General features: G+C 45.0%; 2 protein-coding genes across 10 annotated transcripts; one reads left to right on the top strand and one right to left on the bottom strand.

The window, feature by feature from the left end:
* Positions 1–55,319: 55,319 nt before the first annotated feature.
* SPMIP7 (sperm microtubule inner protein 7) lies at positions 55,320–84,208 on the bottom strand. Of its 4 annotated transcripts, XM_019731601.3 has the most exons (9): positions 82,622–84,208; positions 78,797–78,894; positions 77,904–77,980; positions 77,272–77,410; positions 75,420–75,487; positions 72,812–72,853; positions 71,220–71,327; positions 62,201–62,308; positions 55,320–57,565 (listed from the first exon to the last, which is right to left on the bottom strand). In XM_019731601.3, the coding sequence occupies exons 1-9, from the start codon at positions 83,169–83,171 to the stop codon at positions 57,442–57,444; spliced, it is 1,314 nt and encodes a 437-aa protein (XP_019587160.2). In that variant the 5' UTR covers positions 83,172–84,208; the 3' UTR covers positions 55,320–57,441. The 4 variants fall into 4 exon arrangements, with proteins under 4 accessions (XP_019587160.2, XP_074197160.2, XP_074197159.1 ...); XM_074341059.2 differs by lacking the exons at positions 55,320–57,565; positions 62,201–62,308 and adding an exon at positions 65,645–67,658; XM_074341058.2 differs by lacking the exons at positions 55,320–57,565; positions 62,201–62,308 and adding an exon at positions 69,130–70,961.
* Positions 84,161–120,293, top strand: ZPBP (zona pellucida binding protein). 6 transcript variants are annotated; one of them, XM_074341063.2, is made up of 8 exons: positions 84,163–84,397; positions 86,205–86,285; positions 89,193–89,318; positions 94,547–94,696; positions 98,153–98,371; positions 102,316–102,392; positions 109,194–109,371; positions 110,858–116,946. In XM_074341063.2, exons 1-8 carry the CDS (start codon positions 84,283–84,285, stop codon positions 111,040–111,042), a joined length of 1,131 nt encoding a protein of 376 aa, XP_074197164.2. In that variant the 5' UTR covers positions 84,163–84,282; the 3' UTR covers positions 111,043–116,946. The 6 variants fall into 6 exon arrangements, with proteins under 6 accessions (XP_074197166.2, XP_074197167.2, XP_074197164.2 ...); XM_019731597.3 differs by lacking the exon at positions 110,858–116,946 and adding an exon at positions 120,088–120,293 and having other exon boundaries at positions 84,166–84,397; XM_074341062.2 differs by lacking the exon at positions 84,163–84,397 and adding an exon at positions 84,573–85,162.
* The last annotated feature ends 9,507 nt before the right edge of the window (positions 120,294–129,800 follow it).

Here is a 129,800-nt window from a genome sequence, read left to right as displayed (position 1 = left end):
GACATTACTGTAGAAACAATAAACATTAAAAAGCTAATATTAGGATTTTATTGAAAGCTTTATGCCAATATATCTGACAATTCGGATACAACAGTGAAATCCCTAGAAAAATACAGCTTTTGAAAACTGACACCTAAGAAATAAAGTATTTGTATAATCCTATATTTAATGACTGTTGACTCTTATGAAATCCTTCCATCAAAGGAAACTCGTCATCTAAGTGGCTTCATTGGTGAATTCTTCCAATCACTCCCAGACAATAGAAAAATAAGAGCCTTTCTACTCATTTTTACAATGCTAGTACAACCTTGATACAAAATCTGAAAAGAACATCACAATAAAGGGAAGTTAGCAGCTCAATCTTTGTCATGAACAGATGGAAAACTCCTAGTTGAAATATTAACTAAGTCCTGAAGTGTTATAAACAATAACCTATCACAACTAAATTGTGTTCCGTGTGATAGAATGTCCACAGCAAACAAATCGTGAGATGATACCTGGCAAACAGACATGTGGAAAGATTCCTAAAACAATTCGAATATGTCCAGAACTTGAAACATGTCAAGAACTTGAAAGTTGAGGAAATATTGAGCAACTTTTCCAGGTTGAAAGAGGCTCAAGAGAAATCATAACTCAAAGTAACATATGTTTCTAAACTTGATTTCTTGGGTATAAAGGGTATTTGGTGGCCAGTTGGCAAACTTTGGATAGGATTGAATAATAGTAGTATATTGATGTTAATTTCCCATTTTGATGGTCTTACAGAAGATGTATAGGAATCATTTCTTTGTGTAGAGAAAATATACCCTAAAACATTTAAAGGTCAATTGAACACCATGGCAGCAACCTACATAGTAATAAAGATGGGTTAGGGGAGAAGCTTCTCAGTAGTGTATTGAAATTTGTCTCTACGCTTGAGACTGTCCCAAAACACCCGTTATTTTAACATAAAAAAAAAAAAAAAAGCGTAGCCATTTTGGAAAATTGCATATAGGTCAACATATAAGATGTATTTGGAGAAATAGTGGGAGGTGAAGCTACAGCCACATCACAAGGGACCAAATGATCCGTATCTTGGATTTTTAAGATTTTAGGGACAGGAGTGTTGTGGTCTATATACATTGCCTTTTAGAAAACATCATTCCTGCAGCTTAGCAGAGGGTTCCGTGAAGAAAACCGGGACATGAAGAGGCAGGGTGACTGTTTATAAAGCAAGTTAGAATCCAAGGTCATGTGCTCAGTGAACAGTGCAATTAGAACCCAACAGGGGCCGCTGGAGGGGAGTGGCTAGGGGACACACGGGAGATGATGACAATGATCTTGGGTTTTGTATATATTATGTGCCTGAGCCATGCTATTCTTAAATCGTTCAGAGAAGCATACTTCTATGCACAAACTGACGGCCTCAGACAAGCCTGTCACCAGGCAGGCGGCACCTGTGGAGAGCCTGTGGTCCGGGCAGTTTGAGTGGGAGACAGTGGGGAAAGAGTGTGTTTTGTGTCTGGCTCTGCTTATGATGTGTGGGAGGTCTTGGTGTCACACCAGCAAGGGCCAGGGTAACAGGTGTCTGGCATTTCTTGGTGCCCAAGGGCAGAGGTGCTCATCTCAGTGCAGGAGCAGAGCTGAGCTTGGATGACAAGCACCAACCAGCTGCAGAGCCTACTGAGGACGTGGCAGCGAGTGAGCGAGGGCCACTGCAGAGCAGCCTGGGGTGGGGTGATGTGCCACCTGCTCCAACACACTCCCCGAACCTGTTCTGTGGAGGCTTCGCGTGTGCTCTGCGGCCTCGTGGGCTGATCAGGGCAGGGGTGGAGATGGACTGGGCAGGAACACAGAGGGCTCATTCCTTCGTTCTAGGAGTGGGCTGGGCATTTTAGACACCATGGGCTTACTCCCTGCAAGTAAGCCCCCGGGAGGATGTTCGTCAGCCTCAATTTACAGGTGACAACGCCGAGGCTAAGAGAACACCATTTTCTCTCGGTCCTCAATGCCAGTGCGGTCGCACTCAGGTTTCTGTCTTTGTATACATCTGTCTCTGGGACCTCACCCTGTGCCATAAATATATCGTTTATCTCTGGACCAATGAAACGAGCTTCTCATAGATGCTGCTGCCAAGTCAGCTACCAGTGTAACTGACGGTTATTTTCAGGATTTTTTCTCTTCTCTAACTCGTTTTCAGATCTCTATCTTTGGTGTTCTGAAACATTGACATTTTATATCTAGGTACAAATTTTGTCTATTTTTCTTGAGATTCTCTATGTGAATCTCAAGAGATGTGTCTTATAATCAATTCTAGAACATTCTCAGCCATTGCCACTGAGGACACTGTCCCACATCTCTCTTACTAGACTCTGAGTGAATGAATGTGTGTTCAACTCACATCATCTGTACTTCATGTCTCTTAACCCATCTTATATTTAGCATCTCATTTTCTTTCTGTGTGGCCATCACAGTAATTTCTTTTTTAAAAAAAGACTTTTCTTAAAATATAGTAGCATACAATATTATATTAGTTTCAGGAGTATGCCATGGTTAGTCAACATTTATATACCTAAGAAGTGATCACCATGATAAGTCCAGCAACCATCTGACACTGTCCCACGCTATCACAATATTATTGACTATATTACCTGTGCTGTAATTTGCATCCCCATGACTTATTTGTTTTATACCTGGATTGTTGGACCTCTTATTCCCCTTCACCTTTTCCCCCCATTTAAAAAATTTTTCAAGTACAGTTGACATTCAATATTATTTTATATTAATTTCAGGTGTACAGCATAGTGGTTAGACATTTATATAATTTAAGAAATGATTTCCCTGACTAGTCTAGTACTCGCCTGCCACTATACATAGTTATTACCATATTATTGACTATATTCCCTATGCTTTACTTTATATCCCCATGACTATTTTGTAATTGTGAGTTTGTACTTCTTAGTCCCTTCAACTTTTACACCCTGCCCCCCACCCCCTCACATCTATCACTCCAACAAATCTAGCACCAATATGACACCATACATAGTTATTATAATATTATTGACTATATTCCTTATGCTGTACCCTACATCCCCATAGCTACATTGTGACAACCAATTTGTACTTCTTAAGCCCTTCTGCTTTTTTCATCCACACTCCCAATCCCCCTCCCATCTGGCAACCATCAAAATGTTCTTTTGTTCTTTAGATTCCACATATAAGCGAAATCACACTGCATCTGTCTTTCTCTGTCTGACATACTCCACATAGCACAGTACCTTCCAGGTCCATCCATGCTGCCACAGGCGGCAAGGACCCATTCCCTTCCATGGCCAAGCAATATTCCATTGTACACATGTACCACCCCCTCTTTATTTATTCATCCATGGATGGACACCCAGGCTGCCCCCACATCTTGGCCATTGTAAACAATGCTGCAATGAACATATGTATGCACACGTCCCTTTGAAGGAGCGTTTTGGGTTTCTTCAGATAAATACCCAGAAGTGGGATTACTAGGTCCTTCTTTTCTCTTACTATAGCTTTTGTCTTAAAATCTATTTTGTATGGTTTAAGTATTGCTACCCCAGTTTATTTATTTATGTATTTATTGTTTTTCATTTCCATTTTCATGAAATATCTTTTTCCATCCCTTTACAATCCATCTGTGTGCGTCTTTCAGTCTGAAGGGAATCTCTTATAAGCAGCATACATAAGGGTCTTGTCTTCTTATTCATTTAGCCCTCCTATGTCTTTTGAGTGGAACATTTAATCCATTTACATTGAAAGTAATTGTTGATATATATGTAGCTATTGCCATTTTATTATTCATAATTTTGATCCCTTTCCTCTCCCCAAGTTAAAGAAGGACATTCCTTGTAACATTCCTTGTAACACTGGTTTGGTGATGATGAACAACTTTAGCTTTTTCTTGTCCGGGAAGCTCTTAATCTGTCCTTCGATTCTAAATAATAGCCTTACTGGGTAGAGTGATCTTGATCATAAGCCCTTGCTTTTCATCACGTTGAATATTTTGTGTCAATTCCTTCTGTCCTGCAAAGTTTCTGTTGAGAAATCAGTTGACAGTCTTATGGGAGCTCCCTTGTAAGTACCTAACCGCTTTTCTCTTGCTGCTTTTAGAATTCTCTCTTTGTCTTTAACCTTTGCCATTTTAATTATAATGTGTCTTGGTGTGGGCCTCTTTGGGTTCATCTTGTTTGGGACTCTGTGTACTTCCTGGGCTTGCATGTCTATTTTCTTTGCCAGGTTAGAAAGATTTTCAGTCATTATTTCTTCAAATATGTTCTTGATCACTTGCTTTCTCTCTTCTCCTTTTGGTACCCCTATAATGTGAATGTTGGTACACTTGATGTTGTCCTAGAGTCTCTCAAACTATCCTCATTTTTATGGATTCCTTTTTCTTTTTGCTGTTCTGTTTGGGTGTTTTCTGCTACCTTGTCTTCCAAATCGCTGATTTGATCTAATCTGTTTCGTCTAGTCTGCTGGTGATTCCTCCTAGTGCATTCTTCATTTCAGTTATTTTATTCTTCATTTCTGACTGGTTCTTTTTTATGGTTTCTATGTACCTTTTTATGCTTGCTATGTCTTTGTTGAAGTTCTCACTAAGTTATTTGAGCATCCTTATAACCATTGTTTTGAATTCTTTATCTGATAGGTTGCTTGCCTCCATTTTGTTCCATTCTTTTTCTGGAGTTTTGTCCCGGTCTTTCACATGAGATGCATTTCTTTGTTTCCTCATTTTGGCTGTTTCTCTGTGTTTGTGTCTATGTATTAACTATATCTGCTTTGTTTCCCAGTCTTGCTGAGTCATGTTATGTAGTAGGTGCCCTGGTATAGTCTCCCTGGTCGCCTTCACCAGGTGCTCCAGGAGTGTCCCTTGTGTGAGCTGTGTGTGCCCTCCTGTTACAGTTGAGCCTTGATTGCTATTGGTACATCAGTGGGTGGGAATGACCCTCAGGCTGATTGGCTGTGGGGTTTGGCCACATCCACAGATTAAAGACTGCTGTGTGGGGGGCTTACCCCAATAAGTGGGATTTGCCCCAGTGGGCTCTAGTGACTGTTGAGACCACCCTTTGTATGTGCCACTTGTGGGGCTAATTGGGCAGTGCTCTGCTGTGGTCTGAAGACAACCTCTAAGTATGTTGGTTCTGGGGCCTCTTGGGAGGGGTTCCGGTGCAGGCGAAGGCCATCCATTGCCTGCGATTGGCCTGGGACTACCTGGTAGGAGCTACAAAGTAATCTGGGGTTGTTCACTGCCTAGGCTACACCTGGAGGAGCATGGGAGAGGCCACGCTGTGAAACGAGAACATTTGGCATTATTACCAGGCCTGGGGTAGTTCTGCAAAATACCAGGACACCCCAAGGCCTGCTGCCACCTGCCAGCTCCCTTAAGGTTTAGCCGCTGATAAAGCCTCTTGTGGTACAACTTGTGTGAGGCAGAATCTCAGGGAGTCTCTGGAGTGGGAAGAGTTGTGGTCACCAGGTTAATGTAAATTCTGGTTTGGTGCCAGTGCTGAGCCTGAAATGACTCAGCAAAAATCTCACAGCACACTGAGGCCAGTAGCTGCCCACCTGGGGTCTGTTGGATGCTAATAGTTTTCTAAGAAAGAGCTCAATGGGGGTGGGGCTGGCTGCTTGCAAGAGAAGTGCCTCAGGTATTAAGTGAGTTGGGTGGGGCTTCAGAGCTCACAGACTAATCAGATTCAGATTTGGCCGTAAAGGTAGGGGGCGGGCTCAACACAGGAAAGATGGCGCCTGATTGCCAGCTGCCGGCTGCACTGGAGGAGGAACCCACCAAGGTAAATGGACTGTCCTCTAATCACCATACGAAGGACACACACTTCAGTCTGCTCCCCTCCCACCCGTATGCCTCTGACACCTCCTAGTCACTGCCCCTTCGCTGGAGCCCAAGGTAAGTGCCTGCGAGCGAGTGAATCTGTGCTCAGGCCGTTTAAGAGGACGCCTGGGTTTTTAATAGGTTTCCATCGCACCTGGATGGTCGGAATCCCCACTGGTTTTCACAGCCAGATATGGGGGCTCCTCTTGCCGGCACTAGTGCTCTGGCTGGGGAGTCTGGTGTGGGGCTGGGGTCTGTCACTCTTCTGCGGGGAAACTTCGCTGCTGAGAGAGCCCTTCTGGTTCTCAACTGCCACACAGGTTTTGGATTAGCTAGTTCTGCGTCTCCACCCCGCCTACCAGTCTTGACGTGGCTTCTTTATATCCTTAGTTATAAAACTTCTGTTCAGCCAGACTTCAGATGGTCCTGCAGGTTGATTGTTCTAGAATTTAGAATTTAGTTGTAATTTTAATTTCTTCATGGAAGGAAGCAGGCACAGTGTTTATGTACTCTGCCATCCCTGGATCTCCACAGTAATTTCTTTAGATTTAATAAATAATTTTGTCTTTAGCTGTATCTAATCTGCTGACTATTCTATTTCAAATTCCAATACTTTAAGAAAATTTGGAAGTTTGATATATTTCCTTCTTTTTCTAATATGCATGCTCATTTTTTATTGTCAACTAGTTTTCACTCATGATGGCCTATTTCCTTTTATGCTTTATAATGTTCCTTTGAAATTTGTCTGTGGGGATTCTTTGAGAACTGGGTGCAATTGGATTTCCTGGAAAGGACCTGTCATTCCTTCTAGGAAAGTTTTCCCTTTGCCCTTTGTAGGGGGGAAGTTTGTTTCCAAATTACCCTGTCATTCTGGCCTTTGACTGTAAGTAGGCCCCCCTTTGGTGCCCTAACTTGGGAAAGGATTAGACTTACCTCTTGTTTTTGTGCTCCATGTGTGGCCATCAAACAGAAAGTCAGTTTCACTATGTTCCACTGATGCTTCCGGAAAATAGAGTTTGTTTCCATATTTGGATTTTTGGATTCGTTTTCTGCTTCATTATTTGCTTCTGAGAAATAATGTAAATCATATTTTAAAGATGGTTTATACTGGTTTTGTCTGTGTGTGCGTGTGTATGAGTGCGTCGATATCTCAGGACATCCTGTCATACGACCAGAAATGGAATTCATTTTAGAATAATTTTCTTGGACCTCAAAAATAAAAGACGGAATTAATTGCACTCACAACTTTGTGACGCATGATAATAATTGGCCCACCTCCTTGTGCTTATTCATTCACATCCTGTGGATAGTCATTCCGATGTCTTTAATACCTATTTTGGGACTATCATTTCAAAATGTGTGTTTGGTACCTTGTGTACATGTATTATTAATGTATCCACGTGGTGTCATAATGTAATCTCATTTTGTTTATTACTCTTCTTTCACTAAGCACTATTATTTAGAGTTCTCTATGTTGTTGTGTACATCGAATCTGTTTCTTTTAACTATCAACTAACCCTCCCTGGCAGACACCTGCCATGTGTTACCTACCCACTTGTCTACGATGGGTGTCCTGTGGGCCTCGTCCCAGCCACCATGGTAAGTTCTGCAGGGCACGCTCACATGAGCGCCCTTCAGGCCTAACTGCCTTTCTTTCCTCCTTCCTTCCTTCTTTCTTTTCTTAACTACCTGTGTTTCTAATCTATCAGTGTATTCAATTATTAATTCTTTTAACTGATATTTATATTAACCTACTATGTGCCAAATACTATGTTAGGCATGGGGCAGAATAGTGAATGAGTGAGTGTGTGTGTATATATATTTATATTTATATATTTATATAAATGTATGTGTGTCTCTATATAGGCACACATATGTGTATGTTTGTTGACATGTAGGTATGCACACTCATATATCCTAATTATGAAAATGCTTATACAAATGAAAAAAACTGCAAGGGAATATGTAATATGACAATTAATGGAGGTGATATTGCAGGTGATTTTAAGATATTTTCTGTTTTTTTCAGATGCTTATAAAGAGCATAGGTTATTTTTCAGCTAGGAAAACTACCCTGAGGAAGTTTTTAAAAGTATAAAGATTTGAATTACTGGATCACAGTTTGTCTTTTGCTTTGCTCCAGCCATGTGCGCCACGCTGAATGGGATACAGATTTCTGCTACAGAAGGTATCACATTCATGATACACATCTCAAGTCATGGTTCAGCACACTGCCCGCTGGTGGTGGCTACCTATAATTGCAGGCTTACCTTCAAGGCAAATTTGGTTCCTGAAATTTTCCCTTTGGGGACATGCCCTATGAAGGGCACATGTCCCTCTAATGGCTGTCTTATTTCTTTAATGGAGGAATGCTGTATTTGGGATTCAAGAATAGCCTGGCCTCTAAGATAACCAAGCATCGATTTGCAATGGGGTTCCCCAAAAAGGATGCATTGAATAGGGCATAGAGACAAGGAAGCATGTCAGCAACTGACCAGAACAGCCCTGGCAAGAAGTAATCAGGGCCTGAATCATGACCCCCACTGGGAGAGCGGCAGACTGACAGTGATGTGACATAGGCTGGTGCTAGGTCAGCAGGGTATAGTGACTGACCCCTAGGGGCCTCAGGGGACAGAGGAAACAGTGATAATGCTTGGGCTTATGACTGAGCAGGTTAAAGGAATTCACAGAGGAGAAGCTGAGAAAGGATGTTGGATAACAAAATATTCAGCCAGCAGGCCTAGGTAGAGCTTGGTCCCATAGATTATTTATACATACACAGATAATTCATTGACTAGAGCATTACTCAAATTAACCCCGGGATCTTTCTTTGGGTCTTCTCTGATTCCTCTCCAAAGCAACATGATTGCCTTCTTTCTGTCCTGGGGCCCTTAGTGCTGGGGTCCAAATAGGACCTCTCAGTTCTCAGTACAGATTACCCTCTTTGCTACCAGATGACTGAATTTTTCCCAGAGTCACTTTATGAACCCTCTTTTCTGTAAAAAGTTTCCCCCAGAGATGACTTCTGATTTGTAAGACTAAAAAAATACCCAACCAAACAAAGCTATTCCATCAACCCTCCCCCCGGACACTGATTCTGTACCCTGGATGGAAGTGACATTCCTTCCCGATAGCCCCCTTAACCAGGTTAGTTTTCTCACCCTCCTTGTTCATTCTCACACTTCTCCCGTTTACCAGTTCCTGGGATGCCCAGTCCAGAGTTGAGAAATTTGTTTTATATTTGAGATTTCCAACAGCATAAGGTGTGACTTTCACAATTTAATCAATAACACAGGCTGGGCTGGGGTAGAGATGACGCTGAATACACAGGCAAGAAAAGATGAAAGCAAACAGTTCCTCCTATGTCTATATTGCTGGTGCTGGAATGCGTTTGATGAACTCTATGTGGGTCGTATGTATATTTTTATCAGGCAAAGCATTCTAAGTCAGAAAGCTTAACATGTAGAAAATGAATCTGTAATGCTTCCCCGCCTTGCATGCCTACAGGTGTTATCGAGTCTATGGTAGGCTTATAATCAACGACATCCTGGAATGAAGTAGGTAGAGTACGTTTCCCTCATGGTAAGCCCTGTCTTGGTTATGAATATGAACGATCGAACATTTAACAGAGTAATACACAAGGACCATTCTGTTTTGGACCATTTGCAAGATTCAGCCAGAAGGCAAAGCCATGTCTGGAGCCAGCGGGAGAGCTGTATTTATATTTTAGGACGAGACTCGCTTCCTTTAAACCCTAAAATACTGCTGAAGATCTAGAGAAAAGAGGAACACTTCGAACTGGAAAGGGTTTGGGTTGCTTTTTCAGTTAGAAAGAAGGAGTTTAGTGTAAATTTAAATCGAACTGTTTAACAAGGTAAAGCTGAAGTTCTGTGTAACTATAATTACAGGTAAAATCCACTCCCGCCTCCTGGCTCGAGATGAGCTTGGGTGAGGACGAGAGAGGCATTCCAGGAGGCATTTGTGTGTGGTGCAGCGTTATTTTCTCCTTTGCAATGGATGGATTGAAGATGTTTCCGACCATTAGCTTGTCAAAGTGAAGTCCCGTTTTGGCTCTGCTGCGGTGTTTCTCATTCACCAACATGGGCGCAGACTGAGACCTCGAAGGTCTCCTGAAAAGCTGAAGGGGTGTGGAAAGTGACTGGGGACGCCAGCTGCCACGCTCAGGAGGGGACAGGGATACAGCACACTGTGCTCCAAGGTCGATGTTCTTCTGGATTTGAATCGTCATGAGATCATCTCAGAAAAGCAGTGGGAGGAAAGACACGTTGATTTTGACCCTTCCCGTAGCAGTTAAACCACATTTCCCTGCCCAATAACACTCAGTGCTTACATACTTAAATAATATGGATTTTTCCTCCTCCCGCCCCATTTTTAAAACGAGCACATCAGGAAGTGTTACAGTCTGTGATGGAAAGAGCAAAATGGGGAAGGTGACCTTTTGTTGAAAATAGGAAATTAATTCTAAGAACTGCCAGCTTTAAACTTAGATCCGGATTCCCTCCACTAGGTAATGACGTAAGGCGTTTCTCCGTATTCATAGCAGCTCAGGAGCGTTAGCTGCTTTGTAAGAATCCCCCAAATTGGAAACCTTTGTTCCAACAGAAAATATTTGGTACTTACCACCCACTTAAGCAAGGAAAGACAATCCCTGCTCCACCCACCCCGTTACCAAGTAACCCAAACCTCCCTCTGCCAAGGAAAGGAGGGGCTGGACCCAGTCCTGAAGCACCTGCGCTGCTTTCCATCCGAGGACCCATTTCTGGGAGTTTTCACCTGTAAATAGAGACAGGAGTGTGGTGCAGTGGAAAGAGGTCTGCATTTGGAAATAAAGCCTTTGCTGGGAGTCTGGTCTCTCCCGTGGCTAATACCTCACTTCCTGGGGGTGTGGTGAGGGGACTGACAGTGTCCATAGAGCTCAAAATATGTTCATAAGAAACTAAATAGGACCGTGGTAGAAAAAATGCCCTGGGCAGTATAATATGAAAGCCGTTATGATTATTTATTATTATTATTCAATGTAAGTGATTTATTTAGAACACTCTGATTTTTAAACTATTAGTATTCTATTTATATAAATCAGGACATTTTCTGGTACTTTCCCATTTCCAACTTTCTGTCAGATCTTCCAATATAGACGCACAAGAGCTAACATGTATTGTGAGCTAACTGCAGTTAACTTACTTGTGGCCTGATGTCACCATTAACATGTATACAAATTAGCTGTTAGTTTGAACTGTATTAAATCGCTCGTTTAGGGGGTAAAATGGTCCATATTGGCTATGATACACGCTTCCGCCTAATACTACCATTCTCATGTAGATGGACGGATGGGGCTGAGAGAGAGAAACATTAGCCCTGGGTGAACCAGGCAGGACAAGAACGGGGTCCCAGGTCTGCCTGCATCTGAAGCCAACACGCCATTGGTGCCAGTGGTAGAGTCGCTCCCTTGTAAGTTTTCACTGTGGGACCCAAGCTCATAGCCCACCTGCTGCTGTCATCTCCCCATTCACCGCAGCAGCATTGTCCTTTGACTGGGAATTCCCACACTTTCCGACACTGCCCGGGGCCACGCACCCTCCACCTGTCTTCCTCCGCTTTAAAGGGGCATCTTTGCTGTTATTCAGTGTTCCAGAAGCCTCGTCCAATTCTGACGGCCAAGCATCACTCCTATTTTGGTCCTGGGTGGTCTGTCCTTCCCACCTTGTGCGTGTTATTTGTAAATTCTAGCCCGGCTAGACTTCTGAGCCCTCTCGGCATTTCCCACGTCTCCTTGAGCATATTCCTTCTGAGCGTCTAGGCCACGGGAGACAGCGTCTTTGGAATTCTTTTTTTTTTTTTTTTTCATGCTGATGAGGCTGTGCCTAGAAATCTGTTTTAGAGAGAAATCTGTGTTTGTAAGTTTCTTGCCTCAGAGGCCCAAACCCTTGTTTCTATCGCTGTTTTCAGCTGTTTTCTTAATGTGACTTAGTGCCTGCCATGCGTGGGTTTCCCTAACAGCGTACATTTGAGTGCTTACTGTCTTGCAGGCGCTGCACTCAGTACTGTATATACGCTCGGTACTTTAATTCTCACCTCACACGCAGAGTCGGGTATTGTCATTAAGCCAGTTAACAGAGAAAGAAGAAGGGCAGGGAGGCCTGGTCAAGGTGACCCGGCCAGGAAGGTCTGCTCAAAGGTCTGCTCGACTCCCATCAGGCCACCGGCTGTGGGGCTGAGCTCCCGGCCTCGGCACTCCGTCGCCTCCCTCATGTCGGATTCTGAATGATGTACTTCTCTAGTCAATGCCAAGCCTTTGTATGTAAATATCCACACCTGTGACCCAATACCCAGATTACACACGTTTTTAAATCCAAGTCATACATATATTCATATTTTCTGTCAAGTCAACAGATCTTTTGACAATTAGGCACATCTTTTTATTTTTAGGCAGATGTTTGGGGCCCTGTGGATAATAATCCCCAGCTAACATTAGATGTCATGATGCATGAGCCAAAGTGACAAGCGACTAAGCTCCTTCTTATCACTATGGCTGCTGTATCATATGGGATTATGGGAAGACATGAGAGGTCTCTTCCCACCCGGGGGCATTGCTGCTGAGCCCCAGGACGTCACAAAACCCTGACAATAAGAGCTGGGGGTGTAGGATTGTGTACGCGAGGTTTTGAGGAAATTATCTTCTTGTAGTTTATCAAAACCCCATTTAGGAAAACCTTGCCTTTTAGCCTTGTGAAAACCCTGGCTTTTTTTCTAGAAGAGTTTGTTTGGTTTTATGCTGCCTACGCTAATGGAGAATGATGGATGTGTATCACTTGTTTTTCTAAATTATTAACAATCCCTTGAAGCACAGAGAAAACCAAGCAGGGAGTATGCTTCTGGCAGACGGCGTGATACTGGGGGATGAATGTGACAGGCATACGGAAGGCACTGGCCGAAGTTCCGTCTCGGCTGTAAGTTAACGGCAGTGAGCTGGCAACACGTTAGCTCTCATTCATCGGCGGTGTAAACTTGGGGAAGTCACTTAAGCTTTCTTCGTTTGTCTACTCAGTCATTCACCTTTTAAGTTTCTACTAAGGGTCAGGCACAGGTTGAAGACCTACATGAGACGCTGCACTGGGTCTTTTTCATTCTATCAAATAGCCATGAGACTACTTCCTTGACTTCCAAAATACTTGTGATGAAATAATATTTTCAGGCACGTGCAAGCCTCTTGTGACATTTAAAGCATGACATAAATGTTGGTTATTACACTTTTTTAAAAAAGTGTGGCATATAAAAAATGTTTTGCCACTATCACTACCCTTTAGTTCAGAACTTTATCCCCTGAATGGAAACCCGTACCCAGTAAGCGTTGTGTGGCTAGGATGTTGTTTATCCGTTCATCTGTTGTGGATATTTGAGATATCCCCACCTTTGGCTGCATGAAGGATGCTGATATGAACATTCATGTATAAGTTTTTGTTTGTCTACCTGTTTTGATTCTTTTGGGTTTGTACATAGGAGTGAAATTGCTGGGTTACATGGTGAGTCTATGTTTAAGTTACTGAGGAGCTGCCGTACTGTTTTCCACAGCAAGCACACCATCTGACGTTCCCCCCAGCAGTGTGTGAGGGTTCCAAATTCTCCGTATCCTCCTGACACTGGTTATTTCCCACTTTTTTGATTGTAGCCATCCTAGTATGAGTAAGAGGTGCTATCTCATTATGGTTTTGATTCGCGTTTCCTTAGTGACTAATAATGTGGAGCATGTTTTCATGTGCTTGCTGGCAATTTATATTATCATCTTTGGAGAAATGTCCACTCAAATCCTTTGCATATTTTTTAAATTGAGTTGCTTTGTCTTTTTGTCATGTTGTAAGAGTTCTTTATATAATCTAGGTAATAGACCCTTGTCAGATATATATTTTCAAATATTTTCTCCCATTCTATGAGTTGTTTTCTCCCTCTCTTGATATAATCCTTTGATGCACAAAAGTTTTTAGTTTTTGTGAGATCCAGTGTATCTATTTGTTCTTCCATTGCTTGTGATTTTGGTGTCATATTTAAGCTCTCTGCCAAACGCATGGTTGTGAATATTTACTTCTATGTTTTCTTCTAAGAGTTTTATTATTTTAGCTCTCGTATTAGGTGTTGATACATTTTGAGTTAATATTTTTTGAGGTAAGGTTCACTTTTATCCTTTTGCATATGAATATACTAGTACTGCTAACATTTTTGAGGTTGTAACCACATGACATTCATTGTTCACTTAACTTCTCCCCAGCAAATTATGTATCTATCTATCTATCTATCTATCTATCTATCTATCTATCTATCTATCTACACACACATACATTTATGTATTATATATACATGTGTATATGTATCTCTCTGTGTGTATGATAAACATAATTCTACATTTGAACATCTAATGACAATTATGATTTGGTTCACAGAGGTGCTCTGGATGCTTAAGTCTGTAACTGAAATTGTTGTACTGGGTGAAAAAGTGAAACAGCGCATGACAATCAGTTTCTCATGTTCGATTGCTTGTTTCCCACTTTCACAGTAGCTCTGACATAGATCTGAGCCCTGATATCTTAATCTTGGTTGTTTAATTTTCTTCTTATGAGCTACAAATGAATGCTTGTTGCATCCTTTAGCACAGAACTGGGGAAATGGTACCCCTACCACATCTCCCACTGAACCAGAGACCATGAGCTTCCAGAGAGTCTCACTGCTCAGGCAGCCACACCCCTCCCCACTTTCCATCTGGGTGAGTCCCCACAAACTAATCTCCTTTCCATTTCCTGCTGAGTCGGTGATTGCCTAGCCTCTGCCAGAGTTACCCCACTTCCTCTATTTGGAGATACACCCCTACCCCTTTCCTAGTTCATCTTTATGACATTTGTCAAACTTTTCTACGTAAAATTGTCACTCATTCCTGTCCTTCACCCTGGTTGTTCCTTTGGGCTCCTCTGTCTTGAAATGGAGTGGGCTGTTCAGAAGGAAGACCATCTTCAGCCATGTAGGGAGGTAGAGAGGTGGGCTTAGGTGACACTTAGTCTGCCCACCAGGACAAGCAAACAGCCTAGGGATGGGAGGAGCCCACAGGGCTGAGAATGACGTCTGGAGCAGGGGAGGCTGGACAAGCGTGTCTCAGGGGCATATCTCAGTCAGGGGTCAAGAAAAACTGTCAGCACTGAAAGTGGGAGTGTGATTGGCAGGTGGTGACAACCTCCCAGTGGTGGATGACTGTAGACCATGAGTATATCAAATAAATGATGCCAGGTGGGATGGAAACATCTGGAAAATTGGTTTTCTGAGACTAGGTCCTAACCACCTTGTGAGGTGTTCGGAGGCCAGGTTTCAAATTCCAGAGGCATGAGCTCTGACGTGAACAAGACGTTTGGAGGACTAGATGGAGACTGAAAAGGGACCCAAAATCATCGTCCACAGACCAGGCCGTGCACAGGGCAGGGAGAGCGAGAGAATGGAGACCCGGCAGCAGCTCCCCATTCTGCCGAGGGAGGACGGTGACGACACTGACTTCTCACCTGGGTGGGGGAAGGAGATGGTTGCAGAGCTTTAAGTATCTCAGCCAAAATTGATTCAGGAGCTAAAGACAAGATAGGGAGTGAGCGTTTGGATACAGGTGACTAGTTGATTTTTAAGAAAGTGGAAGGGAAAGATACAGGGTAGTGAGGTTATAGCATCATGTCAAGAAAGGAGGTCCACTGCCCACCAGGTGCGGCCACTGAGTCATTCGGTGGTTTCCAGGTCAAGGGTAAAGGTCACAGATTTTTCAACCTGGAGAGGATTGATTTGGTCAGTGCATCTCGCAGTGACCACATTCTCAGGAACAAATTCATGATATTCAAACTCACAATATGCAAAATACAATCCCAACAGAGTTATTTTGTTAACTCACAGTAAGGAGTATCCCTTTCCAGTGATATTCATGTGTGCTGCCCATGGGACCACTTACAAAGCAACGGTCATCAGGGTGTGATTGGGGCACAGCACAGGGGATGATATTGGAGGACCCTGGGAAAGCTCCCAGAACAAGTTGTGATGCTATTCAAGTCACTTGGATGCTAATGTCTGCCCAGTCCCTTGTGTTGGGGTGCAGTTGACAAGTACCCACTCACATCTTGCCCCTCCTCTCTCTTTTGGGCCATCTTCCTCGTACTGCCACCCTCTCCTCAGGTACGTTACTCCCATTGATTAGAGTGCAGGTCCTCCACTTACTTTCTTCACGGTCTCTCTCTCTTTTGTTCTGATTCATGAGATGGCCCATCTGGTAGGGACTGGAGTAGACTGGTCCTCTCCATTAGGTGAGAATTCTGATCATCGCAACTCGGAAGCTCAGCTTACTTCTGAGGGCGCGCTACGTTAACTTCTCTGGGTTGACCACGTTGTACAATGCAATAGTCGTCACATATAACCTGTGTCCTTCCAACACTTTCTATCCTCAGTCATTTTGATGAGTGGTTGGATGGAAAGATGGACTCATATACTCAGTATCAATTCGAGGTGCAACGTCTACCAATCTTTTTGTCTTTCATGAACTCTTGCTTTACCATCACTTCCTTTTGGTGTTTGATTATCACCTTAGATCATTAATCCCTCAGGGCAGGGCTTCTTGTCCAGACAGTCCACAGGCCCATCCTGACCTGGAACACCCACCACCTGCCTAGGATACTGAGACTTGACCCTGAAGTACCTGAGAATGATGTGTGGGAAGGGAGACTCACCACCTGAGACCCTTGATAGAGTGCAGATTCTGATTCTGTCTGAGGTCCAGGGTGGGGCTCAGGCTCTGCCTCTCTAACAAGCTCCCAGATGATGCTGCTTGGCTGTGGGCCTTGAGTGACAGGTGCTAATGAGAAAATCATGGCTTTGGAGACTCACTCTCCTGAGTGGATAGCTCAGTTTCCTCCATTGCCAGCGTCCTAACCTTGGGCAAATCCCTCCACCTGTCTGAGCCTCAGCTTTGTGTCTGTAGAGTGGGAATAACCCTTCCTTCCCAGGCTCTTGTGACGGTGGAGGTACCTTGGATGGTGTCTGTCATGTAGAATCCTTCCTTTCCCACCTGGTCCTTCCCTTTGAGCCCTGTCTGAGTCCCTCTTCCAGCCAGTGTCTGGCCTCTATATCTGGATGATCCCAGCACCAGGACGTGTCTGATCCCAGGGCTGACCCCAGGGCTGACCCCCAGGCCTTTTCAGAAGCAGTCAGTGCTCAGGCACCAACTAGCCCCTTCATGTGGCCGCAGCTCCTGTTCTCATCAGGTGGTCACCCTTCCTGTGGTCCCTGGATCACAGCTCCAAACACCTGGATTCTTCCTGAGCCTGGGAGTTCTGAGCACACCTGGCTTGGGCCCTTACCACCTCTAGGCCCTGTGGAAAGGTGCCTCACCTTTGTGACATCATCCAGGGAGGGCACTCAATACCGTCTCCCACCCCAGCCAGGCTGCTGTCTGGAGATAGTGCAAGAGTCTTGCTCCTAAACTGAATAGGTTTACATTGATTTTGTAACCTTCTCCTGCTAGTCTGTCCCTCTGAGAAGTGAGGTACTGGCGCACATTTTCCCAAAGGCTGGGTGACCTGGTGGCACCCTAAGGAGAGGTTCCTTCCTAGCATTTAAAGACCACTCTAATTTTGTTTCCACGTGAGATGTGCAACCCTGACTGTTGAGCTGAGCTTGGGCCATGGGTTTCCTGCCTGCAGAGCAGAGACCAGAATCTGGCTTTCTGCCTGAGAAAGAGCAGGACGCTCTTATTAGAGAACAGGGGGAAATGATCAAGTTGTCCATGATTACCAAAGGATATGTAAGAAATATGTTGTCTAAAGTGGAAATTGCTACCCTTGGGTAACAGGAAAAGGCTGGTCATTACATTAGAAGTAGGAAATGGGACATAATGAAATCGAGGCAAGTGCACGGTGCAACCTCGATACAGGGCTTTCATCACAGGCTCCTGATTCATTCTCACAGATGGTTCTTCTCCCAGGCATTTCAACTCTGTCTCTAATATCAATCCGTGAAATGAACAGAGAGATTTGCTCGGTTGTGTATTCTTATTGGAGACTAATACCAATAAAGTGCCAGTCAGATGTCCCCGCAATGTCCTCTAAGATGGAAATCACCTTGAGGCTCCAGGCTGAGTTTCTGCGCTTCTGAAATGCTGTGAGTTCTAATGGCCTGTGGGAGTCACAGGGAAGTCACCGCCCTCCAGTCTTGATGGGCTCTGGCTTCAAACAGTCAGCTCGTGCAGCCCAGCATGCACAGAGGGCCCTTGTAAAAATGCTTTCCCTCAGCTCTCGAAAATGCTTGGAAGCATTTTACTCAGAATCCCTGGCTTGTTCCGGAGACGTCCCCACCTGCTAACTGGTGGTAGGATTCCTGTGAGAAATTCGGCCCAATGAACATCTCTCAACACATCAGAGAGGCATCTTCACTCCAAGGCTGCTTAGAACGTCCTGCCGAATTCACACTCTGGTAATGATGGAGTCTGTGCCAGCAAGCCCTTCCTTTCATGGCTTCAGAACATGAGTGTCAGTGAGGAGAGTCCATGATCATATAAGTAAGGGACCAAGGGAACAAAGGCTCCTCAAAATCTCGTACCCGCAGGGGAAGATAAGGTGATTGTGTGGCTCCTAATATCCAGGAAAGGACAGGCCTCGGGGGAAAGAGCTGGGGAGAAGAAGCCATCCAGAGGAGCGTGATGGGCCAGCCTGGGCCGGCCCAGCAGAACTGTGCCACCCGCTCTTTCCTGCAGAGATGGGTCTGCCCGGAGCCCTTCCCGCCACAGCCACACAACCACACACGTGTGAGCTCCAGAAGCACCACTGATCTGTGTCCTCCAGCTTCCCAGGGAGCAGATGAGGCCTGGAGGTATCCCTGATACTTCCAAGCCAAGTGGGGGAGCAGTTCCGAGGGGTAATTGTCAGCTGCGCTGCCCCCCTCTCTGAAGCTCCCCTTTGTGCTAAGACCAGCTTGGGGGACCCCAGAGAGCACAGCAGTGCCTGCTGCTGTTCAGACACCTGGGCAGCTGGTCGACCAGAGCATCCTCCCAGGGAGACGCAGTGCCTGAGCCTGGAGGGTCCCTGGTCCCTGGGAAAACACGGACAAGCCTTCACCACTCAACAACATGCTCTTTCTAAAAATAAGGGTTTTTCGCCATCAACTCAATTCTGGCAGCTGAGCACGTCCCTTCCGTGTGCGTGGTCCTCCAGGCTGCCACACCTCCTGAGAGCCTCACGGGGGAGCCCATTGGGCCTCCATGGGTCTCCTGCACAGGACAGGGGTGAGCAGCTCCCTCCCCAGGCCCAGTGCAGGGAGGACGGGCTCAGTCAGTCAAAGTAACTGACGTGGGTGTGGTGGCAGCTGTGTGCCAGACCCAGTGACTGTCTCATAATGTCGTCTGCCAGACCTAGCACTGCTCCCTTTTACAGATGGGGAGACTGAGGCTGCATCCTAGGAAATGGTGGGGCTCCTGGGATTCTCCCCTGGCCTCAGGATCTGATGTCTGGCTCCTGAGCTCTAATGCCTTTTCTGTGCTCTGTGCTGGCAAACTGGAGGCCAGTGTGTGAGAGTGCTGGGCTGGGAGGGAGGGAGCGAGTGTCGTTAGTGAGCCTGCCAGGTGCCCACACAGAGCAGGTGCCCACATGAGGCCAGGCCCCCCTCCAAGGCCGGTCTTGCAGGCAGCCAGGGCTGTGCACCACCTACTGTGCAGGCAGAAGGCTGGGGAGCTACAGTTGCCGTGTGTATGTGCATGGGGGGTGCTGACTGTTGCCGACTGTACCGTAGAGTGAGCATAATAAGGACAAAGCATAGACACGTGGAGACGCTGAGAATGGAAGAGGGGCCTGTGCTCTGGAGCCAGAGGAGCACACTGGGCCCTCCCGTGCTCTGCAGAGGCTGTTGGCAGGAAACGGAGGCAGCTGGTGAAGGCCAGGCGTTCTCCAGTGCCGGGCAGTTCCTGCCGTCAGAAGCCAAGGTACGGATGTGGTTTCCAACTCTGGAGGCCCCAGCAGATATGCATCCTGGCCGCATGCGGGCTTGATTTAGAGATAAGCTCTGGTCTGGAGCAGGGGGAGGGAGCAGGGGCGCCCGGCGCAGACCCCCGTTCCTCCCACTGCCCTGGCAGGTTCCTGGAGTGCCGCCTTGCCCGTGGCCCTCATCTTCACTGCCTTCCACCCCTCCCCATGTCACGCTGCTGCCTCCAACATGGCCCAGAGCCCAGCCGATCCCTGGGGTCCCGGGTCTGTCTGATGACCACAAACCCGCTTGTCACTCCCACCGTGACTGCATTGAGTCTGTATGCTTCAGGAGGTCGCTGAGGCAGTGGAAGGGCTTAGCTGCAGGGAAAGAGAACACATGACTATGCTTTGTGTGCTAATGTGGAGTGCAGCCTAGAGTATTGTTAGCAATGCAGGGCTAATGGCGGGCGGTGGGGGCAGGCAGTGCTGGGACCCCTGGGGCCCCAGGAATCTGCCCTAGTGACATCAGACTGCCTCACTGGCTCTGGCTCAGCTTTCCCCTACCTGGGAAATGACCCGGGCCACTGGAGGGTGGGGACAGCTCTCACAGTTACTCAGGGCTCTGAGTGCACTGAACATGTGTGTGGCAGGGGACCTCTCCTGATGCCAGCCATCCTTTGCACTGAGCTGCAGGTGGCCCCTGGCTCACACCTTGTTTCTTATGTGGAAGGGGCTCTGGAACAAACCTTGCTGACTTCACGTCTCTGCTCTGAAACTCTAATGACACAAAATAGATTACAAGATCATTGGGGGAGGTGGGGAAGGAAACAGATGGTACAAAAACTAAACACAGAAGACGAAGAGTCAGAAGGTAGCATCGATTATCACCCAGAGGCAGCAGGCACCTAGTACCAACTCCAGGACTCGGATGTCCCACATTTCACAGTTGTGACCAAGGAGACAAACGCACATGTGGTATGATTAGGAGTGACATTCTATCGCTTGGCATTTGTGGAGGAACTTCAGCTCGCTTGATACTAGATGATGATGAAGGACCTTAGGTGTTTATTACGACACTTCAAAGAGGGGAAACTGAGGCAGGGGTGCGAGGACTTGCCCCAGCCTACATAGAGTGAGTGGCAGAGGGAGAACTAAAGCTCTTCCCTTCTCCGGGAGCTGAGGCCACGCCACCTTCCAGCATTCAAGCCCAGCAAGGCTGCAAGTGCTCTTGGGTAAGAGATTTCTGGATCCAGCAGGCCGTTGCACAAGGGCTGCTTGGTCAAGCCATCGAGTGTTCTCTCTGGCTTGTGCTGGGGACACAGTTATTGCACAGCAGACGCCGCACAGATAAGATTTGCGTAGTTCCTCGGGTGATTTGCACACATTCCAATTTGACCCAACTCTCAGGCCATGAAATCACTCGCTGATGGGAGAATTCTGGGGACAGCAAGTGTCCACACACCTGCTGTAGCCCCATGACCGCAACTTCTAGGGGAAGCCAGGCAGTGCTGCGTTTTGATCGGTGGGATGGCCCACGGTCAGGAAGACGTTTTGGGGAACAAAGACCCCAACCCCAGCTCCCACGTGTGCTGTGTGAGTTTGGGCAAAAGCCACTGCACTTCTCTGCGTGTTGCTTTCCACATATGGAAAATTGCTATCCCGGAAGTATTTATCTCAAAGGTGCTGTGGAAGTGAAATAAGGCAACGTATGCCAAGGCAACGCCCCTCAGTGTGGACGGTTGATGGCTCTACCACAGCCACGGTGATGTGGGTGGGGTGTGGGAACACCCTGCAGGGACCCCGGCCTCCAGGCCAGCCCCCTCCACTCTCTTGACAATCCTTTTATTTAGTTGCTTCTTCCAGGTCGAGTGTGGCTGCAGTGAGTTATTTCTGGTAACATCTCTGGTTTATCAGAGATGGCATGAACGCATCCAGGCAACAGTCCACCTCACTTGGTGCCTCATGTCTCCATGAGAAAGGATGGGGTCGTGTGGGCCATGTCCCTGGTCTCCTCCTGCCACCTTCCTGAAGGGTCTGTCTGCAGTCAGCGTGTGGAGAAGAGCGTGTGGAGATGTCTGAGCTCTGCTCCCGGGGACATGGAAGGAAACCCGTCCCAGCAGGGATGCAGTCGTGAGGCAGGGAGATGGGAGACTGCAGGGTCACCCGCGGGTCCACTGAGCTGTGAACACTGGCCAGGCACCCAGTACCAGTACACCCACGAGTGGAGAGTACACACGGGTCTGATGAGCGCTGGTTCTGTTTGAGTCTTACGGCTGCACTGCCACCTGGTCTGTCCTCTCACTGAAATCCCTGGTCCGGCAGCCAGCCTTGGCAGGAAAGATTTCCAAAATCTCCATCCCCTGAGGGGAAAAGAACCAAAAAGTCCTTCCCAGCAGATGCTTGTGAGTGTGCACACTCCCGTTTGGCCCTCCCACCGTGTCCTGCAGTCACGTTGCCTGTCACACGTCAGGCTGGGGACAACCCCCGCTCCAGGGTATCATCTGCCCCTCGTCTGCCATGTGCCCTCGGACGAACGCTGAAGTTTACTCTCTTGTAATATACCTGCCTATGATTTGATAACAATCCAATTAGGCGTGATATCTAAAAAGGTAACAATCTCTAAAGTATTGTGTTTTTCCAAAAAAGATATTATTGTAACCAAAACAAAGACCTGGCTTCACGTATTTGCTTTTCCCCCTTTGGCAGGGAACCACCTTCAATTTCTGTCTTAAGGCCTCTCTAAGATTCTGTGGAAATGTTTGAAAATCGTCTGTTCCTGAAAAGTAGGTCCTAGCATTTTAAGAGGACAGTTTCTTCCGAGGGATATAAAGTCAGGTCGTGGCATTGCCTACCGATGGGGACACCTCGGCTGGGGACAGCCTCTGACTCAAGTCTGGGGCTTCGTACAGAGGGAGGGCTGCTGGCTCCCCTTCAGTTCCTTTTCTTGAAGAGAAAAGAAAATGATCAAACAGGATGGTTCTTTTATTTCAACTGTGACCTCTCTGCAACCACCATTGTCAGAAAGGACGCACTGACATCCTTCTCAGCTAGTAAAGAGTGGGAGGCCGCACTGCAATCAGTGCTAATAACCCAAAGAAAGAAGAGCACGTGACTGAGGTGGACGGCGGCTGCTGACAGCTCGGGAGTAGAAGGACTTCTCACGTCAAAAGGGTTAGATGAGGCTCAGGGCTGCAAAGGACCCAGGTGGAGCTGGGGGGCAGCCCGGGGGTGGGGACTGGCCGCGTGCGCCAGGAGGAGGGGTGTGTTTGGGAGACACACTCCTCCGTCAACTGAAATGTGGCTTTTGCCGGAAACCTTGGCATGAGCTGCCAAAGGGCTTTCATGACGTCATGTTACCACCCCCCGCATTCATCACTCCAATTTTCCACCCTTGATCTTTCAATGGCATTTCATCCCAGCTCCCCTTTCACTGTCCCCCCACTTCCCACAACACATCCGATCCATCGGTAGGTTTTCACGGCTTTCCCTTTACTCCAAACAGCATCCCAAACTTATTCCCCATCCTCACCCCGTCTGCAAACTCTGTCCCCTCTCCCTAGACCACGCCTGTGGTCCCTCACCTGGTTCCCTCACGTCCATTTTGGCCCCCAATGTGTTTTGCACACAGCGACCCGAGTGATGGCTGTCCAACACCTCTCGGTCATGCCAGAACCACCTAAACACTCCCCCGGCCTCCCTCGTTCTTGGAGTCTGAGCCGTAGGCTTCCCGCGGGGGACCCTGGCTGAGCTGGCCGCACACGCTTGCTCCCTATGGCTCTGCTGCTCCTCACACGTGGGTGCTGGGCCTGCCTCTGGGCCCCTTCCTGGCTGTCCCCACTGCCTGGAGCAGGGATCCTTTCTCTCCGGTCTCACTCAGTCACTGCCTCTCAGACACGCTCCCTGACCACCGAGTGGCCCGCCCTGCTCTGCCTCCCCGAGGCCTTGGAAAGAAAGTGTGTGTGTCCACCTTATCTCTGCCTCTGCTTCTGCCGGGCCGGCCTCCTCTGACCAGAACCTGAGTTTTCTGTGGGGACGTAGTCCGTGTTCCCAGTGGCACCTCCAGGGCTCAGTGCCAGCCTCGGAGTGGCTGCTGTGTCAGCGAGAGGGACCGAGTTTGATGTGAATGACTGAACCGCCCTCTCCTCAAGCCCAGCTTCCACTGAGCAGCCGGACCTCAGCCCACAGGTGTACAGGGCGGTCACCTGCCCTGCTCAGACTCTGCCGCCCGCTGACCGGCACCCACAGCTCAGAGTGCTCGCTGACCCTCCCGCTCCGCACCGCTCGTCCATCAGGCACCTGCTGTTTGCTGAGCAGCCCTGAATGCCGGGTCCTGAGAGGGGATGACATCAAGAGACCAAACAACAGCACCTTTCTCGTGGCTTCCCAGAGTTCACCATGTAGTCCAGCGGGCAGACAAGTCACCCATGGGTGACACCGATGTGAGGGGAGAGACACAGTAAGGGGGCTGTGGGAGTCCAGAGGGGGCCCCTGGCTCGCCTGGGGCGTCAGGAGGGTGGGCGGGCCACAGGCCCTGCTGCCCCAGGTCCGTCTGTCCGTCCTGACAGTTCCCTCTCTGGGCAGTAGCGCTGGCCAGCTCCTCATCCATGGGCGGGGCGGCCCAGCCCAGATGCAGGACAGGTGGGGGCACTGTTGTCCTGTCCTCGTGTAGGAGACACGGGCACCCTCCCAGGTGGTAAGGAAGTGCCCTTGCAAGTAGCCACGTTTACTTTCACCCCCACCTTCCGCACGCTGTCCACACTGTACACCTCAGACGACTTCCGTAGCTGGCTGCCCTGCTGCCTGGAATAACCTCACCTTCCTCCCTGGCAGGCATATGTGAGTCACATGCGACTTCAAACACAACTCAAATGTCACCCCCCTTTGAACAGTGCCTGTCCCTCTTCCTGGCTCGCCCTCCTCCATTGTGGTGTGACAGGCTCCCCTTGAATGGACGAAGCCTCAATGTGGGCAGCGGCTGCGTGTCCCGGCACCTCTAGGAGATGGTGGAGGGCAGCTCTGCAAAGCCAGGCCTGGTTCAGTGCCGGCACGTGGTGGCCTCAGCACATGTGCACACCCACTGCAGGAATGGGACTTGCTCCCATCTGTGGAACTGGGGACTCTGAGCAGTGTGACAGGCCCGCCCCGAGAGAAGGGACAATGATGGTCAGTGTCACCAACTGGGACATGTGGGCTGTCGTGTAATGCGTTGGGCCTCAGTTTCCTCAGTCAGAGCTGGGTGGTGTGTGTGTGTGTGTGTGTGTGTGTGTGTGTGTGTGTGTGTGTACTGACTGGTTGGTACTAAGGCCAGGTCACTACTGCCACCTGCTGTCTGCTTACCCAACTTGCAGGCTGAGCTCCTGTGAGGGAATTCGTATTTTTAGGTTGGTGCAATCCCTAATCTTTTCCTAATCTTAGGGGAAGACGAGGTACTCTGGGGAGAGGAGAGAATGTTTCCCTGTGATTTTTCTCTCCCATGCTCGCACCCTAACCAGACACACACTTTGCACCGTGAGAGCTCCCGGCAGAGAGCCGCCTGGCTTTGTGGGCACCAGGAACGCCCTCAGGGTGTCTGTACCTTGAAATCTCGCGGAGGGGCAGACAAACACGTGGTCAGCACCCCCAGCCACAGATGCCCGGACTCCAGAGTCTGAGCAGCTGGGGTTGGGGGTGGCAGGGTGACCCGTGTGGCCAGGCTCCAGGCCTTCAGGGCCACCGGCTGTCACCACGGCCAGCATGAAGACTGCTCCAAGGTGTATTCCAAAAGCGACACTCTGGTTGCTTTCACTTGCCTGTGACTCTAGTAATTCATGAAACAACGAAGCGCTGGCTGCTGGGTGCTGCTTTCTGGGACCGCTGTCGGTGTCACCTCATCATGGTGTCACCATTACTCCAGAAAATAATGACCGTGCTTCCTCTTCTCTGACCCCTCGGTGTGTGCCTCAAGTTCCCCTCGAATCAGGGTCCTGTGGGCACCTGGCCAGACCGTCTAAAAGAGCCGCCGCAGGCAGTCGCCCCTTGTCCGTGCGTCCTCACCAGGGAACGGCTGCCTCTGACGCAGCTTCCCCACCTGGCCTCCCAGTGGTCTCCTCAGGGATCATGACCAGGTGGCCTTGGGAGGCATCTGGTTTCCCTGTCCCTGGCAAAGCCTTGTACATCCGTCTGTCTGAATGGAAGCAAAGTGTGGGCTGGCACTGAGTCTGGCCGGGGCGTCTTTGAAGCGGCCGGCGGTGGTCCCCTGGTCCTACTGGAGGGGCTGCAGGACAGCAGTCACGGGGCTCCAGGTTGAAGGCGTGAAGGAATTTGGGGCTCAAAAATGGGTGGAGCCTCTTCGGAGGGACCTTACTCCCAGGTGAGGTCTTGTCCTGGGAACCTACTTTGCCATCTACGGGCTCCGGGAATATCTCTGCAGACCACCCAGGGAAACTCATTCATTCATTCACTCACTTGTTGTTCACTCATTCAACAGACAGTTACTGAGGTTCTCTTGGCAAAGCCCGTGCCGACTGCTGGGAAATGGCTGTTGAGATGAAACCGCCATGGACCCTGTTCTCTGAGGGAGCTGGAAGTTGGCCAAAACTTCTCATGAAGGCTGTAAATGACTGTGAAAACACTACCAAGGAAATACCATCTTACATGAGAGCTCCTCGCAGAGGGACTCATGTGGACTAGGCTCAGCCAGGCCTCCTCAGGAGGTGACCTGGGTACAGAGAGCCAAGGAGGGATGTGAGCCAACTCGGGGGAGAGAAGGGACAATGGAGCCCCGACAGAAGGAGTGAGGCTCAGAGCTGCCAAGGCGGAAGGGAGAGCGGCCTCTTTGAGGGTCTGACAGAAGCCGTGAGCTGGAGCAGGGGCAGCACTAAGCCGGGTGTCCCCCACCCTCTCCTGGGAGTCTCTGGGGGACACGACCCAGCAAGCACTGGGTGGCTTCTGTCCCCATGCAGATAGCTGCATGGCCCGCAGGTCAGGCTGTCAGTACTTATGAAGAGGGCTGAGGCCCCTTGGGGACGTCTGTCCCTAGAACGCTGGCCAGGATGCACAGGTGCTCAGTACACGTCTGCTAAATGAGGAGTGGAAAGGTGCCCTGCCCCAGCCTTGGGAGGCGGCCTCCTGCGAGGTTTCCCCCGCGCTCCTTTGTCCCCGGTGGAGGATGCTGTGGATTGCTCACATGCAGGGGTACCAATGGGGCCGTGTTTTCTGGGGAGCGTTAGGAAGGGGGCACGACTGAAGGGGCGCTGGGCCACCCGCTGTCCTGCTCTTTCACTCAGGTTCTTGTGTTTTGTGCTCCATTCTCCTTGCTGAATATCCTTCCTCACCATCAAAGCGGTAAAAATAAAGCTTTAGCTCTCGGCTGAGGAACCCAAAGATGGAACGTGTTTATTCCCTGCTCCCCTCAGTCTCGGGCAGGCGGCCTGGGAGCAAGTCTGCTTCACAGGGGCTCTCAGGAGCTTCTGGGGTGCTTCCTGTGGGGAGCTGCCTGGACGTCACCAACCCCTTCATTCCTGAAAACCCGATGTGACAACAGCATTGGAGTGAGAACGCAGACAGGAAGAGTGGAGCCCTTTCTGAGAGTGCGGGCAAGGGAAACAATTTCAGATAAAGAAAATGAAAGTCAGAGGGGCTAAGTAAGTGTCCCAACATGACACAGGGAACGCTTCCCAATGAGAGGCCTTAGGCTCCCTGGCTCTGTTCTAAAGGGCTCCGGTGACTTGAAGGGAGGAATTTACAGACAGAGCTGAGGGTATGCTGGGGGCATTGCAAAACACGGACACAGACTGCTCCTGAAGGAATGGGTGTCCCCTCCCAACGTGACGTGGTGGCTCTTCCCCAAGTGGTAGCCCTTTCCCTCCCTGGACTCTGGAACAGCCCGGGACTTGCACTGATAAGAATTGATAACAAAATCGATGGAAATGGGACTGTGAGAGTCCCAGAAGCTGAGCGTGGGGAGGGCTTGTGATGTTTGGCTTTTGACCTCTTGAAACTCTGCCCTGAGACCACCGAGGAAGAACACGCATGTCGCCTTCTGGAGGGAGAGCGGTCACACGGAGGAGAACCAGGGCCAAACATGTGACCCCCGCTCCGCTGACCGTGCAGCTCAGCGAAGCTGCCTGGACGGGCTGAGGCCAAACAGCAGAGGGAACACAGCCCAGACTGTGCTCTCGCTGTTCTGAGCTACAAACACCAGTGAGCCGTTGCTATTTTAAGCAACCAAGTTTTGGGGTAGTTTGTTATGTATCCACGAATCACTAAACCATCGGTGGTTTCACATCAGATACTCTCCTGGTATCGTCTTCTTCCTTCGTCCCAATGACCCTACAAGGTTCTTGTTATTTTCCCATTTTACAGGTGGGGAAACTGAGTGTCACAGAGATGATGCAAAGCCATTAAGTAGCAGAGCTGGAGTTTGCACTCATGGCATTTGTGTGGTTACCTACTGCTGGGGAACCAGTTACCCCCAAACACCAGGTGGCCTAGCACTGCGGTGACATTGTCAGGCAGGCCAGGGCTGCAGTCATTGGAGGAGGTGTGGCGTCCACTGCCAAGCCTGTGCCTGGGGGTGGGAGGGGGCCTGCGCCAGCACATAACAGGGAGTCTGCTCTTCTGAGGTGAGAGGAGGGAGGTGGCAGGAGGAGGCAGGGAAGTCAGAATGTTCTATACCCTCACCTGGAAGGGCCCCACGTCACTCCATGCTGCTGACCACATGAACCGCTGTTGCCCCCTACAATGAGGGAAGCGGTGACAGAAGGTGGGGTACAGGGGTTGGGGGTTCCTGGATTTCCCCACTGTGGGTCGGTGCCATTGCCGTGCTCAGTTGTTCACAGGAGGGGGAAGTCAGCGGTGATGTCCCAGGGTCATCTCTGTTCGCAGTCATGCGTGGCACCATTATTGTGCCCTGACAGTGACAATTTAAAGGCTTTCTAGCAGGGCACCTGTATCTGTGGAAAATGAACACAAGTGAAAGCACTGTCTGATAATTCAAAGACAAAAATGTGTCATTGACTTTGTGCCACTCCCCAAAATGACTTAATGGAAAATTTCCAGTTTTCTAAATGTCTATGGCTATATGCCAACCTCAGAAGGACTTAACATTTTCGAAAGGGAAATGGACTCATTGATTGAGCATCGACGATCTGGCAACTCTATAGTCCAAGTCTTTACTCGAAAGGGGGTTCCCTGTCCTGGGGCTGCCCTTTCCCCGTCCCCTCGCATCGTGCTCCCAGGTCTCCCCGTCACTTTCCCAGCACTGTCCTGCACCATCTTGCCACCAGAAGTGAATCCACTGGATAAAAGGGGGACAGTTGTACTCATGGACCTTTACTCAAGGCTGCAGGAGACAGAATCATTCAAATACAACCAAGAAGAAAAAGAAAGGGAGAAAGAACAGCACGAAAGAAGAAAATATCGCAGTAAACCCGCGACCCTCTTGCAGCACGGTGACTGCTCACAGGTGTCGGGGGAGGGCTCAGCGAGAGAGAATCTGGTCCCCAGCCTGAGGGTCATTCACGGAGATGCCAGAAGACTCTGTGTCCCAGTGTCCAGAGGCCAGAAGGCCCATCGGGCACTGGGGCACTAAGCTGGACACCTGTCAGGGAAGGTCTGCACCCCAAAGATGGAGCCCACGTTTTCTGTACCCTGAAATCTGCTACGTCAGCAGGGTGACGTGACATCTGGTGTGGATGAGTGAGGTTTACCTAGACTCTAAGATTGAATTGTAATAGCTTCTCTGGTGCAGAAGAACTGCAATGGGTCAACCCTGTTTATGAAAATAGAAGCTTCTCCATTAAAAAAAAATTAGTTGTGTTAAAATACACATGACATCACATGCACCATTTTCTCCACTTCTCAGTGTACAGTTCTGTGGTAGTCAGAGCATTTACTTTGTCGTGTAACCGTCACCACCGTCTGTCTCCAGAACTTTCTTCATTTTCCCAAACTGAAACTCTGTGCTTATTAAACAACCACTCCCCTTCTCCCCTCCCCAAGCACCTGGCAACCAGCATTCTCCTTCCTGTCTCTGTGAATTTGGTTATTCTAAGTGCTTCCTATGATGGAATCAAATAGTATTTGTCCCTCTGTGTCTGGCTTATTTCACGGAGAATAATGTCTTCAAGGCCCATCCACGTTGTAGCGTGTGTCAGAATTTCATTTGGTTTTAAAGCTGGATAAGATTCCATTGTGTGTACACACCACTTTGTTTATCTATCTGTCTATTGAGGACGCCTCGGGCTGTTTCTGCCTTTGGCTGCTGTGCCTGGCACTGCTGTGAATTTGGGGGTGCAGACATCTCTTTGAGGCTTTGCTTTCAATTCTTTGGAGTATCTGTCCAGAGAAGTGGTATTCCTTCACCATGTTGTAATTCTATGTTTCAGTTTTTGAGAAACCGCCGTACTGTTTCCCACAGTGGCTGTACCATTTTACATCCCCACTAACCGTGGAAGGTTTCCAGTTTCTCCACATCCTCACCAACACTTGTGGTTTTTGTTTGTTTTGCTGTTGTTGTTTTAATAGGAGCCATCCTAATGTGTGTGGACCTCCTTTATTTGAGAGTAGGAAACCAAGACTTAGCAAATCTAAACGTTTTGTTCAAGGTCACACAGCTAATCAGTGGCAGGTCTGGGAATTGTACTCAGGAGGTCTGAGCCCAAAGCACAGTGTTTTCTTTCCAGGTAACAGTAGACGCTCAGGCTTACGGGGCTCCTGCTAATTAGATGGGCCTGCTCCCCACAGGGAGCTGTGCTCAGCACACGTTGGGGTGACGAGGAAGATAAAAATATCACCATCAGCTAGAAGTCAGTCTGCAACAGGTTCAGCCCAAAACGAGTCGATAATCTGGAACAGATCAAATCAGAATAACTCCAGACCTTTGGTGCAAATGCCAAGGGACCTGAATGTGGATCGTTTTGGAAGCCAACTGAAGATTTGAATTATTACTTGTCTCGATGCTTCCTGCTTTCGGTTGGGACTGGAAATGGAAGTGCCAGGCCCTGCCAGGAAGTCTGTCGTGGTTTTACTGGTCAGGGCTAATTTAGGAAGTGCTGGAAATCTCACAGAAACCCCTCGGGAAATTTTTACCTTGTTTTCCTGCATAAAAAGTTCCACTCAGTTACAAAACCTCAGAAATGACATCTGGCTCCCTACTGGCTTATCTGGACTCAATCTTGCATTTTCACCAGCACAGTTCAGTCTCGGGCAGCAGAGCCAGGTGACAGGGCTCACTGGGGTCTGGGGCCGAGACGTGCGTCCTGCTGGCTCCTGCATGTGTCCTTTCACACTTCACAGACACTGTCCTAGGAAGTGTGTGTTAATATTTCCATCTCACCCCAGAAAACTGAGTCAAAGCAGGGGAGTTCATTTATCCAACATCACCCAGCTAATAAATAGTCAAGTCCACAAACTGAAACACATCCAGTTCGAAAAATGGTACTTTTTCATTACCCCTCTGTGTTTCAGAAGTACCGGAAAGAATCCCTCTCTTGCATAGATTTGAGCCCTTACTGTAAAGGTGGAAGTTTAAATTCCTCCATCAAATGGAAAGCATCCATGTGGCACTGAGTCCAAACTCAGGCCATCATGCGTGGTCCAGCAGCCCCAGGGTCCCCTCCTCCTGTCCTGCACTCACCTCCACCTGCAGCCACATGGCTCCTCTGCGCCCTTCCCTGTGTCTCCCCTTCCTCACATTGTCCCCTGGTGTGTCCACATCCTACTGGCCCTCCGAAGCCCAAAGGATCCGTCAGAGAAGCCCTGTCCTTCCCTCTGTCCTTTCCCAGGGCCTGTGATTCGAGCCTTTTTGTGCAGCTCGCCATCCCTGTGAGCTGCCACATGCCTCACTCACTTCACCTAGAAGCGGCCATGTACGTAAAAGGCACAGCACCGCGATGACACGTCAGAGTTCAGCAGAGGAGGATTCATGACTTAGGGGCCAAACAATGAAAGGAAAACGGCTATGCAAATCTGAGGGGAAAGAAAATGTGAGCTTGAATCAGAAAATGAGTCAGCTTTAGACATTAAGGTCTGGGTGATGAAGATTTGAGGCTGAAGGAGCAAGGGAGACGAAGCTGATGGAACAGAGTGGAACAGAGAAGAGGTGGCCTTTCAGAAGCGCGGAGGCCCCACCCCCCGTTGGGGGGTTCCCGCACGACTGGTGGGAGGGTAGTGCTGGCAGATGCAGAGGGCCGGACTGGGCACCTGTCCTGTCTTGAAGAAACTGACCTTGGCATTCCTTCATAAAACAGCAAGAAAGAAAAGTGTATTCAGATGCTCCTCCACTTATGATGGGATTACAGTCTGATAAGCCCATTGTAGGTGGAAAATACTGAGTGGAAGGTGCATTGAATACACCTAACCTACTGAGCACCATGCCAGCCCGGCCACAGACATGTGCTCAGGATGCTGCCACAGGCGCACAGCTGGGCAAGGTCACCTCACAGGAAGCCGGCTCTGTAACCGTGTCGGATGGCTCAGCACCAGATCAGACACACAGGACATGCACAACGGCATGTTGCCTCGTCCTCAGCTGAAAGCTCACTGGCTCTGACGGACGTCTGAAGCATTGACTTCGATTAACTGCCGGATGACCGGGTGCAGGGGGAGCATGTCGGTTTCTCCGTCTTCTGATGAGACTTGGAAGAGCCGGGCATGGGCCTGGCTGCTCAGCAGGCGCTGTGTTCTTTGGTGTGTCGCTTTCACACCATCATGAAGCCAAAAATTCCTAAGGGGACCCATCATATGTTGGGTACCATCTTGAAATCAGCCATTATTCATTTATGTAATGATTTTTGTGTGTGTTTACCATGTTTGGTGAATAACAGATGGGTTCCTGGCCTCCTAGAACAGAGAGTTGGGCAAGAGGCCTCAAAATCAAGACCACCGTCTTCTCACTTGGTCTCTGTGGTAAAAAGATGCTTAGCAATTGTCAGACGAGAACACACAGATGAACCATCCAACCCTGGGCAATGGTGTCCTACAGACTGAGTTTTACTGGCGGCAAAATTGTAATCACATTTGCTCCTGGGTACTCAGTAATACCTGAAGATTGACAGAGAAAATTCCAGCTTGTTTTTCCCTCCTTAAAATCAATTTTAATAATTAAGAATTGTGTTCCATGGCAGATGAATCCAATTCTATTCCTTTGAAAAATTAAAAAGGGAAAAATCTTTTAGTTACTCATGGGATACTCTTTTTCATAAAGGTACAAGAGACACCTGGCCTCTTGTTTTCTTAGTCTGTGATTCAAATGTGTTCTCAGCAATTTGGAAATTATATGTAAGGTTTTCAAACTCACTTTACATATCCAGCAGCATTTTGAGCTAAAAAAAAAATAAGATAGAATCAAAACATCACTTTTCTCTGGAAAACTAGGTACGCAGGCTGGTGGCAGCCCCTCCATTAGTCATGGCCCATTTTCACACTCCCACCCAGCAGGGCGGGAGGCACCCTTGCCCACAGAGGGCAGGCGGTGAGTCACAGTGGCTCTGAGCCTGTCACCTTCCTGGGCTGGCTTGCTGGGTGACTCACCCCCGAGGCCAGGACCCTAGGAACCTCCTTGCACTCCTCCAGGGGGTGGCAGCTTCCTGTGACCCAGGGCCCAGGTCCTTTCCTTCTGCCCTCACAGCGCCAAAACCACAGGCCTTGTCATGTCAGTGGGTCAGGAACAAATGAGCCATTTTTAAGTGGGACCAGTTTCTAGAGGTCTAGGTCAGCCCTGGAAGGGAGATTCTGCCTCTGTTCTTGCAGACAAAATCCTTGGATGAGCTTTTCGGTGGCATAGTTGCCTCCCACTAAGACAATCCGCGTTTGCTGACAGGGACATCTGACATCTGTTTTCCTGAAGGCAGAGTGCGTTTCCGCTCAGGTGACAGTGATAGTGATAAGATCATCTGCCCCCCCTATTCTGTGCCTACAGGAGGGGGCAAAGGTGGGGTGGAGCCTGGGGGTGCCCTCAGGGAGGCAGAGCTGGGCCGCAGCAACGTGGCTGCCATGTTGTGAGCCAGTAGAGAGCTGTCGGCTGTCAGGCTGAGCGGTGCGGGAGCAGGAATGGCTGAAACTGGCTTTACGTTTCCCTTTCTACACTGTAATCCTCTTACGCCAGCCTCAGCCCTGAGGAGAGTCCTCAGAAATGACAGTCTCAAGTTTAGCGGTGCTTTGAAGCTAAATAGAGTAAGCTTTGATGGTGATCTCATTGAAAGTAGACTGGAGACCTCCAGGAGCCTGGGGTGGGTGACAAGAGCTGGCAGCCCGTCAGGATGGATCTGAGGGAAGCGAAGCCCCCCAGGGAGCCGCTTGGATGGTGGGACCCACCGGTGCTTGCTCAGAGGATGGTGGAAAAGGGGGGGGGGACTTGGGGATGTTCGGGTCCCACTTATATGTGTGCTCACCACTTGGGTGTAATTCTAGAGGAAATTCACTGTAGAGCAGATGCCAAGGTGTCCTGTCTAAGGTCTATTAATTTATAACGCAGGCGTGTGCACGTTCGTGAAGATCCATGTGAACCAGAAAAGCAGAGACGCCTGAGGCCTGAGGAGAGCCCAGAGAGCAGGAAGGTGAGCGTGTGTGGCCAGAGGCGCAGGGCCAGCGCAGAGCACGGGCCTGTCTGGGGTTGGAATTGACCCCATATATACATGTTAACAGTCTCGCCTCAGCAAACTGACAGTCCCACTAAGCCGATCACCCAGACCCACCGAAGAAATCAAGTGTCCACCTCTTCCTCCGGTGTGATGGTTAATTTTGTGTCAACGTGGTGAGGCCATTGTGGCCACTTTTTGGTCAAACACCACTCTGGATTCTGGCTGTTGTTGTCGTTTTGGTGAGATTAACTTTTAAATCAGTGGACTTCAAGTCAGGCAGATGGCCCTCTGTGGGTGGGCGGGCCTCATCCGATCAGTTGAAGGTCTTAGGACCCAAGCCTCAGATTCCCTGAGGAAGGGCGTTCTGCCTCCAGACTGCCTACAGACTTGAGTCGCAACAGCAGCCCCTGCCTGAGCCACCAGCTTGCTGACTTGCCCAGCTGGTTTCAAATTTGCCAGCCTCCGCATTGATTAGGTTGGTGCAAAAGTAACTGCAGTGTAAAAGGTTGAAAATAATTGCAAAAACCGCCATTACTTTTGCACCAACCTAATACATGAGCCCAATCCTTCAAATGAATGTCTCTGTATAAAGACACACCTCCTATTGGTTCTGTTTTTCCAGAGACCCCTGACTGACCCACCAGTAACTGCTACTCTCCCTCGTCTGCCCCTTGTGCACTTGATTGCACCTCTCTCACTCTTTGTCTCTCATGTCTGTCCGTCCTCTGCTTGTTCCAGGCCACCCTCCCTGGTCCACTCCCCGGTGGTCACGTTGTTTGGACACACTTTCGGGGAGTGTGAGCCAGCTGGCGTAGGCTAGGCCCATGCCAAACGTTGGGCATCGGTGCCCTCAGCTCGAGTCTGCTGTGAATTAGCACGTGACTTTGGGTGTATTAACACCCCCAGACTTGCTTTATCTACAAAGTGGGAACACCGGACTATGTCAGAGGTGGTTCTTTTTCTTTCCTTCTCTCTTTAAATTTGTAACAGCTTATTGAGATACAATTCCATACCCTAACATCCACCCACTTAAATTACACAAGTCAGTGATTTTTTTTAGTATATTCACTAAGCTCTGCAGCCACTGCCACAGTCTAGGTGTAAAATATTTCCGTCACCCCAAATAAAAGCTTTGTATGTGCTAGAAATCACTCACTCTACCTCTCACCGCTGCTCTTCTTCCCTGGCCCCTGGCAACCAATACTCTATGTCTTTATAGGTTTGCCTGTTCGCACATTTCATAAAAATAGAATCACAATATGTGGCCTTTTGTGTCTGGCTTCTTCCATTTAACATAATGTTTTTGAGGTTCATCCATGTCCTGCCTATATTGGCACCTCACCCCTTTCATCGCTGGACAGCATTCCACTGTGTGGGTGTTTGTTCTTCCTCCATTGGTGGATGTGTGGCTTGTTTTCACGTTTTGGCTGTTGTGAAGAGTGCTGCTATGACTATGTACAAGCATTCGTGGCACATATATTTTGTTTCTCTTGGCGAAGTACCTAGGAGTGGAATTTCTGGCTCATAGCGTAACTCTGGGCTCCCGTATTTGAGGCATTGCCAGGCTGCTCTCCAAGACGGCCACACACTTTACACTCACAGCCGCAGTGACTAGGCTCAAGCTGCCTGCAGCCTTGTTGACACTTGTTTTTCTCTGTCTTCAGATTCTAGCTGTGCTATCTGTGTGACCGGATTGGTGTGTGTTATGATCTGAATGTCTGTGTCCCCCCAGAGTTCACTGGTTGAAATCCCAACCCCCATGTGATGGTGTCAGAAGGTGGGATGCTTGGGAGGTAACAAGTTAATGAGGGTGGGGTCCTCGTGATGGGATTAGTGCCCTAAAAACAGACCCGAGTGAGCTCTTAGCTCTCTTTCTGCCATGAGAGGGCACAGGGAGGAGACACCATCTATGAACCAGAAAGCTCCCAGCAGACACCAAACCCACCAGCGTCTTCATCTTGGACTTTCAGCCTCCAGAGCTGAGAGATGACATTTGTTGTTTAAGCCGCCCAAGCTGTGGGGTTTTCTTATGGCAGCCGAGCTAAGAGAGTGTGCAATGTCTTGCTGGTCCAACCACTGCTGTCCCCGCTGTGGAAATATCCACACACAGGAAATCATCCTCCAGCTCTGTTTCTTGAGCACCTGCTCTGGGCAAGTCGTTTTGCTGGTACTCAGAGAGCTAAATAGAAGGGACGCGTAAGGCACAGTCTTCGCTCTGCAGTAATTCATGGTCTTATGAATTAAATTCATTTTAAACGTGTTGTTATTTAGGGTCAGATAATATAAAATCCAGTTGATGGAATTAGTGACCACTTTTTGTGGGATTTGACACTTGAGCGGGCGTTGGAAGGATGGAGAGCAGGACAGTAGCTGTGGATAAAAGGAAGGCGTTGCTGGAGGAGGGAGCAGCATGGGGAGCTGCCAACCCTTGCACAGCGTTTGGCTAAAGCACGGGATACGCTAGTGGTATCTGGACGTGGGGAATTGGAGGCAGCTCTCTGGGAGGCCCAGTATTTTGACCGCCATCTTGACAGCGTAGACCGTGGGACATGCGGTATCTGACTTCACTTCAACACTGCGCCTTCCCCAGGTCCTGCCCTGTGTCCCAGCTTGTAGCCTGACTTTTGTGTGACCTCCATTGAGTAAGAGCCAGGGTTTCTCTCCCTCAGAATACATGAACATTCACTATGTCCATTGGCCACAAAATGCCCCCATCGGAATGTGTCACTTCAGGTCAGACTATGTGGGCACTGAAGGAACCACCGCATTGATGGGGAGTGGTCTTCCCTGGAACTTCTGAGTCGGGTGTGGGGCAGTGCACGGGGCCCCTGCTGAGGAAGCCTGACCAGGCAGCCCTGGAGGATGGGCAGACAATCAAGGTGTGTGGACAAGGCACTGGGCTACGGCATCAGCACAGGTGGGAGTTCACAGAAATCTAACGAGGCGACATCCAGGATATTCCAGGAGGAACCGGAAGTGACGACAGAGTTGGCTGGATGTGGAGAGGGCTGGGGAAGCCAATGAGATTCTCAACGAAGCTTAGTTTTCTCTTACGTATAATGAGGCACTAGTGTTTAAACAGTGTCTGCCTGGTTTTAAAATTGTGTTTATTTGATTATGTCCACCGCAACTTTGTATGGCAAAGGCAGAAATCGCCTTCAGAAAAGACCTTGTTAACTAAGGAGTCATTTGAGCAAAAGCTCTTACAATTTAGGAGGATTCAGTGTGACTTTTCATTTGGCTTTAAGCACATTCTCATCCCCAGGGGCTCAGAGCCCTGGCCGGAGGGCAGGAATCAACTTAGGTAAAGCGCCAAAGCCTTGGGAGAAAAGGGATGAGGACCCCAGGCCTCCCTAAGTGGGGTTGTAACTCAGCTCCACTGCCAGCAAGGGGTCAACGCAGCAGGAGGTCGGGGGCCAAGCTGGGACCTGGACACGGAGGCCAGCTTCTCGGCTGGCTGCACTGTGACAGGATGAAGGCAGGCTGTCCCGGAAGCAGTGAGCTAAAAGAGGTACAGACGTGGGACCAGGCAGGACACCCCTGTGGCCGGCGCCAGTGCTTGGAGCAGCCTGGGAACGGGACAGCACTGGTGTCCAGCTGACACTGAGGACAGCTGTGGGCACGGGCCAGGTATCCCTTCGTCCATCCTTCTGCCTGGAATGTGGAAATGAGACTGACCCCTCGGACCAGGCCTTCTTCAGTGGGGGAATTCGAACCTTCTTGCTAATAAAGGCAGGTGGGGGCCTAAGCAATTAGTAAGAAAAAACAGTGACTTAATTGGGACCCCAAGCTGATGAAAGAGGTCACATACAGGTATCGAGAAAGAAAGAAAAATGTTTTCTACTCCAATATGTCCAAATAGCTGCGCTTCTTCAGACACAGCTAATGGACGATTGTCACTCACAGTCGGTAGATGGAGGTCAGTGTCCGTAAACCCTGTGTCCTGTGAAGGATTGGCTGTGGGTGCTCTAAACTGTTATGCAGGATTACGTTCCGTTGCTGCTGCCGTGTGCCTGCTTTGCTTCCCTGGATGGCTCCCCTCCCCCATTCGGCCCACGATGAGAAATGGAGTCCTGATCTGGGGCAGCTGCCTCCACAGCACAGCGGCTCTGCACAGCGCTGTGTAAATTAGACGGGTTCCAGGGTCCTTTGTCCGGTGCCTGCACCATCCTTCTCGTAATGGCCGTGCCTTTTCTATTAGCAGAGAGAAGAGGCAAGTCTGAAAGTCGGTCCCCAGGTTGATGGTCACAGATTTTATTGTCTGAAATCTAAGCAAAATAATATCGTTTCACTGGGCTCTGCTGTTTACGTTGAAAAGACGCGTGAGGCTCAATGAGACGCGAAGCAAGGGTCGCCTCCCTTCTCACGTTACTGGCTGCTTGGAAATAGTTTGTCAAATTGTATTTATGGTTAGACAGGTTCACGCAGTGGCTTTAGAGTTACCCGGCCGGAACTGGATTGGAAATGGAGACGGAGGGAGCAAGAGAATAATAAAGGGTCAATTAAGGCTCCGGGGAAGAGAGGAGACAAGGAAACTCAGAAAGAAACTCGAAAGGAATCAGAATTTTTTATTACTACTTTAAAATATCAAGGGGAACGGAGTGTACAGAGAGAAAGTCTCTCTGTCAGCGCACGGAGAAAGCCAACTCAGAAGGCATACAGTAACAAATTAATGATATCTGTCTTTGTCACGGCCACCGGCATTTGTCAGGTGACAGCTCTGGCCCTGTTACCTAGCGTCACTGTCACTGCATGTGCAGTGAAGTTGGCGTTACTGTCCCAGTTTCACAGGTGGGGACAGTGAGGCTGGGGAGCGTAAGCTGTCTCCCAGATTTGCCCAGTAGTTGCTGATGGAGTGGGTGATAAGCCCACATCCGCTCCCTCGGGAGGCACTGCTGCCCGAGACCACACCTCCACAATGCAGAAGGATGGAACTGCTTCGGCCCCCTTCCCGTCCTTCCTGAGACTGGCTTCTCAGTGACTCACTGGGAGCTCTGTGGAGCCCGGCCTTATTATTGAGCTCGTGGGAGTTGAGCTGTGCCATGGATGGGACCTGCTAGGTCATCTTCAGAGACAGCCTGCTGTTTTGGAGAACTGGCCTGGACTCTGAGCACGGGCTGGTGTGCAGGAAGTGGTCCTCAGGATTGGGAATGGGGAAGAGGGAACAGAGAAGGAGGAAAGTCCCCACTGGGCTCCATCCGGTGGGGCACGTGGAACGCACCTCAGGATTGCCCACCGCAGGCACAAACGAGGGCACTTGTCCTCTGGCTTAATCCCTGGAGCAGGGGGCATCTTTCGGACTCTCTCTCTCTCCACACCCCACCCCTCCCACCCCCAGTCTTGGGCTTGGGTTGTGCCCTGTGCAGCTGAGGAGGATGGGGCAGGAAGAGAGGGGCGCCCCGTGCAGGAGGCAGGTATTGTCAGGACACCCCTTCCACCAGGTGGGGAGTCAAGCCTGTTATCCCTCAGGAGGGCTCACACACGGGAGAATTCTCAGCTGCAATACGCAGCTTCCTCCTGCTACAGGAAGACCAAAGGCCGTCGCTAAGCCTTTCCCAGGTCGGACCCGTAACGCTGCCTCACATCTGGATGGGCCGCCCAGTTTCCAGAGCACTTCAACGTTCACTCCCTCATCCCGTCCGCCCGCCACTCCATAAGTTAGTTTCCACTAAGAGTCCCTTTCCCCGAGGAGAAAACTGAGGCCCCCAGGGTACACAGCTGCTGAGTGGGGGAGTCCAGTTCCAGAGTCCTTTGCTTTCATTAACCGTTTCCCATGATGGTAACGTGTGGCTGCCATGCAGGTGTGTTCCCAGATACCTCTGAGATTTCTTTGCAAACATGGCGTGAGCAGTGTGCTAGGCTCCCAGAGTTCTTCCCGGTCCCACGCTGCATCTTGACCAAATGGTGCTATATTAACACCGTCGCAAAAAATTAGAGCCGTGAAGCTGTTTCACAGATTTCGTGGCTGGTTTTGTGTGCCAGCCTGTGTCGTGTGTCACGTCTCCTTCCTGCACACTGTTGACATGCGGGGCACACGAGCCACACAGGTGTGTGGGGCCACAGCAGCCCTCACAGCTCAGACAGGAAGCGCAGAGTGGGATGGGCCAGGTGGAACTGAGCACAGGAAGACCCTGTTACCTGATGGCTGGGGTGGGGGCCCCCTAAGACTGTAGCCAGGGAGGCTTTGAACATCTTTGGACAATATAGACCCATGAAACGTGTAGAGCCCATTCCTGTCAGATTTTAGGAATTCTCTCCATCCACAGCAGTTGAAGGGACCTTGTTCCCTGCCATCTTTCCCCTTTGGGAAATCATCATTCGGGTAATTGCTGCACGGTCCCAATCAGGTTGCGTGGTTTACCCGCTGAGGGTCCCTGTTCCTATTCTCTTAAAATAAGAGATTATAGATGCAGATATGGTTGTTATTAGTAGGAATCTTTAGAGTAGAATAAAAAAAAACTTTCTTTTTAAACCTCTTATTCAAAATTGTGGCATTTGAATAATTTTTGAGCTACCAAACGGAATTTATTTAGGCTAGTTTAAAGGCTAATTGATACAATTTCCATTTCAAATTGAAACACTACTTATAATGCATTGTCATTCATCTTAATGGGTGTTAATGTTGAAACGTAATTGAGACTCTTTGAATAAGAGCGTCATTAACCCTGTTACTGCTGATCAATGTTCAGAGATGCTCAAATACAGATGTGTGTCCAGTGTGACCGGAGGCACAGCCTCGTGTCGCCAGTCCTGAGTTTCCCGAGGAGGAGGCTTCCACGTTCTTTGGCTTGGAACCCTGGGGTGTTGGGGAGGTAAGTGCGATGACCCAGGAACGGCCTAGCATTGCGCCTGCGACACAGTCCGTCCTCAATAAGTAGCTTCCATCTCGTAAGTAGATCTAAGTTTTGTAGCTGCTCTCCACATTGTATTTGTTCATTTTCCCAAGTGTCTTGGAAATTCCCGCTGGATCTAGAACATATACTAAGTTATAGGAAGTGTGTCAGAATGCGTAATTATCTCGACCGTCACTAGCTGCTGCGCTTTCTGCATGTGACAAGCAGTCCGTGAAGTTGTTCTTATCCAGGAGTGCGTTCATCTGCTCAGAAAAACTCCAAACAGTGGGCATCGCTACGCCCGTCTACATACAAGGACACTGACGTTTGCGAATGTTAAAAAGTCCACAAATTCCCATGAGGTGCCTACTAAGTAGCAGGCTGAAATTTCACCTGACATTGTGGCCCGTGCCCTTGGCCAATCATGCTGCAGGCACCTGGAAGGACCCCGAGAGACGGTGCGTTGTTTCTGCCTCTGGTCACAGAGCATGTGACTCCACAAGTTTCACACACGCAAAGTGAATTTGGCTGGGTTTGCTCTGTCATTCAACCGCTGCCCTTCTCACTTCCCCTGGCTTCGGCACCATTCACCAAGGAGCCCCAAACCCACCACTATGACCATTTCCCTGAACTAACTGTGCCCCATGTGTCCTCACAGCCACCAAGGACATGGTGGGTTCCACCTCTGCCATCCATTCTCAAGGGCAAACGTTCTAAAGTATTACTGGGAACTAAACCTTTAGGGTTGATCTTTCCTTGACAGTGTTTTTGAAGGTCTCTACTGACAGCGGAAACCACAGTGAGTGGGTACCTAAAACTCTCCCCCTGGGGTCTTCTCATTTCGGTCCATTGAGGTAGGAAACACATGCGAAGCCTCCTAGCACCAGCTGGATGAGCTTTGCATCTGCTGCCCACATACCAACGTGATGGGCACATACCTGAGCCCACATCCAGTCTCTGGTCTGAAGGAGTTGCCTAGAGTTAAGTGCAGAAACGCAGCTGTGCAAGCTAATTACTGTAATAACAGCATTGTGTTTTTATTGATCACTATATACTGGGTATTGATATGCACAATCGCCATCAGTCCTCACAGTGAAATCTAGGAAATACGGAGTATTTCTACTCCCTCTTACATGTGTGGAAACTGAGGCCCAAAGAAGTGAAATGACTTTCTCAAGATGGTTTGGCCATCAAGTGATAGGGTCAGGATGTACCTCTCCTTACGCTGACTGCAGGGCAGGAACTTTCAGCCACTGCCCCACATGGCTCCAGGGCTCATCCAGGACAGACAAGAACTGCTAAGGGAAAATTATAGAAGGTTTCATGGAAGAAGCAGCATTTGATTAGAATCTTAAAGCTTGAGCAAGAATTTGAGAAGTGAACAAGAAGAGATGAAAATTCCCAGCTGAAGATATAGTATGCACCAAAGCCTGGAGGTCAAGGTCGTCTTGTGTTTTGGGAACCTCATGTAATGTTACTCAAGTGAACTTCCTGGTGTCGGGTGGGGCATTCAGGCAGGGGGAGAAGGGGAAGTGGCAAGGCTGATACGGGGTTAGGTCAGAGCCTGTGGGCTATGCAAAGCTGGAGATTTTATCCCGCTGCTAGTAGGGAACCCTTGCCGAGGGTGGAGCGCCTGCAGTGGGGCCAGTGGGTGCTGTGAGGTGGCTCATTGGGCTGCATGTTGGGCAGGCTGAGGAGGGAAGACGGGCGGGTGTGGGTGTGGGGCCAGCACGCAGCTGCTGCGATGTTCCAGGTGAGATGTGCTGAGGCCTTGAAGATGGTGTCAGCAGAGAGCGGAAGATGGACGTTTAGGCCTGCTTCATGGTAGCTTTGTCAGAGCTTGGTGCACAAGTGGACATGTGTGTGGTGGGGGGACGGTGGCTAAGGTGTCAGGCTCACATGACCAGCAACAGAAACTGATTCACTGAAGGTAAAAGGGACTTCATCTGAATGTTGGTTAGCAGAGCCCAGATGTGGGAAGAGCTGAAATCCCACCTCCCCGGGCGTGGCCCAGGGCAGCTGCCAGGCCCTCGTTGGCACGAGGCTGAGGACCGAGGCTCTAGTCTGGGTGACAGCGGGACTCGGTGCCAAGTCCCATTTTGTCTGGTCTGTCTGACTCCAAATGTGAGCAAACACCGCAGTGCCACACGCTGTCAGACAGACACGCACACGCCTGCAGGACGTGCGGGAGGGTGCCAAAGGATGGCGCCAGGCAGCCTGGGTGGGGGGTTTGGGGGAGTCGGCCAGCCCTCCAGGGTTGCCATCCCGCCTTCCCCTCCAGAAAAGGACAAGACGAGCTTAAAGCAAGACGAACAGTTTATTTTTTAATGAGTGACAAGGATTAAGAGTTATAGCACACGTATTGTATCTCTGTCTGTAAAGCACACGCCAACTTCAAGAATTAACCCCCCACAATTTAAAAGGAAGTTCATCTCAGCAGAAATTCTCAGTGTTGTTGTGGTGTGTGTCACGGCTCCCCCGGGGTCCAGGGGTGTCCGCCCACCCTGCGCAGTGCCCACCGAGTGCCCTGAGTTTGAGGGCTGCAGGAATGAGTGCAGTCAGGGCTGAGATGGGTGCGAGGCCCCCAGTGGTGGGCCGGCGGGACCCGTTGCCTCCGGGAACTTAAGTCTCAGACATGGTTGTCAATAAGTGAGGCCGATCAGAGAGGGAAATGCTGTCACCTCAAGCCAGGGATGGCCTGTGGTTGACACCTGCTAGAAGCTTCCTGGAATCTCCTTAGCGCCTAAATTCCTAAAAACAGCTTGTGGGCAATTCTGGACTTAGAGATGGCTACACCCCAGGCCACACTCTGCAATAGTCACATTTCCCATTTCATTATGGAACATTCCAGAAGGCAGTGTGTGGTGGGCAAGCTTGGGCCTTGCTAGATGCTCTGTCTCCAGCCCACCGTTCCTTCTGATGTACCTATTAAACCTGGTGATGACTCGCAGGACTTTGTGGTTTTCTTCTGAGCACAAATGTGAGACTGTGGTGTCTAGTCCCTGCCTGCTGAACCCCTGACACTCTCAAGGGGTCCCAGCCGGGTGGCGGGCAGGACCAGTGTGGACCGCTCCAGAGGCTGTGCTGCAGGAGAGCGTGGGACTGAGCTTCCCAGGCAGATTAGGGGACCTGGCAGAAGGCAGCAGCTTGGACGGAGTCCAGCAGTGATACGGGTCAGCTGCACTGCCCGCCATGCATGTCCAGGGGGCAGCAGTCGGAGCCCACACCCTGGGAGGAGCCTGCCGGGTGGGAAGAGGAAGCTCTGGCTTGTGTGTGTGGTCAGGGTGGGGAGAGCGGGGCAGGGAGGGCTGGGAGAGGAAAGCCAGGACTCGTGGGAATCTGTAACATTGTCAGTGAAAAGTAAAGCGATTTGGGAGCCCAGCGCTTTTCACGCAGGTTCATGGGATCCATGTGTTGCTCTGCAGACACCCGCGGATGAGTGTTACCCGGGATGGTTTTTATCTCGCTCCGTGTCATCGGTGCACACTCCGGCATGCAGCAAAAGGCAGTGAATGTTTCTGAGAAAATGCCGGACTGCCGGGTGGAGGGATGGAATAAACCGTGGGTGATGAGTAGAACAGTGACTAGTGAAGCAACGCCAGCCGCTCCAGTACCTGTGGTACCGCAGAGGATGGACCCAGGCTTAGTGGCACCCTTGCTGTCCCTTCAGCATAGCCTGGTAGTTAAGGACCTGGATGCAGGGGCCAGTGTCCTGGGTTCAAATCCCAGCTCGCCCTCTTGTTCACTGTGAGACCTTGGGTAGTGTTACTAAACTCTCCATGTGTGGGTTTGCCCAGTTGTAAAATGGAGTAGTACCTGGTGTGTGTGTGTCACATGCCTGGAACCGTGCCTGGCACAGCATCAGAGCTCTGCAACCATTAGCTGTTATTATTAGCTATAATGACAGCACATACATTTGCACACTTTTGTCACCTAGGTCCCGGTTTCCCATGGGTGGACTGGAGGCATATCTGCTTCACTGGGTCCCTCGCGTGTTTATCACTTGACTGTTTCAGACTGAGACCACCTCGTTACGATATGGTATTGCCTGCATTTTTGCTTCCTTTTTTTTTTTATCCCTTCCAGCTTACAAACAAACACACACAACTGCCAGAATGTTCCCAAGTGAAATCATATTTGAGGTTTCCAGTAACTGAGCAATCAGCAGGGAGAGGTGACCGCTTACTAAGGACAGAAGGCACCTCTCTCACATCTACTAACTCCAGCGTTTTCAATCTTGGCGTTTATCCTCCCTGGTTAGGGAACGGCCTGCGGTCTCAGGGGTCTCTATAGTTCTGAGGAAACATCACTGTTCTGCCAAGGATCCATGCATGTGAGAGTTCAGCGTCCGCACTTACACTCAGTCACTGGGAGGGTGACACAGAGACAGCCTGCCCGGTGGCATTCCAGAAGCCCCTTCAGGCGGGACCACCGCCGAGGCCAACACAGCCCCAGCTTCCTCCCCTGAGGGACAGGGGGAATTTTCGCTTGGGACCCTTGGGCAATCCCCCGGCTGTTACCCAAACGGTCACAGGACCTGCCACGGACGCAGGACAGGGAGGGCTTCTCTGAAAGTTCTCCCGAGAGGAAATGTGACAGGGCAGAGGTGCAGGATAAAGGGAACTTCTGGGCTGGCTTTGTCCAGAAATTTCCTGTCAAGTGTTTCACTTCACGTTTAGGAAAGGATTGAGGAACTCTTGGGAATGTAGCTAACACAGGGTTATATGCCGTGATGAGAAAGTCTGTCCCCAGCCAGTCCTCAGGACGCTGGGACTTCAGGCCATGAAGGCAGAATAGGCCGCCTGGCCTCCGAGACCTGGGGTGAGTTTCCCTCTTGTCTCTCTGTCTCCATCTCTGCTGATCCCGACCTTACACTTGACAGTGGCCTTCTTCTTTTTTTCTCCAGGTCGTAATAAAAAAAAAAAAAAAAAAAAGAAAGAAAGAAAGAAAAAAGAAAAACAGGAAATACTGGAAGTGGTTCATCTGTGCACACCCTTGGTTCTGCAAAGTGTGCCCAAAACCACTGTCACTCAGTCCCCGAATGCTTTTCTGTTTCGTCTAAACCTTTACACCAATAACCTTGTGCAGGGCCAGACGGACTCAAATACAAAAGCCGGCCAGTCCAGCTGAGACAATACTTGCATTAAAGTAGATGCTAGAATACCATGCAGAAAAGAACGTAAGTCTTCCAAAGAGGGCATCTTGTTAGCCGTCCTGCGTGGGTTTTAAGGAGCAGATTTGGGAAGATGGGAGAGAGAGAAGAGTATAGGATTTTCTTTTCATTTCATGGATCCTTAACCCATATTTAAAGTACACTCTGGATTTTAGACACAGTAAGTGTGCTTGTAATTATTTCAAACAGTTAAAAAAGCTAGTTAATGATGTTCAACATAAGTAATCATGTTAAATAGTAAAATTTAATTTCTGAAAAACTTAAATCCTCATATCTTCTGGAATGCATTGTGCTGTAGGATGTCTGAGTAAATTAAATTCTCTCCCGCACACTAAAGCATCAATTTCCTTATGGTAATTATCTGCTAGATTGGATCTGTCAGAGGCAGGGAAGCAAGCCTGACATTATACCCTCTTTACAAAAAATGATTACAAAAAATTAAGACGAATGAGTAAAATTAAGGCTGTGGCTGGTAAGCCTGTACAAAGCTCTCATGGATCACTCTACACAGATACCATTGTGCCGGGGTCTGAGCTTTTAATGACTAGCCGTATAATCAGGGCCAAGTCCATTAAAGGCCGGCAGAAGTAACCGATCACAGAGATAACGGCGGAAAATGATTTTCCGCCAAGTAGAAGCAATTTATTATACACAAAAACGCATTTCTGATGGAAGGGTCTGGACAGAGGAGGAACTTGGTGGAGTTGACAGGATCCCTTTCCTGGAAAGTTGGACAAATGCAGGAATGCCTGGGCTCCTGGGCTCCGCTGGGCTTTGTGTTTGCCTTCAGGTCTCACTGAGCGGCTGCCTGCAGCTCTTCTGGGGCTGCAACCCACCAGGGTCTGCAAGAGCGTGCTGGCCTCCCGGTGCCCCTGTCTGATCATCCCCATATCCGAGTCCTCTGGTCTATGTGCCTCAGACAGAGAGGCATGTGGCTGGGACAGAGAGAGCCCTGGGTTCTGGGCTGGACTCTTGCTGACCGCACCGTGGATGGCCATGCGGTCCCTCGGCTGGTGTTAAACCCAGCCACGTGCGAACATACTCAGGGGACATAATTACACGGCCATCACGGCCAACACGTTAGTGTCATTCAGTCTAAGACTAAAGAAAAAGCCAAGTCCCCATGGAATCCCGAGGAAAGCTGCCGGATCTCTGGGCAAAATGAAAAACGCAGACGTTGATGTTCAAGACCGCGGGCCCCGCCCCTCCCCTCCTGTCCACGTCACTCTCCCCACTGCCCCGTCATGCGTTGGCCTGGCCCCTTCCTTGTGCCCTTCTCCCTTTCGTAATGACCAGGTCTGCGGGTTCAGTCTGCAAGGGTCTTTGCATGATTGTCTGCAAGTTACCTGCCTTCTCTAGGTCTCTACTTTCTCCTCTGTAAAATGGGATTTTTACTGACAGCACAACCTCTGGTTTCCTATGAGCATATAGGGAGCCCTGGGCTGGTGTGTGGTCGGCAGGTACGCACCCGCTTGCTGTTTTGGGTAAGCTGGGGCTGAGCCAGCTGTGTCCACCGTGCATGTTCTCCCGTGAGCTCTGTGAGGATGGGTGTCTGCTTTGGTTGTCATTGTGTTCCCAGCACCTAATACAAGGGCTGGCAGAGAGTAGGCGCTTTAAAGTGATTGTTGAATGCCGAGTGTGAAGGATTGGACGTTGCTGGTTTTCAGTGACAACTAAGGGCAATGGGTTCTCATTTTGAAACCTCAGTTTACCTCTGTTTCAGTGCCCCGGTGACTTGGTTTGTGGCCATCTTGAGTCTCTGGTGCTAACTGCACTGAGCAGGTTGTGGAGATCACACAGTCTGGCTGTCAGTGTCGGGAGCCAGAGCTGGGCCTCAGGGAGACACGCGTTGGTCTGCAACCAGCAGAGGCAGCGCCGTGTGAGGTAATTTCCCCCAGATCACTGGAAGCCCAGCTGCATCCCCCAGTCAGGGCCGTGCATGGCGGTCCCAGTGGTGAGCCCGGGAGCCACGGTGGCCTTCTCTGGGGGGCCATGGGCAGTACCGGAGTCGGCAGTCGGACAGAGAGCCCAGGCCCTGCCTGCTGTGCAGTTTCCCTCCTGGACATGGCATCCGAGGCTTTTCACTGCCTCACTGTGTCATCTCACAGAGCCTGCTCTGGGCACACGGAGTGTGCTGCCCACTGCCAAACAGGGTGCCCACCTCAGCGTTCCCAGGCTGTTGCTCGTGTGCTGGGTGTGGTGAGCTGCTTCCTTTCACGTGAAAGATCCCGGCTCATGCTGCAGGGAGCTGTCGCTGTGGCGGCTTCACTACACTGTTTATATTTCCATAGGAGCACCGACGGCATGATGGTGCCAGGTAGCCAGAGATGAGTCTGTGCCCCAGGTACTTAGCTCCCGAAAGGCGTTCTCCACTTACGGCCACGCTGGTCTGCACGCCTGTCCTGGGATGAGCAGCACCCAGGGAAAGGCAATCACTCCCGGGTGACGGTGAATGTGCAGCGCTGGGATGGGGCAGAGTACGCTGTACCTGGCTGGGCCGCCTCTGCTCCACCTGCGCTGCACCGTCCCCCACACCTCTCAGCCCCTGCTGGTACCTCTCGGCTTCTCCCTTCTTGCTTCGTGGTGACAGTAGCCGTCATTTCTCATAGCATAAGTTGTTGTGTGTGTGTGTGTGTGTGTGTGTGTGTGTGTGTGTGTGGTAAATTACACATAACATGAACCGTCTTAACCATTTTTAAGAGTATGGTTCTATGGTGCTGAGGACATTCATATTGTCGTACAATCTCCAGAACTTTATCGTCGTGCAAAACTGAAGCTCCGTCTCCCTAAACAGCAACCTCGCTCTCCGCCCTCCCCAGCTCCTGGCAAACACCATTCTACTTTTTGTCTCTGTGAGTTTGACTTCTGTAAGTGCCTCATAAGATGGAGTCATACAGATGTGTCCTTTGGTAACTGGCTTATTTCACTTAGCATAATGTCCTCAAGGTTCATCTATGTCATAGCATGTGTGACAATTGGTTTCCTTTTTAAGGCTGACTAATATTCCGTTCCTTGCATATTCCACGTTTTGTTATCCATTCATCCTGGGGTAGACACTTGGGTTGCTCCCACTTGTTGGTTATTGTAAATAATGCTGACATGAACCTGGGCATACACATGTCTCTTCAAGACCACTTTCGATTCTTTTGGATATATACTCAGGAGTGAAATTGCTGGATCATAATTTTAAGTTTTTGAGGAAGCACCATGTTGTTTTCCACAGTGGCTACACCAGTTTACATTCCTACCAGCTGTGCACAAAAGTTTAATTTCTCCACATCCTCACCAATATTTGATATTTTCTCTTTTTTGAATAACAGTCATCTGAATGGGTGTGTGGTTACATCTCATTGTGGTATTGACTTGTGATTTCCCTAAGGATTAGTGATGTTGAGCATCTTTTCATGTACTTGGTGACCATTTGTGTGACTTATTTGGAGTAATGTCTCTTCAAGTCCTTCATCCATTTTTTGAGTTATTTCTTTTTTGTTGTTGAGCTGTAAGATTTATGTATTCTGGATACTAACCCTCACCAGATGTATGATTTCCGAATGTCTCCTCCCATCCACAGGTTGCCTTTTCACTTTGTTGATTATGTCTTTTGGTGCGCGGAAGTTTTTAGTGTTGCTGTAGTCCAACTTATCCAATTTTAGTTTTGTTGCCTGTGCTTTGCAATGAAGTCCAAGAAAGCATTGCCAAATCCGATATTATGAAGTAGTTCCCCTATGTTTTCATGTAAAACATTCAGATCTTACATTTAGGTTTTTGATCCATTTTGAAATAATTTTTATATACTGAAAGGTAAGGGTCAAACTTCTCTCATAGCATAAATTTTATGCTGAAAAGTTTCCGTTTTTTTTTTTTTTTTTTTTTCCATTTATGAAACACGCCTTCCCCTTAAAGGACAAGGGAGGTTAGAAATGAGGAGCATGGCCTGAGAGACAAAGATAATCTCACTGCACTGTGTGCACACCCACCAACCCCTGACCAATGACCGTTCGTCAGTGGCGTCCTGATCTATCTGAGGATGAAGAGGAATGCATGTGTTGGGTCTGTGCCTTGGTCCACTCTGCTTGAATGCCTAGTGTTTAGACCAGAATCTTGCTCCTTCACTGGCGTTTCTGCCAGTTGAAATAGTCATTTCATGGTTTTTAAATTAATTAATACAGATTTTTAAATTTCTCAGTTTTAATGTCTAATACAGAAAATACCAATATTGTAACCCACATGAACAAATGTCCTTGGGAGCCTTCATCATGTTTAAGAATGTCAAGGGGTCTGGAGGCCAGAACGTTTGAGAACGGGCCACCTGCCCGGTGAAGGAGGTCATCTGCTCAGGTCTATCCACTCCCGCCCTTGGCCAGGCTCTCCTGGTGCCTAGAAGGTTCTGCCCCCTCCTCTCCCCTAGTGAGATCCTAGGAGTTCCTCAGGACTCAGCTCCAGGTGGGGAACCCCAGGAAGTGCTGTCTGCTCTCCCAGGAAGAAGAGGTGTCCACTCTTCCTGGAGTGCCCCGGTCGGGCCTGGTCTCAGGTCCTGTGTTGATCTCTGCAGCTGGCACACACTGCATGCCCCCCAAAGACCAGCTGTGCTGGAGCGAGCCCCCCGCCTCGGCTGGGGTGTTCTCTGAATGGCCGCACCAGTGGTCGCGGTGCCCTTGGATCTGTACTTACGGCTGAGGCTACTCTGGGGCCTGGTACCAAAGGAAGATGGCAGCTGATCATACACCCGGGCCCATGGTGCTCAATCCCAGGGGAGTGGCCAAGGACCATCCCTTTTTCTGAAACAAGAAAACCACATAGAGTAAGATGGTACTTTGTGGGAGAACTTTGGCAGTTTCATCTGACTTAGGTCAAATCTGAAGTATAGAGTATTTTCAAAGAAAGAGCTTCTCCTCCAGTAATCTTTAGAATGGTACTCGATTGAATGTGGTGGTAATAATTTGCAGTCAGAATCTCAATGGCTGGAGGCAACAGACGTATAAAGGTCACGGGTTTTGAGGAAGGTGGACCTCAGCTAGATTCCTCATTCCACCCTGAATTAGTGTGTGACCTTGGTACCTGTCTGAATTCCAGTTCCTCCTCTATAAAACGGAAAAAGAATACCTACCCTGTAGGACAGTTGGAGCTATTAAATTAATAATTCTTTGACCTGGCACATAGGGGTGCTAAACATATCTCCACTCCCTTGTTTCCCTTCTCTACTGTCTGCACCCCACCTCCTTACTGAAACTGAGGTCCCCAGTGTTCCTCTTCTCATGTTTTTCTCTTCACTTGACAAATGCAGAGAAAGTATAATAAAATCATTTAAGAATCCAAATTAAGTCCAAATTAGTGAGATGGTACTGGGTACTGGACACACACACACACACACACACACACACACACACACACACACACAAAAGAGAAGGAAACTTTAAAAATTGACTTTTGAGATTCTTTTTTTCATTCAAGTTTTAATTTCATTTCCACACCTTGCATCGTCCTTCCTAATTGCCCAGACCTGCAATGTTCCTTCTTTTCTGAGGTTCTAAAATGTGTGTAGCTTGCAGCACAAAATGTAGCCTTTAGTCATATATGGTCTTATTATTAATCAAGATTCTCAACTAAAGTAGAAGAATTTAATATGTTCCATGCCCCGGATGCTCTCCCAGTAAAATGTGTGAGCATATGTGCACATATGTGTGCTTATACACACACACACACACACACAAGAATTGGCATGTGACTTCAGAGAGCTGACGTACCCCTAGTTGGAGAGGGGGAAACTCAGATACCTCTTCTCAGTACAGAGCAGGGATTAGATGCTTCTTGTGCTGGCCAGTGGGTACCCCTACACAGCCGCAGATACAAACTGTAGGCCATGAGGTGGGGCTGGGGTGATCAGAGAGAAGCAGAAGAAAGAGCCGGAGGGATGTTGATCTGAGAACAAGATGAAGGAAAGTGGTCTGAAGGAGGAACTACAGAGAACATAAAGGGAGCATGTGTGAGGACAGCATACAAGAAAAAGTGTAGGAAATTCCCGAGTTTCGGTTTTATAAGTTGCAGGCTCAAATTCACTTTCTGCTAAGGGGACTTCTCAGAGCTCTGGGTGACCCATCATCCATCCATGTGTCTGTGCATCCATCCATCCTTCCATCCATCCGTCATTTATCTATCCATGTCCCCGTGCTTTATCCATTCTCTTGTTACACAGATAGATTTAAGTGCCTAATATGTGCCTAGTTAGGTACAGAACCCTGGTTGATACCAAGATAACTAAAACATGGTTTCAGATTTCAAGGACGGGGAAAGGAACACACATAGTAAATGTATCCTTTCATCACAAGGAGATAATTGCTGTAACGTATTACATACAAAATCGAAGTAAGGCAATATTTGAAGTCAGAAATAAGGGGACTTATTTCAGAGCTGTATTGAAAGAGAAAGTCGCACCAAACTGGATGCAGGGTGACTCTCAGCTGCTGGCTCGGGCACATGGGTGAGTCATGTGTCCCGTCAGGAATGGGAGGAGGCTGAGCAGCTTGGCGGCTACAGGCCATGGTTCGCAGTGCCGGACGCCAGGTGCTGGGCCACGGGGAAGGGCTGCTGCTTACATGGACGGTCCATGGGCCCAAGAAGCGGAGCGAAGGTCTGCTTCCTTGGAATGTTCATTCTAATAATAATTGTTACGACCTATTGCACGTTTCTAACTCGCCGGGAACTAGGTATGTTCGCTCTAATACCCTCAACACCCAGCATTTCCAGTGAGAAATGTGAGCACTGGGGACAGAAACTCCTTGCCACAAATCCGGCCTGTGTGTGACCCCCGCCTGCTCTGGGGGACGCTGACTTGAATGTAGGCCAGGCCAGCTGGCTCCCAGCTGAGGCCTAGAGGGGCACATGGCCCCTTCTAAGGGAAGAGTTCATAGTCTTCACGGGGTATCCGTGGGAATTTAGAAAGCTAGGGAATTAGGAAAATAAGAGTTATGAATTACGAGAAAGTGACCAATAGTAAGTGAGCATCCGGACCCCACGTTCAGCCTGGCCCCAGGACGGGTGCACTTGGAAATGGGGGTCGCTTCATACACAGGATGCTCTCTCTGCTCTTGACCCCTGGACAGGCCCTGCCCCTGCCCCTCCCTGCCCCCCCCCCACTGCAGAACCCCTCACTTTCCCCTCAGGCAGGAAGTGGATGTGAACATGAGCAACTCACACACCAGCGGGGCTTCGATGGTAAGGGTTCCCTCTCTGTGGGCCTGTGACAGAGGAAGGGGTGTTGTCACTGTCACTTGAGAGGGCGGACGCTTTCGGAAGAACAGCAGCTCGAGACTCCTGAAGGACAAACCATAAAGAAGTCAAAGGAACTGTGATAAACCACAGCCAACACAAACAACATCGCTCCCCGCCTTGGCTAACCTCACCTTTTCAGCAGAAGAGGGTAAAGGTTTTGCAAAGGTCCCTGTGCGTGGGAGACTTGCCAGGGCTGGCACCTCCACCCTGAGCTCTAGGAGCCCATGCCAGGGGGCAGCCCGGCACAAACCAGGAGGCTGTGGGCAGATGGCTGCAATTTCAGGAGCATAGCAGAGCCTCCCACGTGGGCCTTTACAGATGCCTGCTCTGATGGAGGGGCAGGAGGCCACCGCCTTTGTTCTGTGTGGCAAGAGCTGAATTCACTGCACAGAAGATCAGAGCTGCCCCACACAGGCAGCGGCTGACCTCCTGGCTGACAGGGAGCTCCATCTGTGTCTGCTGCAAGGAGTTGGACATGGGGGGCGTTTTCCACCAGACTATCCCTCAGGAACAGAGGGAGAAGGGCGCTCGACCCTGCCTGCAGGGTCTTTGCTCCTTCAGGAAGCTCTGCTCCCCCAGAGCCTGGGTGAGGACCAGGTCATTCAGGGCCATCCCTGCCCCTGCCCCTCTGGCACATGTGGGCCTTACCCACCTGTCTCCTGCTGTCCTCAGATGGTCTCGCTGAAAGTCCACAGTCCCTGTGTATATTTCATTGCTTTGTGTACAAGCCTGACTCCAGAAAAGTCCTTTTATTTCTGAACTGGTAAATTCATTATTAAATACTTCTTGGAGAGACACAGGCCACTGACTTTCTGCAATTTGCATCACCACACTTTAGCTTGTGCTGAAAGCCGAGCCTTTTGGTCCTCTGGTTTTAGACGTACGTTAATATTTCTGTGACCTTTACTAGGTGGCAGTTGACACATATTTTTTTAAATAGCAAAATCAAGAAAACTGATAACCTAAAATACATATTACTGACCCTAATTTGATGAGTAAATTCAGAAAGATAAGTCTTCCCAAAAGAAAGTAGAAAGTCAAAGGGACTTGGAGAGTTCAAGTTGAATGATTATAGGTGAGCAGACAGATTCCAATTATTTTGCAGACTTGATGCAGATTTACCTTTCGAAACGCTGTAGTGCCTCAACACCCTTAAGTTCCATATTACTTCTGAGTAATTATTTGGGTTTTTAAAGGATTCTACACTGCCCTCAGAGGGAACAGAAATGGCCCACCAGCACTGGAAAAATAGGTTTCTCTGGACATACTTTGTCCAAAGTGTGAATGCAAGGAAGTAAAGCTGTTTCATTTCCAGTTGACACAGTCGAACCAGTGGGGGTTTTGCCCTGGAAACCCACTGTGGGTAGTGGTCCTGTGGGGTGGGTGGCACACAGGAAATCGGTCCTCTTCCTGTGTACCTGGAATCAGCAGGTATGACGAACAGGGAAGGAACGACCTTTCACGCCCATTTCCACAGTGTGAGGGTGAGATGGGAACTGCTGTGATGATAGTAATTGTGAGTGTACTGAAAATGAACCACCACCACAAACCATACAAGTGCGTTAAATAAAACCAGAGTATAGTGTCTGCACACCATTTGGATGGAATGCATAAGGATTGATCATGACACATAGTCAGAAAAAAACACTGAAAACCATGGCACACAGATCAGAGTGCTTGACTTTTCATGCACGTTTATCAAAAATTTACTGTGTGCCCACTGGTTAACCAGTACAGATTGGCATTCGTTGCTCCAGAAACTCAACACGACTGAAAAATTCCTGTTGTCAGGGAGAGCATTAATTTGGGTACGCCAAGTCTTTCATGGTAAAGATATATAATTTCTTCCATTGAATTATCCCTTAGGTATACTTTTGTGTTGTATGTAGAATCACAGCTACCTTACACTAGGAAATGTTTCTGTTTTTAAAAAGTCAGCCCAGTTTTTGGAAGAAAAATTGCTCCAGTTACTACACGAAGGATTTAATTTGTGTACCGTCTGAGTTCAGAGATTTTGCACGTTGCTATTTTCTGTAGCCTCCTTAGCACAATCAATGTTTAACGACCTGTTTGCTTGTTGACGTGAATACTGTGTGAGGAGAGCCAGGTTCCTGAGTACCAGGCATTGGGCACACTACTGTGTCTGGGTGTGGGTCGCCTTCATATGTCATCCCGGGCAATGAGATTTGCAGTATAATTAGGGTGCCCATTATGTCTGTGTTGGTAATTATAAGCATAGCACTATTTCTGTATTTCTAGGAGGTGACTCTCTCTCCCAGGGGGTGGCTCACAGGAGTGAGGCAGGTGCCTGAGGGAACCGGGACCTGGCCCCTTCACCTGGTTCTGCTTCCCGTTCTTGTAGCCAGAATGCCAACCTGGCATTGAATGAGCATTCTGATGGGAATACACTGCCTCGATAGCAGATTAGTTTAAAAATCAATCCTGGAAATATCTTTCGCAAAGAAACGTAGTTAATTGTCCTTAGTTAATTGTAGCTGTTGTGCATTTTCTTCTTCACGTTTTATATTTAGCACTTTGTAGATTGTAACACAAAACTCAGAGATTCCCAGAGATTAAAATACAGTGGTACCTCAGTTTTCGAACGTCTCTGTTGACGAACATTTCGGTTTACAAATGCCATAAGTTTTATGGATCTATGGTATCATTAGATAGTAAAATTCATGCTAAATTTGCAGTTTTAGGGGTTGATTTTCAAGGTCTGGAATGGATTAATCCATTTTGCATTCCTTTTTATGGGGAAACCGTGCCTCAGTTTTCGAATGTTTCAGAAGTCGAACAGTCTTCCGGAACAGAGTACGTTCGAAAACCGAGGTGCCACTGTAATCTGGTCTACCCCCGGCTAAGTGGAACAAGTGGATCTGATTAGAAGATTCTCACTGATTAGAAAAGAGACCTGGATTGTCAGGTTATTACTGTGCCTGGGTGATTCACTCTCCACCTGCTGACAACTTGCTTCAGGTTGGACTATCAGGGCTGCAGGTTGTCCCACCCTGGAGACAATGGGACAGTTTTCACTATGAAGTCTTGCGGGTTTTTCCTTCCTCAAGCCACTTTGTGCATGAAACCCCGATGGGAGACCCACTAAACATTTTTAATGTAATCTGTATCCTATCGATTTCAGCAAGGGCTTAAAGGCATCTCTTAATAGTAGTATAAGAATTTTAAAGTGGGAACGGCACATCTGAAACTGTGTGGAAATGCGGGAAAGGGGTACACAGCCCACCAGAATCAGTGTGTTAGCCTTCGATATGTTTAGAATGGCTCAGGAGGCTGACTGGATGTGGGACTCTGGGCTCCAAGGGCCAAGGCCACTGGTACTTCTGTGCTGGCCTTGGATCCTACCTCTGTGGTGAGCAGGACTGGCATTTTATCTTCACAGGGACTAGCCTGAACCAGTCATGGCAGAATGGAGAGCCGCCATCTCCCTCCTCCTAGATGTGGCCAGGGATGCTGGGGACAAAGCCAGCATCCTCCTAGAAGCTGGCCTGGCATTCCAACTCTAAGAGGAATCTTCTTACATAAAACCCTTGCTGCTGGTGGCTTCCAGAAAAACTTGACAGCCATCATGGAATGGTGGCATTCCAGGGCCAGGGCCAGTGTGTGACCATGGCTGAGGTCCAAGATGCAGTGCCTCAGTCTGAGAAGAGCATCAGACCTCAGCTGACTCAGTGGACACTCAGAACAGCCCCATCTTTTATTCTCACAGCACGCCATGCCCAGCGCCTCCCACGGCTGAGGTTCTGAATTCTCACTCAGATGGCAGCCCTCTTCAGTAGCTGACAGTTTCCTTTTCCTTCTTATTGAAGGGGTTGTAGGGTTTTACAGTTGTGACCATTTGGGACAGTGGTGCCTGGCGATGAAAGAGGTCAAGTGCCATTTCTTTCCGTAAGACACTAAAACACAGTGGAGGAAAAAAGATAAAAAAGACACATAAAATACACATAAAAACATATAAACTCATCTATTCTGCAGCTAATGATCCACAAGTATCAGAAAAGAATCTTAAAGAGAGAGAAACTGGGAATGATTAATCCTTGTGTGTATTGTTTCATTTATTTTGTTTGCATTCGGTTTGATTTATCACATTATATGCATTATATTGCAGTCATTGGTTGAGAATCTACTCTGTGCCTAGAATTATAGCATGTGCTAAGAATACGGCAAATGTAGCTGAAAGAAGGGGAGGCTGTAGAGAGGCAGCTGAATAATCCCAGGGTTACCACACAGCCTCTGTTGGGGTGAGCCCAGGGTGTGAGGGAGCAGAGGTAGTCACCTCTCCCTGGGGAAGGACGGCTGTATACTCTGTCCCAGCGTGGACATGTGTCATGCCAACTTTCTTGTGAACGTGCTGCTATTTGAGTCACAGGCACAACGCTGTGCTCGTAGGTGGCAGGAGTTACGGAGCACACAGCAACTGAGTCTACAGCAGTTTTGTTTCTATGCTGACTATCAGGAAGTGACGTTTAATGCTGTTGTGGGCAGCAGTCACTGAGGTGAGGACTCGGGCTTAGGTGAAGGCTGCGTTCTGGTGTGAGGGAATGAGTGGTCAAGAAACCCTGGAATGCAAGGGAAACAGGAGTCCTGACCAGCACCTGTGCGTGTACTCTCTTCCTCTCAAGTGTGGAGGTTCACAACGTCCCTTCTAACGTGCCCGCTGCATCCCATCTCCTCAGTTCAACTCTCTTCCCAAATCTCTTTCCTTGCGATTCTGCAGCTCAGTATCCACCCTACGGCACTGCTGGTGTCCTGTGCACCTCACCCAAAATGTGTTGTGGGGATCCCACGGCCCCCAACCTCTTGGCAATGACATTCAAGGCCTTACCAACCTCACTCCAAGCCACCACTGCCACCCATCAACCACAAAGATCATGGCAAGTGCACCACGCTGCCCTCTGCGTGAGCACTTGCAACCGTCCCTTCTCTCCTGGTCATCTTTTGAGTCTACCATGTGCAGGCAGGACCTTTCGTTTGACTGGTGGTGTCAGAATTCAGACTCAGGAGACTGAGGAGAGAGTGGGCTGGGAGGACGTGGAGGCAGTGAGAGAAGGCAGAGTGGTTGTTTGCTTTTGAAGGAGTGACAGGAAGGAGGGGAGAGAAATGGGACGGCAGTTCCGAGGGAGCACATGGGGGCCCTGCAGCAGGGAGGCCCGGCTGGATGGCTCCCTAAGCGGAGGGAGCAGGCTTGAAGAGGATGGGGAGCTCAGGGGAAGGGCGAGCCTTTTAGGAAAGTGAGGGCTTGTCTTTTAGGGGCAGAGGAAGCAGTGTTGGGGGAGCGGTGGTTCTGATGTGTGTGGGGGGCGAGCGGGGGCCACTGGAGCAGCCTGGCTGCCCAGTAGCAGAGGTGAGCCCCTCTGGAGAGGGGCCTGGGGAAGGAGAGGGGCGCAGGCGCCGTGAAGTGAGGGGACCCCCAGGGAATGGGACCGGCTGTTAATAGACGGGGTGCCTGCAGAAGTGCCCGGGCCATGCCCCGCACAGACGGCTTCTCAGAAACAGCAGGAAAAAGCGCACCAGGTCAGGAGGAAGTTGGCTCACTAAGTTCTCATGGTACTCACCAGACACAGACACAGACTCCCACTTTCACTGGAAATTTTCAGCAGAAAAACATCAAATAGAGAGCCACAAAAATCAGAGGCCATACTTCAGTACAGAGAACCCCCAAGGCTGGGTTTTCTCTGATCGCGGGATCAGGGTGGATGAGACCACAGGCCTTCCTGCTGCAGGGGCCGTTCTCACCTCAGCAGAGTGCTTTTGAAAATCAAAATGCCTCACTGTGCTTCCTCAGTGCAGAGCCCCCGGGCTCAGCAGGAGACATTCTGGGGGTTCACGGAGCAGTGGAGGTCCAGGCGCCTGGCCCAACACGAGGCGACCACTTAGCTGCGGGTGAACTTGCCTTGCCGCCTCTGTCTGTCTTTTCAGAGCCCATGTGAATCCCAAGAATAAGAAACCCAGAGAGGCCACCACAGAGGGCGCTACTCAGGGTCAGTAATGGGCCTGAATCTGTGTGTGAGCATGCAGGAAAAGACCCAGGTTCTTGTCTCAAATAGTAACAGTACTAACAGCAGTAATAGTAACAAAGGCCGTAGTAACAGTAGTGACACTAGTAACATCAGCAGTAGTAACAAAGGTAGTACTAATAGTAGTACCAGCAGTAGCAACAGCAGTAATAGCAGTAGTAACAGCAGTAATAGCAGTAGCAACAGCAGTAATAGCAGTAGTAACAGCAGTGATAGCAGTAGCAACAGCAGTAATAGCAGTAGCAACAGCAGTAATAGCAGTAGTAACAGCAGTGAGCGTAGTAATTAGCAGTAACAGCACAGTAGGAACAGCAGGAACAGTAGTAATAGGAGCAGTAACAGTGGAGGGTAGTTTTCCAGTTAGAAATAACGATTTCTCTGAAACATGCCAGGAGCATTGCATAGCTCGATCACACGGCCGTGGGAACATGCTAGGTCAACAGGACGTCTGGGATGAGGTCTGAGCTGTTTGGGGTGAGGAAATGGATTATGAATGAAAAATCTAGCGATCCAAACTGTTTGCATTGGCCCTGAGAAAACGTCCTTGGGTGGGTCCCTTCTCAGTCGTGAACCGTCTACAGTTCCGTCCAGGCTTTCTGGACAGTATGTGTAAATGACAGATGGAAGGATGGATTTAGTTGTGACACGCTTTCCTCAGTTCCTGTACATGAAATAAAATACATCAGTCGTCTACATTTCTGCTAGTTCTGCCTTTGGAAATGGATTTGTGACATCTGAATATGCATCTTGAAGGAAACTGATTGAACTATTAGCCTCAAAACCAATGCTCTTCTTATAAAATGTGCCTCATCAGGTCCTAGAGAGGCTAGACAATCACCAAACCCCAAATTTAGATCAGTTGACAAAGCCCTTCACCAGCGGGCCCCCTCCCTTTCCTTGCTGTCACTGTCCTTCAGTGGAGGTCATGCGCGCAGGGCGTGTGGGGTGATGTGGGGCTCTGTGCATGGTGAAGACTGTGCCCTACGATTCCATGCTCGCCGTGGCTGCCTGGAGTGAGCCAAAGCCCACTCACCTGCAACCTGCCTTCAGATGTCTGAGACCGCGTCTCACTCCTCCCAGGTCACCTCCTGAACCACTTCCTCTGAAGTCTGCTTTTTGCCCCTCACGATCCCTTGGTGTCTCGTACACCCCTCAGTTTCCTCATCTGTCAAATGGTTACACAAGAGGACCTCCCTCGTGGGGTCAGTGCGTTGGGGAAATGAGTTAGTGCACACAAGGTCTTAGCCTGCCTGGTGTACAGAAGGTGCTCGCCCAACGTAAGTGACAATGATTATGATGGCCTTCGTCATCATCTAGTTGCTTATTTCTTGCTCTTTGTTAGACTGTGAGCTCCTTGCAAACTGGGTCTGCATCCTGTGACTTCCTGGAGCACAAACGTTTGTTGACCCAATGAAAGAACATACTAACCAACAAATGCATGAGGGGATGAGAGAATGAACCGCTGTACGTACTGCAAACACAAGCAACCCTTCCCAGTCTCTGCCTTTCCAGATGTGTGGGGAGTCCACGGGGGCAGGAGCTCGCACTCTGCCCAAAGGTCACCTCCTCAGAAAGCCCTCCGTGACTACCCAGCTAAGTGGGCACACTGCCCGGGCACTGTGCTACACCAGCCTGTGTTTTTCCTTCACAGCACACATCACGCTCCAGAGTCATGTTACTTCTCCAGTTCCCTTTGTGCTGCTTTGCTGTCTGTCTTTCACACCAGAACATAAACTCCACAGAGGTGGGTTCATTTCCACTCAAGCCAGAGTGCTCAAGGCCCCGCCCAGTGTGCTCAAGGCCCGGCCCAGAATGAACCCTCAACGAGTGTTTGCCTAATGAACAGATTCTCTATCCAAAGGAGACAAGGCGCCCTTGGGGAGACCTGCAGTCACAGCTAACTGACTGGAGAGCCTATTTGTTTGCGGGGGCCAGAATCTGGACCTGGTGAAGACTGCACCTGCACTTTCAAAACGGTGTCATCTTCTTTGCAAGCCCAAGACATCCATCAAATGCTTTCAACTTTGAGTTCTAATAAACAGTAACATGCTGCTTCTCACAAGCAGCTTCAAATAACGGAGTCTGCAATCACCTTCCATCCAATGTCTCCTGTTTGCAATCTGCAAATGGTGTTTAAAAATATACATGGCATTCATAGAATATTGCCTTTTGTGAGAAACCAAGTTGTTCACAAGAAGCAAATGCGTGTCTTGTATAGCATGTTCCGTGCTTCCATGTGTGTTGTGGTAATCACACACGCAGAAGGATGGTGTGTGTGCAAAGCTGTGAGCCCAAGTGGTGAAGATGCTGTTCCCCTAATGTGCTTTAACTATCTTCACACGCTCCTCTGGCAACACCCACGGGACAACGAAGTCTTCCATCTTTTTGGACGCAACACCCATTTCTTAATGTAAATTGACTGCTAGTATTTAATTGTTCTTTAATGGGATAGGCATAATTAGAGCCCCTGCCCCCAGTGTTTAGAGTGAAGTGAATAATAGGGCGTCTACTTACTGGCGCACACCCGAGTCTGGCGAGGGGGCTGCTGCTGGGACATCAGCATTTGCTGGGTGGGTGGCTGTGAAATGGACCTTCCCAGTGTACCCTGGGATATTTGCAGAGCTAAAGGAAAGAGTTAAAAGAGAGACAGAAAATGAAAATAGCGATTTGTGAAATCGTCATGGTCACCAGCACCCAAACATGAAAATATACAGGAGGGCACAGTCGAATGGTTCTGTCCTATATGAGGTCTGGAAATCGGGCTGCCAGACGGGCAGGGTGCAGGTGGGGCAGCCCGTGTATGTAGATAACAGCTCTCCTCCGGGACTGAAGAAACTGATTTCAGGTCCATGTTTTCTTATTATTTGAATTCCCTCAGATTTTATGTACGTGATTCACTGCTGAGCCTGTTCCCTAATGAAAGCAGATGTGTTCTTTACAAAACAGCAGACCTGAGCTACACACCCAACTCTGTGTGCCCACTCCAATATGAGTGGGTACACAAATGTGTGTTTAAATAACGTTTCTTTTTTGTCACCATTAATGTATTGATTTCATGTAATTTCCTGAAATTGTATAGATTTAAGTATGTTCAATTCCACGTACCCCTCTGCTTCCCTTCCCACCCGCCAGAGAGGGAAGAAGAGAAAAACACAGAATGTATGGGAGGGTTTTGGGGTGCAGATAGCGAGTCTGCAGACAGATATCCAGGAGAAACGATTCCATAGGTAGTTCAGAGGAGTGTCTCTGCCACATTTACAGTGTGTGACCGGGGGCAGGACCCCAGGCCCAGGCCCCAACTGCTGCTTAAGTCCTGTGGCCTTGACCTCAGCACTGGGGAAACTCAAGATTTAAACTGTATTTCAAGGAGCAAGAACACACTACATGCGGGTCACAAGGCTCACCCAGATAACACATCATTTCTGGAACTCAGCTCTTAGCATCGTTTCCGTTACGGCCTCCATCCATGGGGCCTGCTTTGGAGGGAGAAGGGGGGGGCACCGCCAGCGTGAACATGCACGCAGCAAGGAAAGGGGCGCATCAGGCTGCCACTGCCACTTGCTGGGGCTGCTGTTTGCCATCCCTGAGAGCACGACACCCCGCTGGCGGGGCCCCTTATCCTCCACTGATGCAGACAGCAGACTGCAGGGCCACCGCCGCACCTGTCGAAGGCTCGGGAATGGCTCCTCTGTGAGTCTCCTGGTCATAGCCATGTCATTCCCCACGTCCGACAAGCTGAGGACAGAGAAGAGCTCCAGGAACCATTTACACGAGGCGTAAATTTCAACATAAGGAGCTCTGGAAAGCTGCTCCTTATGGTGTCAAGTGACAGGCAGGTGACAGGCAAGGACAGGGGAACCGGGTGTGTGCTCAGGGTGAGGGCTCAATTTCACACCGCACGACTGTGCCCATCAGCTTTCAGATATGGACAGTTGACATATTCCCTTGGATGTCACAGTGCCTCCGCTACAAAAGGGGGTAAGACGACCAACATCCAGGATGTGGAAAAGTACAGTGAGGTTCTACTTGGGAAAGTGTCTGGTGGAAACACAGGTAGTGAGCAGCTCCCACTGCAACCCCGTGGGATCTTTCTATGCATCGACTATGTCCTATGTGAGGTCTGGAAATTGGGCTGTTGGTGTCTGAATGTTAGAGAAAAACCCAGGTACCAGGCAGGAGGTGCATGAGGAAGCCACATGCTCCTTCCCAGTGTGTCGGGCTCTAACTATGGGTAGTGACAAAACAGGGACAGCTGATGCTAACAAAGTGGGGGAGAACACAGCCAGGGCGGCAGGAGGAACAGTACAAGTGAATGGGTCTTGTGAGGCTAGGAACTCAGGCAGCTGAAGGGCAGGGGAGCCCACCAAACCCAGTACCATGCCGCCCGCCCACGCCCGACCCAGCTCCCGGACCAAGTGTGAGACTTCTGTCAGGTGGGGAAGCCGGTGGGTCTCGGCTCAGCCACCTGCATTGCACCACCACCCTCTGGGGTGCTCTGGGGTGACAGGGACTCAAGCAGCTTGCAAAGCTTCGCAGTTAGGTGCTCGACTAATTTAAGTGGAAATGCAAGATTTTAAAGAAATCAGAAATTTACAAAATAGGAATCCGGTAGGTGGAGAGTACAAAGTTTATCCAGCACAGGCAGCTGTCAAGATGTTAAAAGAGCGGTTTCCAAACTTTGCTGCACACTGAAATCCCATGGGGAATTTTAAAAGGCCTAACTCCCACCCCCAGCCATTCTGATTTAATTGGTATGGCGTGTGAGCTGGGAAACGGGGTTTTCAAAAGCTCTCTGGATAATTCTAGTGTGCACCGACCGGAGTTTGGAATTCTTTGAGAGCTCTGTTTTCAGGTTTGCTGGAAGGGCCTGGGTGAGAGATCAAGGCTGCCCAATCTGAGGCAGTGCCCTTCAGGGTTTCTTGGAATTTTCTTGAAGAAATGTCAGAGAGGTCACAAAAAAAGGGGCAAAATTATTGTGTATATCTCTCCCCCAAACATTCATTGAGGCCTGCAGGCATGGTGCAAAGGAAATCCCCTTCCTCTGTGTGGGAGGTGTTTTCCACTGGCCCTGGAACACCTGCACAGTTAAAATGCCTCTGAAGTCACCCCCTTCCATTAGGGCAGTTAAGAAGTCAAATGGCAGCAAGCTATTTGTCCATCGCGAGAAGGTCTTGGTACAAAACGTCACGCAGCTATCCGTGCCTTGTGCCCCACAGGCGACTGACGTCAAACGGTTTTATATACTCCATTATGATGACGGCATATCTAATAACAAACCATGAACCATTAGACTGAATTAGAGACAAGCTGCTTCGGCCTGGAAATGAAGTCGGTTACACGATCAACTGCCCAATACTTGAAAATGAAACTTGTCACCCATGCTGCTTCTAAATCTAACCATTTAACCCGTTTGCAGGACATCACAAGGGGACTTCTTTTTTCCATTTTAAGGGCCACATGGTAACCTTATATCAACAAGAGGACAGTCTGTGGGGACACTACAGACCGGTAGCTGGTAGGCAGCATTGTTTTTCAGGTGGAAGAAACAAACTTATTAAAGATACTGAAATGTGTATGCTTCAAAATGGATTTCCAGATGAGTTGCATGTTCAGATTTCCACCCCCCACACCCCAATTTAAAGAAAGTGAGAGAAGCAGGGGCCCATTTAAAGCTAAAAGAAGTCTCAGTTTTCGTCTTTGCTGTGCATCTCCTAGTCCTTTCAACAACTCTTGTATCCCAGGTCCCAAAATAAGCCTGACTTTTGTTCACTGCTAGGAAAATTTGAATAAATTATTGCCTGAGTTTACAACTAATTGGTTTTGCTCAACAATGCATAACAAAATAGACATTAAGTAACTTCAAACTATAAGAAAGTTTAGTAAATCAGTTAGAAAAGGGAGCACAGATGGTGTGTCATTAAAAGCTAAATAGAAAGTAAAGAACACAGAAAACCCTGCTACATGTAAAATGCCGGTCGAGTTTACACGGACTAGGACTTCAGTGTGTACAGAATGTCTCCGTCTGTACTGCAGATGTGACTCACACTGACGGGGTGTGTGCTGGACCCCAGGCACTGACACTTATGCGGTGCTGCCCGTTTAAATGCTTCCATGAGCTGACTTATTTCTCATAATACCCTGTGTCGTTGTGGTCCTGGTATCATAATGCCCGTTTTATAGATGCCAGACCTGAGGCTTTAGAGAAAGTCGAAGCAATGTGCTCAGAGCTAACTAAGCTGCCAAGTGGCAGAAATGATTCCAAACCAGGCCTGGACAGAGAGTGCCCACCTTGCTGGGGACGGCCCTGTGCCTCCCCGCTGGGACCCCCAGCCTGGTCAGCATGGCTCTGCGAGCTCAGCATGGACAGCATGTCTTCAGGCCGTGAATCCAAGTTCAAGTCAATTCTACTGTCTTTTATTGAGAGCTCTTCTGTGTCAGGTCCAGATTGAGACAGAAATCCAGCAGGCCGGGCTCCTGGCTGCATTTACATTAATGAGTAAAATGTCTAAATGCACATCTAGAGGTTTAAAGAACCCACGTCGGGCAAAGACCACTGGTGCAAAGTAAGGATGGGGCGTGTGAGAGACACAGAGAGAGGCGTCGGGGTGACTACCTGGCACAGTGCTGGGCAGTGCGGTTTGGGGAAGAGGGCGGAACGTGGGAGGGTATGCGAAGCAGAGAGGTCCAGGCTGGGCTTCTGGCCACTGGACGGAGCTGGGGCTGAGCTGCTGGGACTCAGCAGGTGGGGCCCAGCTCACGGGGACAAGGAAGGAGGGCCGTGTGAGCTTTGATTTGTCGGCTTCTATTATTCGGTGAGAAGTCCCAGGAGGCCAGAATCATTTTGGTCATTGGACTGTGTTTCTCTGAAATAATAAGGCGTTGTGGCCCCGAGGTCTGTGCAGGAATTACGGTTTTATTGTTATGATTCTCATTGTGGAGAGGATCTATTTTTTCTTCCACAGTTCTTAGACTCTTCGTCTCTTGTATTTGGAAGGGGCATAGAAATAACCCAACGGCTCCGTATTAGAGGCAGGGACCCCTCCCCGTTCTCCAGAGGCCACGGGCCAGTCCATGTGGGTTTAGGGCACGAGTTTGCCCAGTGGACTAGGAGTCTGTTCATGAAATGGGTGGTCTGGGGCCCTTACCTCATTTACTCCGGCCTCAGCTGCCTCTTCTGTAAAATGGGGATACAGCCTGTTCCGGCCCCAACACACCATTTTGAAAAACAGATAAAGCAGATGTGAGAGTTCTCCGAGCAGGCAGAAGTGTCGGGCTCATGTAAGGAACTTTTCTATTCACAGCCTCAGCCTTTAACCTTCTTTTAAAGGTGTAACACATCACACTGAGCTCTGGGAGGCCCCCTTCTTCCATTTTGGATCTTGGTCAGCATCTGCCTGGGGTCCATGTAGACAATTCCTCAGTATTTGCAAACGCTCCATTACAGACGTGACTGAGGGAAAGCAAGTAAACATGGAACCATGTGAAGCCCTGAAATAAAACACTGTAACCTAGTGGAACAGGCACAGGAGGAACTCAGCAGGTTTGGGAAAACGGGCAAGTGGTGTCTGGGAAGCACCAGGTGCGGGGCCCAAGGTGTGGGTTTGCGGCCAGCATCACTCCACCTGCTCTGTCATCTGGGCACAGCCGCTCTTGTCTCCGAACCAGCTCCGGCCAGACTGGGTGAGATGCACGTTCAGAAGATCCCATGTGGCTCCAGCATTTAGTTCAGCGCAAAAGAAACCATTTCCAGCAGTTCCCTCCATTTGCTTGGGAAAGGGCAGGGTGACACGCTTTTGGAGCCGGAAGTTGCTCAGTTCTGCTATTAACCATTGTGCCCGGTGGGTGCTTCGTGCCCGTGACTCACTAATTCCCAGCAGTTTGAAACTCCGTGGAACTGCACAGCAGTTACTGAAAGCAAACACACTTCTCTTCTGCCTGTTCATTAAGCTAAGGGTTGCAAAGAATATAACTCCTGTGTTGAAGAGAAGGACACAAAATCAGATTTGGAGGAAAAGGGGGATCCTTACGTTAGTCTTAAGTTTTTTGCTTGTCACAGATTGTAAGTGAGGGTGACTTTGTATCATTTTCAAAAAATCCTGGACAGTAAGTACCCTGATCTGTCAACGGGACACGTTTACTGAAGGGACAGAAAAGCTGTTTATCCTGAGATCCAAGATTTCCTGAACCCTAAACTAATTCTCCTGCTTCCTAAACGAGTCTGAACTTAGAAGTGAGGAACTTCACTGGAACCTACGGTCATATTTTGAGCTCTTTCATTTTAAATGCTTTTTAATAGCTGGGCCCACCTACCAAATTAGAAAATATTTTAATTGTAATGAAAAAACTCATGCAACAATTCTGTGTTTAGAGATTTGTTCTACAGAAATGAATGCAAAACTGTGCAAAGTTATGTGTAGCAGTTGTTCATTCCTGTATTGTTTACAAAAATATTAACCTAAAAATAAAGGGCCTTTCAAAGTGACAGGAGACAAGCATTTATTGAGATCTATAAGAATAGCTACTGACGACGTACTGATTCAGGTAGAAGCCCGAATAGTGTTCCCATGAGGAACAAAGGCCATGGGTGTTTCTGAGACAGGGAAGGGGGACAGTGACAACCACAGGAGGAAGACCCTGCTCCTGGTGCAGATAATGTGACAGAGATGCTGATTCTAAACTGTTTTTAATTTCCAGTCCGGTCGTCATCAGTCAGACGTTGTAGTATCTGCTTTCTTTTATCTTTGCAAATCTGTCTTTGGGCTACAATGTTGCTTTAGGCCCAGTCTAGAGGCTACTTCGCTGTTTTAACATTCCGAACTTTTTTGAGGCATAAGACGCACAAGACAGTTCCTCTGGGCGGCATCTCTGACTCCATTTAAAGTGGCTCCGTTTATTATTTTTTCACAGGAAAAATGTTTAATCAGTACTTGGTCCATGTAAACTATAACATAGCCTTGTGGTGAACGTCATGCAGCCATTAGGAAGATTTCCATAGCCCTGCACAGCGACAGGGAACATTTCCATTGCTTAGTTCAGCCTTACACCCCCACGTACGCGTAGGCACGCACACACAGCCATGTGCTTGGACGTACCTCTACATTACAGACAGTCGTGAACGCTTGGAGGGAAATTTTAGATTGGAAATATATCAAAAACATTGAATTGAAAATAAAAGAAATATTTTAGTTCTTACACTTTGAAAATATTTGAATTATTTTTACCATGGAAACATTTGAAAGGAAAAGAAGGTGCCTTGTGAGCTTCAAATGTGAGCTTTGAAGGTGACCATAAACAGCACAAACACTGGTTTTACTGTAAATTTATGCAATATTTTCAGAAAATGATTCAGCAATATGCTTCAGCACATTTATGCACTCTGACTCCATAATCCATTTCAAGGAGTCTCCTCTAATATTCCAAATCATGAAAAAGATTCATATAAAAAGTGTTTGATGACAACATTTATCATAACAAAAAAGGGAAAGAATTTTCATATGTAACCCAAATGACAGTACACCTACACAAATAAAAATTATGATGAGTTCTTAATAACATGTACCCCGGTGATGTTGTAATATCAAGACGGTAAAATGTTTACATGTGGTATGATCACAGCTATGTACATATACAAAAGCAACACTAAAAATGCATATGACAGATGAGAATATACCAAAAGCTTAATAATGGTTATGTTTTTGTGTGAGTGTGGTTATAACTTTATTATGAATTTTTCTGTACTATTTTCTATAATGATCAGATTCAGTTCTACAATAATATCTTGAAAACTATCTTTTAAACTATTAGTACGATCACCACCAGTTTAAAAAACATTGAGCATGTCAGATGACTTGGTGACCAAAAGACAAAATCAATGAGGAAAATTTGAAAAAGAGTCACCTTTTAGGGAAATTGATGATTCCTTCCCTGGAGCCACCTGCACTCAAGTCAGTGGCCCGGACTCGGAAACGGGCTTCTGTGGAAGGTGGGGGAGCAGCATGGTGAGCAACCCCCCTCCCAGGACCCCGTGTCATGAGTTATGAGAACCCTGAAGACAGTATCGCAAAGGTATTTCTCTGTAAAGACGTTAGGATGAGAAGGTAAAGGAAGAGTCCTATTTGTTTTTGGATAGGATGGCGCCCTATTCCTTTCTTGGCACAAAGTAAGTTTACTTGTTTCTGGGTTTTGGACTCCACGCAAATGACGTCACACTGTACTGCTTTTTAGCTCAACGCGGTATTAGAGAAACAGCACAATATTTTGCACAGAGATTCATATGTACGTGGTAAATGTATAAAGCACAGCAAACCAAAGGTGAGCACAGTCTGAGAGTGAGGACCTCGGTTGGGGCAGGGGCCCAGGCGAGGAGCGTGGGAGGAGAACGCAGGCAGTAAAAGACTATTCTTCAGCGAGGCGGGGATACACTGGCATTTCTTCTTCATTTTACTTTATATGTTACACATGACAGTACATACTTTTGTGTCTACCAGTATTTCATAATACATTGGAAAGCATTTCTTTGTGTTAAAACGGTAAGATTATGCTAAAAATTGAAACCTAATCACGACCTGGCTGCCCTCTAGTGGCCGTGTTGCACAAGTACAGTTAATGTCTTCGGGTCTTTTGCATGGTCCACTCATAATTTCACTTCCTTAAAAACAGAAATTAACAGCAAAATGAAGCAGAACGGTGTGTTTCCGAATTTGTTCAAATTAAACGGTAAATTTCAGATCAAATTCAAAAAATGCTGCCAGACTGCTCTTCACTGTCTTTGGAGAATGACCCAAGAGAATGTTTCAATTTGTTAGCAGGAATGTTTCATAAAACATTTCAAAATTCAAATACCCATTTCAAAGCAGAAGCATTATTAAAATTTTACTCCTGCAAAATATTTTTAAATTGGTTTATCCCCATGTCCTTCTTTTAAAATGTTTAGAATTACTGTTTCCCCCAAAGTAAGACCTAGCTGGACCATCAGCTCTAATGCGTCTTTTGGAGCAAAAATTAATATTTTTGAGCTGATGGTCCAACTAGGTCTTATTTTTGGGGAAACATGGTTGTTTCTCTTATGGGCACAGTAATTTTATTCTTTTTTTAAACAGAAAACAATTAACATTTTAAATACCACCATGATTCCCACTATGGCTTTGCATGAAATCTTCTGCATGTTCGTCAGTTGTTACAGAAACCCATGGTCCCATATCCATGACGGTTAGTGACTCAGTGGCATACTGGGAAGAGCACAGGACTTCAGCTGACAGCAGGTGTCCTGTGAGTCCTAGGAAGGCATTTCCAAGCCTCAGTATTCCCACTGGTAAAAGCAAATACGTGTCCATATCCAGGCACCCAAGGCAGTCAGTGCCTAAAACTGTAATGTCCTTTGTGACAATCTACAGTTATTTCAAGAAACAGGTATCTTTCTTCGTAAGCTAGGTTCAATAGCAGGCCATTGTTAGTTCCTTAATTAATAACAATGCCCATCACCATGTTTCATCCTTAATGATAAGGGAAGGGGGTAACTATAAGAGGAACTCACCGGCTTGCGGTTGTGTGAAGAATTGTAGAGTTCCGAGGCTTGGCCAGAGATGTGAGGTCCCCAAAAGGGTTGTCAATGTCTTCAGTATCTGTGGACTGCACATAACCACTGTCAGGGCGAAAAGAAAACATGTGTCTCCTTATAAGAAACAGAGAAGAACTAGGTAAACAATGTCCTGACTTCCAAAAGAAATTCCATTTGCCAAAAATAGATCAAAAACAGAAAATGCAAAAAATAAAAGGGGGGGAGCAGCATGATGATGGAACAATTTGCCTTAAAAAAAAAAAAAAAAGAGAGACTTTCTCTTTTTCAGAATAGGAGTTTCTAAGCTCTTGTGATCTTCAGTTTGGGCCAGAGTGAGAGTAACAGCTGTTTTGTGCTTTTGAGCAAAGGAACAGGAGACTCTGCAGCTCTGGAACAATGGGTTCACTGGCTGCTGGAGGGTGGCCTGGGGCAAGGCACAGGCTGGTATGTGCCCGAGAGAGCCGGGCTCCTGTGGAAACCTGGGCAGGTGCCCGGGATCCTGGGCAGCCAGCAACGTGCCTCAGGGGCCTGAGAGAAAGTGGAGTCTGTGTCAGTCAGAGTGTCCTTGGGTTGCTTCTGTGGCCATTGGTTGAAAGACTAGTCAACTCTGTCATACATCAGAAGAGGCAGCTGTCATGGGGGCGGGACAAAGACAAAACAGCCTGAGCGCTCCATTGTCTTGATTTCCTTTGTTCCCGGAGGCTATGATCATAGTGTTTGTGATCCCCCAAAATTCCTATGTTGAACTTCTAATGCCCAAGGTGATGGTGTGAGGTGGTGGGAGGTGTGGAGGTCATGAGGGAGCAGCCATTGTTCATGGGATTAGTGCCCTTACAGAAGGGACCCCAGGGCTCCCTCACCCCTTCCACCATGTCAAGATACAGTGAGAAACCTGTGACGCAGCGGAGGGCCCTTCCCCGAGCATGCTGGTGCCAGACTCCAGAACTGTGAGAAACAAACGCCTGTTGTGTATGAGCCGCCCAGAGTGTGGGGCTCAGGCTGTGATCACTGCCTGAACGGACTAGCACGCAAGGTTCTTCTTCGGGCTAAAGCAGAGCAGACTCTTTAGTGGTGGACGCCACGCTCCTTTGCCCCCCACGGAAAGCCGAAGCCGCACTGAAGTTGACACACGTGGGCGGCTACATTTCTGGCACGTCAGTGTTGGTGAGTGCATCGTATTTCCCGCACCACAGATAAAAGTCTTTCTCGTGGGCAACACCCTATACTATTAGGTTGGTGCAAAAGTAATTGTGGTTTTTGCAATTACTTTTAAACTGCAATTACTTTTGCACCAAACTAATATTAGCATGCAAGGTATTTTATTTCATAGAATAACCAGTTTGGGAAAACATAAAAATACCACACCCCTTTCTTTTATTAAAATCTTGAACAAATCTTTGATGAATATCCTCACATCCCATGGGTACTGTGCTAGGAAAACTTTAGAAATCTGTCAGAAAGCATAAATTGTAGTAAAAAGTGAATTACAAACAGGAGTGAGTTGAAAGTAAACTACAATTTAGGTGTCAATCTAGTAATTTCCAAAACATTAAAAAAACATTACGTACGTGTAGAGAGGAATGTATTTGCTTCGAGAACTTGGACTCACACTGAGAAAAAGAAAAAATATGCGCAATTGAGTTATTCACATTAACTAAATAAACATCAAGTCATTACAGTATTTCTCTTATTAAAATAACAACAGCAAAATCTTCAGAGACATCTCATAGGGATTGGCCTCCGAAAGTTTGGAGTCTTAAACAGAAAGGATTTCAAGATGTAGTTTTAAGTGAGAGAAACGCCCCCAAACTCACACGGACACGTATGTCTGTTGACTCGCATGCTTTTAGCGCTGCCTCAAACCTCTCCTCATGGATTGCCCTCTGGCTGCATGCTTCCTCAGGGATTAGACGTGCCATAGGCAGCGAAGCTGACGCTCCCATTTTCTTAGACTTTCCGCACTTGAGCGGGTCTTGCAGGCATCCAGGCTACCCGTCCACGATGCAGATGAAGCAGCCGTGCTGCAGGGTTCAGTGGCTTCCCCGAGACCCCAGCGATGACAGCAGTCCCAGGCGCTCCAGGTTTATTTTGTGTTTTCCCTGCTCCAGCCCTAGAATCAGCCATTTCTCCAAGGATCTCAAAATTTCTTATCTTGGAGAAAAAAGTCAACATCTGAGTGCCAGATGTGCTGTGGCTGCTGGGCTGGCCCTCTCCTGGGCCTCTCAGTGGACGTACATGGACGTACATACCTGTGTATATCTATAGACACGTTTGTATCTGCTCTGTGTCTGTACTGAACATGAGCTCAGAGGCTAGCTCCTTATGTAATACGGCACCCCGGGGTTCATTTTTGGCCTTACTCATTTGTTATTTCTTTTTTTGACCCTGTGAAAGCTGCCTCCCATTACTACCAAATACTCACTTTTTTGTTCAAACCGAGTATATACATGAAATAACTTTTAGAATTGCCAAACCATTTTCCTTTGAGGCACACATTTACCATCTAGAGTATGATGCGGATTTATATACAGTTCTTTTTGTCTTTAGCATTACAGTATTCAGTCAAAATACCATTTCCAAATTTATTTAGGACCACTCCTTTCCCCCCATCCACTTACGGGTAGTCACGTCATTTATTTGTAACACAGACTCATTGTGACAATTGGCATTTCGTCCTGGATTCCCCCGACATGCTGATATTCATTTGTTTACTTATTTTTCATGTTGCATGCAGTCAAGTTTCTTCTTCATGGTGTACAGTGCTACGGGTTTGACAAATGCAGGGTCCTATGGCCGCACCATGGACTCATGTACAACAGTTCCATCACCTCAATGTCCCCTTATAGGCTCTTTGTATTCAAGTCCTTCTTTCTGTCCCAACGCCTGGCAGCCACTGGTGTATTCCCACCCCTGTGGTTTTGCCTTTTCCAGAATATCATACAATGGAATCATACAATATGTGACCTTTTGGGTCTGACTGCTTTCACTGAGCAAAATCCATTTACGAATCCCCCACGTTGTTGTGTGTTGCGTTTGTTCTTTCCCATTGCTGAGCTGTAGCCATTGCACGGGTGTACGCTGGTATGTTTATCCAGTGCACGTTTTTCCATTCACGGGTTGAAAGACTTCTTGGTTGTTCCCTGGTTTTGGAGATTATGAATAAAGCTGATATAAACAGTTGCATATACATTTTTGTGTGGGCTCCTGGGAGGAACATTTGCATAGAGGGAGTCTCCGTTTTGAGTTCCTCAGGCTCCTCGGGAGTCCTGAGAAGTGGCTGTTGGCTGTACTCACTTAGACATACAGCTTTTCATTCATCAGATGACTTACCACTGAAAATAAATGTAACGGCTCCATGCAAACTGGAAAAAACTTTATCACCTGGGTGAGCTGTTTGCTATGTTACCAGATGCTATTTAAATAAAAAGATGCTGATAAAGTTTGGCATTCGCACTCACAGAATATTAAGAGTATCAATAATTTATATCTTTATTCTCTTAAAAGACATTTGAATGGGATTATCAACAATTTCAGCTTGTTGTATTTACAAGGATCTTATGTTTTTTGAGTGTTTTAATATTTTATTAAAATTATTACCATTCAATTTATACATTGGAATCTGTTGTTTATATTGGGGTATTTTATACATTTGGCAAAACCATCTTTTAAATAATCATTGTCAAAAATTTTACACATTATTTTTAGAATCTAGCTCAATAAAATCTAAGTTTGCTGACGAGACCCAATATTTTTCTGAGTATCACCATTTATAATTCCAGATCCAGCAGTTAAACTTGATTACAATTTTGCATATTTCCATTTCAGTATTCTTTTTTCTTCTAATAATAAACAATTATTTTTAATGAGCAATTTACACTAGTTTTATTCAAGTGGTGCAATTTTGAAAGATTTGGAAAATGTTATTTATGATACTGTTTTTCACTAGCTGAAATTTATCCAAAACTCTCATTAATTTTGCTGACTAAGGCTAAATATTTCCTCTATTTTGCAATTAATTGTGGATTAGGTAAATATAAAATTAAATGTACAAGATGCTCTCTGGAGGATGTCCCCTTCACCCCTCTCTTCCACCATGGGCTACATCATTGGATTATTAACGATAAGCATGTGATAGTGGAAAATCTAGTGATGAGAACATTAGGAGATAAAACTTACAAATTAATTGGTTTGACCGGTGCCAAGAAAGATCTTGTTTGAAATCTGTCCCAGAGTCCACCAACCATCTAAAATCATCAAAATGAATGACAGATATTTAATGAACAAGTTACTGTAAGTTCTAGTATATAAGCACCAATTACTGTAATTTCTAGTATATAAGCTCCAGCACTCTTAACAGTGCTCTCAGCATCAGAGGCAAGCCTCAGGCTGGCCATGAAAAGCACTCCCCAAACACACACAGTGACTCTGGGTTTTGCTCTGGAGCTCCCCTGGCCTCTGCTCTGCTTTCAGACCCTGGATCTCAGTTTGCTTTCTCATAGCTGGAATCTGCCTCACTACCCACCTCCTTCAGAAAGCAGCCCTCGTGAAAGGTCTGATTTTGGTTTTCGTCCCAGAGGCTGTGGTCAGTTGGATCCACATCCGCCCACCCTTTGCAGCCCCAGGCTAGTCCCGCCTCCAGCCCAGCCCAGGTCCAGAGCTTTGAGCCTCACCTTGCCTGGAAGGACTCTGGATACTTGTATCTTTTCACACCAAAGAATATTTAATAAAATGACCAATTTTTGCAAGATATAATACTTTCAGGTAGTTGAGAGATCCTTAAAAAAATAGTTATAAGAATCCAGGCATGTTTTTTATCCTTTAATTGATTTTAATTTCTATGTGAAAATCCCATAATGAGACTTTATATTGAAACTGTTTTTCCTCTTATTACCACTTTTCTCTGTAAAAGCTAAAGAAGTTTTCAAGACAATGTTGGCTTCTTAAGCTGTGATTCATGAACCTCTATGGGTCCATGCTTATAACTGTATTTCAGTGTAACTGATTTCCTTCTCAGCCCTATGGATTTTATAAAGTAAATGAAACCTCACCATGACTAGCAGTCCCAGAGCTCGTCAGGTTTCTAAGAAATGAGACATGGCAGAAAAGGATGAGGGCATCGCATCGGTAGGAGTAGCGTTGCAAGCACGGTCAGTGAGTGTGAGGGATCAAAGAGACACCTAGGATAAGAGCTGAAGGATTCTTGGGACTCAGCCTGGAAAAAGCAGTGAGGAGGGCAGTGCAACAGTATTTGCGAAAGACCCGGCCTGAGGGCATCGGACAAGCCCAGCACACACTGTGCTGGGATGCAGTGGGGTGGGGGTGGGGGATGTGGGGGGGGGGTCGGGGTGGGGGGGGAGCTGGGGGGGTCGGGGGGTGGAAGAGCAGCAGGAAGGCTCAGGGCGGGGCAGGGATGGAAAATTGGGGATGCCACAAGTCGGGGGTGTAGGTTCTGCTTTATAGAAAGTGCTGGGTTTCATCAGCAGAGGGACATGGAGAGATGCACACTTTAGGAAAAGCACCCTGGGTTGCGTGGACACGGTAATCCAGGTGACAAATTCCTGATGTTTAGAAATGAGAAGATTGGGCCTCTCCATGGACAACTAGGAATGCTTCGTTTACTACATAGGAAGAGCTCTGCGATTCATGGATTCTCCCACTCTGTCTCCAAAGCACAGAGGTTAGGTTCTAGATTCAATTTCGAAACCTGTTTCAGCGCAGGTTCTGTGGTGGGATAGTAATCAGTTATCTGTGTCTTCTTCATTATTTACTCCTTCGTTTGCAATTTTTAAAAATAAACAGTCAGTGCAAATGACCTTTGAGAAAGAGGTAGTCTTAAATAATTTTTTAAAATTTTAATATGGATAATATTAAAGTATTTGAGGTCACTGATGACTTTTATGATTATGGTATTTTCAATTCTGTAAATGTACATTCTTTCCATAATTCTTAACCACAAAATAAGTATTATTGTGACTTAAAGTTTTAAAGTTCAGTAATAAATATGTTGTTTTCCAGGGTATTCTCTGACCTGAGTTATTGTCGGGACCCTTTCATATCTTTTCAGCGTAAAACACTGTGAGACGAGGTCGGCAGCTTTTTCCATGGTGGTTTCTTCTGGATAGGGTTTTGGCGGTAGCATCTTGTCCCAAGGAACATGTTCGTAAGCTCTATGAAATTATTAAATGACCACATTTTATGAAAAATACATATTCAATTGGTGCAGTTCACAGCAATATCATTCGTTGTGGTAGGCAGAATTCTGAGATGTCCCCCGAGATTCCTGCCCCCGGTGTACATGCCATAGATAATTCCCACCCCTCAGGTGTGGCCAGAGCAAGTGGATGGGATGGGTTATCACTCCCGTGATACTTTGTATGGCAACTTTATATGGCAAAAGGGATTGTCCGGTTAGGTCTTATTTTTGGGGAAACACGGTATGTATTGTATTGTGTGTTCACCACCCAAAGTCAATTGAGGATAAAGGGGGTCAAATATATGACCTATTTATTTTAGTAATCAACATGAGTAACTAAATGCCTGTATCTGATGTTCTCTGAATTTCCCATAGGATCCAGGATAATGTAAATACAAAGGGGATGTATTATGAAAGATAAAATAAATATATTTCAAAATCAAAATTCCATTGGGAAAAATGCTTACTTTTGTGTAGAGGATTTATAAAATGAGTCCTTAGCATTATATTTCTTGTTTGGTTGTAAAAGCGGTTTTCCGTCATCCTAGGAGGCATAAATAATATTATGATTATCCTAAAAACCATAAACACATTCACTTTAACCGTGAATTTTATGGTGTGTGAAGCTGTTTTAAAATACTCTTTTCATATCTGTGAATCCTTTGGGACGTCTTCAAGTAATTTAAATATCTAGGGTTTAGAAACTATAAAATACACATAGGAAAATGATTAATAATATAAACCTTAAATTCAGAAAGGTATCTAAGTTTAAATTTTGGTTTCATATCTATGTGGTCAAAAGTCAGTAACTTAACATCACCGGGCTTCAGTTTTCTCAAATAAAATGGGGATAACAATACTATCTTGTCCAGAACAGGGACTGAAACAGGATTTTTGGTCAAGTAATATATTGTGGGGTTGTTCTAGGTGAAGAGCAGGGAAGGATGAGGAATAGATGCTGGTAAGAACGTGGTCTCAGCTGGAGACCGGCCTTGGTTCTCTCAAGTCAGTCAGTCAGTCATTGACCAACATCCAGGAGACAGTATAGGAGGGCGCAGTCCTCCGGGCTGGTGGCTGTCAGCCATATCGGCCGTCACTCACTGCTAATGGAGGGGGTGCACTTGCCAGTAATGGGGGTCTGGGTTGGGCGCCACCAGCGTCTACTACTCGGTCACCCCCCGGAGTATAGTTGTAGGGATGACAAGATAATGATGGTGACGGTGAAGTCTGCACAGTGCCTGGCACGTAAGACGTATTTTATACATGGCAGCTATTTGTACAAGGCTCAACATATCAAATTCACAATGACATAAATTAATTACAAACATTGTATTACACCACCCAGTCATGAAAACCTTACTGTACACGTTGCTTCCTCATCAAATGTGTACGTGTGATTTATCAAGCATCCTTCATGGGGAGGCTGTAAAGGAGGAACTTTCACCGGGCTTGTCCAACCTGAACACAAAAATGTAGGTGCTTTCAGTTAGAAACGCAATAAACAGTTCTTCTTCCAAAAGAAAAAGTTCCTATTAGAAAGCTAAAATGTGTAGTGTCAATTGTCCAATTCTAACAATTTTTCTCATCTGTGAGAACAGAACAGCTCTGGAATTTACATGTCATGATTATCATGATAGGGTAGAATTATTTGTTATTTATTACTCATTATAGGAAGAGACCTGTTGGGTACGATGGATCTGTGTTTGTGTGTATAGACATGCTGGGGACAGTGGGGACCAAAGGAGTCTGGTTACTATGTAGATAATTTATCTAATGATGAATTAGGAGACTATCAAATACAAAGGCTACCTTCAACAAACATTTACTGCACCATACATGGAAGGAGAAGAATATATAAAGATGAAAAATGGGGTTCCTGTTTTTGAGGTGTTCATGAACAAACAGGCAAGGCAGACATATAAGTAGGTAATTTCAATATAATGCAGTGACTGTAATAAGAGCTGAGCTCTGAGTGTTGTGGGGGTGCAGAGGAGGAAAATCTAATTCAGCGCGACTGTGGGAAATTAGGAACATCTTCCCAAATATAACACCTGATCTAATCTTGACAATTGAGTAGGACTCGGTAACAAAGTGGAAGGAGAGGAAGGACAGTCATTCCAGGTGGGGAAACAGCACAACCTGCCCTGGGAGAGCATCACAACTTTAATAAGAAATGGCAAAAGTTGGGTATAGCTGCATCGTAAAATGGCCACCAGGAAATGGTGGAAAATGAACAAGAGCGGTAAGCTGGAGGCAGGAAGCGAAGGCCTTGGACTTAAACTCCAGATAGATTGCCCTTGCAAAGCTTTAATCAGCGTTGCATAACTTTGGCAAATTACTCTGGTTTGGACAGGGAACGTGTGGAGGTGAAAATAGTGGTCATACCTCTGGTAGTTTCTGTAAGAGATACTTTCTCCCACCCCATGAGGGCTTCTAATTTGGTTTTCTACTTAGCTTTGCCCCATAAATTGGCAAAATTCAGGAGTTAGGTGGACAGTGCAGAGATATGGAGGCACAGGTGAGAGGGATTGTGGGAGGGCTTTGGGATAACAGAAGCACCGTGGTCACGGTGGATACCAATCTGGTGGAGCTCCGTATCAGACTCCGGCAGATCTCAGGGCTTCTGATTCAGGTGCCAGTGTGACCTCGTGGGATACTTGACTCCTCCGAGCCTCATTTTCCTCCCTCTAACGATTGTTGTCAGAGTTGTGAAAACAACAATTAAAGTATTTGAAGAACTTGGTAAAGTTTCTGACATATAGCTTAAGTGCCTGACATGTTTATTAGACATTTATTATCAATTAGTGGTTGTAACATTATTAGTATCTGTACTAGCAATGTAGCAATATCATTTTCATTACACTGATGGTGATTCAGTTAATATTTGACCAAGAAATTCATGACAGGATCTGCAAAGGGGACTGGCAAGGGAGGGATGGGGAAGTAGAGAATTCTGTGGATTTAGAAGAGGAAGTCAGAGAGATTAGGGAGTGAGAAGGCCTCTGCACTCTCTTGGTAACTTTGAAGATAAGGAGGCTATGTGAGAAGGGGCCTGCGTCATCCTTAGAAGTCGAGTGTCCATGGCTGTCATAGAGCAAGGAAATTGGCACCTCAGATTCAAGGAACTGGATTCTGCACAACCTGAAGGAGCCCAGAAGTAGATTTTTCTGCAGACCCTCCAGATAAGAGCCAAAAGCACACCTTGATTTTGGCGTTGTTAGATCCTGAATAAAAAAACACAGTTGAGACCCTCACTTCTGACCCACAAAACTGTGAGCTAATATATGGGTTATGTTTTAAGCTGCTAAGTTTGTGGCATTTTGTTATAGCAGCAAGAAAAAATCAATTCAGAGGCAGAGGTGAAAGGTCAAGGAAAAGTGAGGGAGCGAGTGCTGAAGCCCGTGCTCATCTTGGTTCTTAGAATAAGAATAATTCTGTATTGTGACACAGCTGGACACAGGAAACCCTCCAGAAGAGCATCATGCCAATAGCAGCAGCATGGCACTTTGTGGTAGCCATCTGATTTGAAAACATTCTAGCAGCTGCTTTGAAAAAAAGAGGAACGTATGAAAACAACAAAACTTAAATTTTGATTTTAAGCCAGAGTAGAAGAAAGGAAACGGGACAATGAATTACAGCTATATAACTCAGGGTCACCACATTTACACCTAACTGTGATGATGGCCTTGCCTTTACCTTGTTGTACTGCTGCAAAACAAGCAACACCCAAACCTAGTATCTTAAACAACGATTTATCATCTCCCAGGACTCAATATCTAGCTGGGGTGTTCCACGTCATGTGGCATAGCTAGATAGGAAAAAAGGTCCAAAGTGACCTCACTCACATGTCTGCCCAGTTAGGGTTGACTATTAGCTGGGAGTTCAGCTGGGCCTACTACCCAGTACGTGTGTATGTTGTTGTTTTTTCTTATGGGCCTGAGGTTGGGTCTTTCACGAACAGTGACTGAGATTGCAGAGGAAGAATCCCAAGGGAACAGATCCCAATGTGCCATTCCCTACTAAGCCGCCATTGCTTCATGCTTGCTAATATCTTACTGGCCATACGTCCAAGCCAGAATCAATATGAGAAGGAAATAGATCTCCTATCTTGGTAGGAGGAGTGGCAGGCACACTCAGAGAGGGATGAATTGCAGAGGGCCCCTTTTGGGACCAGCTATTAAACAACTCTTCTTCATAACTCACAATCTTACTTCATCATTTCCATGCCACCGAACAAATATCAAGCCTTCTGTCAAGGAAAACACTGTAGTATAATATTTCCTTACTTATTAGAGATTTAACATGCTTAAAACTTTGATCCCATTTTTACTGTGAGTGGATTTTTGTATGTAACCATGAAATTATATGAGTTTTCAAGGGCCTGCCATGAACATCATTTTCCCAAAGGCCCTATTTTTATTATAAAAAATGTCCATAATATGGTGCTTTTTAAAGAAAGAAAAAGCCACGTTATAGAAAAAATATTCAAAGACTAGTCATTCTGTAGATCATGTTTTCTTATTCATGTGTTTTCTGTCCTCTAATGGTTAGAGATAGGTTTTCTTAAACATTTATAATACCCTTTGTTAGTGGTTTCCTGAGTTTTCTTCCTCAATATGGCTATAGGTAGGTCAATTTTATTTGATATTTTAAAAAAACAACTGTAGGTTTAGTTGATTTTTTTCTGATGTTTTTCTGTTCTGTTTTATTTTATTTATAATCATCAAACATCAGAACTTCAAAATATATGATGGAAATACTGTCAAAACTGAAGAGAGAATAACCAGATTTATAATTACAGTAGGAGACTTTCAATACTTTATTTAAAATAATGGATTAAACAACCTGACAAAGATTGATATGAAAATAGCGCACTTCAACAACAGCAATTTGACCTAAAGGATATATACAGACCACTCCACCCAACAGAATACCCAAGTAAAATACACATTTTTTCCTCCAATGCACATGGAACAATCTCTAGAATAGGTTATATTATAGGGCACAAAACAACTTAGTAAAGTTTAAAGGACTGAAATAACACATACTCTGATCAGATGGAATGAAACTGGAAATAGATAAAATGGAAATAAAACTAGACATCAGCATATGAAAATTGAACACTACAGCCCCAAGTTACCAATTGAATATTTAAATATTATAAAGCCCATGCTACTTTATTTACCTCCAAGTCTTGCTCTGATCGAAATGTCTGGTATTGCCCTGGAATTCCATTTCCTGTCTTGTTTTAGTTCTTCTAATAATACTTTTTGCCTTTTTAGTGTCGTTTGAAATCCTGTGTCTGGCCTAGGAACTCGATGTTGAGGTTTCACATCACTATAATCCACCAGGCTTGGTATTGTTCTGCCAACGCCAGGCTTTAAATCAGCATCACCACCAGGACTCACAAACCCTGAACAGGGATCACCTAAGGGCACATCATCACGAAGTGGAAATAATGGATAATCGGGCCCATACGGTGGGGGATACGGGTAGTGTAAATGATAGTCGGGCAAGGCCGAAGGGGGGTAAGGGTGAAATTTAAGAAAAGTAGGGTTGCATTTCTTTTCAACTCTGCCATAGTCATGTCTGTCCTCAACTCCTTTCACAAAAGGCATGTTCATTTTTCTTAAGAGATAACAGTAGTGTGGATAATCTATATTCTCAACAGCCTTTGTTCTTGAAAGAATGGACCGTTCAGAGATACTTATCTTTCCAGGTGAATCCATATCCATAGCCTTTCTCTTTAGAATTGGATGACTGTTTCTGCTGACTCTTCTCTTTAACTACAAAACTCTTATGTCCTATAGTTGAGCATTGGTTAATTAAGCATAAGGTTATCGATATGGCCCTCTAAATGTCCAGTGTTCTTTTTTTTTTCCCCCAAGTATTTTTTCTCCACCAAAAGAAGTATAAGGCAGTAACACACCAGGACAGAAAAAACAAAACAAAACAGAGTCCTTGTTGCTTAGCAACAGCTAGACCTGTACCTCACTGGGTCACTCATTTCTTCCTGTTAAAGGAGACAATACACTTCTTTATTAGGCAGTTTTGACTTCAGTTGCTGAAAACGTCATTCTTCTACGCATTTGCACCAACTATATAAGATTTAGTTCTGTTGTAGCTGTTCCAGTTAAAAAAACCCTTCCAGCCGCAGAAAAGCAGCGACATGATTCTTTTTAAACACGTCTGGCTATAGAAAGGTCCTCATGAGCTGATGGGCGGTTTTACATATGTTTCTGAAGCGAGGCGATAAAAGACTATCTTCCGGGCTGAGTGTTGCATGGAAACCAATTTTATCTCGGGCTGTTTCCCCTGTTCTTTCCGCGAAGCTTCCCACGGGGGTTAAAGACCCTACTTTCAACCTGAGCGGGTGTGCATCGCACCTATTCCCCAATTAAGCTGCATCCACCCACCGAGCACCAGTGGCTGCCATGGGAGACGCACGCGGTCCCGTGAGCGCCGGCCGCGCGCTAACTCAGGCCTCGCTGCCCGCCGTTCAGGGCGGCCCCAAGCCGGCTTCCCGAGCCCAGCGCCGCGCGCACGCCGGCTGCAGGCGCGCGACTGTTCCCAGCCGCACAGTCTCCCACGGGCCACGTACGCGCCCCAGGAGTCCCCGGCCCGCACCGCTGCACCGGGCGGGCGACACTGCCCCGCGTGGGCGGCCTCACCTGCACGTGACGGGGCCGCCGCCCCGCCCACACGCCCCGCCCACACCTGGCGGAAGTGGCGGCCCCTCCTTCCGGCCGCCCTTCCGGGTCGGCCCCGCCAACTTCCGGCGGGCAGGTGGCGCGCGCTGCCTAACGACCTTCGGGGCCTACGCGCGGCGGTGGCGGCGGCGTGTGGATGGAGGCGTCGACCCCAGGCCGCGCACGGCGGGGCCGGGCCGCGGGCTCCCCGCTCTCCCGGGCCGCGGTCGTCCTGCTGCTGTCCGCCTTCGTGGGGCCGGCGTCCCCGGCAGGTGAGGCGGCGGCGCCGGCTCCTGAGATTGGCTGTTTGTGCGTCACGTGCGCCTGCCGGTCCCAGACGCTCGTCCGCCTGGTACTGGCCGCAGGGGTTCATTTTCAGGGAAGCCGCGCGGAGGCGCCTGCGTTCACACGGGGACGCACGTGGCGGGGCCATGAGTAACGTGGGGACGGACGAGGCCATCGCAGCGCCCACGGTTCAAGTCCAAGCTCCGTTGGCGGCCAGTAGGCGCCCCGGTCGGGCCGGGAGTCGTTGCCGCTTTGCGTGACGCGCTGTCCGCACTGTGACCCTGCGTTTCAGGAGCGGGCGTCCCGTTGTGTGGAATCGTCCGCGATCCTGCAGCGCCACCTGTTGGCTTCACCTCTAAGTACAGCGCGTCTCAAGTTCTGACGTTTTGCTGCCCCCGTTCGTTTCCTCCTTTGCATCCAGGCAACCGAAACACTTGTCCATCCTGTTTTCAAAATGTATTTAAGATGCTGATGGACAAACACGGAAGTGACGCTTTAATTGAATTGATCTCCTTTAACTAGAAAGGTTTTGGCTGCACTGTTTTGTGTGCAGATGTTAGGCTTTACAAAAAAAAAAAAAAGTTTCTCCAAGAACTGAATCATATAAACCCAAAAAGAGATGTGTCCGATACGGTCAAATACGGGCACATTGGGAAAGAAGCCCTCCAGGAACGTACCGTGGAAGGGCGGTGGGGGTGGGCACAGGATGAGGAGGGGAAGGACACAGCGTGAAGGTCACAGGATGCACTCAGGTCAGGGGTGCCAAGGTCGTCATTCTCGGATGAGCGGGGAAGAGCCGTGTAGGGGAAGATGCTGCTTGATACTAAATGCGACAGGGTGGGGGCGCCAGCTCTTGATCCAATAACAAGAGCAGACCTGAGGATGTAAGGAATAGAATAAGCGGGGATTATCTTAACCTGTAGGCTGTGAATAGTCAAGACTGATATCTCTTTATACTTTACACAATGTTCCATTTAGTACCAACTCCCTTCAGTCTGGAATTGATGGAGGTGAGAAAACTGCAACTCCTAGAATTTAAAGTGACTTTCCTAACACCGCAAAGTGGCAGTTAGGATTTAAACTCAGGTCTCACGGTGAATGCCCTCCATTTTGCGCTTTACTCCCTGTTAAAGGTGATTTAGGGTAGATGCTTTATTGCCTTTTTTGTACTACTCCTTCCATGTGTTCTGCACACGCTGTTATGTCCATCACATTTGCTCAGTCAACAATGAGGGAAGAATATCAGTTATGTCATATTTAACAATCATTTAATATTTACTATGTGCAAGAGATAGTACTTGGTGCTGATTCTTGGTGTGTTGATATAAACACTGACCCTACTAGCAATGGAGCGTATAATTGAATAAGGAAAATGGTACCTGCGCATAAAGAACTATGATAAATGCAGAGGGGGGGTTATAAGGAAGGTGCCGGTGATGTATTATAGAAGGGCAAGAAATGATAAGGATAAACGCAGGGTTTGAAGGAGGAGGGGCTTGTGATCTAAGTCTTGAAGGGTCGTGCGTTTTGACTTTTACAGATGAAGAGAGTATTCTAAGTGGATGCAGAAAAAGCCGGAGGCAAGATAGATGGGGGGAGCACTGGATAGATTAATCTCACTGGCGCATATAAGGGGAGTAGAGTTGGAACAGGGATGCCAGGTGTTGGCGGAGAGTGATTAAGGCTCACTCCTTAAACCAAGATCCAGATTCTATGACACTGCACTACTTGAATATCTTGGAATTTCTCATGAAGCAGATTGTTGCTCATTTCTTTTCTTTTTATCTTTGATAGCTGGATATTTTATTCGATTACCAAGAGGTTTTCGCTTGACCCAAGATTCGCTGAAAATAGTGGGGTCATCAGATTATCCAGGTATTAATAAATAGATTTTCAGTAATTTTAAGAAAGCAATTAGCATTTGTTTAAATGTTATCAATCTTGTTCAAAAGGCTGATGTCCTCCAGTTACACTAGCCTCCTACGGCTCCTTTCCCTCCATGAGTGGGTTAAGGTTGTTTCCATATAGTTAGATTCATCCAAGTCTAATTCTGTAGTTGCTTAAGTATGCAAAAACTAGTTATTTCTAAGTTATTTAGTTAAAGTTACCTATAATGTTTCTTTGTTATTATGTAATAATTACCATATTATTAAATGTATGCAGTTTGAATATGCTAAAATTTTTTCACATGAGAGCTATATATTGTAAAGATTTTGAATTCATAAGATTTTGCAGTAGTCACATGAGACAGCAAGTACAAAGTTTTTTGTATACTTTTTATTGATTCAGGCAAATTCATATGCCTTAAAATTCCTCCTTTAAATCCCCTCCTCTCCAGTTTTAAATGGGACTTATTTTATATATATGTATATATAATATTTATATATATACTTATTTTATATATATATTATATATAATATTTATATTATATATATGTGTGTGTGTGTATATATATATATATATATATATATATATATATATATATAAAGAATATTTGAAGTAATAATGGAAAAACTTCCCCAAATTGACAAAAACATGAATCTACTCATTGAAAATGCTTAACAAATTCAAACTAGGGTAAATTCAAAGAGATAACACACCTAGACACATCATAATTAACTGTCAAAATCCAAAAAACAGGCAGAATCTTGAAAGTAAGAGTACACACACACACACACACACACACACACAGGGTCAGACAATTAAGTTTGCGAACTTGTTGCAAAAATGTTGCTAACTTTTTTTTGGATATCAGAGGGATTATGCATTATGAATTTGTACCAACTCGACAAACAGTTAACCAAGTTTACTATTTGGAAGTGCTGAAAAAGCTGCATGAAAAAATCTAGATGACCTGAACTTTTCGCCAGCAATTCATGGCTCTTGCATCACAACAATGCACCAGCTCACACAGCACTGTCTGTGAGGGAGTTTTTAGCCACTAAACAAATAAGTTTATCGGAACACCCTCCATAATCACTTGATCTGGCCCCCAATGACTTCTTTCTGAAACCCAAAGATAAAGGAAATACTGAAAGGAAGATATTTTGATGCCATTCAGGACATCAAGGGTAATACGATGACAGCTCTGATGGCTATTCCAGGAAAAGAGTTCCAAAATTGCTTTGAAGGGTGGACTAGGTGCTGGCATCAGTGCATAGCTTCCTAAGGGGAGTACTTCAAAGGTGACCATAGTGATATTCAGCAATGAGGTATTAGCACTTTTTCTCGGTTCAGTTCGCAAACTTAATTGTCTGATCTCGTATACTGGCATGCTTGATGGTTTCCCACAAGTCTGTGAGTACTGTTCATTTATCTTTATTCTTTTTTTTTTTTCCTGTTTGTTAAATTGGATATTGCCAAATTATTCTATTTTCAAGTTCTCTGATTCTTTGTTCTGCCTGCTTGGATCGGGTATTGATTCTTTATAGTGAATTTTCCAATCCATTTGTACCTTTTAATTCATATATATATTTTTTTGGTTTTTCTTTATAATTTCTATCTTCTTACTGATAGTCTCTATTTGAAGAGACATCATTTTCATTTTTCCAGGACAAAAACACTTTACATATTCTGACAGAGAAAATTTATAAAAGAAATCTGCACAATTCATTTTATGTGGTTATTATAGCTTTAGATGCCTAACTTAATAATACTAAATGATAAATAATAACTGATACACTGGAAAAGGACAAAGGGTAGTATAGGGAAATTATGCACCATATATATTACATGTAATATAGATGCAAGTATCCCAAGAAAAGTAGTTGAAAATCGAATCCCACAGTATTGAAGCGCATGATCAATTAGGATTTTCAGAAAAGCAATCTAGGAATATCAAACATTTCATACAATATTCATGAAAAAAAAGTGATCACATCCATCAATGTAGAAAAAAACGTGTTAAAATTCAACAGCAATTTTTGATAAGAACAAATGACTAAAAATAGAGGTATTTTCTTAACCTAAGGAAGGCTGCCTATCTAAAAGCTGCATTCAGTAAACATCATGCCGTATGGGGAAACATTACAGCCTCCTTAACGTTAAGAAGAATTTTGATCCTCAAAAGCAGTTTTTGTTTTACTAGATCACAAAATCTTTGTATGTGGTGAAGCAGTGAAGAGTTGGCATCCAAGTCCTGAGGAGTTGTTGGAACCTTTTCTAAAAGCTTGCTTATGAGTAAATTCAAGACAATTGAATCTTTACTGTGTTCCTTTTGTATCTCCTCAAGAATATGATTTTTGCTTGCTTAATGATGAAGATTCTTTAAATTTTAAAGCAAAGTGGGGAAATGCTTAATAATTAAATCAATCAAAGTACATATTTGTTGACTTTTTAATCATATTATAATTTTTTAATTCAATACATTGTGTTACATCATTGAGAATAATGTCCTATTCCTTTAAACAAATTTATCTTAGTTCCTTTCAGGTGTGTGTCTTTACAAATAGATAAAGTACAGATATAGAATTATCTTAATACTTTGTATTTAAAATAATATTCTGAGAATAAAATAAATTAGTACATGTGAACTCTGAATAAAAAAGATCAATGTATTACGTTCAGACTGAGACACACACACACACACAAACACAAAATACATGTGTATATTTTTGCATATTAGTTACATAGAGTAAAATGAAATTTAGTTCTTATCACGCAATAGCAATGGTCCAAAGAAAACTTATGAAAACATGTAATCCAAACTGCAACAGCGTAAGGCACTGCAGAGCATGTAAGCACATGAAGTATTACTGGAACCTTTTAACATTGTATTTCCAGTGAAAGTATATGTTCTGCTCCATCAAAAGAGTCCGCATGTGTTATGTGTAACCCAGCGGCTGCGAAACTCAGAACTGATAGACCCGTCATTCCAATGGTACGGGCCAAAAGGAAGAATCACTGCAGGTAGGTTTTTGTTTGTTATCATAATTAAATTGCTGTACCTGAAGTCCACTGAGAACGAAAGGGATGTTTGTATTTCGTCTCATTTATCCATTTTCTCACTTTGATTTCCTTTTGGAGTTGTGTCTAACAGTGTAGATGGTGTGACCATCTCTTCACAGATTTAATTTGAAATAGAGAAATAACTGAACTGTTTGGAGAGTTCTTTAAGCACGTATATTCAAAACGGGGTTACTTTTTTTTTAAGTTCAGAAAATCATTTTGGTTACCTCAGTGACACTTTTGTTAGAAAAGTATATATAAAGAAGAAAATGTGATTCTGGCTTTTGTTAAAAATACAAATGAATACCTTGAGCTATAGATTTATAAATATGGTTTCGTTTTATGCTTCCTCACACAGGGATAATTTGAGACTTTATGAGTAGTTACAATTTTATATTTTTGATGTTACATTTCTTTTTGACCAAACTCCTGACAATATAGATTGTATTTGAATTTATCTTAAATATTACTACCAATTTTTTTAAAAAATGACTAACCTTACCATTAAATATTTTAGTATCAAAAACATGCTTTTAAATATACTGCATGGTTTGACAGTGGCTGTGTGTTAGTATATGACTGATTCTGTGCTTTAAAAAGAGGGACTGAGCACTCAGATATTCATCCAGAGGAGACCTGAGCTGGAGGTACATCTGAATGGTAGCCTTACATTTTTCAAATTTGGGGGAAGCAAGATCTTATTCTCATGCAGGTACTTTTTTCCACATAGTGATTACTATTGGTGTGACTGATTTAATCAACTTTTTCTCCATTCCAATTCTTATTTTGTTATTTTAAAATGCCTATCTTATTTTTACTCTAATTTTTCACTTGCTAAAAGCTGATTTGTTTTTGCAGTGTAGTTTAAAAAATATAGATTAGCTTGCTTAGCTGTTTGGTTTTCAGTCTTGCTAAAAATTCAGATTAATGAATTTTCATATTAAAGGTCTGTTCAATGAAGCATCTAATCAGTTTCACATACCTTCTGAGGAAGTTTTTCTTTATTGCTCTATTAACCATGTTTTCTTTCTTCCATATTTTCCTTATTGGTATTTTGAGATAGTGCCTGTGGATGAAAGCCTACAGGTTTATTTTGTTACCTTGGATGGAGGAAAGCAATATATTTCTACAAAGACTTGCTAAGGAAACATTTATGGGAAATATTTATTTTGTAATATGTTTTCATTTATATTTTATGTAGTTGAATGATCTCAGCTGTACCTTAGTATAATGTCTATGTTGATTCTAAAATAGCTCAAGGTTTAAAGTTACTCTACTCATAAGTTATGGGTGGTTCTTCAAAGTTGATTCAGCTCTTAGTGAGTGACTGCTTGGTGGGTACCACTGTCCCTGGCTTTGTGGGGGGGGCACAAAGTTCAGACAAACCCTCTGTCTGACCATGTAATGTTGTAGGAAGGCATGAGCAGAGGCCACAGGAATCCTGAGAGGTTGGACAGTGAAGATAGTCAAGGAAATGGGCCAGCTGTAAAAGGACCAATACTGAAAGTAAAATCAGATTTTGTTTCATTTGCTCTCTGATGGTAGCACATAATGTACTGCAAACATGCATATTAAATACGTTTTACATTTTATATTGAAACCGCAAGTTCCAAAATAGAAGCATTCAAGTATTGATTTGCTGTATTATAATTTTTTACTCCATTGATTTGTAAATTAAAATCTGAAAAATCACATTTTTCTCGATGATGCCATCCCTAGTCTTGCAGTTTGTATTGCAAAGTAAAGGTTATAATTTAATTTTGAACGCTTTAACTCGAAGCCATATTTTATTCACCTTAATCATGGAAAATAGATGTTCTGAAATGCAGTTATTTCTAGATAAGGGTACAATCACATTAATATAATAGTTTCTATATTTTATATTTATAACAACTATTCTCAGGAAATTCAGTTATTCTGACATCATGATTATATTTTAGTTTTCAGTGCAATCACTATTATTTCAGAAATAACTGAAAGCTGTGATCTAATTTTCTTAGAGCTTGAAAAACAGAATGCTTTTGGACTAAACTACACTGTAGTTATCCTTTTATGAGTACTCCAAAGGTAGTTACCCTAAAATTGAGCCAAAGAAATCGTGTAATTATGTAATCACTTGAACATTTCTGTGAAGAGAAATACTCAGATTATTTAGATGGGTGCCAAAGTGCGGGGGACAAGTCTTAGCTTTAATCTCTCTCCCTCTGCCTCCCTACCCCTTCTCTCTGTGTGTGCCCGCCTCCCTCTCAGTGACTTGCGTTTTCAAAGCTAATGTATTTATTACAAGAAGACGTGGACCTCTCACTCCAACCCTAATGCCATTCTGATGAAGTAACTCTTTTTGGTGTGTGGACTTTCTCACTTTCCCAGATGTTCATGCAGACACATATATAAGCACATACACACCCATACGTTGGGCTTGCTCTGTAATTATAACCTTATTACATTTTTTTTTAATGTGGAGTGTTTTTATTTTATTTTTACTTATTTATTTTATTATTAATTAAAGTTTATTGAGGTGACAAGTGTTAGTAAAGTTACATAGATTTCAGCTGTACAATTCTGTATTACATCATCTATAAATCACATTTTGTGTTCACCAACCAGAGTCAGTTCTCCTTCCATCACCATATACTTGATTATTACATTTTTTAAATGAAATCAGAGAGTATATTTTTTTCTACCTTAATGTTTTTATGATGAGTCATCTGATATATGTAAGATGTATAAGATACATGTAAGTCACGAAGTACAATAAAACAAACGTCCCTGAACCGGCTGTACCAGTCAAGATGTACTGTTCCCGAGACTGTTGAATCTCTTAATAACTGGTTTAAAAATCCCATTCTTCTTTTCCAACCCGTGTAGCAATTAAACACTATCCTGAACTTTTACAATATTATTTCCTGGCTTTTATTTATGCATTTTCAAATACCCAAATGTATATGAGTACATGTATATGCATACATGTACTTTGCAAGAGTATATTTTAGTGTTTTCATTTTATAAAAATAAATACTTCTATAATATTTGTATCAGATACAGTTCTAAGCAATTTACACATAGTAATCATTTAATTTTTACACCAGCCTTTTGCAGTCAGTGCAGCCATTTTCTCCATTTTATATGTGGGACACAGTGGCATTGAGAGAATAAGGTACTTCCTGAAGTCATGTGCCTTTAATGTCTGGCTTCAGAGATCACAGATACAATCTGAATGAGATAGGAATAGGATTTTCCCTTCTCACCATTTTGTGAGATTTTGTACTTTGTGTCTTTCAAGGAATTAGTCCAACTTAGAGTTTTTTCAACTTGAATTTATGTGCATAAAGTAGCTTGTGATATTTTCTTATTATCTGGTTAATATATTCAGGACCTATATGGTGTGTCCTCAATAACTCCTGATGTTGGTTGTGTCTTTTCTTTTTCTTTTTGGTCACTCTGACTACAGATTTAACTATTTCATCAGTCTTTTTAAAGGACCAGCTTCTGGTTTGATTTCTTTTTCTGTAGTAGTTTTTTCTGTGGTATTTTTCTGTTTTTGATTTTACTGATTTCTGCTTTTATCTTTCTTATTTCTTTCCCTCTGTTTACTCTGGCATACATTTGCTTATCTTTCTCTTTCGCTGGTTGCCAGTTCTGGATTGGTAGATTTTTTCAACATTCTAATGACGACACTATTATTTTTGCTTGAATAGTTTACAATGAGTCCTGCTATGATTTTATCCTTGTCCCTCTAGAGGCAAGGCGCCGTTTCTTTTTCCTGATTAACGTCCAGATTTTCTCTTTGCCTTCATTTTTCAGTGATTTGAATATTATATGCATCTTTTTGTTTGTGTTTTTGTGTTCTGTTTGGTGTTCTCTAAGCTTCTTTGAGCTGTAATTTGGTATTTATCATTAATTTTTGAAAATTCTCAGCCATTATGTTTTCAAATATTACTTCTGCCCCATCCTGTTCCTCCTCTTCTGAGAATTCTGTCACATATATGTCACACTGTTTGATATTGTTCCATAGCTCGAGGATTCTTTCTTCTTGTTGTTGTTTTTTTGTCATTTGTTTGTGTCATTTTTTTCTCCATTATTCAGGTTGTGTAGTTTCTTTAACATACATTCAAGGTTATTGACTCTTATCTTAGCTGTGTCAAGTCTTTTTGTAAGCCCATTGAAGGAATACTTAATTTGTGTTACTGTTTTGTTTTTTTAATTTTTGTGTGTTTTGCTTTGTTTTTAATTCTAGCGTTTCCCTTTGATTATTTCTTACAGTTTCAGTCTCTCTGCTGAAATCACCTATCTGATCGTGCGTGTTGTCTACATTTGTCATTAAATCCTTTAATACATTAACCATAGTTATTTCAAATTAACTGTGGTACTGCTGACGTCTGTGTCAGTTAAGAATCTTGCCCTGAGATTGCTTAGTATTTTGGAAATGTGTCATTTCTCACAATTTTGGTAAGCCCAATTTTTTGTTAAAGTTGGACATCTTGTATAAAACATTAGATATTGAGATAGGTATTTTCATGTTTAAATATGAGCACTTTTAAAAATACTGTTAAGCCTTTAGTATTAGGAGTTTGTGTTTATCTAGTCAGGAATTTTTTGGATTCGATATTGATTGTGCTGTGGTTGCTGAAAACTTCAGATACTCTTAAAAATGCTTAAGGGGAAGGCAGGTTCATGAGAAGTTATATTTCTTCAATGTCTAATATTTCCTAGGGTGTGGTTTCTCCTTTTCTGAATTTCTCCACAGAGAATCTTTTTCTTGCAGCTCTTCTTGCTTGATTCCACTTCCTTTTCATGAGACTCCGATTCGTGATGGGTAGTTGGGAGAGAGGGGCGGTCCCTAATGTCCTGATGAAGCTTTCGTCTTTGCAGGGATGGTGTCCCTGGGTCTTGGGGTGCGACCTTCACAGGTGCTGCAACCCCTCTTCCAGCTTCAGCGCTGACCTAGCGCTTCTTGCTTACTCTTCCTCAAGGATGAGTCCTTTTTTTCTTCCTGTTTCTAAGAAGGTCACCCCGGCACCCACTGCCAACAAACACCAGCCACATGAGTAGTTAGGCCCCCACTCCTTTGAATGATTCTATAGGTAAATTTTGATGGTTTTACTTTGCTTAGAAAATAAATTTGGTTATTTTTACCTCAATCTCATGTAATTTAAACAACTAATTACTGTATCTTGTTCCTTTATTAGGAAATAGCACCACACAATTAACATCCACAGGCAGCCTCGTGTTTCAGAACTTTGAGGAGAGCATGACTGGTGTTTACACCTGTTTCCTTGAGTACAAACCTACTGTGGATGAAGGTGCTGCAAACCTCCAACTGAAATACGTTATATATGGTAAGAAGTGCTCCTACTTACATTCTCACCTTTCTTCACGTTTTCAAATGTTTAGCTATTTTAACAGGTTTTTTTATAAAGGGATTTTGTTAATAGGTTACCCTACAATGGCAAAAGGGACTTTGCAATATAATTAAGTGGAGGATCTTGAGATGGGGAGATTATCCTGAATTATCAGGGTGGGCCCAGAATAATGGTCCTTATTACAGGATCTTCCAGAGGGAAATCACCTTGATTCTAGCCTTACAAGACTCATTTTGGACTTCCATTCTCCAAAAGTGTAAGATTATAAATTTTTGTTATTTTTAAGCCACTGAATTTGTGGTAATTTGTGATGGTAGCAAATAATTTGTTTAACAGACTGTTTAATCAGTCACACTGCATTCTTGTTACATAGTTTTCTCCATTTTATTATTTCATTTTTCTAGTTTGTAACAAACATACTTTGAAATCACTCAGAAGGGTATATTTACATGAGCTGACCAATGTAACAGTGCCCAACAGGAATGCTGGTTGACAGTAACGAGGATGACAGCTACCATTTACTGAGCGTTTGTTATGCTCCAGGCAATGCTGTATTTTACGTGTAATTGTACTCACAACAAAACACATGTAGCGCGTGCTCATGCCAGGCAGGCGTTGTTCGAGCTGGTTTGCGTATATTCAGCTCACCTAATCCTCAGGACAAACCGCTGCAGTGGGTACTGATATTTCTGGTTTGTGTAGATCAGGAACCCGAGGCACAGGGTGGAAAGTGACTCGCCCCAGGCCACACAGCTAGAATGGGGAGATCCAGAGTTAAGTGTGGGGTGCTGGTTCCAACCCTGGTGTCCTTATCCTTACGATACCCACCGTGCACCACTGCTCAGCAACGCCAGCAGGATGAAACCTTTTGCAAACCTGCCATTTTTGTGCTTAAAACAACAAATCAGGTACTTTATTCTATCTCATTATACAGACGCACTTTAATCTTTGTAATGGCTATGTGGTATTGCAGATTTTATTTGAGCATTCCGCATTAGTTTGATCATTTAGTTTGTTTCAATCATTTAGTTTGTTTCCATTTTTCTCTCCTTAAAACATTCTCTCCTTAAAAACTGTATGGAACATTTAAGAAAATCCATCTCTCTCTCTCTCACTCTCTCTCGCTCTCTCTCCTAGCTGTGTGTAACACACACGTGCACACAAGCCATCTTTGTATTATGAAATTGTGTTGTATTACGAAAGTTAAATTGTGAGTATTTCTGTAGGATGAATTCTATAAGGTAAACCTTATACAAAGTGTTCATAATGTTGCTTTGATAGCTTCTGCCAGTTGCCCTACAGAGTGTACCAATTTACATTTCTGCCGTAGTATATGAGAACTCCATTTCCTGAAGCTCCCTTAATACCACATTGTGAATTCTTGCTGATCTAATACGTTAGTAATGGTATTTTATGGTGTCAGTGTGCATTTTTTGGTCATGATGGGTTATTTGAATTTTCCTGTTTGCATGAGCTCCCTGTGTGTGTGTGTCTGAACAACTACTAAGAGATACGTGCATATTCAGATATGCAGCTTTGTTGATTTTAATTTTGTGTCAGATATATTGTATTCACTATTTTGTTTTCCTTTAGCTGATTGACCTTTTTATCCTAAGTAAAGGATAATTTAAATTTTCAAAATTTTATGTAATCTACAAATGATATTATTTATTTACTTAGTTAATTAGTTAGTTAGTTAGACTCGTCTTTCTTACTGTGCTGAGCAAGGTTCCCAGTGCTGAGCAGGTAGGTTTTTGAGATTCATGTCTCAATGTGACACTTACTTCAGTATTCGTGGTCACTGGTTAATGGGCTTTTTGACATGGTGACACAAGTCTTTGTTCATCTTTACAGAACATTTCCTGTTTGTCTCTTGATTACCTTCTTTTCTGCCTTTTCTGCTCTGCCCTCCAGGACCTCCTTCAGTTTGACTTCGGATGTTGGGATCTCTCCTCCAAATCTCTTCCTTTGCTCACAGAAGATTGTATCTAAGTTTCCTCTCTGCTGTGCGAGAACTTCATTACTTGGTCTCCAAACAGTTTGATTTTTAACCTTGTTTTTATTTGCTATTTAAATTAATTTCTTCAATTGCAGTATTCGTGTTTGTGTTTTTTAAATTTTTCAGGAACACTTAATATTTACCTATCCTTCTTTTTAAAAAGCTTTATAATAGTTATGGATTATATTTTTATCTGTACCGGTTAGAATTTGAAAAAAAAATTTAATGCTTCCTACATTAATTGACTTTTAGGTACTTTTCCCTTGCCTTTTCCTGAGTGGATAAGGTCTAAGACCTTTCCGTATGCTGCTTACAAGAGACTCACTTGAGATGAAAAGACACACACAGACTGAAAGTAAAGGGATGGGAAAAGTTATTTCATGAAAATGGAAACAAATAAACAAAAAAGCTGGGGGAGCAACACTTATACCGGACAAGAGAGACTTTAAAACAAAGGCTATAATAAGAGACAAAGAAGGACACAGTTATCCCACTCGGGGATTTAACCAAATAAACTCAAACGCTCCTTTGAGGAGCGTTCTTGCTTCTCCTTCACTCCCTGGTTTCCTCGAAGTTGGGGGTGGGATAGTCTGTGATTTTCATTGACATTTGTGAATGAAAGTGACCATTCGCTCAGCATTTAGAAGTTGTCTGTTCTGTACCTGGTACGCAAAGCCTGACAGTAGCTCAGTAGGTGTCCTTAATTTGGGCCTCAGTGAGTAGGTGGGAAAGTGGACCATGGGCACTCCCCCTTCAGCGTGAGTGGGGGCACTCCTCAGCCTCGACCAGGAACAGGCAGGGGGCTTTTCCTTAGCAGAAGCAGCCACAGGGCGCCCCGTCTTCTGTTACTGTTGTGGATTTCTTAGTGTTTTATATTTCTTGTGTCCTTTTAGTGAAATTTTGAAATGAATAGGACAAAAAAATGTTCTCAGTTCCAGATGTTGTGATGCAATTCAATAAACCTTGCAGACTTGTTAGGTACACTCTCTTTGCTTGTTGTTAGTGATTGTATGAATCTAATTTCTTCAAAGATGGATATTTAAACTTAGAGGAGTTTCGTTCCTGAGTTTGAGGCAGAACAATGCAGTGGTGAAGAGCCAGGCTCCTCGCTTAGAATCTTAGTTTCGGCAGCGTGGTCACTGGGCCTGCGACGCCATCTCTGTATCCTTTACATTTCTCAGGATGGATGTAAAAGTAACAACCATCTTACATGAGGTTAGGGGACGTAAGTAACTTACTGTTTGTAAGGGGCCTATAATTCCATTGGTCACTGAGTAACTATTAGGTAAGTGTTGGTTATTAATAAATGAATATATTTCTATATTATATATCCTATGAATTAATCCATTTAAGGATTTCTCTTGAATAGTTGCCACATACTAGAATTGCTTAAATAACCACTTTTGTGTTCTTCTGTGCTCATTTCTTTATAGCTTATCGTGAGCCTCGTTTTTATTACCAGTTCACAGCTCGGTACCACGCAGCCCCCTGCAACAGTATCTATAATATTTCTTTTGAGAAGAAACTTCTTCAGATTTTAAGGAAATTGGTTCTTGAACTTTCATGTGAAGTTTCTTTACTGAAATCTGAATGCCATCATGTTAAAATGCAAAAAGCTGGTTTGCAAAATGAGTTGTTCTTTACATTTTCAGGTAAGTATATACAGTTCTTTAAAGAAAACAAATTGAAAATCCAAAGCTAATTTTAAAGACGTGTGAATTTCCAGCAGCATTTTTTCAATGTAAATGTTATAAATCTGAATGTTTCATGTTCTCTTCTTTGCCTTAGTTCTAGTAGCTCCCTGAATAAAATTCTACTGATTCATGTACTTAACGAAAAGTTTGCACTCTAAATAACTTAGACCTTGCTGTGATAACTGACAGAAAGGCATTTAGTATAAGGAAAGCCTATCATGATCTTTAGTTCTAAAGATTTCACCTGAAAAAGCATCTAAATGTACTAGGATGGGTTAATCCGGTGGACCACAGGGGCCATTCTAACAGCTTAGGGTGCTTTTCCTAACAATGCAGAATGGAGACCCAGTATTTTCTGAAAAAACAAAGAATTGAGTTTCAATTAGGAAGTGGGAACCCTCCAATTTTGGTCTGCCTTTCCAGCATTGTTTTTGCCTTTGAAGTCAGTTGCAATACTATGTTTTTAGTATCTTTCTTCCCATTTCTGTCAATAAAGGCCATTGGGTTTTGATGGGAATTGTGCTGAATGTGTAGATAGCTGTGAATAGCATTACCACCGTGGCACTAGTAAGTCCTCCAATCCAGGAGCTCAGGGTTTCTTTCCATTTACTGAGAACTTGGTCTTAGTCCACTGTGCTGCTGTGACAAAGTGCCGCAGACTGGGTAGCGTGTACAGCATGGACGTTAGTTTCTCACAGTGCTGCAGGCTGGGATTCTGAGGTCAGGGTGCCACATGTTCTGTGAGGGCTTCTTTAGAGTTGCAGAATTATAATGACATCCTCACAAAGCAGGAAGGCGCTAAGATTCTGTCTGGAGCGACTTTTGTAAGAGCGCTAATTCCACTCGAGAAGGCTCCCTTCTCGTGACCTAAGTACCTCCCAAAGGCCCCCTCCTGGCTCCGTCACGTTGGGTGCCAGGATTTGAGCGTGTGAACTGGGGGTGGGGGCATAAACATTCACACCATAACAGACTTTGTTCATTTCTTTCATCAATTTTTGTACTTTTCAGTATATAAATCTTGTACCTCTTGCTAAATTTATTATTACATATTTTATTCTCTTGGATCCTATCGTAAGTGCAATCGTTTTCTTAATTTCTTTCTCACATTGCTCATTGTTGGGTGTATTTTGAATGTTCACTGAATTTCTGTGTATTTGGAATTGTGGCTGATTTGTTTGTTCTACTAGTGTTATTTAGCCTTGGGGTTTTAGTATTTTCTAGATGGAAGGTCATGTCACCTGAGGATAGCAATAGTTTTGCTTACTTCTTTCTCATTTGGTAACTTTTATCTCGTTTTCTTGCTAAATTGCTCTTCATGCACAGTCCAATATACTTTTTAGTAGAAGTGGCAAAATTACAGACATACAGGAATTAATCTTGATCTTGGGAGGAAAGCTTGTCTTTCGCTATAGAACATGATATTAACTGTAAGTTTTTTGTAAAAGGTTTTCATCAGTTTGAAGCAGTTCCTTTTTACAGTTAACATCTTAGACATATAACTTTATATGAATTAACTAATACCAACTTAGTTTGAACAGTACACCCAAACTCTGTTCCTGTGCAGTTTTTCCACTTTCTATTTTTGTCAATAAATCACATTATTATGTATGTATGTACACTAATAGATTTGTAATTATTGTCGTAGGGATTTGTTTTTTTAAACATATAGGGGGAGAGTTGAGTTCAAACATAAAAAATACAGTACTGGCTTTTATATTTACCTATGTAGTTAACTTTACTGCTAGTCTTTATTTCTTTGTATAGCATCAAATTACTGTTTGTTTTCTTTTACCATGTAATGCCCCAAACATTGTGTTTGGAATGTTTTCTTCTCTTTGTTTTTTAAAAGATTAGTTTGCCATATATAGTGTTCTTGGTTTAACGTTTCTTCTTTTAATACTTTAAATACGTTATCTCACTACCTTCTGATCTCCATGGGTTTTGATTAGAAATCTGTTTTTAATCTTCTTATGGACTCTTAGTATGTGATGAGTTACTGCTGTTTTGCTGCTTTTAAGGTTATCGCTTTGTATTTGATTTTTGACAGTTTCATTATATTGTGTTTTAGTATTGAATTTATCCTATGCATTTAGCCTACTTGAATTTCATTGATCTTGGATATGTGGATTCTTGTATTTTATCATATTGGGAAATTCTTGGACTTCTTTTTTTAAGTATTGTTTCAGTCCTTATTTTTTTCTCTCCTGTGATCCCTGTTATACGTACGTTGATCTACCCAATGTGTCCCACCAGTTTCTTAGGTGTTCTTCTTTTTCTTTCTGCTCCTCTGATTGGATAATTTCAGTTAACTTACATTCAAGTTCACTGATTCTTCCATAATCAAATGTGTTATTGAAACCCTCTAGTGAATTCCTCATTTCAGTTGTTGTCATTGTCAGTTTCTGAATTTCTGTTTGGTTCGTTTTTATAAGTTCTTTCTCTTTATTGGTAGTCTCTACTATTTGAGGCATCATTTTCCTCTGTGTTTCTTTGTCCATTATTTTCTTTAGCTTTTTGAGCATGGCTTTTTTGGGGTTGGCTCTGTGCAGGCTGGACTCAGGTGGTGCTGTGTCATGTTGTTGGTCCAGCTTTGCTCGGTTAGCTGTCAGTGTTCCATCTATTTTGATTCTAGGAGCATGTCTGAAGTGGCAGCAGTCCCCAGTGGGAAGCTCTGCTCGTGGTGATGAGAGAAGCCCAAGAGGGCAACTGGAAACACATTAAGACAAGACCTCAAGTTAGCATACGTTCACTTCTCTGCATCGCCATTGGCAAGTCCTGTACCCAATCGCAGAGTCATGAGCCTTTGCCCACACACTGGCCCAGGCAAAGGTGTGGATGCATCGATAGCGGAAAATCAGGGCCAACAATTTAATCTGTCATGCTACTCTCCATACTGTTCCTCTTCCAGAAATCTTGTAATGGCTTCCTTGTCACTCAGAATATAAACCAAACCAAACCAAAGCTTATCATGGCCTAAACGATATGGCCTCATGTGACTTCATGTCCTTTGCTTGCTGCCCTTCTAGCATCCCACGCATGCTTCTGACTTTGAGAAGTCACAGTATTTTATCTCATGGGCAACTCGGTCCTCATTTTTTTTTGCTTAATATCACTAATTGCCGCCCAATTTAAAATTGTGACCCATCACTACCTTACAATCCCAGTACTTATTTCCCTGCTCTTTCTTTTCTTTTTACTCCTAGTACTTAATCACCTTTTTGTGCAATGTGTTTATGTACTGATTATTGTTTATTGTTATTGTTTCTTTGCCTGCATTAGAATATAATTTCCAAAAAGGCGTAAACTTTGTCGATTTTGATCACTTACGTATCCTAGACACCTGGAATAACTCCTGGTACATTGTAGACTCCTGATAACTATTTGTTAAAACAAATGGGCCCCTGCGTGCCTGCATGCAGGAATGTGTCCATGATTTCAGTTACTATGGCCACCATCACGGTCCAGCCTCATTCCCTTTTCAGTATTGTTATTGTGGTTTATCACTTTGTAGTGATTAGGAATCGAGTCAGTCAAATGACACGTTTTCTAGAGTATGGGTCGTGTTAAGTAGGATGTTGAATGAATACACATACATATGTTGCAAAAGTTAAAATTAGTCTGTTGTTGAAAGTTTATGAAATCAATAGCCAAACATTCACTGTTAAGAAAGTTGATTAATTCTTAAGTTCATTGTAATTGTGAGGTTTTCCTATTGTATATAAAACAAATCTTTGGCTTAGTTCTTTTTAGCTGAAAGGAATGCTTTCACATTAGGAAAATTGCTTAATTTTTTAGTGAAGGAGAAATATTAGACAGATAATCTGTTTTATAGTTTAAAAGCCAATTTAAATATTGTGATCTAGTACTTTAGACCTGTAATAAAATATAATATGTTTTCTCAGTTTCCTCTTTAGACACTGAAAAAGTACCCAAGCCATGTATAGACCATAGCTGTGAACCTTCCAGAAGGCTTTTGAAGGTATGTTATGTGAGGCTGGAAATAAGGAAAAAAATGAACAAGCCAGTGTGTAAGGTGTAGGTAAGCACTTTAGCTATTTATAAAACACAGCCCCCATGCCCCAGACACACATTTAGGGAATTTAGTAATAAAAAATAAAACTTCATAAAATAATAAATGATGAGACATTAACAGAGCTAATTTTTTTTTGAAAATTAGCATTTTGTAACTGATTATATTACAAAAGATGATTTTCCCATTTATTTGGCCTTGCTATTTCAAATTAATTTATAATTTTTAAGTAGAAGTCTCTCCGTGTTACTGTTATCTATCCTAAATAAAAAATTTGATCCATAATATTTATTGACTATTTTTATATTGCTCTACGCCCAGCGTCCTGTATCTATGCTTAGGATGAAAATTATGCTGTAATCTCAGCAGCAACTTCATTTACTTCTCAGTCACATTCTATTTAACGTATTGTTCATGCTCCATGAACAATATGCAAATTTGTGGCAATATTTTCCTACCTTTTATTACTCGAAACGACCATAAACACTTTATAAAAATAATATTTTAAAATATTTGGAATATAAAATTATCTATATTGTGATTATAAGAAAATCCTATTAAAGGTGTATGTATTATGTATTCAGGTCAATACCCAGTACTTTTGCCCTGAAATTGACAGGGTGATAATGTCTTCCTTTGTACTCCGAAAGCCTCCTGAAATATAGCTTAAATCATCAATCTATATGTTACGAGGTATTGCCATTAAACATTTTTCCTTAGGTGTATTCTCATCCCTGAGATCGACATTTTTCTTTACCTTTGAATTATAGGACGTATGTCCTGGGGCACCAGGAACAGAGAGCAATCAATCTGACTTTTCTAATCACTTATATGTTATGGGGCTTGGGGTGGAGAAAGGATTGAAAAAACCACACCCAAAATATCAGTTCCATTGGGTTCATTTTGGTTGAAGTTTATGGGCAAAAGAGTGTATGTTGGAGATGATGGCAGAGGAAGGGAGACTTTTTGGTGACAGCAGTCACTACTAACATGACAATGCAGCTGAGGCTTGAGGGAAGTATTAATCCAGTTTCTGAGGCGGGGACTTCTTGTTCTCCATGTGCCGATTGATCTGAATAGTCATCAACACACATGACATTAAGTCATTGTGCTTTCTCATGAGAGCCATTGAAAGAGCACCTGAGTTTGTCTATGTTTGGTCCAGGATTGAACGATTAGCATGGCTTTGATTGGTCCAAGTATCCAGGCTGGGATGCCCTAACAGATTCCATTTATTTTCCACCAAATACCAGAATTTTTATCTAGTCCCCCAGTGGTATTGGGGAGCAGAAGGATCGCTGCTTCCCAGGACTGAGTGGCCTTAGTCCTTGAATTTCCCCACATTAGAGAGACAATGGAAGAAGTGACATTGTAGTCACTTAAGGACCATCGAGGTGTGAACTCATTTCTGGCCATCAAAGTCATGCAAGAGAGTAGTTACACATTTTTAAAGGGGCGAAACCAAAGATTCTGTCTGGACCGTTAATATTTTCAGAACAGACAAGTATTGTGTTTAACGCAGGGAAAGGAAGAATGTTTTGCAAACAGTTCTGTTCAGGCAATAAAAATTAGGTTGTGTTAGAAATATAATCAGTAAATGAAGCAAAGGTAGTCAACGGGAAGAGCAGGTACAAGGCTGCGGATGGGGTGGTGGACTGGCTGCGCCCGGGTCTTGGGGGGCCGTCCGCGTCAGGTGACTCGAGCTTCAATCCCCGAGAGACATTCTAGTGGTGCTTTTAGATTGCGTAGAGATTTGGGGCTTCGGCTCTCCAGTGGGCTGAGATGTCCACTCAGATGTGGGTGTCCTTTTCAAGTGAGAAACGTGAATCCAGCTGTCAGTACCCTAAAGATGCTAGCACCGGGTTTGTTCTGACACCTGACACGGCCTTTGCATCAGGGCTGAGGGGCGTCTTCATGGGGATGGTCTCCCGCTAGACAGACTCTCCAGGTGGGAGATGATGCCTTTGCAGACCTTCATCTCCTGGGAAACTGCCGTGGAAAGGCTGCTCTTCGAGCTGTGAGTTGGTCTGAAGGGCCTTTCAGTTCTTTACAGTAACTCAGAAAGTCTCCTTTCAGTAGTTCAGGCTCCACTTGCTGACCTCATTCTTTTTGGGTCCAGTTAACAATCTTTTACATCCAGTGAACAATCTCTGCCTTTTAATTGGAATAGTTACACCAATTACATTTCATTTAATTATCAATATGTTTGGATTTAAATCCACCATCTTTCCATGTTTTTTTTTTCTATATGTCCCACCTATTCTTTATAACCTTTTCCCTTTTATTCTGCTTTCTTTTTATTGTGTCTTTAAAAAGAATAATTCTATTTTATAATTCTCCTTGTTCGTTGCTTTATTATTTTCAAATCACACCACTGGTTTATGTGGATTTATTTTTATTATTCCTCACACATTATTTATCCTGATTTTCTATTCTTCAGGTTTTGTTCCTTCCTTTTTTGTAGTGATTGAACACTTTCTTAACTGATACTTTTTCCTGTTATTTGGGTGTTATGGATTTTTTTTAATACTCTTTTTGTGGGTCTGCTTCATTTTAACAAATATTCTTGATAGAAGAACCACCCGTTATTAGTCTATTGTGCCTTCCACAGACGCTGACTGGCTTCAGATTCCTTTGGCTCTGAGGACCTTTTTTCATCTTTCGTGGTTTTGTTTTCCATTATTTTACTTCATTTTTAAAAATGTTTCTACTTGTTACTATGATTGTTTCAGAATGTCTGTTTACATTTCCCGCAGTTGTATCCAATTCTTTGTTGACCTTCCCTGCTTGCATCTCAGTCCTTCCTTCTCCTGTCGTTTCTCTTCTTCCAGAATTTATCGTCCCGCTGAAATCGGAAGCGTCATTGCTCTCGTGAGGCTTATATTTTTTGGCCAGAAAAATTACCTTTTGCCTCTTTTGCTTCTCTGGGACGTTGTTTAGATTATCTCATTGATTCTTCGTATTTTTTATACTATCTTACTTTTCTTTTTCATGTTCTACATTCTGAATAATTTCTTGAGATATTTATTGTGCTTTGTTATTCTGGCTCCATCTGGGACTACGCTGATGTTCAATCTGTCCAGGGAATTTTTAATTTCACTCCATTTTTCACTCCCTTTATTATGTGTTGTTTAAATGCATTATTTTTCAAATATACTTTCTCTTTGCTATGGAATACATTTTTTTCTCATGTTTTCATACCACTTTATGTTTATGTGTTTTGAGGATACTTTGTGTCAGTTTTGTGTTTTAAGCAATGAAGATTCCATTACCTGAATTTCTTGATGGTCTGATTTGGCAGTTTGGTGTCTCCTCTGTGCTTTCTCACGTCATCCTATGCTTCGTAATTCTGATTGTTAGCACACCTTTGTCAGTAGGTAGCCCCTTTGGCCACGGTTGTGGATATGTTTCTGTACAGTTCTGTGTTTGCTTTGGCCTAATGCTCCAGGTTGTTCTCAAGCAAAGCCCAATTTTATAGTAATTTCTGTTTTGGGAATCTAACACCAGAGAAAATGCAGTAAAACCCCAAACCTACTTAAAAGCAAATCGCTATCTAGGAATTCACAAAGGGGTTTCTGATCTCTCCCATCCCCCACTCCCGCCACCACCCTTTTCTCTGCACCAGCTCTGATAGAAGGTATCTTGTTATTTACCTTTTGTAATTTTGTTTTCCTGATACACTGCTAGAGTCTTGCTTTTTATTTTTTTCTTAAACAAGTTTAAGGTTTTTATCCTTATCTGTTTAGGCTAATAAAGTATAATACTCTGGGAAGCTCAGGTCAGCATGAGGTGAATTAGGGATTCAGCTACTGTTAGGTTTGTAGTTTTCATCTTTTTAGCATCTGTGGTCATCTCCCCTCTCTCCTCCTCCCACTCCCCCCTCTCTCCTCCTCCCTGTCTTCTTTTATTTTGTTTCCTCTTTCTCTTCATTGTTAAATATAGCTACACAAGATCTTTGTTCTGTTGTATTTAGCTAGGTGATTTTTAGCAGGAGGATTTTTCAGGAGATGGAGTATGCCGTATGATTGGAAATGGAAATATTACCCTGTATTTTAACATGTCAGCTCTATGCTCTCACTCCCTGTCGTATCTGCTTGCTTTTTTTAATTAGAAATAGACTACTTAACAGAAACAATGTGAGTTGAAATCTCTAATCATTTCAAAGCATAAATTATAGTTTGTCTTTAGCGTTCCTTGTAAAGAGCCTCACTTTGTAGCATGAGCTGCAGCTCTTGGGACAACCACCGCTTCAGTGACTTGGCTGAGCGAAGAGTGGGTCCTTCTGTCTTTTGCTTCGGGATTGCAGTGGTCTCCAGATGGCGGTGTTACCTGCTTCTGCCTGAAAGTTCTGCGATTAACTGTGCTGCTTAGGAATGGACTCCAGCTGGCACAGAATTCAAACCGTTACGTAACCCTTTACTTTCTGTTGTTTTCCCCCCTCTGTCTGGTTTTACTGTGGAATTGAGCTTTATCTCATGGTTCTCGGCCTAATTCCTCGACACACGTGTTCATTATTCATGTTCCTGTTATGCGACAGATAACCTTGAGTTTTTAGTTAGTCATTTTTTCTAGAGTTCTCCACTGGAATATCCTCCCACAAGATCTGAACTGTATCTCTCTCATTTGCTCCCAGAGCACCAAGACCACCAGTCTTTTCTATGCAAATTTACAGCTCTTTTCGTTTCCTTCAAGATACTTTCAAGCCTCCATTTCATTTTTTTGTTTCCTAATTCCACCCCATTTGATGACTATACTAATTTTCCAGAGTCCCAAGTACACATGTTAACCAAAGGTTTCCAAAGGACTCTGTCTTACAAGTGTAATATCTGTGACAACTGGGAGGTATTCGTTCTCCCCTCGTGGGTATGGAGCTTCAGTTACACCACAATGGGTGGTATTTGTTGTGTAGTCTAGAGCTCCCATAATTTTAAGTAGTTGTTGCCATCTGGGTTGCTGGACTAACGTAGAGCAAATATTAGTCTTTCTAGTTGCCTTTGTTTACTCCCTCACTTGGCGTGGACAGTGGAGCAGATTGTGGTATTTAAAACAAGCTGTTCAACTTCTCCATGCAAAACGTCCTGCATTTTACCTGCTGATCGCTGTTGAAATAGTAATATTTCCTCCCTCCAGTCCTGCAGTCGGCCAGTCATTGCATAACTTTTCTCCATATATTCTTAATCATTCTGTAAGTGTTTTGTTTTTTTTATTCAGGGTGGGAAGGTGTGAAGGAAGGACTAGTGTGGGTGAGGCAGTCTGAGTTTTAGTCAGTCACAGTAAGTCTTTGTGTCTTAAACCAGATGATTCATTTATGGAGAGTTTCTATAATTACGATTTGGTCTTATATCATCCAGATTGGTCCAAAATGTTTATATCTGTAACCCTTACACAACTCAAATAATTCAGTTTTACCCTTCGTTTGGCACAGATAATTAACCCTACGTCAACCATCAAAATACTTATAGAACATTCAGTTAATGATTCAAACAATTTCGTACCTTCTTTCCATTTTATCGTATAGAAGATCCTGGGAAAAAAGGAAACAGGAATCTGATTTATATGATCATTTTTGTTCCTATCAGGTTTCCACTGATAGAGGTAATTTTCTTTTTCTTTTTTTAGATGGAGTGTTAGGAAGCTAAGTGATTATGGTTGTGTCTCCTGAAACTTTTAAGAGTGGCCACTAACCATAGTTGATTAGATATGATATTTGTATCTAATTAATTCTTAAGCACTTTCTTAAATAAAATTTATCTGTTTGAACAAGTAAATAGAAACGAATTTAGCAGAATTTGTCAAAAGCATAAGAAAACCATTTAAACTGTACAAAGCTATTAAGTAATTAATAGAATAAGAGTTGTCTATCTATCTATCTATCTATCTATCTATCTATCTATCTATCTATCTATCTCCTATCCTGAATGCAGTATGTTGAAAAACATTTTCATAATCATAGAAATTTTCATGGAAGGCATGTAACTTGTAAGACGTTTGAAGAAACCACCATTAGTGGTTACAGATCAGCGTGAGTCCATTCTTCCACATTCCTAACGAGATTAGAGGGGCAGGTTGGCATGAGAGGACTGAGCAGAACTAACGGGTTTACAGAGGGTTGGGACTCATGAACATACCTTTAACAGGTAAAACTTACCAGTCACTGAACAGCATAAGCTTCTTGTTAACTTTAGGAGTCCATCCAGAATAATTATTACAGACAAAAAAGGTAATTAATTATAGATCAGAATGATGCCTTAATTATTTTGTAAATTCAATTTTTGTAACACAGACTGTAAGTTTTAACATGTGCTGTATTTCCTTTTGTTTTTAAACCTGATTTTTGTTTGTGGAAAGAATGGAATGGCTACCCCAGGATGTGCTTCTTAAATATTCTAAAAGTACATTTTTAAACTACATTTAATTGTTAGGGTTCATTTCTTAGAATACATTTAATTTCATAGTGCTGTCTTGATTTTGCTCATATGCCCATCATTCAAAATCTAAAGGGAACGAAACATTTGGATATATGTCCGGTTTCTTTGTGTTGTATTTGGAAGTATGTTTGGAAATATTTGAGGTTTCCAGGTGAAACCTTTTAATTTTTACATGTGTTATTTATGTCCTGTGAATGCAAGAGAAAGTAAGGAGCTCCAGAGTTTGGCTGCCCCTGCTTCTAAATACATAAGCAACCTTATTTACTCTAAAATTACATGTGTTTGTGATAATAATTTTTCTCATATTTCATTTCTATTTTAGGCTAAAAATCTCATAGAGAGATTTTTTAATCAGCAAGTGGAAGTCCTAGGCAGACGTGCGGAGCCACTGCCTGAAATATACTACATTGAAGGGACTCTCCAAATGGTGTGGATTAACCGCTGCTTTCCGGGGTACGGGATCAATGCCCTGAAGCACCCGAAGTGCCCCGAGTGCTGTGGTGCGTAATGAGCCATGATTGCGAGTCTCTTTCTGCGAGTGTACGTCATTATGCGTAAATGGACGCCTAGCACTTAGTTTTATAGTCATTTAAATATTTGTTTACGTAGTTTATTTGAAATAGTGTGTTTGAAAAGACCATGTGACTCTGAAGGTATAGAACAGGGGTGTCCAAACTGCGGCCCGCAATCCATTGTTAATTGGCCCGCAGCAAATTCCAAAAGTACATGTAGTTTACTTAAATAAACCAGGTGAGGCAATACGTACTTCACCTCGAGTGAGTGGCCGGCTGTTTGTGTATTTTACCGCATATGGCCCTTGGTAAAAAACGTTGAAAAAAGTTTGGACACCCCTGATACAGAAGAAAAAAGCTGGCTTCATTTCAGTCTTGGCTTTACTGTTGTAGTAAAGGGCGTTTAGGAGCATTGAGCAGTGGTCTGGGAGGAAACACAAATAATAGTTACGAAAAGCCAGGTCTTAGAGAATCACTTATTAATGAGTTTACGTTTGGATACTCTAAATTAGGGGTCTCTTTTTACTAAGCACACGACCTGTTTTATTACCGGTTGTTTTTTGCTGCCTGCACTGAAGGGCCTGAGCCGCTAGCTGGCTTTGGTCCGCCTTCATCCTCGTTACAGAAGAGGGTGCTGCAGGCTGTCAGGATAAGTCCATGGAGTCAGTCACTGACTTTCTGTTTCCAAGAGTTGAGGGAGCTAATTAATCTTCAGTTTTAAGACTTTCTAACATAAGTTAAAATGAGTACCGTTTTCATTCACTCTTCTCTGATTGTTCTTCTCTACTATTTTAAATTAGATTAAAAGTCTTTTTGTATAATAGAGCACTGAATATTCTTTTTACTTTGCTTTATTTGGTTAGATTTTGCATTAATTGTTTTCTGACTTTGTTTTTGTTTAAGGATGTGAAAATTGACAAAGAGTACTTACATACAATATAAATTTCACAAAGTACTTACAAATGCCAACTTCGTAACTATTTTGGTAATCGGCTTATGTGTATCACTCTAGAGCACAGATAAGGAGGAAGCATGAAAATACGAAACACTGAAACCAGAACCTAGTCGTTTAGGTGTCTCCTACATGCATTTATATTTTTACTCAATAGAGACTTAAGATAAACTAAAACATTTAAATATTTGCATCTCATTAATTCCAAGAATTTTGAAATAGTTAAACATACCTATTTCAAGTGAAATAATAGGTTTGAGTCTCTGAGAAGTACAAGTAATGTTACCATTAAAAATTTTTTTGCGTTTGTCAATGTTCAGATAATAACAGTCATCAGGTTTTCTCATTTTACCATTCCAGTTATTATTGGCTGTACTATTTCATCGAGTTTATTAAGCACTTATTTTATTCCTGACAGACCTCATGAGAAGCATGTAATAAAACTTACATATACATTTCAAAACTATTTTCTGCCTTTGAAATACTGTTTTGTTCTCCCCAATATATGGTCTCCGTCTACAGAGATTAGAGACATACGAGCTGTAGCCATGAAATCAGGGAACTGCAGGAAGGGAAAGAAAAGGAGACTAGAAAGCAAACTGGTGAGAGCTGGGACCAGCCACAGACTAACGACAGGGAGCAGGCTTTCGGGGACAGGGTTCACGAGGACAAGCCAAGCCGGGGGGAGTTTGCTGGACTGGGGCTAAGAGGATTCACGCCAGAAAAGGCGGTGAAAGAGTTCCCATGTCGTGCGGCAGTAAGAGTTACATGTTTGAGTAGAGGAGAGAAGTAAAATTCATTTTTGAATTGTAAGGGCTCATTATCATTGCTCAGCAGACTTCCTCGCTGGCGATTTGCTGAATTTCCTTTTGTGTCATCTTTTGGTAAATAAATATTTTAATTTAGAATTACCTACCCGCTGTCATCATCTCTGTTAGACTAGTTAAGCAAGGCTGAGCTCCCTTTTTTGAACATTACTAATTAAATATAACGTGTCCCTCAGGTCCCCATCAGATACAGTAAGTTTTGTCTGTATTACATGAGGATATCACTCTAAAATTTTTAAAGAACACATGCTACTGAAAAAGACATTTAAATCATTCTCTGAATTGGAAGACAATATAAAATACAGAAGAAAACCTAGTTACAAGACAAAGTTAACATACTAAAGGAACTTAAAATCCATTCGAGTGTGAAATGGAACACTACACGGAAGCACAAAAACGCAGGAGGTACTTGATAAAATGACTTACTTCCAGGATGAGGGCACACCAAGTGTTCAACAGAAGAGACTGAGACAGCCCTGTGTACTATGTGGGGGCAGTTGATTCAGTTTCTCAGAAGAAGTTGGCTAAGTAAATAGATGTTTTCCTTTTCTTTGCATAGCTTATTTTACTCACTCAGTTCTTGCTTGTATATGACAGGTAAAGATCCTTTGCTTATAAACTGATAGAGACAACATTTCTGCCTGTATTATTTTTCTTGTTTCTAAATTGCTTAGCATTTTAAATTACTTTTCACTATAAAATACTTCCTAACTTCATGCTTTTTCAATCGTTTTGATACTGAAAAAAGTTCTAATTAAATTTTGAATTATAGATATAACTTTATAAATTATATCATGAATATACTACACCCAAAGACGAAATACTATATTGTTTCTGATAGAATTTGTTAAAAAATTCTGAAATGTGTTTTACTATGTAATTTCTATAGTTTCTAGTATTTCTATAAAACTATTTTCTTGTTTTCATCTTTCTCCATTTTATTCCTATTTAATCATCTCAAAAAAACACTCCATATGTCAAATAACACTTTTGGACATACTCTCTTACTCCACGTTCTTTTTCTTCCTCTTTAAATTATGGCAGTGGTTTTCAAACTATGATGTGTATCAAAATTACCTAAAGACTTGCTCAAAAACATGTCCAAGGCATGGGAAGCAGATGTCTGCACTTATAATCAGAGTCCTAGATGATTCTGAGCACATAAAAGTTTGAGACTCCTGAATGCTAGTATTGCTGTGGCAACACCTAGGGAGGGTGCCATTCTTTCTACCCAGGCAGCAGACTACTTCTCATTGACTATTTTGGATTGAATGTGTAGCTCAGAATAGTTTATGCAGCGTTGTTACTTTCTGTTGCTTTCTGTATAAATGCGATTTGCCATGCGCATGCAGAGCTTTTCAGAGGCCTAAGGAGTTTCAAGCAGGGGCTGTTTCATGGTGATTTAGTGCCTCTGTCCGTAATCAGAAATAATTAGGCTACAGGTTAGAGCATTTAAACATCTTGAGATGATTTCTAAATAAAGTGTACACTTGTATTCTAAATGAATTCTGCAACTAAAGGGACTTGTTTAGTAGATACAGTTGTTTCTAAGAAGGTCTTTTAGATTCTGAAGATTTTTCCTGCTCAGAAAAGCAACCCTGAATCCTGGTTTTCACTTTACATCAAAGGACCGAGAAAAACAATTTTAAATATGATGTTCACAAAACAGACTTTAAGGCAAGAAATCTTACTAGATACTCAGAGAGGCATTACATAGTGATGAAAGGATAAATCTACCAAGGCTGTCTGATAATATGATAATATAATGTTTCTAAATTTGTGAGTAATTAATAACATTGGCTTAAAATGGATAAGAAAAATTGCCAGAGAGGTAATACTGATATGCAAAGCCTTATAGAAAAAAATGAAACTGGATCCAGCCAGAAAAATCACCTCCAGATATATTATAGACATAAATACATAAAAACTGTAATTATTTTAGAACATAACATAGGAAAATATTATGTCTTTAGCATCAGAAAAAAGATTTCTTTAAAAAGATACAAAAATCACTAACTTTAATAAAAATATTGATAATTTTGTCTACATTAAAATTAATTATTTCTATTTATCAAAAGACACTGCAAAGAGAAAAAAAATAATCCACAGAATGGGAAAACTATTTGTAATGGCTATAACCAACAAAAGATTAGTACCCAGACATATAAACAACCTGTAGAAACACTTTTGAAAAAGACAAAACAATTTTTAAAAAATGGGAAAAGATTTGAAGAAGTACTCCACAAAAGAGTAATTCCAAATGGTCAATGGATACATGAAAATACGTTCAAACTTCTTGTAATCAAGGAAATGTAACTTATAGACAGAATGAGATCTATACTACATGACGGTCAGATTGGCACAAAGTAAGCTGTCTTAACATCCTGCTTAACATCCTGGAGCTCCAGAAGCAGTCACCCTGCTTGAGTGAGTACACATTATGCCACTTTGGAAATTATAGTACATTCGAGTTTGGCACTACAGTTGGATGTGACGATGCATGTTACTCTGTGATCTAGCGTCTGACTCTTAGGGAAATCTCACTGCAGCATATTTTCTAATAGTCCCAAGCTAGAGATAACCCAAATGTCCATTAACAGTAAAATGTATGTATACTGATATATTCATACAATGGAATGCTATACAGTAACAACAATGAATGAGCGGGAATTATAACTATGTGGATACATTTTATTGACGTAATTTGTGGAGAAGAATCTAAACATAATTGAATCTGGGTACTGTAGGCATAGCTATACTGTGTTTTACAGAGATTTATTCATGAATGCTAAAACTGTAGTGCAATCCAAGGACATTATCATCATCAAACGAAAAAGAATAGTGTTGACTTCTGGAGACGGGGGTCGGGCTGGGAGGGGGAGTGTGACTGGAGTGGGACACAGGAGGCCTTCCGAGGGGATGGCAGTTTTCTGTGTTTTGGCCTAAATTGTTTCTAGACAGGTTTTCTCTGCAGACATTCATTATGTTGTGCAATTCTGTCTTATTTTCCTCTCTGTGTTGTATTTCATAATAAAAAGGTAAAAAAAGTAATGTTTTTCTTAAAGCTTGAACACCATTGTTACAAGGCTGAAGGCACTCTACAGAAAATCATTCATAGTGTTTTCTTTGTCTAATTCCAACTTACCGATTGTAGTGTCGCCTGATCATTTTCTTCACAAATTTCTAATTTTAACAGAGCTCTGAATAATGGTTCATTGGGAATAATCACATTATTATGACTTATTTTCTGTTAACCATTAAGTTGTACACAATTCCATATTTCTCTACTGTCTTCATATTTGTTTTATTTATTTAAAATGGCTAACTAATAATGGGAAGTATGTTTAAACATTTTGATTATGTTGGACTTTAGGTTATTTCCTATTTTTACTGTTATGTTAAATGTAACTAAGAATTGTACTTGACCAGCTTGTGTTTCCTTGGATAAATTTACAGAAATGTGAATACTAATTTGAAAAAATGAACATTTTGGTTTTTGACATTTTTGGTGTGTTATTTTTTTGCAGTTCAAAATATCCACCTTCTCTTAACCTCTCCCACAATGTATGTATCACTACAGATACTTTAGAAGTGCTTTTCATAGGTGCTGAGCATCCTTTTTCCAAAGAAAGCAAAGCGACCTCATAGCTGTATGAAGTAAGGATTGTGTCTCCTCTGGCTGCATTCTGCCTGGACTAGTCCGTATCTTTGTCTGCCGCAGGGGCCTTGGTGACTGGGCCGCACTCACAGCGTTTTCTCAGCCTTCCGTTCCCGTCTTCCTCACCGCCCACTACACTTAAATGTTCTTTCTCACAAGCGTGTTTCCTCATCTCCATTCCCACGGTGATCGTTTTGTTTGCAGTCCGTCTTCTGTGTCTGAAACAGTCGCATTCGCTTCCTCCCTGGAAAGCCTCCAGCGCGTCTCGTCTTCCGTCCGTACCCCACGCTGCTTCCAATTGTACTTGTAAAGTGCACATCTAAGCACCTCATTTCTTTAAAACCCTCAATAGTAAAACCCTGGCATAAGTTACTCTAACTTTTATGAGACGATGTCTCCTTATCTTTCCTGAAGGGTAAGGAGAAATCGTGTCATAAACTTTATAATGAAAGTTTTAATACCTTTATAATAAATGCTGATGTCATTAGTTTATGTCATACTCAACCAGAAATGTGTTAGCGTTGAGAAGTATGTCGAGTGCTGTGTCAGGCCCTGGGTCCGCACCTGCTGAGTGACGGGGACAAGTTGCCTCTCTGGTGTCCACACCTCATGTGGTCACATGGGGAGTGAGGAAAGTCAGTGCCCATGGTGCCAGGCACAGTGAATAACATTAAACCAGGTGGCACTCTGGTGGGTCAGTCAGGGTTCAGACAGGAAAAGGGAGGCTTCCGCACTAGTGTTTTGAATAGAATTCCATGTAAGTGCCAGTGGCAGGGTGAAGGGCCCCTAAGGGATGCTGGGGCAGGTGGGACGACGACGTCTTGAAGCAGTTACCGTCCCTAGGCTTGAAGGGTGAAGGTGAGGGGAGAATGCCAGTGTGGCCGGAGGGAGCAGGAGCTGGCCAAATGGGGCTGCCTGGCAGGATCTGGAGACACACAGTGAGGCAGCCACTCCCGAAACTGGCAGCGGCAGGGGGGGAGGAAAGGCTGTGCCCTGCAGCCCTCTAACACCCCCCCGCCCCTGCCCCATTGGCAGATCCAGAGAAGAACCTGGGCAGTGGAGTCTGTGGAAGTTATTCCAAGAGACACAGAGCAGGGCAGAGAAGGGTGTGAAATGGAGCGGGTCGTGGGCTCAGCTGGAGCCTCACTGTCCTGGAGAGTAAGTAGGGTGAGGTTGGGGACTGTTCATTGGCTTGTCCCAGAAGGCTTCCCTCCGGTGTGACTCCTGAGTGGAGCTAACCCTGCGTCGTGAGAAGGGGCAGATTGTGCAGAGATTCGTGAACTGAGTTCTCCTGGCAGAGAACTAAGCCTGGCGTGCTTCAGAGCTGAGTACTAGCCATGGCAATGAAGGAAGTGGATAGATTTAGGGTATTTAAGAGGGTATTTAAGAGGCATAATCCAGAAAAATCTTTTGTGGACTGTAAACCAGGAGAAGAAAACGGAGGAATGAAGTATGATTCTCATGTTTAAGCATGAGGAAAAAGAAGGTGAGGACTGAGATTGCAGTTGGATTTTTCTTTTTACATCATGTAACATTGTAGTCTGATTTTATGTCTTATAGAATCCCCAGCTTCTCAGTGCCACTCACTGAAAAGCTCATCCCTTCCCCTTTCCCCTGTTTGGGCATTTACATCGGCGGCTATGATTCCGAGCGCCCCCCTAGACTCACCTGGTCACTTTCCGTTTCCGATGAGCCTGACAGAATTAATGATTTGGAGAGAATGTGGCTTCATGTTCATAAACATGGTATAGCTCTGTTTCTTTTTCCATCTTTATTGTGTTACAATTGACAAAATTATTTTTAAGATGTACAATTTGATCATATATATATATTTGATCATATATATATATACACATACACACACACACACACACACACATATATATATATGTATATACAGAGGGTGTCAAAAATGTATACACATTTTAAGAAAGGAAAACTATTAAAATTGTAATAAATATATACCAATAACAAAAGATGAACACAAGTCACGTTTTACTTCTGCAATTATAAGAGGTGCTCAAAGTGGTTGCCATCAGCGTCCAGACACTTCTGATTACGGTGAACTACTGCTTGGGCAACGTTGACCAAAGTGTCCACTTATGGGCACTTTTGTTGCCAGGGGTACATTTGTTGGCACCCCTGGCATATTGAAATAATATCCACAATCATGTTAATTCACATATCCATCACCTTTTTTGTGGTGAGGTCATTTAAGATATCTTTCAGTAAATTTCAAGTATGTAATACAATATTGTTAATTATAGTCACAAAGCTGAACTTCGATCTCCAGAAATTATTCATCATATTTAAGTGAAACTTTGCAATATCTCTTCGTTTCTCCTTCCCTCGCACTTCTGGCGACCACCCTTCTCTTTGCCTCTATGGATATTACTGTCTTATAGAGTCTGCGTGTCAATGAGGTCCTGCAGCATTTGTCGTCCTGTGCCTGGCTTATTTTAGGAAAATGTCCTCCAGATTCATCCACGTTTTGATAAACGGCAGGATTTCCTTCTTTTTTTGAGACTGGATAATATTCCATTGTGTATATGAACTACATTTTCTTTATCCTTTTGTCTATTAATGGGCATTTTGGTTGTTACCACATCATGGCTAAATAGTCCTGATAAGGGTTCTTATCAAAAATATGTAAGGAGCTCATACAACTCAATAGCAAAAAAAAATTAAATAATCAGATTAAAAAACAGGCAAAGAAAAAAATACATAAATAAAAATAAAAATAGGCAAAGGACCTGAATAGACATTCTCAAAGGAAGACATACAAATGGCCAACAGGTACATGAAAAGGTGCTTAATCAACATCATTACTCACCAGGAAAATGAAAATCAAAACCACAATGAGACATCACCTCACACCTGTTACCAGGTTATTATCAAAAAGACAGCAAGACAAAGGAGAAGTGCTGGCGAGGCTGTGGAGAAAAGGGGACCTTCGTACATCGTTGGTGGGATTGCAGGTTGGTGCGGCCGTGATGAACAGAGGAGAGGATCGGTTTTCTTTAGGGCTCTTTAATTTCATCAATATGTTTTCATTTCCAGTGAGACGGTCTTACACATTTGCACTCTTCTAAATTGGATTTGAATTTTATTTATCTAATGATTGACTGCTAAGAGATAAATATAAACTCACTTTGTATGTGGGCTTTATCTTCTGTGACCTACTAAACTTGTTATAGGAGATAATTTGTAGGCTCCTCATTTGTTTGTGTAACAGTCATATGGTTAGCAAATACATTATTACTTATTAGTTCAGTCTTTCTGCTCTGTTTCTTTCCTGTTGCAGAAGCCTTGAGTTAATATTTACTATAAATTAGGAAAATAGATATGCTTATCTTGTTCCCGATCTTAGGAAGAAAACATGCAGTGTTTCATCTTGCAGTGTAATGCTAGCTGTAGGATTTTTGGATTTCTTTTTATCAGATTAAGAAATTCATATGTATTCTTAGTTCATGAGCTATTTTATCATGGATGAGAGTTGGATTTTGTCAACTTAAAGACAACAAAATATTTTAGGGTCTATACTGGGAGAGAGTGCTACAGTCTTATCTGTAGCATCTATCACTCCGAGGTATTATACTAGTATCTCTCTGTAGGATTACACATACTTTATTGTGAAGGTTTGTTAATTCTCAGAATAGTTATTAGAAGACCATATTTATAAACTTGAATTTAGATGATTTTATGCCAGTACCAATTCTTTCTGTGACACTCAATAAAATTATTTGTGTAGACTGCATGCAGATTTCTTCTCTCCATGTGTCATGATTTAACAGTTTCGGTACCTTATGCCCAGCATTTCCATATTTGCGTATCAAGAAATACTAATACGTGTTTTCAAAGAGCGTGCACCATGGTCACACACACTTAGGACCATTTTATTCCATCAGAATTTTACCACATGCACTCTCGTTATGACTGCAGCAGGTAAATCTGATTAACTCTGTTTAACCAGTACTTTTTCCACCTCAAACATGATTCTCCAAATAAATGTCTATTAAAACCTGAGGAACTCTGTGGAACCTAGAATGGAAAATACTTTCTCTGAGTAACGCTTAAAATATTTTCCAATTTGAAAAGATGTATTTAAAAGGAATGATATGAACTTAAATCATATAATACGACCCAGAGCCAAACAGTGACATGGATCATGGAATCATGGCTCCAGGAAAACTGTTCTTTGTTCCATGATAACCATGCCTTTGGGGCGGTGTTAGCGGCGCTGGCAACCCCTGGCTGACTACATCGCAGTAGCAAAAGGAGGAACAGGGTAATCAGAGACCCGGCCCAGCTGGAGGGCCCCTCCCCCCAAGGCGAGGAGTGGGGTAAGCATTTATCAGGTGCCCGGTGACACCCCGGGTTGTTTTCTTCCGAGTCGTCCCAGGCCTCACTGAATGGTGTGGACCTGCTCGTTACTGTGCCTGTTGTACAAGTGAGGAAACTGGAACTAAGAGAAGTGACTACCCAGGATCCCAGAGTTCATCAATGACAGAGAGTGTCCTTGACCTTGGTTTCTTTCTATCCTCCTTTACTTTCTGTTATGCAGCGGTAACTGTGGTAACTTACTCGTGATACACCTTATCCTTATGTTAGGGATGGTCAATTTGAGTTCAGTTAGGCTAAGTAACTTTTCCAAAATTACGCATTTATCAACTCATGGTAGAAATAAACTGCAACTCCTCTGCATATTTGGCTGTCTTTAGACATCTGTCATGGTTCTCACGGGAGTATCATACCTCATGTGGTTCCACCTGTGGCCTTGACCTATGTGGATTCTGCTGTAACTTATTGGATGGCCCGTTCAACCTTTTACACTCAACATTATGTGACCAGTACAGCTATTTTAGGTCATAGTCTTGTTCTAATCCAGGATCAGAGCGAAAAATTAAAACTTTTCATCTTATATGAGGTATTTAGAGTGGTCAGATTTCATGGAAACAAGTAGTGGGATGGTGGCGGCCAGAGGCTGGGGACGGGAATGGGGAGACGTTCCATGGGTGTGGAGTGGCGAGTCTCCCAGGTGGGAAACCCTGGATGCTAGTTGTGCAACAGTGTGAACATCTGTGAGACTACTGCACCGCACACGTAAAAGTGGTGACCATGGTAAGTTGTATGTTACATGTATTTTACCACAATTAGAAACAAAAGTTTTAAGGAAAACAGAACCTTTGAAAATGTAGCCTCCATGTGAAGTAAGCCGCGCGGCCTTTGAGGAAACCGCTGCTGATTTACGGCCTCTCTCTCCGCAGTGCTCTGCAGCCCTGGTTCCTACAACCCCCGCGATGGGACACACTGCCTTCGGTGCAACAGCAGCCTGGCCTACGGGGCAAAGGCCTGCGGGTAGGCCGTCGCTGGCTCCTCGGTGGTTTATTAAACACGGAAGTATGTGTGGAAACAGTAATGTATAATAAATCACTATTATGCCAAAATTAAATGGATCAGATTTTACAAAAAATGGTGTCATCATTTTAATTGAAAACTGCATGTCCAAATGCTTTATGGAAGCAACCTCCAGTATTCCTAATTCATTAATGCCAGACCTGTAATGGACTCCAAAGTATTTCTTGTATCATTGCTTTTCAAAAATAGTTGCAAATACTCTATCCAGTTAGCCCGAAAGGTTTTTCAGGATTTTCCAAAAAAGATCTCCGGGCTGTCTTCACTGTACGCTGACCCATCTTCCATGTTCATTTTCATTTCCGCTTGGTCATTTCTTTGATTTCATTTTATGGGATTTTATTTCTTTTACTTTGACCTTTCGTAGTTCAAAGTCACTTTTTGGAAAGGCTGTGAGTCTTCTGATTACAGTTTGAGCCACTTTCGTGTAAAGCCCAGTCCCAACAACACCATGGGTTTTTAATACAGTTTAATGTGGGTATTTTAAATGTCTCATTTTGAAGTCCTTTAAATTGTCTTTTTGACCTTTTAGAATGGAGTAATCATTGCATGTGCCTAAATGAGCATTTGAACTTTCACAATGTGGAGAGAAACAGAAATTAAGCAATTTCTTTCCCCGAGAACACCTCTGGGGAAGCGGATCAGTCATCACCACTTTGATTTCATTTCCTTCACTATTAGAGTATTCGGTGACAGATGGCACTGCCACCCCCACTCACGAATGTGAAAAATTGAATAGGAAAAATTATCCACGATTTAAACATGTAAATACCAGGAAAATACATGAGTAACTTACAAAACTAGCAGGTTCTCAGTTTTCTAATTATTATTTTATTTATGTTTGTATCCACTTTACACTCTTGGACATTTCCACTTTTCCCTTCAGATTCCCTTTCTTAAGACATAAACATGTTGGACCTGAGCACGATTGTGTAAGGTAGTGACAGGAAACAAGGTCACTTGTACCCAGGCTCTGTTAGGCTGCTTTTAATTGACCAGGTAATAACACTGCCTCACATGACGCCATTCCGTGGACACATAGTACCCTGGAATCCTCCCACAAATACAAAAGGGAAGAGAAATGACATTTCTTTGTTAGGCCTGATGATGTTTCTTAAAACACCCTTTGGACTCTCAGGGTCATGATGTAATTGTTTTCGTACGGTTTGAGAGATTTATCAGGAGCCCTCTTTCCTCTCGTATGTAACGTGTTTGCCGTCATTCTGTTTGGGTGACTAATCATTCCCGTAGCACATGTTTTCTGTAACCAGGAAAAGACCTACTCAGTGTCCATCTCTAAAAGCAGTGCAGCCTCCTAAAGTTTCCCAAATGTCCTGATTGTGTAATAAGGTGGATTGAAATGCATAGCCTTCTCTTTGTTCTCCCTACGTTCGATGGCGTGTTGCCTGTTATTTAGAACTGCTAAGGAATGTAGGTTTTGACACTTTTTTCTGAGGCTATGAACACTGTCAGGTCCGTATCCAGCCTGGGGAAGCAGAGGCCGAGTGACAGTGGTGCTGTGGGTGCTGGAGACCAGAACCCAGTCGAGAAGAGACAGGAGATGTGGGATAAGAGGAGACAAAAAGCAGGAGCATGACCAGAGTAAGGTCTGTGGCCATACAGATTTTGGATACCCTTAAATTCTAATCCGATGGTGGGCTGACACGTCTCCAATGTTAGAGGTAAGGCATTGATTGGAGCGAGTAGGACTCTCACAATGGAGGCGAGTGTATGTGAAGCTGAGCACGTTAAATCCAACATCCCACTGGCTTCGGTTGTCAAGAGAAGCAGCCTTCCCTCCTTCCCCCGAGGAGCAAGCCTGCCCTTGCCCGAAGAATCTATAATGGTCTTCCTGAAATAGCTACCTGGCCTTCTCCACCTTCATCATTTTTCATTGCTTCTGAACTTAGACCTCAACTTGAATCCTGGCAGTTTCCAGGGTGTTTGGGTACCAGGTGTTACCCACCATACATACCAAAAATTTGCAGTAGCTAGCCAGTTTCCACCAAAAGCTCCCTGGGGCACCCATGCTGTCACACGCACCTGTGGGGACCCACCAATGAGTTCTGTTCTGTATGATGCTCTTCCCTTGAGTGGGTAGAACCTGTGACTTGATTTGAAACCACAGAAGGAAGCTGTCAAAGGTGGGAGCCACCCTCATGGTTACCCTACGTTCTGTAAGACCCCATCTTAGCAGACGAGAGCGAATCCCCCTGCTGGCACTGAAGAGCTGCCACATAGTGAGGGGGCCTGTGAGAGCACCAGGGGGCAGGGCAGGGACTTGCAGGGGGCGCTGAGACCTGACAGCAGTCCCCAGCTGTCAGAGTGGGGAAAGCAGGGCCCCAGTTCTACAACTGCACGAAGTTGAATTCCGCCAACAACCAATGAGCTTAGAAGAAGACCACATGCTCCAGAAAGGACCCAGCTCAGCCAACAGCTCTCCTGAAGCTCTGTCCCCCGCAGATGGCCCAGTGAAGATACGCCCAGACTCTTCACGCACAGGGACTGAGATGGCTGGTGGGGCTGTTTTAGGCCGTAAATGTGTGCACAAGATAGAAAGTGTATCTGGTGCATGTGGGAGCAGGTCCTGAGAGTGTTCAGTCAGAGCGGAAGGAATGTGACGGTGGATGGACCGATTGGATGAGATGGATGTGATTACTGGGTTCTGGACTCCAGGTATTGAGCAGCTGCAGGTAGCACTCCCTGTCGACTCACCTGCTCGGCTGCACTCTGACCCGGCAGTGGGTTACACTGAGGTTGACAAGTGTGGCATTACTTGATAATATGCACAGTGGTGTGAGACGTGTGTGTCAAAAGGGTGGGTATAAGCCCCACACAAACTCAGGAACCTGACACCTGGTGAAAGTTCTAGGGGTCCTGTGATCTGGGACATGTTGATATCCTTCCGTGATTATGGACAAAATTTTGTCATCTGGCTTCTTTCACCAAAAAAGGAGTTTAATGCTGAAGAGGGGGTTCTCTTGATTTGGGTCCATGTTGGCTTCAGCAGGGTGGTTACTCCTGCTCGTTTACTAGTAACCTAACGGGCTGTCGAGGGGGCCCTGCCACTATTCCGGCCACTGCGCTAGCCGCTCCCCATTTGGGCAGTGTGGCCCAGCCAGTACAAGTGCGCTGGCAGTGTCACAGCAAAGCAAAGTGCTGTGTGGACTCGGAAGGTCCCTGGAGGCGACGTGAGTCGGTGTGAATCTTTGGGACGTCGGGAAAAGCCGTGCCGTCCTCTTCAGATAACTGTTCTCCTTACGAGAAACCGCTTCGGGCTACGTGTTGGGTTCTAGTACTGGCTTCCACGACACCATGTGATGTGAGCTGCCACCGGGAAGTGGGTGTGTTCTAACGCTTGAGCCACGAGGTGGGCTGTGCACAGCAGCACTTACCGGCCGTGGGAGTGGTGCGCGTGTGGGAGCCGTGTGGGAGCCGGCTCAGGCGGGCCCTGAGGCAGGGGAGATACGGGCAAAGGGCTCGGACTCGCAGGTTCCCACTCCCGCCTCCTCGCTCACCCTGCATCTGTGACTCGGGCAGTTCTCTGCGGAAGTTTACTGGGGGAGAAGTGTTTGAGCCTGGTTGTAGGACATTTTACGTGACACCTGAGCAGCACTGACGAGCACAGCTCCAGCCGTTCTCCCGGGTGGTCCCAAAAGTGCACTGAGGCGTAATCGTCTCAGCGGGTGGAACGGTGACCAGCGCCCCTGTTTTCCACTTTGGCAGGAATAAGAGATGGCGCGAAGTACGGAGCTGCATAGATTCTGAGCAATGAGTCAACAATGATCAGAGACGTGGACGTGAGGTGACAAGGTGTCGCGAGGAAAGGTGTGTGACTAGATCTCTCCAAACGAGTGCAGAGTGCGCCCACTGAACAGAAGCTGCACAGGAGAAGCACGAGAAGCCAGTGGACAAGACGACCCGTTCTGTGGCCAACGGTCAGCCTCTCCCTGCCATGGACAGAGTGGCCATGGTGACAGGCAAGGGTCTGCCTGGCCACCACACATAACCTGTGCGGCCACTCCGAGTGCCCAATCTTCCAGCAGCAGAGTCCACCCAGGAGCCCCGAGGATGGCAGTGTTTGCCCAGGACACAGCCAGCCACCTGGAGAGCAGGCTGGTTACATCGGATCGAGTTCATCAGGAAGGGGCGGCACTTTGTTCCTACTGGAACTGGATGTAGATTTCTTTTCTAATGTTTCTGCCAAAACCAGCATCTGTGCAGTTAGTAAATGCTTTTAACTGCTGGCATTACATTTATCGTAACATTACTGCTGACGAGGGGCGTCGTTTTGTAGGAAACGAGAGGAGCCAATGGGCTCAGGCTCACATAACTTCCTGGCATTGCCATGTACCCCATTACCTTGAAGCCTCTGGACTAAGGGAATGGGGGAGCAGCCAGCGGAAGCCAGAGGCCCTGGGAGACTGGATACCAGTGGGTCGGGCAGGGGCCTGTGGGTGGCACATGGCCATGGACACAGTGTGAAGACTTTCCCTCCAAAGTTAACATCAGTAGAAAGCCTGTGGCCTTCTCCTGGGGGAGACGCTGAAGGTGGGTTCTGTGCCTCAGCCAGCTCACATCACCTGCTTCCATCATCAGCTGCCCCAGAAGCCACAGGAACACATGAACAGAACGGCCAGAATAAAAGATGGAGTTCCATACGGCCCCGACGGCATGGACTCCTGCTCTCCTGGGCTCTTCTAGCTAACGCCATCTCTGCATAGCAAACCTACCTGCAGCAGAGAGCAACACTGAGTCCCCAATGTGGCAGTATTCGTCAAAGCCACCAGCCATCCGCTTGGTGGCAGGTTGAGCCAGCCAGCTCCTTTCTGGAAGACAAACCTCCCCACTATGGATACAGCACCACCCCCAGGGCCAATAGCAGGCCTGAAATCCTGCACAGAAGAGGGTCCAACCAGGGGTTGGATGCTACTCAGTGTGGAAGGTGCATGAACGGACCTGGCACAGCCCAGGGGGGGACAGGAGTGCCATGTGCTTCAGCCGGGAGAGGGGTGAGTGAGAGGCCAGCCCCCCAGGACCGCTGAAACCAGGCTGAAGGTGCAGTTTCCCACCGCTGGTTGTTTGCCTGGGGTAGGGTGGGAATAGCCAGAAAGGCTGACTGGTTTGGGTCATCCATTTCCCGTCCTTTAGTTTTTCATGGCGATGTGTTTGGTCTGTCTGTTGGCAGATCTGGGACCTTCGGGAGGCAGTGGACCCTGAGGAACTCCCTGCAGGGGCTCCTCAAACCCCAAAGCTCGTGGGGGCCTCCTCCCCCCTAACTCCCAGGCTTCCAGTGCTTGCGTGTTGTGCTATGTCCCGGTTTCAGTAGGAGAAGAAGCATCTTGGGGGAATGGTGCTGCTCCATTGCGGCCGAAGGAGACGTTTCCCATGGTGCCATTTTAATCAGCTTAATAGCGTCAACATCTGTGGTGACTTCGCCTTTTCCGCTCCTGACATTGGCGATTTGTGCATTTTCTTTCTTTGTGTTCTGTATCGGTCGCATTTGATTTATCATTTCTGTTGTGACGTAGCCTTTGTCCTGTGGGAAATTTGAGTTCTATTTCTTACTTTGCAGCATATGGAGACTTTTTATTTAGTTTTTCTTATGATTTATAATTTAATTGAACTGTTGTCAGGATTTATAACCTCTGTGATGTCGGTTCTTTACAACGTGTGGAGAGTTTATGACTTGGCATAAAGTCTTTGTTTATAAATTTTCCACATGTACTTACAAAAAAGTATTCTGTAAGTTTTCCAGAATTATGTTCCTGTCCACTAAGTCAGCTTGGTAATTATTTCTCCTACATACTTTATTATTATTTTATCTCCTATTCATTCCACAAGTTACATGTAAAAACATTACCCTATAAATTATGTATATTATCCTTATCAAGAGCTAATAATTGTTGGTCCTTTACCATTTTATACCCTCATCCTTTAAGAACGCAGTTGACATAAAGATATTTTCAATCAAATGAAAACTGAAGAAAAAAAATTACCACCAGTAGAAATTCATTTTTAAAAATACCAAAAATTATTCTGCAGGCGGAAGGAAAATGATGAAAGGAGGAATAAAAATCAATTAAGTTGCAAACACAGAGATATAGCTAAACAGGGACTATTAGAAAAATAACAGTAAAGACTTGTCATATTGAAAACACACAGAATTAAAATACATCTAAACAATAGATACATGTAACAAACAGGTGAATGGCGCTACCCTGTACTGTGATTTCTGCATTGTCTGCAAAATTGATAAAGGTTGGGCCCTGATAACGTACCCGTGTGTACTGTACTCTACAGCACTGTTTCTGTATTTGGAATTCTGGATCAGCAGTTACTTTCCTTCAGCTCACGGAAGAGATTCAACCATCTTCAGAATTCCGCTGTTCCTTTGGAGACCGTGGCCTTATAACTGCTTCTGTTTCCACTGGCACTGAGATTTCCCTTTGTCTGTTTCACTGTCGTGTTGCTACTTGGGAACTCTTCGTTGGCTGTTCTCCTTCATCAGCTTTAGAAAATTATCAGCCGTAATCTTTTCAGCAGATTGCTTCTGCTTCGTCCTCTCCCTGCTCTCCTTTTGTAACTTGAAATGTTCCCTTGTGCTTCCTCATGCATTTTCTATCTGTGCTTCTTTTTTCTTTTTTGAACTCTGTCTACAAATTCACTATTTTCTCTCATGCTCTAGTACGTGGTTAAACTCATTCAACTGAATCTTTAGTCTCAGTGAGTCTTCAGTTCCAAAACCTTATTTTGGAATTATGGGTCTTTTTCAGTTTGATGGGTCAGTTAGGTTTCTAACTCTCTGTTGAAACCCTCAGAGTTGTCCTCTAGCTGTTTTCGAGTGTGGGTCCAATTATTTGAGCATTTGGAGACCCGGCTGCTCTCTGTTCCTGCTGCTTTCTGTTCACACCGTCTCATAGCCCTGCAAGCCTCTTCAGCTCTGATAATATGCTCTGCATTTGTAAATGTTTGTAATCATAATTTAGAGCCAAAAACTGTTATTTCCTTCCAGAGATGAGCCAGTGGCAGCAGACACATGGGATCACTTTCACTCAGTGTCACCAGTGGAGATTTTCTAGGGTAATCCAGTAATTCAGAGAGGGGCTGCTGTTCAGATGGTGCCTGCTTCACCCTCGGGTCACCTGTGCACCTCACCTGCAGCTCACTGGGGTCGTAAACTGAAGTATGGGGAGGTTACCGAAGCCCCATCCTTGGTGCAACCCAGCTCCGAACTTTGCCCCACTTACCCGTGAAGTGTCAAAGTACTGTCCAGTTTCTCAGTGCACTGTGCCACTCGGGACACACACAGGACAAGAACTCTCTGAACATCAGGCTAAACTCTGACCTCGGGCTTTCCCGACTCTTGGTCAGGTAGATTTTCCCTGGGTTTTTAGATCTCCAGTTGCTTCAGGAATTATAGTCATGAGTTGCTTAACCATAGGGATACACTCTAAGATGTGCATTGTTAACTTTGCTGTCATGTGAATGATTCCGTCGTGCGAGCATCACCGAGGGCGTCCACACACCTGGATGGCACAGCCTCCCACGCCCTGGGCTGGGTGGGGCAGTCTGTTTCCTGGGCGACAGCCCGGGCAGCATGTCACTGTACTGAACTCTGCAGGCAGTTGTCACCCAGGGGGAAGTGCGTGTGTGTGGAAATGTATCTAGGCATAGAAAAGGGACAGTGAAAATACGGTATAAAAGGTAAAAAACGGCACACCTGTACAGGACACGTAGCACAAGTGGAGCCTGCAGGACTGGTGAGTCAGGGAGTGTGAGCGTGAGTGAGCGTGAGTGAGTGTGAGTGGACGTGACGGCCTGGGGCACGACTGCGCATGACTGGAGCCTTCTTATAACACTGTGCACTTAGGTGACACTAAGTTTATAAAACAATATGTTTCTTCAATGATAAATTAACCTTAGCTTACTGTAATTGTTACTTTATAAACTTTTTAAAACTTTTCACCCTTGTGATAACACTTAATTTAAAACACAAACACACTGTACAGGTGTACAAAATATTTTCTTTGTATCCTTATGCTATAAGCTTTTTATTATTATTTTTACTTCTTAAACTTTTTTGTTAAAAACAGACACAGACCACACATTAGCCTCGGCCGACACAGGGTCATCAATATCACTGTCTCCCACATCTGTCCCACTGGAAGGTCTCAGGGGCAGTGACACGGATGGAGCTGTCACCTATGACGACACTGCCTTCTTCTGGAACAGCTCATGAAGGAGATGCTGAGGCTTTTCTGCAGCAGGTGTCACTCCTCACAAACGTCCGAGGTGGTTGGTATAATGCGGGGTCAGGCAGTGTCTCTGCGTCAGGCGGGGTCTCTGTGTCATGCGGTGACTCAGCTCCCGCTCCCCACACAGGAACGCAGGACATGGCGAGGCCAAAAAGGAACACCCACGGAGCCATGGATAGGGGAGTCATATCGCTATGGTCTCGCTGGCGGCTGGGATGGAGACACAGGAAGCAGGAGCCACACGATCCTCAACCCGCCATCCACTTCTCTGCCAACCGACCCCACCTGCTAACTGCAATCCGCACCTGCTAGCTCAGCCATGGCAGTTATAGCAGTGGCTAAGGGCTCACTGGTTACAGCTGACGGCCAACTAGCCACAGCTGACGGCATCTACTACCCGAGCCAGGACCTTTCCAAGTGAGGCTGAGAGCCGGGAAACTGCTCTCTGGGACTCTGTCCCCACAGTTTGCTTGGTTTCTTTCTGTTTTTCATGACAGATTGACCTGTAAGCAGTTAAGGCACCCTAAACAGTCCTCTCTATTAATGAAAAGCTTTTGGCATTGGGTCCATGTTTTCAGACGTTTAAGGAACTTGATGAGGTCTGCAAATCTTCTGCTAAGCCTTTCACTGTGAATCTTCTTGAGGGTTGTTTTCCTCTTCTCCTGCAGTTTCCTTTTCTCTTGCCTCTTCTTCACTGTGTCCCTGTTCTGACCCCTCCTCATTAGTCAGCCCCTCAGGAGTCCCCTCTCGGAGCTCCCCAGTGCCAGCCCCCCACACACCCACATGGCAGTCCTTCGCCATCTCAACGGCAGCCGTGGTGATTTTTGCAGCCTCCTCACCCTTGGCAAATCCTTTGAAGCGTGATGAACCTCTTGAATGTCCGCTTCCAGCTGCTGTCCAGACACTCCCTGGTGATACCGTCCCAGCCCAAGCAACATTCTTGATGTGGCCACAGATGGAATCGTCCAGAGCTGCAGCCATGTCTCCTGCAGCAGGAGCCTGGCACCGTCCCCATCAGGCAGGAGGCCTGAGGAGCTGCTGTGACGCCTTGATCCACTGGTTAGGTCAATGAGGTGGTATTTCAGCTAAAAAGATTTTGGGTTTTATTTATTTAGTTAATTTTTAAATTTTTTTTATTGGGGAATATTGGGAACACTGTCTTTCTCCAGGGCCCATCAGCTCCAAGTCAAGTTGCTGTCCTTTAGTCTAGTTGTGGAGGGCGCAGCTCAGCTCCAAGTCCAATCGCCATTTTCAATCTTAGTTGCAGAGGGTGCAGCCCACCATCCCATGCGGGAATTGAACCGGCA

This window comes from Rhinolophus sinicus, chromosome 4 (assembly GCF_057876585.1).
Source record: "Rhinolophus sinicus isolate RSI-liver-muscle chromosome 4, RSI-T2T, whole genome shotgun sequence".
Classification (NCBI taxonomy): Eukaryota; Metazoa; Chordata; class Mammalia; order Chiroptera; family Rhinolophidae; genus Rhinolophus; species Rhinolophus sinicus.
Note: the sequence above shows the minus strand (reverse complement) of the source record. Positions and strands in the feature narration are given on the sequence as shown.

Excerpts from the sequence above, each read along its gene's own strand:
- ZPBP (XM_074341062.2), top strand. The coding sequence starts at position 85,030 with ATGTGTCCGATACGGTCAAATACGGGCACATTGGGAAAGAAGCCCTCC. Across the intron at positions 86,286-89,192 it reads GGGGTCATCAGATTATCCAG|TGAAAGTATATGTTCTGCTC; the intron begins GTATTAATAAAT and ends TTGTATTTCCAG. Across the intron at positions 109,372-110,857 it reads GAAGTGCCCCGAGTGCTGTG|AGATTAGAGACATACGAGCT; the intron begins GTGCGTAATGAG and ends CTCCGTCTACAG.
- SPMIP7 (XM_019731601.3), bottom strand. The coding sequence starts at position 83,171 with ATGGATATGGATTCACCTGGAAAGATAAGTATCTCTGAACGGTCCATT. Across the intron at positions 75,488-77,271 it reads GGGTCCCGACAATAACTCAG|ATGGTTGGTGGACTCTGGGA; the intron begins GTCAGAGAATAC and ends TGATGATTTTAG. Across the intron at positions 72,854-75,419 it reads CCGGTCAAACCAATTAATTT|TGTGAGTCCAAGTTCTCGAA; the intron begins GTAAGTTTTATC and ends TCTTTTTCTCAG.